The sequence below is a fragment of the Lissotriton helveticus genome, chromosome 11, assembly GCF_964261635.1.
Source record: "Lissotriton helveticus chromosome 11, aLisHel1.1, whole genome shotgun sequence".
Lineage (NCBI taxonomy): Eukaryota > Metazoa > Chordata > Amphibia > Caudata > Salamandridae > Lissotriton > Lissotriton helveticus.
The window spans coordinates 29,523,706-29,667,884 of NC_136072.1; the positions used below are offsets into that span (position 1 = coordinate 29,523,706).

General features: G+C 47.1%; 3 protein-coding genes across 4 annotated transcripts in view; 1 reads left to right on the forward strand and 2 right to left on the reverse strand.

Moving 5' to 3' along the window:
• LOC144792120 (choline-phosphate cytidylyltransferase A-like) overlaps positions 1 to 6,694 on the forward strand; it is a 184,935-nt gene extending 178,241 nt beyond the window's left edge. Inside the window, exons 10-11 of the mRNA XM_078666995.1 lie at positions 4,452 to 4,640; positions 5,438 to 6,694. Of these exons, the coding sequence (XP_078523121.1) occupies positions 4,452 to 4,640; positions 5,438 to 5,647 (399 nt within the window). The 3' untranslated portion in view covers positions 5,648 to 6,694. The remainder of the gene's footprint in view (positions 1 to 4,451; positions 4,641 to 5,437) is intronic.
• A 32,068-nt stretch (positions 6,695 to 38,762) lies between these two features.
• Positions 38,763 to 96,511, reverse strand: SLC51A (solute carrier family 51 member A). Of its 2 annotated transcripts, none has more exons than XM_078667895.1 (9): positions 96,361 to 96,511; positions 73,923 to 74,017; positions 56,968 to 57,122; positions 55,506 to 55,579; positions 52,368 to 52,526; positions 49,664 to 49,775; positions 46,781 to 46,927; positions 46,000 to 46,105; positions 38,763 to 39,161 (listed from the first exon to the last, which is right to left on the reverse strand). In XM_078667895.1, the coding sequence occupies exons 1-9, from the start codon at positions 96,393 to 96,395 to the stop codon at positions 39,016 to 39,018; spliced, it is 1,029 nt and encodes a 342-aa protein (XP_078524021.1). In that variant the 5' UTR covers positions 96,396 to 96,511; the 3' UTR covers positions 38,763 to 39,015. The 2 variants fall into 2 exon arrangements, with proteins under 2 accessions (XP_078524021.1, XP_078524022.1); XM_078667896.1 differs by lacking the exon at positions 96,361 to 96,511 and adding an exon at positions 88,960 to 88,981.
• Positions 75,290 to 77,405, reverse strand: CCDC15 (coiled-coil domain containing 15). Its single transcript, XM_078665704.1, has one exon. It carries the CDS (start codon positions 77,368 to 77,370, stop codon positions 75,850 to 75,852), a length of 1,521 nt encoding a protein of 506 aa, XP_078521830.1. The 5' UTR covers positions 77,371 to 77,405; the 3' UTR covers positions 75,290 to 75,849.
• Positions 96,512 to 144,179: the final 47,668 nt, after the last annotated feature.

The following is a 144,179-nucleotide window of genomic DNA, read 5'->3' on the forward strand; positions in this document are numbered from 1 at the left end:
TCATGGTGGGGTCAGGCCTTTCCTGTTTACCACCCTTCATTGCAGCCTGACCTCAAGCCCCCCAGGTATTTACGAAACTGATGACGGTGGTCATTGCCCATCTTCGCAGGTCGGGACGCATGTATTCCTGTACCTCGATGATTGATTGATTTTTCAAGGTGGACTCCCCATGTCATTTGTGGACTACCTGCAGACCACTGTCTCCCTGCTGTCCTCTTCGGAGTTCTTTGTCAATATGCTGAAATCCCACCTTCAGTCGGTGCAGAGGATTTTCGTTGTAGGGGCTGTCGTGGATACAGTGGCATACAAATACTTTCCACCCCTTTAGTGAGTCTGCGATATTCAGCACATCAAACAGATTTTTGTTGGGATCATTCCTGTTGCATGGATGTTTTCTGAGTCTTCTTTGTTTCCTGGTCTTGTGCAGCCTGCTGGTGCCCAATGGCACAAGCTTGCTCTGCAGTGGAACCTCTGCCTCTCGTTGGCCCAGGACTCTGTCCGTGTTCCCTAAGAAACAACCCAGGGCCTTAGATCGTGTCTGAAGGTTGTTCTCCTTGCCTCACCCAGAGGGCTCAGTGGTGATGGTTGCATCATCTCTGGGGTGGTGTGGTCACCTTGGAAGCCTGTTCAGGTCCTGACAGACAACATGACTAACATGTGGTACTAAAATAAGCAGTGTGACGTGGTGTCCCAGGCTCTATGGCAGGAAGAGCTGAGACCCTGGCGGGGGTGGACTTTCGAGTAATTTCCATGACTGTCAATCACCTGGTGGGGTCCCTCACTCAGTGCCAGGGCAGACAAGCTCAGCAAGGTGACGTTTGGCCAAACACAAGTGGTGTTTACATCCAGAAGTTATTCAAGGTGTCTTTGCCCGGCTGGACGTGCCTTGGTTAGATCTTTTTGCAACCACCAAGAATGCAGAGCCTCGTACCTTTTGCACTGTGGAGTTCATGTCTTGGGTTTTTCGTAGGCTGCGTGTTCTACCTTCAGTGGGATTCAGGTCTCCTTTAGGCTTTTTTCCCTCTGCTGCTTCTTCTCCGAGCCCTGAAGAAAGGCAGAGGAGACCGATCTTGGCACAATCTGACACTCTAAGCAGCTGAGCCTCTACCCTCAGGAGTACCTCCTGTGCCTGCAAAAAATCAGGATTCTTCTGCTGAATCTCCACAGTTTACATCTCCGTGCATGGAGATTGAGCGGAACTAGCTGAGTTTTATTGAATTCCCTGCAAAGGTGATGGATGTCATCTTGGTTGGCTGCTGCTGTCCATACACCAAGTTGTTTTATTCTGGCTGCTTGTAGCCTGGTGCAAGGACAATCTGGTCGATCCATTTTAGGCAATTATGTGTGGTTGTGTTTGCATGCGATAGGACATTAAATGCAAACATATTGTCTATTTATAACAGTAGGACCTATGTATTAAAACTCCTAAACCACATAGTCACCAGTCTACACACACTGCACGTCCGCACAAATTTCATCACTGCGTCTTATTTTCAAAAGACCTCGAGGGGCTTGCTGGGCATTGCAGCTCAGACCTAGCGAGGAGCTGCTCGATGATGGAGCATGACACCCATCGAGGGGCCCACTGGGCATTGCAGCTCAGGCCTAGCGAGGAGCTGCTCGATGGTGGAGCATGACACACATCGAGGGGCCCGCTGGGCATTGCAGCTCAGGCCTAGCGAGGAGCTGCTCAATGGTGGAGCATGACACACATCGAGGGGCCCGCTGGGCATTGCAGCTCAGGCCTAGCGAGGAGCTGCTCGATGGTGGAGCATGACACACATCGAGGGGCCCGCTGGGCATTGCAGCTCAGGCCTAGCGAGGAGCTGCTCGATGGTGGAGCATGACTCACATCGAGGGGCCCGCTGGGCATTGCAGCTCAGGCCTAGCGAGGAGCTGCTCGATGGTGGAGCATGACACACATCGAGGGGCCCGCTGGGCATTGCAGCTCAGGCCTAGCGAGGAGCTGCTCGATGGTGGAGCATGACACACATCGAGGGGCCCGCTGGGCATTGCAGCTCAGGCCTAGCGAGGAGCTGCTCGATGGTGGAGCATGACACACATCGAGGGGCCCGCTGGGCATTGCAGCTCAGGCCTAGCGAGGAGCTGCTCGATGGTGGAGCATGGCACACATCGAGGGGCCCGCTGGGCATTGCAGCTCAGGCCTAGCGAGGAGCTGCTCGATGGTGGAGCATGACACACATCGAGGGGCCCGCTGGGCATTGCAGCTCAGGCCTAGCGAGGAGCTGCTCGATGGTGGAGCATGACACACATCGAGGGGCCCGCTGGGCATTGCAGCTCAGGCCTAGCGAGGAGCTGCTCGATGGTGGAGCCTGACACACATCGAGGGGCCCGCTGGGCATTGCAGCTCAGGCCTAGCGAGGAGCTGCTCGATGGTGGAGCATGACACACATCGAGGGGCCCGCTGGGCATTGCAGCTCAGGCCTAGCGAGGAGCTGCTCGATGGTGGAGCATGACACACATCGAGGGGCCCGCTGGGCATTGCAGCTCAGGCCTAGCGAGGAGCTGCTCGATGGTGGAGCATGGCACACATCGAGGGGCCCGCTGGGCATTGCAGCTCAGGCCTAGCGAGGAGCTGCTCGATGGTGGAGCATGACACACATCGAGGGGCCCGCTGGGCATTGCAGCTCAGGCCTAGCGAGGAGCTGCTCGATGGTGGAGCATGACACACATCGAGGGGCCCGCTGGGCATTGCAGCTCAGGCCTAGCGAGGAGCTGCTCGATGATGGAGCATGACACCCATCGAGGGGCCCACTGGGCATTGCAGCTCAGGCCTAGCGAGGAGCTGCTCGATGGTGGAGCATGACACCCATCGAGGGGCCCGCTGGGCATTGCAGCTCAGGCCTAGCGAGGAGCTGCTCGATGGTGGAGTATGACACACATCGAGGGGCCCGCTGGGCATTGCAGCTCAGGCCTAGCGAGGAGCTGCTCGATGGTGGAGCATGACACACATCGAGGGGCCCGCTGGGCATTGCAGCTCAGGCCTAGCGAGGAGCTGCTCGATGGTGGAGCATGGCACACATCGAGGGGCCCGCTGGGCATTGCAGCTCAGGCCTAGCGAGGAGCTGCTCGATGGTGGAGCATGACACACATCGAGGGGCCTGCTGGGCATTGCAGCTCAGGCCTAGCGAGGAGCTGCTCGATGGTGGAGCATGACACACATCGAGGGGCCCGCTGGGCATTGCAGCTCAGGCCTAGCGAGGAGCTGCTCGATGATGGAGCATGACACCCATCGAGGGGCCCGCTGGGCATTGCAGCTCAGGCCTAGCGAGGAGCTGCTCGATGGTGGAGCATGACACACATCGAGGGGCCCGCTGGGCATTGCAGCTCAGGCCTAGCGAGGAGCTGCTCGATGGTGGAGCATGGCACACATCGAGGGGCCCGCTGGGCATTGCAGCTCAGGCCTAGCGAGGAGCTGCTCGATGATGGAGCATGACACCCATCTGAGTGTAAGAGGGCTCTTGCTTCTGAGTAATCAGATCCCCCCCCCCCAATCTGCTTGCCCAGCGTCTTCCGACTTACTGCTTCACTCTCCTATTGCTTTGTGACTTCAGAGGAACAGCATATTCCCTGCGAATACATGTATTTTTGAAGAGCATGCATCTGTAACAATACTGAGGCGTGCACTGACTGAGATTCATCTTTACTCCTGACCGCTGTTCTCTCAGCAGCATCTGCTTCTCTGAAGCAGAGGTTCTCCAGGCAGCAGCGCGGGCAGAGATGCTTAATAAATAAAGTATTACCATGTATTGAAATTACTGTGTCCAAGATTTGGTCAATAAATCAGACTTCGCTTACTGCTAGATGTGGATTGCCCCTGTGAGTAGTATTTCACTGTAGAATGTACAGTTTGTCGACTGACCAATAAGAAGGCTCACAGCGAAGGCTTTCACTGGTAACTAAGGCCTTCCTTACACAACTCTGAAGCTTGTGATGTCGGATTGCTAAGCCGACACAACAGAGTACGAACTCCTAGCTTTTTCTAAAGATTCTGTTGTGTAATCCTGTTCAGGGTACTCATGATGTCACTTCACAATGCTTGTCGCAGAAATGGCTTAACAAGTACACAAAGCAAAAGCACACAATTTGTCTTCATTTCTTTAAAGTAGGCCTTCTGCACTCTTCTGAATAGCTACTGTTCCCGGTGAGTATGTTCGAATAGAATTCATTTCCAGTGAGACAATTGTCTTCGCCTTTCTTGTGCATATTCACCTTTGCCCTGGGATGCAGAACTATGGTGGCGGACAATTACCTCATGTTAAAGCCCTTAAGAACATGCATTAATGCTTTGAAAGACCTCACAAGCAGTCAGATCATATGAGCTTCCACTAGTACTTGATTCACCTCCGAATATCCTGAATTGTTTGATGGTTTTAGGATTTGGTTATTTATTTGAGCCACTGTCTTCTATTGTCTTCTGTTTCCTAAAGGAGAAGAGATACAACTTACAGGAGAGGGTGGATAAGGTGAAGAAGAAGGTGAAGGACGTGGAGGAGAAGTCCAAGGAGTTCGTCCAGAAGGTGGAGGAGAAAAGCATCGACCTCATTCAGAAGTGGGAGGAGAAGTCGCGGGAATTCATCGGTAACTTCCTGGAGATGTTTGGACCCGAAGGGGCCCTGGTAAGTTTCTGAACTCTGGTCTCAGCCTTCTGCGCTTTCGGTTGCTTTCCCCTTCTTTTGCGCATTTCACGTACAAGGCCAGAAGGCTGACCCTAACTTCAGCCCCTCCATGTTTGTGTAAAAGGGAGCCCCATGGCGTTGGCAGTCCTTCTGGTAAATCTTTATGGTCTTTCTTAAGACTCAAAGAATCCAAACAAATCTCCAAAATTAGAAGCTAGCAATTTAAAAACTTCCATCGATTGCAGTGCACTCTGCTTCCTGTGGTGGCTCCTAGGGCGTATTCTTGAAATGGCTGGCGGTCCCTTTCGCCGTTAACATCTCATTGTGTTCCTTCCTTCACTCAGGTGCGAAGACCTGTCCCCCCTTTTGTGAGTCAGGTTTGGATACAGGGATTGGAAAACCTGCTCTCGGTGTCCAACATCCACCCTTGTCCAAAAGAGCCGGGTTTCTGCTAAACTATGAGACTGTCTGAATGGGATACATTTAAAAAAATTGTCCACAAATGGGACCATTTACATAGTTACTGATACATCTGAAAATTGAATCTAGCGCCTGTTCTCCTGGAGCGATGTTGTATCTCCTTATTATTAAGTACCCTTCTTCTGAAGCAATGCTGCTGCTTCAGAGGCTATGGAAATAGCACATATCTATATTTTTCTAGCCTCTAAATTTGCCCAGAATCCTAGCTGCACCCTGGGGTTGGTCCTTGTCAACTGTTTCTTACAATGTTTGCGTGACCCTTTCAAATCTCTTCATTTCTTTTGCCTCATGAGCTCTCTGCCTTTCTCAATTTTCAGAAACACATGCTTAAGGAGGGAAAAGGCCGTATGCTCCAAGCAATCAGCCCCAAACAGAGTCCAAGCAGCAGCCCTGTGCGGGAGCGCTCCCCCTCGCCCTCCTTCCGCTGGCCATTTGCCAACAAGATGTCCCCATCCTCCTCACCCATCAACCTTCCTCGGTCCAAAGGGGCGGCTGCCTACGACATCAGCGAGGACGAAGAGGACTAAGCTGCCGGGGTGCCCAGCCGTCACTCGGTCTTTGTAGCCTTGCACTAAGCCTAAAGGAGAAGCGAAACAGAGGCGTCGAAGAACTATCTTCGCGAACAGTGAAACCAGAAAAGAAAGGATTAGCTTTGGATGAACCACCCAGTGAGAACTGGGGTAGTTGCTGTCATCTCTTTAACATGGACTTGTGTCCCTAGAAAATAACCAGCGTTTGTTAAACCTTATTTAGCTGTGGATTCTCTCGTTTCCTTCTTTTCATCTTACAAAACTGTGGTTTTAATTGAAACATAGTTTTATAATGTGGGCACTTGCAAATACAGGGTTTTTGGCCTCACTTAGCCCTCAGGCATATATCCTGATTTTATGAGTTTTTTTTCTTCCTTTCCTGGACACCACTAAATGTATTGAATGGACACAAAGTTTAGTTGCTTCTATGAATGGCCTCATTCTATTTCCTTTCCACTTTCGAGATTTCAGGTTCTTGTGGAGCCATAAGGAGCAAGCTGGGGATTGGATGAGGGCGATGCCCTTAAAACCAAAAGAAAGTAACGAACGCATACAAACGTGGCCATACGAAAGCAAGGAGGAGAGGGGCCATGGGTTCTATTAGTGGTGTCTCTTAGTCCTCTTGGGAACTAAAAACTGGTTGACATGTATGTGGGACACTATGAGCCTCACAGCGGGCTGGGTCCGCACAACAGAACCACTGTACCCCTCCAAAAATGCAGGTGGGAGTTGTCACAGATGGGTTCCACTCGTGTCACAAAATGGAGCCAGGCTCGGAACACTCTGGAGGGTGGGTCGCTGTATCGTCTGCAGAATCCCGCCAGCCACGAAGAGCCGGAGCGCGTACTGTCTTTGCACTCAGGTGGCGCCCACTGAAGATTGCAAGCACTTGGGTTTTGGGTGCAGTGTGTCGTCGCTTCTGTCTCCTGTGTCTCCTGTTGAGAACGGAAGGAAAAGCACCAGTTGCCTCTTGACAGTGCAGTGTAATATTTGTCATTTTTCAATGTGTATATGTTAACCCAAGTAGGAAATAAAAATTCCTTCTGAAAACATATTAATGTAGTGTGCTTTCATGAATTCCAAGCTTCTATGCGAAGCAATGTACCAAGTGCCTTTAAGTGAGACCTCTTGTTAACACTTCTTCTCCAAAAGAAACTCAAAGATAAACAATGTATATCACCGAAAAAAGCCAATGGGTACCCTTTGAGGGCAGTGTGGCAGGGTGCACAGTCAGAGAGGGACCGATGTCGAATAAGTTCTTTTAGCACACATCAGGCCTGTACCGACAACATTGACAGCAATGTAGGGGGGAGTGCCAGACATGGCCTTCGTCACAATGCCGGCACAGTTGGTCTGCGTCCTTGGTTGTCGCTTGTTTGCTACTGTCTTTGTCTTGCAGCAGCTCGCAGGCGTGTGCATGTCCTGGGTACTAGCTTGGGTGTTTGACAGATAGTGGTCACGGCTACAGTGGAGTGTGACTGTGCTGAGGGTGCAGAGGCATAGGGGATCACACATCACCACACAGGTGGAGCATGTGTGTACATAGAGGACTACACTTCTTACGCCAAACTCTTTGCTGGTCACACCACAGTGGGGGAATGGGCTGTGCACAGGGTCAGGAAGAGTCACCGTGGGCAGGCTGTGTCACGGCTCTCACCTGTAAGTAGAGTTGACCATTAGCTCATGCACTCTTTAAGGAAGCCAAGGAGAGCTTCTCTACCGCAAATCATCATCTTGATGGCTACTGTGGATGCTGCAGAGAAATGTTTGTGGGGTTGGTGAAGGAGTTTGGAGAGCAGCTTAAGAGGACATGCAGGAAAAGGGAGCCAGAATACCTTCAGTCCACCATTAAGACTAGGATTCGCTATACAAACCGGGGGGTGCATATATGCAGTGGGACACCAAACCTAGCGCCACAACCCAGAATCTACTGAAGTACCACTCGCTCACCCCTTTAATGCTGGTATGTGACCAACTGCACAAATGGCATCAGCTGACCCATTAGGAAATCTCCCCGCTTTGCAGTGCAGGTAAGGAGGCTTGTGCCCCACGACTGTGCGTCAACCGACGCCAGCCATTAGTCCTGGCACCGGCTGGCCTAGTGGGTCAAAGTCATCCATGATGAAAGGACCCCTCCTTGCATCAGACTCTAGCACCCTGAAGGGCTCGGAGAGCGCCTGCGAGGAGGTTCGTGGCACAGATGTTTGACACAAGAAGGCAACGTGGTTCAACTACCGGCAGCCGGTTCTCAAATAGCAATGGTCAACAGAGAAGGAGTCCTCTCTTCTCAGGCAGGTTCTTGAAGGGACAGTGCAAATTCTTGAATCTCTGCATATTTTAAATGTTTATGTTCCAAAGACTGCTGCACACACCTACAACAAGTCACAAAAGAGCTTCAAGGTGGGCCAGGCACTGTTCTCTTGCAAGGTTTGGCGAAATGTGTTCAGCTGACAAAATATTCCTATGAAAATAGTGTTTAAAAATAACACACATTTTGGTGCCACTCTGCCTACAATTTTGCATGCCCCCTCACTAATCTGAAAATTGACCAAACCAAGTCATATGTTGTCAAAATATTTTTTTGCTGTAATGTATACAGATTTTGTGTGTTTGTGTGGGTGGGTGTGTGTGTGTGCGCGCGCTTTGTGTGTGCGCACGCTTTGTGTTGTGTGTGTACACGCACTGACAAACACCTGGGGATCTGCACTGCACACAAGAGGCTCCTTTGTGGAGTGGTTAGTCTATTTATTCTCTTTTCTAGCCCCAATCCTTAAATATTTTGTGAATGTGTCAACGTAAATGTTTTATCAGGACCTTGGTGGATGTGTTTTTAAGGCAAAGAGGGCTTTGGCCCAGAGCCCTCACTTTTGAAGGGTCCCCCGTTAGGCTTTTGTAATAGCCCCAGACTGTCTAGTTTTTTTACTTGCTGCCTTTTTTAACCAGTGCGGGCAGATTCTGGTTAGATTCAACAAGCACCTTAAGCTTTTAGAGTTAATAGTCTCAGTTCACCTTCACAGGTCCTTGCATTTATCCAGCATACTCTGCTTACTGTGCATTGGAAATTGTCATTTTGTGCTCCCTTTGTGACAGCATTGCCCTCGTAAAGCGGCTGCCAGACTGGTGCAATCACAGCCTATCGCTACCTGACTCTGAATCCTAGTCCCGCACAGCTCACGTGGTGCAGCAAACAAAAGCAGTGATTGCCACTGTATGCCTGAATGGTGTGATCACAGTCCAGTGCGACCTGATGCAGAGTCCTTGTTCCTCATGGAGCCGAAACGAGTCCACTCAACATAAGGAAACACCCTCTGTAGGCACAGGCCCAAAAGTGAGACCCTAGTCCACATGCAGCTATCTGAAAGAAACAGGTTAGTATTAGATTCCTTACCTTAGAATATCCCCAGGCGTCAGTCTGGATCCGGAAACTTTTGCGTAGCAGTACCCCTGCGCGTCGGTAGGCGTCGTCTGCAGGCGTCCCCTGCGGCTCCGCGTCGTCGGCGTCGTGCGCCGTGATGACGTCGCTGGAGTATATAGACGCCGCCTCCGCGCGCTGACGTCAGTTCTTCTTTTTTCCGCGCCAGTTAGCGCAGATCCGAAGAGCAGTACTCCGGTCTTTTGACCAAGTTTTTTGTTAACTTCTTTACGGTGCCGGTAGGATGCCCGGTTTCAAGAGTTGTGACGAGTGCGACCGCATGATGTCGGTCACCGACCACCATCGACTCTGCCTCCGGTGTCTGGGCGCGGACCACGACGTGGAGTCCTGCGTCGACTGTCGGGCCTTGACTGGAAAAGCTAGGCGGGAGCGGTCCCGCAAGCTTCTCGAACTCCGGTTGTCGGCCCCGCGTCGAGAGCGGTCCCGGTCCGGTCGGAGGTCGAGGGAGCGGTCGAGGGAGCGGTCGCGGAGCCGCCATGGGCGCTCCGGGAGTCGCCACCATTCCTCCGGCTCATCAGGTAAGCACAAGAAGTCGGGGCGTCGCCATCGCACCCCCGACTCCCCCCGACGCCCGCGTGCTGCGGCCGGGGGCTCGGGTGACCCCACCCCCGCGGTCCCGCATGGGTCGCCGACGCCGTCTGCCCCACACCTGTCGGTCCCTGGGGAAGGCGCGTCGCGTGAGGAGATCGAGGCCTTCCTCATTGCTATGAGGGCGAGGTCTTCTCCGGCGGGGCCTTCGGCGCCTGCGGGCCCGTCGGTCCCGTCTGGGGGCCCGAGCGGTTCGGGTGCTCCTGCCCCGGCGCCGCCGGTGGCTCCGGCCCCGGCGCCGCTGGTTCCCTCTGGTTCGTCGCCGGCTGGTCTCCCGGCCTCTCCGGCGTCGGTTCCTGTGGGCCAGCCCATGGTACCGCCCCCGCGTGGTGCAGCGACTCCGCCGTCGGCTCCGGCCGGCGTCGGGTCCCCGGCACCGACGCCGCGCGGCGCCACCCCCCTTTCCTCCCCGACTCCGGACTCGGAGCCGGACCGGCGTCGGCCGACGCCGGACCCGACGCCGATGGGGCCTGTTGACCCCGATGTCTATATCGTCGACCCAGAATATGGGTATGACGAGGAGGAGTATGGAGAGGGTTGGGAGGGGTCTGAGGACCCTCTATCCCGTGCCTGCCAGTACGATGTGGACTGGGTAGGTGATCTGGGTGATGCCAGTGGCCTGGACGAGTCGCCCAACCCTGGGTTTGTCTCTCCGTCCCCTGTGGCGTCCGAGGCGGGTGCTGCCTATTCGGTGGTCCTGATGAGGGCTGCCAAGGCCTTACACCTTGAGCTCCCCGTCGCGAAGGTCAAACCGAATATCCTGACGGAAGTTTTTAAACCGCAGTCATGCCCCCAGGAGCCTCTGCTGCCGTTTAATGAGGCCCTGACGGATGTCCTTCTGGGCACCTGGTCCAGGCCCGCCTCTGGTGCGCCGGTTGACCGGAACGTTGCCAGGCGTCACCGTCCCTGCGCGGACGACCCTGCCTTCCTGTCCACCCATCCCTCCCCGGAGAGTCTGGTGATCCAGGCCTCCACTTCGCAGTCCGCATTTCCGTCGGCTCCGCCCGACCGGGAATCAAAGAGGTACGACCAATTCGGAAAGAAAGTGTTTTCCTCTTTGAGTGCTGGGCTGCGGTCTTGTAACACCGCGTGCCTCTTGGGCCGCTACACCCACTCCCTGTGGGATACGGTCGAGGAGTGTTTGCCGCAATGCCCCCAGGAGGTGCGGGACAAGCTCACCCGGGCCTTTGTTGAAGGCCGGGATGCGGCGCGGTACTCGATCCGTTGTGGTCTGGACACCACGGACTCACTGGGACGGGCCATGTCCACTACGGTGGCGATTCGTCGCCATGCCTGGCTGAGATCTGCCAACTTCTCACCAGACGTCCAAAATACGCTTATGGACATGCCATTTGATGGCAGTCGCCTATTTGGTGACAAAGCGGACCACGCGCTGGAGCGCTTCAAGGACTCCAGGGTCACGGCCAAGTCCTTGGGTCTCTCGACCCAGACCCAGCGCCAGCAGACGGGTTCGTTTCGGCCCTTTCGTGGCCAAGGGAGAGGAGGTCCCACACGTGCTGCCAGCCACGCGGCGCAGAGCGCTCCCCAGCGCGGTGGCGCCCGTGGTTTCCGCCGTGGTGGCGGTAGAGGCCAGCGTCGTGGTCAGTCCACGCCTCCCTCCGCTGCGGCATCCAAGCCTTCCTAGTCCGAGCTTTCGGGCTCACGTGACGCCAGTGGGTGGCAGGGTTCGCCATCACCACTCCCGCTGGCGCGCGATAACATCGGACAGGTGGGTGCTGCAGCTTGTCCGAAGGGGCTATGCCCTCCCCTTCGAGTCCACTCCTCCAGCCATGCCACCGCAGAACCACCGTGTGTCGGGGGACCACTTGACACTTCTGCAGGAGGAAGTTACGGCCCTCTTGGCCAAGGGGGCCATCGAGCGCGTTCCTGGGCCAGAAGTAGGGTGTGGTTGCTACTCCCACTACTTTCTGGTACCCAAGAAGGACAAGGGAGGCCTGCGTCCTATCTTGGATCTACGGAACGTCAACGGCTTCCTCCGGAAGGAGAAGTTCAAGATGTTGACTTTGGCTCAGGTCTTGGCTGCTCTAGACCCACACGACTGGATGGTAGCGTTGGACTTGCAGGATGCGTACTTTCACATCCCCGTCCTGCCGGCCCACCGGCGTTACCTGCGGTTCACGGTAGGCCACGAGCATTTTCAGTTTATCGTGCTCCCATTCGGCCTTACCAGCGCCCCACGGGTGTTCACGAAAGTGATGGCGGTGGTCGCAGCTCATCTGCGCCGGTTAGGGGTTTCAGTCTTCCCCTACCTCGACGACTGGCTGTTGAAGGCGGGCTCGCCCCAGACAGTCGTCCACCACCTTCAGATGACGGCAGACCTCCTGCACGAGTTGGGGTTTTCCATCAATGTGCCGAAATCACACCTGTGTCCCTCTCAAAAGCTCCTTTTCATCGGAGCGGTTCTCGACTCGGCGCAGTTTCGGGTTTATCCCCCGGAACGGCGGGTCCGGGATATTCAGGCTCTGATTCCCATCTTTCAGCCGTTATCCCGGGTTTCGGTCAGGTTGACGCTGCGGCTTCTGGGGCTGATGGCCTCCTGCATCCTTCTGGTGCATCACGCCAGATGGCGGATGCGGGCTCTGCAGTGGGACCTGAAGTTTCAGTGGGCCCAGCATCAGGGCAACCTATCCGACCATGTCCTGATCTCGGAGGGCACTGCGAGACAGTTGCAGTGGTGGCTTACAGACCGCGATTGGGTCAGGGGCAGATCCCTCTCCCTTCCCCAGCCGGAGCACGTGGTTGTGACGGACGCGTCCCTCCAAGGCTGGGGTGGCCACTTGGGAGAGGCGGAGATCAGAGGCCTCTGGTCTCCGGCGGAGTCCCGGCTCCATATCAACATGTTGGAGCTGCGGGCGATTCGCCTGGCACTGAAGGCATTCCTCCCCTTTGTCAACGGGAGTGTAGTGCAGGTGTTCACGGACAACACCACCGCCATGTGGTACTGCAACAAACAGGGCGGTGTGGGGTCGTGGACCCTTTGCCAAGAGGCTCTGCGCCTCTGGCAATGGCTGGAACGTCAGGGCGTGACTCTGACGGTTCAACACCTGGCAGGTTCTCTGAACGCCAGGGCGGACGAACTCAGCCGTCGGTGCTCGGTGGATCACGAATGGCGTCTGAACTCGGATGTGGCGAGAGGCCTCTTTCAGCAATGGGGAGAGCCTTGGTTAGATCTATTCGCCACAGAAGAGAACGCGCAATGTCATCAGTTCTGCGCGTTGGAGTTTCCAAGACGGCACTCGCTCGGCGACGCCTTTCGGCGCGAGTGGAGTTGCGGTCTGTTGTACGCCTTTCCGCCTATACCACTTCTGCCCAGAGTGCTGAAGAAGATCAGGCGCGACCGGGCCCAAGTTATCCTTGTGGCTCCGGACTGGGCTCGAAGGTACTGGTATCCCGAGCTACTCAGCATGACAGTCGGTCCCTCGATCCGCCTGCCCCTTCAGGAGGACCTTCTGTCGCAGCAGCAGGGGACGGTCCTCCACCCGAACCTGTCCAGTCTCCACCTCCATGCGTGGAGATTGAGCGGCGACAGTTGAGGCCATTTGACTTGCCTCCTGAAGTCTGTGATGTCATTCTGGCAGCCAGGCGTCCCTCCACAAAGTCGGTATACGCCTGCCGGTGGAACAGATTTGTGGCATGGTGCACAGCAAAGGCTGTGGATCCCCTTTCTGCCCCTCTATCTGAGGTTCTCCTCTTCCTCCTTTCCCTTGCCCAGCAGGGCTCTGCTCTGGGCACTATCAAGGGCTATCTTTCTGCCCTTTCCGCCTTCTTGAGGCTACCTGATCAGCCATCTTTGTTCAAGTCCCCTATTGTGTTAAGATTCTTAAAGGGCATCACGCACATGTATCCTCCAGCTCCGTTCGTGATGCCTCAGTGGGACTTGAACCTGGTTTTGACTTTCCTGATGTGCGCTCCCTTTGAGCCCCTTCATTCCTGTCCTCTCCGTCTTCTCACCTTAAAGACGGCCTTCCTGGTAGCCATCACCTCTGCCAGGAGAGTGAGTGAGCTCCAGGCTCTTTCTGTTCAACCTCCTTTCTTGTCTGTTCATCCTGATAAGGTGGTTCTTCGGACCAGACCTTCTTTCCTGCCCAAGGTAGTCTCTGCTTTTCACATTGGGCAGTCCATCACCTTGCCCTCCTTCTTCCCGCCTCCGCATCCTTCAAAGGATGAAGAGCGGCTCCATCGTCTGGACCCAAAACGTGCGCTTTCATTCTATATGGATCGCACACGCCAGTTCCGGGTGGATGACCAACTGTTTGTTGGCTACGTGGGTGAGAAGAAGGGAAGGGCGGTACAGAAACGGACCATCTCTCGGTGGGTCGTCCTGTGCATCAAAGCATGCTACTCTTTGGCTCGGAAGGAGCCTCCTGTTGGGCTGAGGGCCCATTCCACTCGGGCCACGGCGGCTACTACTGCCCTGGGCCGGGGAGTCCCTTTGCAGGACATTTGCCAGGCGGCCACGTGGGCCTCGCTGCACACCTTTGCGAGGCACTACTGCCTGGACAGTCAAGTCCGGAGGGATGGCTTCTTTGGCCGTTCGGTCCTCCAGGACTTTCTGGTGTAGGTTGTATTGGTTCGCAGACCCACCACCGGGGTTGGTATTGCTGGGGTATCTATTCTAAGGTAAGGAATCTAATACTAACCTGTTTCTTTCAGATGAACAAGTTACTTACCTTCGGTAACGATATATCTGTAAGAAACAGTAGTTAGTATTAGATTCCTTACCGCCCCGCCCATCCTCCCCGTTCTGCGAACTGATACCTAGGGTTAGGGACATCCCTTTCAGGGCCCTAGTTTCAAATGGCACCAGTGTTGGTTCTCACATGGCTCTGCGTGTTCTGGCGCGGAAAAGCTGTGTGCAAAGAACTGACGTCAGCGCGCGGAGGCGGCGTCTATATACTCCAGCGACGTCATCACGGCGCACGACGCCGACGACGCGGAGCCGCAGGGGACGCCTGCAGACGACGCCTACCGACGCGCAGGGGTACTGCTACGCAAAAGTTTCCGGATCCAGACTGACGCCTGGGGATATTCTAAGGTAAGGAATCTAATACTAACTACTGTTTCTTACAGATATATCGTTACCGAAGGTAAGTAACTTGTTCATCTTGTCTACACATCGGGGGCCAAATTTCTAAGCCCATGTGCCACGCATGGCAAGGGCTTAAGTGAGATTTACAAAGCCACCGTGGGTGAATCTGTGAGGCTTAGTAAATCCCCAGCGAAATCACTGCCTTTCGTTACTCTGCGTTGAGAAGGCATTCCATGGGTGGAGCATGAGCGTTCCCACGCATCCACCCGTGGGCTCTGATGCAACTATGGGCTGTAAACTTGTGATGGCATCAGAATGGTACACCTTCCAAACAGGTGTAACCAGGAGAAATATCTGTATTCCTCGTGATTTCCATTTTCTGCATGTGTCGCATTCTGCAATCCACAACGAAAGAGGAAAATGCCTCGAAGGATTGTTTTTGTGCAGGAAGGTGCCCCTTCCTTCAGAAAAATAACCCTGCAAGTAACGCAGGCATCCGTGCACCATGCCGAACAGTGCCTGCGTTGGCAGTGGGCTGTACTCAGTGCACCAGCACAGGAATGCATCATCTTGTCTTAGTAGATGCGCTAAATTCCGTCTCTCTTTCCTGTCACGCAGCGCAGCAAGTTGTCTTTGTGGGTTGCGTTGCGTGACATTTTTATAAATATGCCCTGAGTCTTTTGGCTTCTCTGTTGCTGGCCAGACAAAGAGGCTGTTTGTTCTAGGGTTGGGCCCAGATGGCTCCTGGCCAAGGAAGAGGGTTGCAAATGATCAGAACAAATGTGCCAAGGGCATAAAGGAGCTAAAACTGGATATGAAATCCAGAATTGTCTGCATAGGGGGCCCTAAATTATATTTGGCCCGGAAATCTTTAAGCGGTCCCTGGTTAGAAAAAGATTCACTTGCCACAAATTCATCCATTTATCTGCATGTTCTACCAAATTTCTGTTAAAATAAAAGCTTGTATTTTTCATTCAAGCTATAAAATCAGGTATCACTTGGCTAAATGGGTGAGGTTTCCCCCAGGTATAAAACTCCTCAGTCTTGAAGGCTGTATTTTAGGGTACACAAATTTATAGTTCACCCTAAAGAATTTTTGGGCTCTGGGCAAGACCTATTTTGGGGCCCCCTGTTAAAAACGACTTAGAATTTTATTGGCCATGTTTTGTTCATTCAAGCCTGGGTGATACAAAACAATACTGAATGATACTTAAAACCTTCAGGCACGAGGGCACACACATGGCTAAAATATGCCTTTGTTGGGACATGAAGTCCTCAAGATTGGGGCTGGGCGGAGAGACAGAGAGACAGAGTCAGGGATAGAGGGAGGTAGAGAGAAGGAAAAGGGTTGAGACAGAGAAGAAAGCAGGGGGAGCTTGAAAAGTCGTGGCAGGGCACTGGCACTCTTTGCTTGCGCCTTAAAACGTAAAGCGCCTCTGCCCACGTAGCAGTGTTTGGGAATGCACTGACATCGCAGCCACCCTTCTCCACTCATTTGAGGCTTGTGCTGGGAAGAACAGGGGTGTTCATTACATCTGGACATAATGAGTGAAATGAATGAATGAAATGAAAAAGGATTTATAAAGCGCATGGCTGCCCGGGAGCGTCCCAGCGCTGGGGTGCAGAGGAAATCTGAGGGGGACTAGGGGGGGTGATAGGTGATATTATGGATCTTGTGGGAACAGGTGTGTCTTCAGGAGTTTACGAAACTTCAAGTAGGTCGGTTCGGATCGAAGACTGATCGGCAGGGAGTTCCACAGGGTTGCAGCGGTGACCGAAAAACTCCGCCCTCCAGTTCACGCCTTCCTAACTCTTTGAACCGTGGCCAGGTTACCCCGGGAGGAGCGCAGGGTCCTGGTGGATTTGTAGGGATAGAGCATTTTTCCAAGGATAGGGGGCCCTTTGCCCTGAAGGGATCTATGGGTGATACACAGAGCCTTAAACTTGATCCTTTCCCGGACAGGCAACCAATGAAGAGCTTTGAGTGCTGGTTTGGCCGATGTTCTCCGGGAGGTGCCTGTCAGCAGCCTGGCCGCTGAGTTTTGGATTCGCTGAAGGATATTGATGGTAGATTCTGGAGCGGCCATAAAGAGGGCATTGCTGTAATCCAATCTGGATAAGATAAGACCCTGAATGAGTAACTTTCTGGATTGTGTCGGAAGTAGGGGGAGAATCTTACGGGCTGAGCGGAGTAGGCCCACACAGGTGCCAGCAGTCTTTTGGCCTGTGTCTTAAGGGAGAGGTCTTGCTCCAGCCATACCCCTAGGCTTTTGAGTTCTTTCTTTGGTGGAGGGAAATCTCCTAGGCACATGGGCCAGATGGAGGTGGAAAGGGATGTCATTTGCTGGCCCAAAAGCATGAGTTCTGTTTTTGTGCCATTTAATTTAAGTCGAGAGTCGCACATCCATGTGTAGATTTCTGCGATGCAGTTATGCAGGTTTTTAGAATTGTCCTTTTCCAGGGAGAGGGAAACAACCAATTGGGTGTCGTCAGCGTATGTAACAACTTTAATCCCAAAAGGGGTGACAACATCCTCCAGGGGGGCCATATAAATGTTAAATAAAGTAGGGCTCAATGACGAGCCCTGCGGCACCCCACACTGGAGGGAGAAAGGCTTGGAGCGCGCGTTCCCTTCCCAACCTGGAAGGTTCTGTTCTCCAAAAAGGATGTAAGCCACCGTAAAGCGGTGCCTCTTACCCCTAAGTTGACAAGGCGCTGGACTAAGATCTTATGGTCCACGGTATCGAATGCTGCGCTTAGATCCAGGAGGATCAGCAAAGCTGATCCTCCCGAATCCAAGATGCACCTTGCTTCCTCGACCACTGTTACTTCAGTGATTGGCTGGTGGGTGTATAGTTGGAGGAACCTCAATGGTCATGCGCTCCTCCGTGCATTATAAAAGCCCTCGAATGCATGGCTGTCTTCCAGCTTGCGATAGTTTGCGGTTTGTGATCAGTTTATAGTTCACGACAGAGCAAGGTCGGGTGGGCCTGTTGGGTGGGTGGATGGCATGCGTGTTTCGCCAATTGTTTAGAGCAACTCAACCCCCCCCACCAAACTTCTCATAGTTTCACCCTTACAACAGATGACATCACGTGTGTCGTAATCAATAACACTCATTAAGTTATCTATTCTAGCACTGTTGGCCGCGCCCTTCTCCCAGGACACGACTGCGCTCTACAGCCTGCGGTGCAGCTTCGTGGACATTGGCACCTCAGGTGTCTTTCAGCCTCTCTTGCTCCTGCACCCCTCTGTGCTGGCTGAGCAGAGTCTGCTGTCAGCCTGATTTTGGCTATCGACACTTGCCTTGGGGAATTTCCTTGGCAAATGCAGATTTTGGGATACCCAACTAACTTAGCCCACCAGTTTGCATGCAAAATTAAAAATATAAGGCTTCTTGTGGTTTTTAAAAAGGTTTATTCGAATCCCGCATAAAGGGCTAAAGTTGCCAGCATTCTGCAAAGTATTTTTTCAGGGGCTACATTCAACATCCGTAGACTACTGGGGAGAGGGCGCGGTCGCTGAGGCAAAAGTAAGTCTTCTACACTGCCCTTCCTTTGTGATGGGGACCGGCCCACCCATGGCCCTCATAAAACTTTATACAATATTCCTATAGTTTTGTAGACTTCATAAATATCCCTCTTTACACAATTGGTCATATTCTGAATTCAGGTTCATAATGTAAAGCTTAGATATTGCTACCCTACTTGAACTCAGTTTATGGGCAATAACTCCGCAGGCACAGATCACATTTATAGCAAATAAGACAGACACACAAATTTGGTGTTATTTTGTTGATCATTGACTTCTGTAGCCTTGACTATAAATTCACTACTGACATTAAAATGGAGATATCAAGATTACCATCCATATAACTCCCTTGACCAATCTGTGCAGTTCTCCAAGATAGGCCATAAACCTTGAGCATTCCCTGTTTTATCAAATGTTTCTGCAGTGCCTTCCATCCATCACAATCAAGCTTGCAGCACCACCGCTCCAGAAGCAAAGACATGGAAAATTAAAATACTTGACCAACCCTAGCACTCACACAACAACATGAACGGCATCGCCGCACAACGAAAACATGTTAGTGTCACATTAGACAAAACCTAGAAGACAATTGACGCTCCTCACTTAGTTCTAAATGCTCTGGATTTTTTTGTACCACTTCTCAGGCTTAGGACACATCAGTATGTAAGCAACGGATATGGTACTGAAATCTGAGATTTACAGCCAGGCAAACCAACACAGGTACCAAGTCTCATTTTCCAGCATGAGCGCTGTTCTTAGTAAGCTTCTAAAGCGTGTGAATACCGAGGCGTCTTGGCGCTAGCTTCCTATAAGAGAGCCAAAATATTTACTTTGAACAGGAAGTGAAGAGACAAGTTTTCAGTATTTTTTCAAAAAGTACCCTGTTTGGTTGGAGTCTTAAAGAAAAAGGCATTGTGTTCCAGAGCTTACCTGCTAGGTAGGAAAAGCTTCTGCCTCCCCATCTGGCTTTCTTTATTTTTGAGGTGACATCTAATTTGGCCAGACCTGATCTCAGTTGCAGTTGGGAACATGCCAGGAAGAAATCTTGAAATGAGAGGGACCGCTTCTGTGCGGTGCCTTATGGGCAATGCAAAGAGCCTGGAACTCCCCCCCCCCCCCCCCCCCCCCCCCTCCCCTCACAAACGGGCAACCAATGAGGGTCACGGATCTTCTTTGAGATGGGACTAAATTTAGGTATTTTTAAAAGCAGACGGGCTGCCACATTTTGGGGAAATTGAAGCTTCAATTGCAGGGGTTTCTGGATTCCTAGATATAGCGCATTGCAGTAATCTATCTTCGATAGGACACGAGCTACAACAACCGTTTTCTGCATGTCTGGGGGGATATAAGGGAAAACGTTCTTTTAGTACTCGCTTGAAGGACGGTGTCTCTAAAACCCTGGCCTTGATACTGTGGTAGAATCTCATTGGCTGCAGCTACTCCTGGTTGAAAGGATCTATAGCTGGATTGGTGCCTGGCACCCCCAGGTGAACCCCTGTTGAGGGAGAGGACCTTGAAGGAGGACCCATAGTGGATTTGTACATCTTGTAAGAGCCAGCAGACCTGGCTGGGACCCAATCTTGCCTCCTAGTGAGGGCTCTGCTCAGAAGGCTGGTGGTTCCAGGGGACCCCCCACAGGTGTCGGCCCACTGAGCACAGGGGTTAATTACTGTTCCCCCAAACACAAGACGCGAAGATGATCTATCCCGTCTGGAAAAAAGAAGGAAATTGAGGGGAGAAAATAAAAAGATAGATCACAAAGATTTAAGATTTTGCTGCAGGGCCTATGTAGGAAAATGTCTAGTTGTGAGAGAAGATTCAATGCCCAGATTTCAGCAGAAGAAAGGATAATAAAGGGGATGTGGATGGGGTGTACTGCCTTTCATGTAGGCATCCTAAGCAGGTGTGCAAAGCTCTATCTATTAAAACCTGCTCTGGCTGTAGTTTCTGGTCCTGCCACTAGATGGCAGGAATACCCAGAGTTTATAATGGAAAGAAGTGCCACAGCAAACGAGGGCCGAGGTGGACACTACTGAATCTTTGAGTTCTGCAGAGGCAGCTTTCTCATCCGCCTCCCCAAGGATTTATGGCTTTTAAAGGCCACGTAGCAATCTAAAGGGTTACAAGGCAAGCCTCAATCGTCAAGTGGCATGAGTAAGGGTGCCATGGGTACCCATAAAAACCAGGATTAGGGCTCCCGGCCATACGTGGGGTCAACAGGGTCCATCACACCCTTGGGGCCTGGTGCTACTGCACCTGCTGCACTATTCATAGCCCTATTGATTCTTAAAAGATATCCACTATCATCTTGATGCATGCATCCCATCTTCAGCCTCACACTTATTATGAGCCTTCATTACTATGTAAATAGTAATAAATCCTATATAAAAAGTAATGAAAAAGGTGCATCAAGCGGGAAACAACGCTCTACTCCGAACACATTATTATTAATTTGAATAAGAAAACTTTTCAGGTACTTCCTCTTCCAGTTCGTACAGTCCGGCAGTGTCTGCTGCTTCTTCATTTCTTGAGTTGCTGAATTGTAAGTTCTTGTTCCTGAGAAAGTAACTTGCACACTTCAGTGCATACGAGAAGACAGTATGCCCGGCATGTGTATGGATAGGAAGATTTCTATCAGGAGGCAATACAGAAACGAATGCCTAAAGAGGCCAGGCAGAGAAACTGAAATCCTTTAAATGCTTCTCTGAATGAAGGTTCAGCGATTAGTAGATATGTATCTGGTACAGGGATTAAAACTGGTCACTTGAGAATTATTTTTAGTCAACCATTGTAGTTTACACGAATGCTCTAAGAGTTATAGTTTTTTTTTATAAATTAGGTAGTGAGTCAACTTCTGTATCACTGTCCCTGATTAAGGATTTTGCTGCTCACTCGATAGAGCACAATCCGTTTGAGGCAGCGGCTGCTATTGATATGTTTTTGTTTGCTTACAATACCACTTAGTGGTGTTTCTGTCTGCTAGAAACATGGATGCCTTCTCATATGAAGGGAAAAAGACTGGTGAGCTTCCTGTGAAGAGAGAAGGATGGGTGAGGTTTTTTTTGTGTTTTTTTTTAGGATGTTCAAAAGTACACCATTTAAAAAAAAAAGAAATTATATCTTTATTTTAATTTTTTTAACAGCTTTCATTTTTTCAAAGATTTACACTTTTTAAATCTGTTTCAAATGACCCACAGGAGTACAAATGATGGCACTTTTAACCAATATGGTGTGTTCATATTTACAAAAAAGAAATAATTTTTCAAGACATAATAGCGTATAATCTCAACATTTAGAAGCAATAAAAGAGTGGCATCTGTATTGGTCTTCTGTACAAACTATTAGAACAGGAATTTATTCACATTAAAAAATCAGCTTTAACTCAACCTACACATTTCTCAGACCCATTTTCATCAAGTTCCTGAGTTTTATATGACAAGAGAAGTATGGCTGAGTTCCATGTGTTGAGGGAAGTGTGGGCGAGTTTCATTTGAAGACGAAGGATGGGTGACTTTATCGCCTTCTATTCTTTTGAATTCACTTCTTGCTTCTGAAAATTAGGACATCTCATAACTTGTTGAACTTGCATATGCAATTTTTGTTTGAGGGATATCCCTTGGGGTTCCTTTTTGAATATATCCCAAAGAGCCATTACTGCCAAAGAGGGGTTCTGCTCATTCACAAGTCTGGATAAAAAGTTCAACTCCTAGTACTTCCGATGTGGAATTTAAACTTCCATGCTTAGAAATATATTATTTGTATTTCAAAGTACTTAATTGGATTTTATACAAATACCAAAGTTCCCATGATACAGCAATGCAGAACACATGTTCCAAAAGGCAGGTAATGTAAATTAATCTCTTGTACAAAAATTCTCAACTCCGTATAAGGAAAATAAGGCTAGAACAAAACATATAACAAAGCATAAGGCAAAACAAATCCTGAGGATCATATAAAACATAAGAAAAAAACCAAGTCAAGATATTATAATAGTAGGCATGACAATCCAGGGACTGAAAGTGTCAGTATACCTATTTTCAGAGAGATAGCAGTCTGGTGACGTGCAAGAGAGAGTTTCGTGGAATGCAATAATTATGAGACCACTACATGGGGGGGAAGCATTTGTGAAGGAGGGGGGAGCAGACTGGGACTCCCAGATTAACAGGAAGGTTATATGTCTGCCACCTTTTCTTGCAATAAGGCCATACTTGAAGCTTATAGGTGCATATTTTCACAACATAATACTGGCTGCATGGACTGCAGGAGCTGGAATGAAGGCTTAAAAAGCACATGATTCTCCAATGCAGATGTTACAGCAAAGAGCCCAGCTCAAGTTTCATACAAGCCCCGCCCAAGTCAACATTGTCTTCAGGTGCATTCGCTGTCTTCCATCCTGAAGCTCCAGTGATGTGATGTTTTATTAGATCTGGAATAGTGGATCAGATGTTTGGGGTGTCAGCTTCACGCGTTCATGCTGGCACACTTCACTGTGCCCACCATGGTCGGCACATCTCCACCAACACAGTTTGAGGTCTCCGCTGCAGGTCCCAGGAATCAGTGACCTCAAGAAATTAACCAGATAAAACAAGCATTGGAAATGCAATAGGTCTCGCATTAGGAAAGTTTGACTTTTTTTATTTGTGTTGGTTTTAAAAATAGCAAAATTAATACCTTTGTCATTTACAATGTCAATAGTTTTAACTTTTGCAAATGTGACACCTATAGCATTTGTAATGCAATGTGTGTTGTATTTACGTGACTTAGATGTATTGATATTACAAATAACAATGGCTTTTAATTTTGTAAATAATTATTACTTAAATAAATGTTATTGTAATTTATAATGGCAATAGCTTAAACGTTTGTAAATAACTTTTGTGAAGATTATGTTCAGTGTATTTTATTGTGACGAAAATCCAAGAACATTGCATTTGCACCTACACACACACATAGCCACACACACACATATAGATGTGGTGGTGGTGGATCTGGGGGATATGGTGGTGGTGGATGTGGTGGTGGTGGTGATGGTGGATGTGGGGGTGGATGTGGTGGTGGATGTGGTGGTGGAAGTGATGGTGGTGGGTGTGGTGGATGTGGTGGTGGTGGTGGATGTGGTGGTGGTGGATGCAGTGGTGGTGGATGTGTTGGATGTGGTGTTGGATGTGGTGGTGGATGCGGTGGATGTGGCGGTGGACGTGGCGGTGGATGTGGTGGTGGATGTGGTGGTGGATGCAGTGGTGGATGCAGTGGTGGTGGATGCGGTGGTGGTGGATGTGGTGGTGGATGTGGCGGTGGATGTCATGGTGGATGTGGCGGTGGATGTCATGGTGGATGTGGCGGTGGATGTCATGGTGGATGTCGGGGCGATGGTGGATGTGGTGGTGGATGTGGTGGATGTGGTGGTGGTGGAAGTGGTGGTGGATGTGGTGGATGTGGTGGTGGATGTGGTGGATGATGTGGTGGTGGATGTGGATGCGGTGGATGTGGTGGTGGATGTGGTGGTGGATGCGGTGGTGGATGCGGTGGTGCATGTGGTGGTGGTGGATGTGGCGGTGGATGTCATGGTGGATGTGGAGGTGATGGTGGATGTGCATGTGGAGGTGGATGTGGTGGTGATGGTGGATGTGGTGGTGGTGGATGCGGTGGATGTGGTGATGGTGGATGCGGTGGTGGTGGTGGATGGGGTAGTGGTGGATGTAGTGGTGGTGGGTGTGGTGGATGTGGTGGTGGTGGGTGTGGTGGATGTGGTGGATGTGGAGGTGATGGTGGATGTGGTGGTGGTGGTGGTGGATGTGGCGGTGGTGGATGCGGTGGTGGTGGTGGATGGGATGGTGGATGTGGTGGTGGTGGATGTGGTGGTGGATGTGGTGGTGATGGTGGATGTGGTGATGGTGGATGTGGTGGTGGTGGATGTGGTGGTGGTGGATGTGGTGATGGTGGATGCGGTGGTGGTGGATGGGGTGGTGGTGGTGGATGGGGTGGTGGTGGGTGTGGTGGATGTGGCGGTGGATGTGGCGGTGGATGTGGCGGTGGATGTGGCGGTGGATGTGGCGGTGGATGTGGTGGTGGATGGTGGTGGTGGTGGATGTGGAGGTGGTGGTGGATGTGGTGGTGGACGTGGTGGTGGATGCGGTGGTGGTGCATGTGGTGGATGCGGTGGTGGTGCATGTGGTGGTGGTGGATGTGGCGGCGGTGGATGTCATGGATGTGGAGGTGGTGGTGGATGTGGTGGTGGATGTGGTGGTGATGGTGGATGTGCTGGTGGATGCGGTGGTGGATGCGGTGGAAGTGGTGGATGTGGTGGTGGATGTGGTGGATGTGGGGTGATTGCGGCTTGCAAGCTTATTCCGCTCACGTTATGCAGTTTCAAACATGATTGCCACTATTACTCTCAAATTCACTTGGCAGCAAACTGGTGAACTAAATAAAAGAAAGTCGTATTCAGCGTTATGGCCTGTACTTTATTCCAGCAAAGTGGCAAGCCAGTACACACCAATGAGCTAGTAAAGCTAAAAATACACCACATGGCACAATTGCTGGCTGAGCGAGCAGAAGTAAGCCAAACAGCTTTCCCATAACTAAGGAGAGCTGAGCTCTTTTTGTAGCAGCACGCATAAGAAAAGTCCCGTATTTTCACCAAAACACTCTCTGATAATGATCAGCCGAATTCAGAAGGCTTCCTGCCCTCATATATTCCAAGAGAGCAGTAATCTTATAAGGAAATGCTGTCATCACACCTAAAGCTACGGATGAGGAGAGCTTGCTGGAAGACATTCAATTAATGAAAAAAAAAAAAAGAAAAGGAGACCCGGCCGGCCGTGAAAAAGCCTTTGATGCCGCAGGGGGTAATTAGGGGAGGAGAATGGCTGGGCTGAGGCACAGCGCCAAGCCTTTGATGCAGCAGGGGGCGGAGCGGGAAGAGCTGCTGGCGGCACTAAGCTGACGATTTGATGCTGTGCACGCGCATTTTATCTAATTGCGCTTGCGCATTGAGTTAAAAGTGCACATGCACTTCATCAAATCGCCAGTGAATCGCCAGTGTAGGTAAGCTTTGTTTAAGCCCCCATAGTCTCGCTCTGCTCAATGCGCATGCGCATTGACAGGCGAGACCTAAAAAGGGGAAAATGTACCCACCGCAGAATTACAAATATCTTTCCTGGCAGACTTGACTTGCTGGTACAGTACTTCTTGCTTCTTTGCATTCACAGCTGCCCAGAGACCTTCCATGCCCATGGTTGCCCCAAATGAGGATGTGTTTGAAGCATGTGTGTGCTCACAAGTGAAGAGCAGGCGCATGCGCAGTTAACCTCGCTGCCATCCTATTTTGGCAGTCATTCTGGTTCTGTCCACTAGAGAGTGCTGTTAGTGCATATTTTGAAATAGAGAGGTTTATGGCTGTGAGTACAGAGCTTACTCTGTAGGGAACTCACTTGTTACGAATATACATTTAAAATAAGCACGCTTGAAGCTAGAGTGACTGTGGGTACACTACTGGGCAGAAAATAATTAAGTAACATATACCAGTCCCAGAATGGAAGCACTATCTGTCTAACTGTGCCATCTGAAAGGGGACACTGTGCCCCAAATGCCCACTTACTGTGTCCTTTATAGTCCCACCGTGTTCTGATCCACTTTGCTTCATGATAGCGGCTGCAGAGTGCGTTGTACAAATGCGCCTTTGTCGAGAAATGGCGAAAAGATGTACATGGATGAGCTCAGCCACCCTTCAGGGTCACACCAAGGTACAGGAGTTGCACAGAAGCCTATCTTGTGCCCATCCCTTCTTCCCTGGCTCTCCAGGCTCAGCCTCCATCCTTTCATCTTGTTGATCTCAACAGTCAACCTCCTCCTGGGTTAAAGAAGCCGCGAAGTGATAGGGGTCCTAACTCCTGAAGATGGTGCCCCAAGGAGAATGTCAACAAAACAGATCAGCAGCACCATCTGTAAACAGGTCATCAAACTACAAATGGAGAAGAAACTGGAAGCCCTTGAGATCCCTCGACCAGTAGGCCACGCAGACCTCATCGATCCTTCTCAGCATGTCCTACCTTACCTAGTGAATCTAACAAACTCTAGAGAAAGAAGCTCTGTGCACGAGCCAGAAGTGGCCAGCTGCCACTCTTCTAAGGAAAAAATAGGCAACATCTCCATATACCACCTGCTGTGGTCAACAAACTATAGAGAGATAAACTCTGTGTACTGGCCAGAAGTGGCAAGCTCCCACTATTCTAAAGAAGAGGTAGCCAACATCTCCAGACACCCCCTCCAGTTGAAGATCTCACCCAGGTCCTGCTCCACCACCCACTATATGCTCCTCCCACCGCACAATGTTTTTTTCCCAGGATTTTCAAAGCCGCAAGTGAAGTATTGAGTCGACGTCATGCTAGTTTAAAGGGTAATAAGTTACTCAACGTCATATGGATTTTTGTTCTGCGCACACTCGAAACAACAATGCACGATGGCTTAATGCCCAATGTAACACATTGGTTTTTTTCTTCATAAAACCAATAAACATTTTCTATAAATAAATCAGGGGCTACACCTCAAAAGGCCTACTTAATCAAGAGAAACTGAATAACTTGGAGAAAGTACCTTTTTTCTACTCATCTATATCTCACAGGAGATAACAAAACAGAAATTAAGATTGCTTGTAAGAAGTTGGGATTAAGAACTTGAAAAATGATGTCCCTATAGCAACATAGACCATACTTGGCGAAGCAGAAGATCTGAGCCTCTGTTTGATATAAACAGATTTCTAAATGGTAACCAGCAGCCGACACTAACCGTGATCGCTGCAAGCAAAAATTAAGGGGAAGATGGCTGTTTTTTAATTGTGCATGCTTACTTCCTTTCTTTCGTTTTACATGTTCATAGTTGTACTATCGTGTGCGAAAGGCAGTTTCTTTTTTAGTTTGAGTTTATTAAGAACAAGAAAAAAGAACAGCACTGTAATAAATCATATTTGATAGAGAGATCATAAGAAAAATAAGGATATAACTAACATGCTGTGTGCAAAAAAGAATTAATATTGATAATTGGGAATGTGAAGGGGTAAGGGGGAGAGGGAACAATATTTCATTACTCTAGAAAATTGAAATTGAGATTAAAACACTGTAGGCATAATAATACAAAGAATTAAATAACATAGTATAAAATATATAAGCATTAAACAACTTCTAATGTGCTAAGAAAAGACAACGTGGCGAAGTTATGGTGCTTCCGTACATCATCTGATACAGTAATAACTTTAACAGCAGAGGAAGCGGACACAGATAAGTATGTGGTTAGTGGAAGCCATAAAAGTGCTCTTTTAATGGCTGAAGAAATTGGGGAAACATAATTGGTGTCAGGTCTATGATGAAAACATACGCATTCCACCAAGCTCTAAAAGTAACTTTATCAGTTTGATTTCAATTAGAGGTTATTAAGTGGAAAGCAACAGCTAGCAATAATTCTAACAACTTAAAGTTCGATGATGATTGAGGCCATTGGGGTGATAAGGATCCTAAGAAAATATTGAGTAAAGAAAAGGGTATATTAACTTTAAAAATCTTTTTAATTTGGGACCAAACCAACCGCCAAAACTGATGGATATTAGGGCAATCCAATAACATGTGTTTTAGATTGGCAATAGAACAGGAACAGGACCAACATGTAGAAAGATGTATTTGGTGAGAAAGATGCTAATGTCGCAGGAGAAAGTAATAAGTGTTGATAAACAAAATAAAGAGTCTGTGTGGTATTTGCAGCTTGTGAAGTCTTGTGAAGTTTAAGCCATAGTTTATCCCAGGTAGCAGTAGGCCAGCATTGTGATAACCCCTTGGGTGCTCATGACGAGCTCAGCTCGTCATGACCGTGGCGGCGCTCCCTCGTCATGAGCACAGCGCCACGTGCAGCGTGACGAGCCGAGCTCGTCGCAAGCACCCCGGCGCCGCGCGCGGCCACCCTCCCCGCACCGCGGGGGAATTAGCCCCGCGGCGAAGGGGTTACATTTTTTTCCCAGGCCTATTTAGTCCTCGACTGAAGTCTATCTGGGGGTAGTAGTAAGGACTTATATATGGTAGATGCCATGGGGTAAGTGTCTCATATAGGAAAAAGTGTAGTGCATGTTGTAGGAGGATTGGAGGTGTTCGGTAGCGCGAGAAGATATTGATTGAGGGATGGAAGTAGAAGATCATATTGTGAATTAAAGGAAGCAGCCAATGAAAATTTTGTTTGAAGATCAGTAAATGATAAGGGATGGTTATTAGTTAAGAGTTGAGGTATCCAAAGTAAGCCCTTAGATCCCCAAGATCTCCAAAATATGGTACGATACCTGATTCATAATGCTTTATTGTGCCAATGGGTTGCTGATGAAGAGAAATAACAAGAGATATGAAGATGGTAAAAGAGGAGCTAAAAGCTTACGGGTATGAGAAATAATAGGAGAACGCAATCAAGAAATATTATTAGTGAAAGCAAGGATTTCCCGAAAGTCAAAGGGGGAGATGAAAGATTTCTCTATATTAATCCACACTGGAAAGTGTAAAGGAAGCTCAGAGAAGGGTAGCTTGTTTTAGAGAAAAGGCAGAGTGCTAAGTTTTGAAATCCAGGAACTTAAGGCCTCCATGGGGTTTGTCTTTTTTTAGGGAGGACAAAGCTATTCGAAGAGGTTTATCCTTCCCAAAAAATTTTGTTAAAAGTGGGTTAATGTTCTTAAAATAATATCCAGGGATATGAACAGGGATCATGGAAATAATATATAATGTCAGAGGGGTGAGCATCATTTTAACCGAATGTATTTGCCCCACCGAGAGGAAAAGAGGGTGCAAATGTGCAATAGTATCTTTTAATGTTTTGCTAATGTGATCAAAGTTTAGTTTAAACGTCCCAAATATTCGGTGAGAGCCAGAAGCCCAAGTACTTTATTTTTTAGGGATGCCAGAAAAAACCAGTGTGAATAAAATATTGTTTGTGACATAAAACATTTAGAGGCAAGACTTCACACTTATCAGTATTATGCAGATAATCTGATAACTGAGAAAATGTATAAACTTGTTGAAGGAAAGGAGGGAGAGAGGTTGCCGGATTAGAACCTTATAAAAGGATATCGTCAGCATATACGGACATTTTAACCTGATAAGGACCGAATTGGAAACCAGAAATACAAAAATCCTGTCTGATATTAGTTAGGAAGGGTTCCAACGCTATGACAAGCAATAAAGGTGAGAAAGGAGCGAACTGCAGTTTCTAATGCTGAAAGCAGCTGTTAAATGAATTCAAATTTTCTACAGTCACAAGCAGAAGACTTCTGCGGTTGGAAGGAGACACTCTTCTGTGCACAGGGACATATCTCACGTACACTCCCAGTGAAATAAATAATGCATGTCATCACACACCCTCGGGCTTCTATTAAAAGTGAATTCTGGTGAAGGCTGTGAATATCTGCACGTCCGCATACATAAACACGTCTTTCCTGTTCCTGGCAGTACATTTAACTGCATACCTTGTAGACCGCTGCCAAAGTGGGGCGGGGCAGAGCTCTCTTTGTATAAAAAGTGTAATGGCTCAAAGATTGTCTTGGGAACGGCTGCAGGCACTACCAAGGGCTTGGGTTTGCCGTTTACCAAGACTGCCTCACCTTGATTCCACCACATACCGCTTTCTTCCACCACTCTATACTTCCCGTCTCTTTATCTCATGAATACAGAGGCTGCCTGGTCTTGGTTCCATCTCTTGCCTCTTTCTTCCACCACCCTACACCTCCTGTCTCTTTATCTCATGAATACCACAGCTGCCTGGAATTCATTCCATCTCACTCCTCTTTCTTCCACCCTACAGCTCTTGTCTCTTTATCTCTTGAATACTGAGGCTGCCTGGTCCTGATTCCACCTCACGCCTCTTTCTTCCACCACACTACACCTCCTTTCTCTTCACAGCAGGAATGCTCGGCTGCATAGACTTGATTCTGCTTCATGCCACTTTCTCGCTACACCTGACTCTTTTCCTGTCTCTTTATCTCACTCTTGCAGGTTCTTTTTCATCCATGCTTTCACCACGTGTCACCGTTTTAACTGTATCTTCCTCCTTCTTTCTTCCTTTGTCTTTTGTTGTGTTTCAAAGTCGTAGTCCCCAACAATGAGTGCCGTCGACCACGATGTGCAATCACAGACGCATATTAAGCACTGGGGCCCTCCAACTGGAGAGAGAATGTTAATTTTCTTAATTCCTTGTCATTTATGTCTACATAGTATAGTATTTTGCATTCCATTCCAATATTGGAGATTGAAGCCCTCCACTCCCTTAGGTGACTTAGGAAAGGAATGCTCGCAGGTACCCGGACGCAGTGAGTCTGGCTGTACAGAAAGCTTATCCAGCAGTTCTGTTTGGTGGGTGTGTCCATTCTCCATATATAAGATGTAGCCCATGAGGGAACACAGATGTGTTTACTTTAAATATATTTATATAAAAAAAAATAACTAGAAAAACGTGATCTTTTAATGCTCCATTTGGAAAGAGAGTTGCATTTGGTTGTAACATCTCACAGTCAACACTGTCAGGCCATCATGTGATCAAAAGGAGTTTAATTCCAGCAGCCATTGGGGTGACTGCTGACTGAATCTTGAAAGACCTGAATCCCTCCTCCATTCCAGTCCATCTATCCCAATTATATTGCATTGTATTGCAGCATTAATAGAACACTTACTACCCCTATGTGGGGCGCTGAGGTGCTTGCCTACATGGGTAGTACGATACACCTTGTAGAGTGTGTAGTTGTAAGGTTGTTATGTTGTCTTTGTTATGATCCTATGTGGGAAGTGTTTCCATGTTGTGGGTGCTGACCACCGAGGTGCTGTTCTCGTGTTATGGGTGGCAGCGTGTAGCAGTGTGGGTAGATGGTGAACTGTAACAGACAGACGTGCAGTTTTATGTTTTTCAGTATGCAGGTCGCTTTGAACAGCTCTGCAGGTCCCTTTACGGTATTTCATGATATAGTCTGCTTACAGGGTTGTCCAATCTGAGATGTGTATAGTTGTGGTTCTGAGCAGACATGCTTGGAGGGAGAGAGAAGGGGACAATTCTGCTAGGATGAGCATTTTATGATCATCCCATATCTGAGTATCTTTGTGAGATGTAAGAAGCAGCCAGATGTTATAAATATTTGGGCACTGCAGTTGTGGACTATATTAAAGTATTTCTAATCATCTAGCAATGTGTGACAGATCGCTTCAGTTGTTCCCTGCCTGCTCATTGGGTGATGTTTGTTTTTTGGCTGTACAGGGCTGGTGATGGACAACCCTCACGGCAGATATGTACGATGTGAATTTAAGAGGTTTATGTTACTACTTGCTGCTGACCCCTGCATATTATGGTCTTAGCATTATTGTGGGCCATGAATGTTATGTATGCTAGTAAATAACGACACAATTCCAGGGTGAACCATAGGTCCGCCCATTTTTTGCCTACCTGTATAATAAAAGCAGTTTGTTGGTTGAGTTATTTGCAATTCGTGGGTTGTAAGCTGTGGATTACGCTTGAGAGTGTGACTATTTTCTTGGCTCTGTTGTCGGGATGTGCGTGGTGCACTTATCTAGGAAAAAGCCATGTTTTCAACTGTCTTCGTAAGTGTATATGCTCTCGGGTACTTCTAATGTTGGCTGGTAGTGAATTCCAGAGCTTGGCGGCTTGCACTGAGAAAGCATGTATTATGTTAAGTGGTGCATCACTGGAGCGCACTGTTGTGTTTAGTTTATACTGCTTGAATTTTAGTTGTAGGTATAGCAGTCCTTTTTCTTGGGAGGGTCTGTGAACAATGCAGAATGCCTTGAACTTGGCCTTCTCACAGGACCGGAGTTGTGTGTTCTCTTGGGTGAAGGCAGAGAAGAAACCTTGTGGCAGCATTTTGGATGAGTTGTATTTTGTGTATAATGAATGCGGCTGTGCCATGTTGTAGGCTGTTGGCTATTGGCATAATCAAGCTTTGAGAGTACAAGTGTGAGGACGGCTTGCAGTTTATGTTGGTGTGCAAGGTATGGGAAGATGTGACATGCTGATTTCAATGTGTAGAAGGCCTTCTTTGTGACTTTGTTAGCATGCAGTATCAATGATAGGTCTGAATCCATGGTTACTCTTAGGGTTCTAACTTCTTTTGATGTTGTTGGAGGGGCTTCAAGATCCTTAATCCCTTAGCTGCAGCGGCTATTTCGCCGCAGCGCTAAGGGGGAGGCGGGGCCGCGCGGCACTCTCGTCCTCATGACGGAACCGCTCCGTCACGGCCCTCGGGTGAGCTGTGCTTGTGACGGAATGGTTCCGTCACGGCCCCGCCTGCTCTTTAGAACGTCAGCGCAGGTGAGCGGGCCGTGACGGAACCGTTCCGTCACCAGCACAGCCCACCCGAGGCTCGTGACGGAACGGTTCCGTCACGAGCACACAATGGGTTAAGCCATATGGCGGTAGACTGGTTATTTTGCCATTGTCCACAATTCATAATCTCTGTCTTTGCCATATTCAGCGATATATGGTTAGTCTTCATTCTTGTATTTATGGCACGAATACAGCCGGCGAGTTGTGCATTGTAGAGGTCTATCCATTTTCAAAATTATTTGGGTGGAACGGGAGTTATGGTAGATGTTGAATAATAGAGGGGATATGGTAGACCCCTGAGGATGCCACAGTGTTGTGTGTGAGGGGATGATGTGTGGGTTGGTAGGAAGACTACACTTTGTCTGTGAAATAAGAAGCATCCATTTTAGAGCATTTTCATGGATTCCGCGGTCGTGGTGTCTTTGTAGTAGTGTGTGGTGGTGGACAGGATCAAATGCAGCTAATGAGTCCAATAGCAACACGACTGCTACTCCGTTCTTGTCCATTGCGAGTTTAGCTCATCCCAGATTGATATGATGGCGGACTCTGTGCCTCCGGTATGAAGCTGGACTTTTCGCCTGATATTAAGCCATAATGTTCTATAAAGATAGAGAGCTGGGTAAACTCTGCTCTTGCAAACAAAAACAAATTCCTAAGAATGAATTATTTGATATGGGCGTATAGTTTGCTGGTCCTGCTGGGTTTAGGTTGTTTCATTTTGAGGAGAGGTCTAATGTAGGAGGTTTTGAGCTCTGGTGGGAATGACCCTAGTTCTAAGGACTTGTTGAGAAGAGATTCTGGAATTGCGACCTCTAAAATCTCAGAGAGCTCCTGAGAGAACTGTTCTCCAAAATGTTTGCATCCCTGGGCATTTCCAGATCTTGTTGGAGAAGGAACCTGCTCATGCTCTGTACCTCCGGCACTCCAGGGGTGGAGATCTGCCCATTCGGAATAGACTATCTCTACTATAGAAGACTTGATGCAAGATTTTAAGTTGTAGGAGCTGCAGAGTGGCTTTGATCACCACCTTATGATTGTGCATTAGGACCGCCTCCCAGTCTATTTCATCCATACTGCCCGCATTTGCCTCCCATGGAGCTCTAAGTGTAAGTTGTCTGTTCTATTGTTTAGGTGTGTGCGATATGTGTAGGAGACCACTTTACTGGCCATCTCTCCTACCCATATTCTATATTCGATGGGGTTAATATCCTCCACGGCCTTCTACTCTGTGTTCTGCTTTCACTGCATGCAAGATTTTGAAAACATGGGATGGGTGAAGATCATTTTCTCCCTGCAACTCCCCAAACGACTGTATCCCATCCGCCTCTGCTAGAACTTCCAGGGTGGATATCCCTACCCAGTTCCATTGTTTCAGATTTGACAATTTCTGCGTTTCCCTCAACATGTAGCCCTTCGACAAGGGGGGGTCACACAGGAGAGCATACCTCGCTTCCGGCACAGTATGTGGCCTTATGCGAGGCGTCTAATGAGACCAGAGTGGGTCCCAGCAGTGCAGATCGAAAGGGCCTGCCGTAGAAGTAATGCATGTATGTGTTCGGCTCCATAATGGATCTCTCTAACCTCATTGGTGGATCATTTCTAGGGGCAAATCCCCACACATTTACAGTTTGCAGATGGGAGGCCCAGTAGTATACCCTGATGTCAGATAGAGAGATACCCCCATAATAGACAGAGCGTTGCAGTCCTATCCAGGGGACCTCACCATCCCAGAGAAGGGAATTCACCGTACCATATATTTAGTTAAAGAAGGACTCTGGGACAGGCCAGGGAATATTCTGCAGGGGGTACAAGAATTTGGGCAAAGTGATCATCTTGAGCAATACTTTTCTACCCAGATGGCAAACGAAGTCTGTCGGAAAGTCGTGGTGGACCGTCTCCAGGTTTCTCTCCAGGAATCGGGACCGACCAGGTTTCACCTCAATGCCCAAGAAGCGTAAACCCTCTGTCAACATCCTTATCCTGGGTGGAATTCCTTCACTCCACCGCCCCAATTTGTAAAATAATGATTTATCCCTGTTGATCAAGTAGCCGGCACATTTTTCAACATTGCGAAGTACCATCATACCACTGACAGCGAGGAGATCGGATTAGAGTGATAGAGTAAGATATCACCTGCATAGAGCTTGACCTTCTCCGGGTCAAGTCAGAAAAGCCTGTGATGTCCCCACATCCACCCCCCCTCCACTTCTGGATCTTGTGAAACCAGCTCCATCCAATGTCCTTTAGCTTCTGAATTCTTTATATATTATTCCAACTGCACCATACACTTGTCTTTACAGAGGACCTGTGCAGAATTGTAGGACCTTGCTTCCCTACACTTCGTAAAATGTGTTGGAATATTTTCCAAAGTTGCAAATGTATTTTATTTGTAATTTTTGAAACCTTAAAATTGTTTTTTTGTCATTGTTAAAGTTTTCTAAAGAAATACTTTCTTGAGCAAATAATGCATCGGTTGATTTACTAGGAAATAAAACAGCATTTCCCATTTTATGTTGGCTAAACAGACATTCTCCTTTTTTTTCCCTCAGTAGGACATTTTCGCAAAGCATCGTATTGTAATTTATTTTTTGAAAAACATTGGCAGGTTTGCTTCGAGCTCAAAAGGATCATGGGGCATATTAGCAAGAAACTCATTAAAATTGTCCTGCACATCTAACCTGGGCTTCTATTGGAATTCTATAACTCATATTAGCAAGCCCATTTCGCCGTTTTTTAAAACGGCGATAATTTTAACAAGGTTCTTGCCATTATGCCCCCAAGAGACATGGGCAGGCATTAGACTGTATTGTAAAAGCATTACACAATTTCCTCTTCCGGTAGCGCCTCGTTGCTGGCCAATGCAAACTGTGAAACCCTCTCTGCAAAATATACCTTCACCTCAGACACCCTCTTTTATAGTTATGTTTGTTCTAAAGTCACCACTCGAATTAATCTTTTAGTCATCTGAAACATCTGAGGATATGTTCGGTTCCTCTAATCTTGCGGTTGAGTCTTTTGATGTTTGTTGTATATGTGCTCCAGGGTGACTGACACTGAATCTGCTGTTGTTGACTTTTCATCGGACATCACACTGCCATACACTCAGGAGGTCTGTTCCCGCTTCCTCGCCTTGCCTCTGTGACAACTGCATTTGCCAAGAGGCATCATTTCATCTCTCCTACTATTGTCAACCCACGTTCATACCCAGGGTTTTTCCCCTTCTCCAAATATTTTGTCTCTTTTCTCAACACATAAACACAAAGGGCCTCATTTATGAAACGTGACGCATAGCTGCGTGAAAACAGCGATGCGTACATTTTCATTGTGCCCTCCTTGCGACATGCTGGATGCGTAATTTACAGTATGACGCATCATGTCCAAGGAGTTACAGATACGTCAGTATTTCTGACGTGTCAGTAGGAGCAAAAGTGACGCATTGCTGGAGTGTGTCACAAAAGTGACGCAACTCCAGCAATGGGTCATTTCACATGGGGCAAGTCCCATTTCAAATGTGCCTGTCTAACGCCTGCTGTGAGGCAGGCGTAAGATATTGACGCATTTGCGTCCTAGAAGTGACGCAGTGAAATCTCATAGATTTGACTGCGTCACTTCTACGAGGCATACTTGCGTCAGAACGCCCACCCTGCATACTTTATACCTGGTGCAGGTATAATGTGGCGCAGGGGTTTACAAAGTGACGCATCTACCTATATGCGTCACTTTGTAAATATGACACAACATGGCGCATTTTTTACCCTGCTGGTGCGTCACAAAAGGTGACGCACCGGTGGCGCAAAAGTGACGCAAGAGCTCATAAATTAGCCCCAAAATATTGCATGGGCCCACAAATTTGCACGATGTTGTGACTGCTGGACACCACTTAAAGTTTGCTATTTGCAAACACCTTACACCTCTCTAACACATTGAGTATCCCTCGTTACCCTGTCTTTTGGACCGTGCACCTCTACATTGTTTTTGTTGTTCATCTTTTTATCAAGAATTTTTAACACATGGCACACAGAAAGAGGAAAAAGCATCTTGTGATTGTTTTTAATAATCATCTCTGCAACGCAGAAACCCTTGGAGCACGGCAGCCTGTTGTGCGCTGGCGCAGGGGAAAAGGACAGAAATGCGGCGTATCTGATGGATACGGCGCATTCCTGCCCTTTTCTTTTGCCGTAGGGCAGCACAGCAGGAAGGCCGGTGGCGCTGACCTACGGCAAAAACTCATAAATGTGGCCCTGAATTCATCTGCGAAGCCGCACAATACTCACCATATATCTTCGTCTTCTGAGTTTGGAAGGTGCCAGACAATCATGTGATCCTGGGTAAATTATTTACTCTAACTGTGACTAAAAATGTAAATAATAACCCGGTATTTGTAAACCGCAAACTAATCGCCCCTAAGGGTTTTAAGGCGCTGGGGGCCATCGCGGAGATTAAGCGAGCTATTGCCCAGAGTCACATGGTGCTGGGCTGACCTGCCGCCGGCGATCGAACCATGATCCCCGTGCTCCAGAGTCAGCTGCCCTGGCCGCTGCGCCACACCACTCCCTGAATACAAATGTAAATATGTTTAATATAATAAAAGATGTAAATCCCAAGTGATGTAGGTGTGCACTATATAACTACTAATACATACATATATCGCATGAGCTAGATTAGTGAGTCCAGGTAGATATTCTAAAGGAAAAACCTAGGGCCGCTTTTTGACTCGTACCACATTTTATATTTGTCGTGGATGCTCTGCTACTTGTGGTATTTTAAATAGTAATGGGGTAGGTTAAATCTGAATGTTATAGTGTATTCTATATATTTTTATTTCTTAAACTATGGGGCATATTATCAACTACTATTGATATTTATCGCTAAATGAGCTTAGCGATATTTTTTTTATCGCAGCGCATCGCCGGATTTTATCGCAGAGATAACGTGCTATTAGCAACGTTTATCACAAATGCGATAAAATATCCGGCGATAGCGGCTCAATGCGCGAATATCGCTGGAAAACCAGCGCTATTCAGGCATTAATGCGAATAGGGTCTTAACCTGAATATCCACCTCCCATTGGATATACAGGCTAAGAAGTGGTCTGAGCAGGGGTTAGTTTTTGGCGATATTCGTGGTTAGCGCAAATTTTTTTATCGCTGTGCCTGCGTTAATAATAGGCAATAGCGATGTTAGTGACTGCTTTCAGTCGCTAACCGGTTGGGTATACCCACTTTGCATGTCACTTGCGATAAATATCGCTGACATGCAAAGCGGGCCCCAAACCGCTCGCTATCGCCTACAAGCTGTCGCTAACTGATGTTAGCGACAGCTTGCTAATCGGGCGATGAAATTATCGCCGCTTTTCGGCCGAAAACGGCTGCAAAAGCGGCGATAATTTCATATCCCCCGCCTTGCTAATATGCCCCTATGATTTTACATGAAAACAGCCTTCAAAAGGTCTGTGCTATTCCAATGGACGAAACACGTGTCGGGTGGACCAAGTAAATTTTAAGTTTCATCTCTGTGAAGTCATTTATAATGAATATAACTGAGTGAAAATCAAGCAACTTGAGGACTTGGGCTGACAACTGGAATTTAGAAACCGTGGGCAATCTTATGAATTGAAATGGTTTTTGTCACCATCGAGAGGTGGGATACAATTTAAGTTCTGGCCGCAGAAACTATATCGTTTTTGCCAATATTGTTTGTTAAATTGGATGAATTTTTCAAAATCTAAGGACTTGGAGGGAGTGCTTGTGCTTATAAAACAATTACTGCTACAATATGTGTTAAACTTTGAGTGTCTTGATGGTCTTGACGTGGTTTGTGTCAAATTGGCATGGGACAGGGTGTGGGCCATCATCGCTTTAGGGATGGACTTCAAGGAGACTGGAGTTGGGATAGGGTTTGACACTGCCAGGATAATGTTAGCGGTGGGACACGGGGAGCCTGGTCATGGGACAGGCACTTATCAAAAAGGTATGTGGTCAGCAGACAGATATGTCAGCTCTAGGGCTTAGAGGTGGGCGTGGTCACCTGACACTTTTGTGGATATGGCCTCATGCAAACTCTATCCACATTACTCTAATTCCACTCCTCTGGAATATGCTCACATTCTCAAATTTAATGACTCTTTATATGAATCCATCAGCAAAATAATCACATTCTGGGGATTTAAAGAAATGACTTTTAATATTTATCAAGCATAACCTAATAAGGAAATGTGAATCTCAAAAACATTGCTAAAGAATTTAAGGCGGGTAATTGCAGAAAAAAGTATGAGACTACGCTCTCGATTATTCCTTCCAAACGAAGTGCAGAGAAACGGTTTGTCAGCCAAAGTAGGGGATATTTTTTTAATGTCTGAGCTCCTTAAGTTATGATTCCCTTTATCCAGGTTTATTTACAATCCAAGTGTGATCCTGGTCAGACGGTCTCTTCTTGGCGAGCGTGATCCGACCCGGGCTTGGGTACGGCTGCGTAGGGTGTGTTGTCGCTGTGTCTTCTGTAGAACACCCTCACCACGACAGACACGAGGAACATCTCCACGATGAGCAGATGGTTGTTCATAACTGAGAGAACGATAGAAACACAAAGTTAAAAATCTCCATCAATGTTCTAGCATAAAAAAAAAAATAATTATAATTCATAGGAATTGTGATTCCATTCATAACCCAGGTCCACCAAAGATAACATATCTAAAAAGAACACATTTAGAAACCTAACACACAGCAGTGGGCACAGTTTAAAAAATATAAATATTTTAAAAGTTTTATATAGCACTAGCTTGACCCGTAAGTATCAGAGCGCTTTACATACACACTGTAAATAACAAAAAATTGCCTTACATAGTAGGCAGGCAAGTAGGGAAGCAAATCAGAGATTAAAAAAATGCAGCATGAAAAATTAGGTGGGTATCATAGTCCGGTCACCAACTATCCTTGAATGTCAAGAAAGAGGAGTAAACTCGGAAATTGAAACTGTCTAACATTTCCATAACCAGACACAACTCATCGTACAGCACTTAGGGCCTCATTTATGAGAAATGACGCATCGGTGCGTGAAAGCAGCGATGCGTCACTTCTCAGTGCGCACTCCTTGCAACATACCAATGATGCGTCATATTTAATGTATGACGCATCGTGTCGCAAGGAGTTACAGATACGTCAGTATTTCTGACGTATCTGTAAGTGCAAAAGTGACGCATAGCTGGAGTGTGTCACAAAAGTGACGCAACTCCAGCAATGCGTCCTTTCACGTGGGGCAAGCTCCATGTGAAAGGGCCTGCGTCAGTCTTACGCCTGCTGTGAGGCAGGCGTAAGATTTTGACGCATCGGCGTCCTAAAAGTGACGCAGTGAAATCTCATAGATTTCACTGCGTCACTTCTATGACCCTTTCTTGTGTCAATACGCCCCCTTGCTTACATTGTACCTGGCGCAGGTATAATGTGGCGCAGGGGTTTACAAAGTGACGCATCTACCTAGATGTGTCACTTTGCAAATATGGCGCAACAAGGCGCATTTTTTTACGCCACTGGTGCGTCACAAAAAGTGACGCACCGGCGGCGTAAAAGTGACATACAGCCTCATAAATGAGGCCCTTAGGGTTTGATTTTGAGATTGGGAGTAATTAAAAAGCCTTTGAAGAGAACAGAACAATTTCCCTTTCAAACTATCATGCAGCTGATGGCAGGAACTGCACCTGGAGATCAGGAGACCCCGCACACCTCTGGTTAGTACCAGCTACACTCCGTGTCCATCGTCATTTTCTTCTGGATGTCCCACACTCTGGGCAGTCTCTCCTCTTGCAGGGCCAGGCACTCTCCTTCCTTCTGAAGACACAGGCAGCCAGACTTACAGAGACTTAGGAAGAACCTCAGCTTGACTAGCCATTGGCAGAGTAGAGTTGATGCCACTTCTCTTGTAGGAGACTAGCTGTCATGCGGATAACAGACTGATCACACAACAGTCCTTCCGGTTCTCTGAGGAACACTCCCTTCCTTGGTGAAGAAAACAGTGGAGCTGGAACAAAGTAGGCTAACTTGAATCCCACGCCTGAGACTTAGCTGCTTTCTTATTTCAGCTTTTCTAGGTGTACCCATTTTCCAGACAGGGGAGGTGGATCCACTGTCTAAGGCTTCAGAACCAGTTTGGGTTGGTTCTTCTCTATATGTCATTTCTGGATGTTCCAGACAAACAAAAGGGATGGGAGGAATGCTCGCAATTTGTCTAACCACGGTCAATCATTTGGGGTAGCACTGCAACTAATTATACTTTTGCCCACAATGCCAGCTCATTTTGGACCCAGCCATATGCAAATCAGTCTTGAACTGTCCAGTCCGAAGTACGCCTGGCTAGGACCTCTCTGAATCAGAACACAAACAACCCAAGACCAGTTCAGCCCTAATTGGCCCTCAGACACAGCCTTTGTGCAAGGTAATGGCTCTCACAGGAGGTAACAATGCCACTAGCTTCAAGCAGGTATATCCAACACAATTGCACTATGGAGTGTGAGATCTCTTATACGGATTTATGACATTACAACGCATGCTTTTACCACGCATGCCTTTACAACGCGGTATTTACAACGAATACCTTTACAACGCATAGTGCTTTGGGGCGCTGGATAGTGAATAGTTTAATTTACTATTCCAACTCCAGTCCCTGTGGATAGTAGGGAAGGTGTTGGATAGTAAATTAAATCTATTCCCTATCCTAGAGCGCCCCCCAGCGCAATGCGTTGTAATGGTTTGCGTTGTAAAAGTTGCGTCATAAAGCCACTGCGTGTTAAAAGTTGCGTTGTAAAGGATGTTTCCCCTCTTGCACTAGCGGTCATCAGCCTTCCTGAAGCAGAAATCATGGAAAGGGAAGGTCCTGTCTAGAAACTTCCATCACCTTGAACAACAGAAACTGCAGTCTCCCACCTTGCCCCTACAAGCTACAGAATGACAAGGAAGGCAAGAACTTTCAGCCGCTCCCTGCTAACAAGGCTCTCAATGAATCTCTTACGGCAGCACTGTCTCGACTCTTCACTTAAGCGTCTAGATCTTCACCCTCCCGCTACAGGAATGCAAGCACAGTCTCACTGCCGGGAGGAGGCTGTCCGTATCCTCCATCGTGAGCCATGATAAACAGATGCCATTCAAAATGAGTGCCATTGGCCCAATACTCAGACTCTCGCCAGACGCGCCAAGCACCTATTACACACACATGCACTCGACATGTACACGGAATGTCAGTCAAAGGTTTGGGTTCATATTCAAAGCTTAACTTTAGATGAGAAGGCTCAGTAGAACGCGCTCTTTTCTGACACAGAAGGAGGTCCAGGCTTCTTTGAAAGCACCAGATTAGCATGACGCCGCGGTCAAACAAAAGGGCAGGATAGCAGTTTCACGTGCTGTTGACCACTCAGGATAGGGGTACATACTCGTTCATCATGCAAGGGACATCCCCATCCCAAAAGTAATTTTTCCAACCATTGGCTTTAATGTGAGGACATATGCAGACAACATAGGGCATTCCTGTGTTTGAATGTGTCCATTCCATAAAGCCATATATATTTGGTTTTGCCACTGCTTGTTTGTTTTAAGGCTATACTGGAAACATTTGGGAGGCTGTGGAGAAATGTGAGGTTTTCATTAGAAGTTAAAGGCTGAATCCTGATCCAAACAAAAATTTGCAGAGGGACCAGAATTACAAGCTGTGTGATATTTATCAGTTTACCCCAGAGAGTTTCCGAAAGATGCTGAAATTTACTGGGGAAAGCGGCCCACCAAATAGCCGAAATATGAACATTTGATGACTTAAATACCGACTCTGTATGCTATGCCCCATTTTCAAGTCAGAAATCCACAATATGAAGTAGTTACCGTATGCTGTCAATACCTCACCCAGGGGTAATGGTAATTACCGTATGTGGGATGTACCCAATCCTATTTCACCCAACTTGTAATGAAAGCTATAATGTGCAAGACATAGACTGCAGCTAAGGGGGGCTCAATCTATTGCCAACAATGTGGGACACGAGGCGCACTTCTGTGCAGAATTTAAGAGTTTAAGCCCATAGAATGGATACGCGACACTATGTCGGAGTAGTGTGGGCTCTCTTGCACCCTATAGTATGTAATATAGCCTTATAGCCCGCCGTTGCGGGCTATACCGGCTATTAAAAGCCCGCGGCAGCGTTCCGCTCGGGACTTTAACAAGGCAGCGGGACTTTAATCGCCAGTATAGACCAGCTACGACGGGCTATATGGCTATTAGAACATTCTGCCACTAGAGGGCAGAATGCTCTAACAAATTAAACAAAGCCTTCAGGGAGCGCGAGGGGATCGAAATCCCCTCAGGCTCCCTGAAGCCTTTGTTCACAGCCAGAGCTGTGAACAAAGAAACATTGGAATGTTTGTGCTCCAGGCTTATACCAGCCATTATAAGCCCGGAGCACTCCATTGTTTTCAATGGAGCTCCCAACATTCCAATGTTCTTCTAATACGTGACATAAGTGGCTGTTCCGATGCCACCGGTGTGACCACTGAAAATACCAGAGTAGTCTGGAGTGAAGAATGACTTCACCTGGTCAGGCTGATATGATCACTTGGTAACACATTGTAGCTTATAAAAACAAGCATTGGCAAAACCAGTTTATCTTGCCTACACTAGGTCTTGGCTGCAACAATGTTTTTAGCCTTGTTGTACAGAGGTGCTGCTTCTGTGCAGCATGGCTGAAATGTAAAAATAAAAGTACAATGACGCAGCCAGCGATGGACGCGTAATAGTGTATTTTTTATTGCTGGGAGACACGGTAAGGAACATTGAGGGAGGGCAATGCTCGAGATTAGACTGTACCCGACATGGCATGACCTGAGAGGGTTTGCGTCCCTGGCCATGAGTCCATGACATGACCTCTTCAGGTCTTACAGGAGCAACATTCCTCCCACAGGCGACACTTAAAGCAAGCACCATCAAAGAACCAACAACCGGGGCACGCTACAAGAAAAAAATAAGTACCTTCAAAAGCACAACCAGTGGAAGGACACACACTGGAGAAGGAAGCAGTACTTCAGCCATGCTCCAGGAGCGGGACAAACACATGAAGAGGAAGTGAAGCTGGGACGAAATAAAAGAGAGGGGAGAGAAAGAGATGAGAGTGAGAGTGGGTGGAAAGGGAGAGAGGGAGAGTGACATCAGAATGGGAGGAGAGAGAGGATGGATGCATGGGTAAATGGGTGGGTGGATGGATGGATGGACGGATTCGAAGGCCTGATGCTGGAATAGTAACTGGGGAATGCTCACCTTATGCTCCCTCACTCAGCACTATGCGGGCTGGATTGAACATTTTTGTGAGGGCTGTCTTACTTTCCCAGTCTGGCAAAGCTGCTATGTGTGGGGGTGGATGGGCTGTGAGTGTGATCTTGTATACCTCCACTCTGGTGGAGCCCTCATGCACCTCCCATGCTCTGGGGGACCTGCAGTGCACGTGGCAGAGGGTAGGTGGAGACTGCCCCTAGATAAGCATTCCTATCTCACCTCTACCGAAAGACAGACCGCCGTACCTGGCTGTGGGTGGAGGAGAGACTCTATTATCAAGAAGGCGTTAAAAATTATCGCCAGTTTAGCAGCAGAAAACTGCTGCTAAAGCGGCGATAATGGGCTTGATAATATACCCTGGAGAATTCCAATAGAAGTCCATGTTCTGTGTGAACTGGCACAGCGCAGTGCAGCAAGCTCCTTGCTTTGCTGCGTCACAAAGAAAGGGCAGGAATGTAAATAATGAATTCCATTACGGCACATTCCTGTCCTTCCCCGAGCGCTGGCGCACAATGGGCTGCCTAGTTCAAACGCAGGCTACCTTGCACCAAGGGTGCCTCTGCTGCATGCACCGGATCAATCAATGGGCTGCGATGCAGACCCTGAGTAAATGCCAGTGGCTGAGATTGACTCTAGCTCTCCAACCGTCACGTTTTTGTATACTTCATTTTGATGCCCTAAGTGGAATATATATGACCAGATGTTGGCACTGTGCCACTGGAACCAAGCTATACCTGACCGATGAGCCCTAAAAGGGCAAAACAGGTCTTGGGTTGCATGTGTTTTTTGTTCAGGGAGGACCTGGCCTTTAGGCTTGGTCTGGACTGTTCCCACTGGAGCAGGGTCAAGACTAATTTGAATATGGCTGGGTCCAAACTGAGGTGGCATCATGTGCAAATTAGCAATGGACTGAGATGCGGCCAGATTAACGAACCAGAGACTGATAATTCAAGCATTTTCTCCATCACTTTTTGTGTTCCCCATTTCTTGGAAAAGCCAGTCTTCTGGAGTAGTAGGTGCAACTAGACCTATATCAATGCCTATCCAAGATGGCCGCGGCTCCAGTGTTTGTTCCTTGAAGTTTCCAATCCAAGATGGCATCAACCCATTTTACTGTGATGTCATTTCCTGCTTTTTGCATACAGAAGTCTTTTGGGAGAGAAGGATGCATCACAACACATTCTTCCCCCTCTTTTTCACAACATTTGTTGCACATTCAGATACATTTTTGTCCCTTATTTCTCGCTCTTTTTTCCTTCGGCAGGATTCCCTTGGATTCTTCCTTCTGCAAGACCTAATGCTCGGCTTTTCCTCAAACTTGATTCAGGGAAATTTAGGTGTTTTGCTTTTCACCCTCTGCAGTAACCATCAAGGACAATCAAGAATTACCAATCTCTACAATGCGGTTTTTTCTGCAGTTTGTTGCTTTTTCTTCTTAACTGAGACCCTCTTCAGGAGGCACTTAACTCCTTTCACATTTATGACACTGTGCGGCTGACACCATGGCATACAGGAGGACGAGCCCTTTCCTCGGGCAGCCAGTGGAGGAACTGGAGAGACCTTCCCTGCATCCCACCTTGACAAATGCATCCACACCTTGGCAAAGATGGACCTCTGTTTATCTCAAATGTTTGCAGAAAAAGTCATTTCCTTGATCCATATTTTTACCTTTTATGAAATGAAATGAATCGTACTTGTATAGCGCACTTATACCCTGAGGCGTCTTGGCGCTGTACGCATACTGCTGTGGAACCCTTCCTGGCTTATCCCTGTGAAATGTCCACTCCTGGGCACCCCCAAGGTGAAGCCAGGCCTCCCAGCGCCGCTGGGGCCGTTGTGGAGATTAAGCAAGCTATTGCCTAGAGTTGCAGAGTGGGACCCATGATTAGACTAGGCACCGAGGCGAGAATTATCAGGTCCGGGGAAATTGAATCCAAGAGCCGCCGAGGCGGGAATTGAACCCTGGTCCCAGGCCAGACCTCTGCATCAGGGTCTGCCGCTCTAACCATTGAGCCACACTTCTCCACCTCAGTGATCCATCTAAGACTGCTGTAGACAAATATGCCTGGATCATGCTAGGACTGGTCCCTTTCGGATACTCACGCTGTGACCTGGCTTTGGAGGAGTACGGAGGGGCGCAGGCCACTGTGCCGGTGCTGGCCAAGATGGAAAAGATGGAGGTCTGCAAAGCACTGAGGATGAGTTGAATCTATAGGGTCAAAAAATGTTAAAAAGAGTGTAAACATAGGCTCGCTTCATGCATCAGTTTAGATCTCTTCAGCATTCCCACCTTAAGTGATCACTCATTTGAGAACCCATCTACCCTAGCATTCCTCTGCAAATCTGGCAAAAAACCCTTCTTTAAGGCCAGTATCTTCAAATACCAGCTCATACTCTTTTCGGGGCCGCCTCCTACAAAATCTACCACTTTACGCACCCACTTTCTATAGCCCCCTCAAGCGTCCTTCAGCACCCACCCATTTCAAACCCAGCAAATTCAGCACTGGTTCACTTCAGCTCCAGCCCTCTGCAGACCAATCAACTTTAATAGCCACCTAGCACACCATTCTTTATGCCGACCCACTGGAGTATTCACCCTCTTGTGCATCCGCCTACTCCAGCAGCAACTCATATCAACTGAAGCATCCCTCGCTTGCTCATCCACCCATTTTCGCACCAAACATTTTTGGGTATTTTAGTGTTTAATTCCTTTCCCACCCAATGTGTTTCTGGGCAACTCATCAATGGATAAACTCAAGAACCCCTTTGGTCTTCCCCAGGATTTTTAAGGCATCGACATTCTCTACAATATGGACCTAGTACTATAGTTTGCGTTTCTTAGGTTATTCGCCAAGATTTGACAGGAAACCGTAATCTTTTGTACCTGAAAACAAGCAAACTTTGCCCCTATGTTTTGCTCAGCCAGATGTAATTTTGCTTCTCGGAACAGGATACCGAGGGGCCAGAGGGCGAACATGGTGCTCACGCCCAAGGAGGTGTTAATCCACAGTGCGGTACTTGTTGACGAGACCTGGAACACAAGAAGGCGGATGTAATATGTCATGCTTTGTTATAAGCAGTTGGTATACGTCAATCTAACCGATCGCTCCACATAGGGATCACAAATAGGGATTGGGAGAGTCACACAACACATTTACTGCACAAAAACAAAGTCTGTTCTCATTACTATCCAGCAGATCAAGTTTGAAATCCATGAGTCTAGAAGACCACACGTTATTTTCAAAGTATTCTTTATTTCATATCACAAAATTATAGAAAACACAGCCAACGCGTTTCTGTCCTAGAGAACAAGTGGGACTTTTTCAGGGCTAAAGTAAGCTCTTCAACAACAGTTAACTTTCATGATTTCAGAAAAAAAAAAAACATTTCACAAATCCAGCAGTCCCCTTTTTGAATTTCGAACAGCACATCAGATTGTCACCTCAAAATGTGGCAAATAGACGTCATTTTGTTATGTTCACACTGGTATGAGTCTCTGCATGGAAAAACGAAGCCACGCGCAATTTAATCAACATGGCGTTCTAGTTGTGCTTTCCATAATTTTGTCATATGAAATAAACAATACTTTTAGTACCACACTCGGTCTTCCAGACTCATTGATTTCAAACTTAATCTGCTGGATATTAATGAGAACGGACTCCGTCTTGGTGCAGTAACTATGTGTTTTTGAGTGCCGACACATATGCCACAACCATTCAACAAAACACACAAGAGGATGGACGGAATGTTGCACAATGGCAAAACATTCACCCCCAATCACAGATCTGGGTTTAATCCATTGTTATTTTGCTCACCACGCCACCCCAGTTCAGACATGGCCATATGCAAATCAGTCTTGACCCTGTGCCTCATGGGAACAGTCCAGCCCGAACTGCCAAGCCATGTCTTCCCTGGACCGGAATCAAGCATCCTAGGACTGGTTTCTGGCTATCAGCCTTCATCAGCCAGGATAGCTTGACTCCAGTGGCGCAGTGAGCACGGGACTGTTGTTTTTGCATTTGACAACCATTCAAATCAATAGCTCTAAAAAGGTATTTGCTCCACAATGGATTGTCAGTCTTTGGGTTGGAAAACTTTCTTCCTAAAATTGAAGAATGTTTGTAACCATGCATGTTTTGTTAAAAAAACCGACTGAAAGAGACCGTCCCAACTTATCAGGAATCCTATTGGTTCAGCCCCCCAACAATTAGAGACAAGGACTTGTGTGCACACTTTGACCCCTTCTGAAGATCGGATCTGAAACTTCCACCTGCTTGACCAGATCCACTATAACATCAGGTGTTGTTTCAACCATGTTAGTAATCTTCAAGAACTGTTGCGTCATCATCAGTGATGCAAGGTTGCAAGCCATCACAGGTTGTCCTTTTACAAAATAAGTAAATACAAGATTGATCATGGTTGGCATGAACAACAATACATCTGCCTAGGTTACTTCTCAGACACTTCAGTGTCTTCAGGATATTCTGGGGTGCCCATGCCTGGCAGGTCCTGGTACCCACTCTTTCGTGTAACTGTCCTGCCAGATGGATTTCATTCGGACACAAGACAAATTAAACAGAGGAACAAAAAGATCTCCTTTATAAAGCAATGAAAAGAGGACATTCCGGAAAGCAAATATATTCATACCAACTCCGCGTGGAGGGGATTTGTAAAGAACAAACACACTGATTTTAAAGACAAATGTGTATACTAAAGACTACAATTATATTTTAAACTGTGCCAAAAGATGTATTCATATCCCAATGAAGGCGAACTATTTTGAAAAGCTGAAAATCTGAGATTAAAATCAATAAATAATGTAGTGACGACCTATGACAAGTTTGCAGATACGAATAAATTGATCAAGATCTCTTTGAAAGGTATGATTAATACAGTAAGAGGTTTAACTTGTCGCCCACCGGGGATATACCTAGAGTATAAATGACTGTAAGAGATGAGCTGTATTAAAGTGTGGCAAAGTATGTGACTATGATCTAGGAATATGGTGTATGTCAAATTATGTTTTTAAATTAAATATGAAGAACAAAATAAATAGAAAATATATAGATAGATAGATAGATAGATAGATAGATAGATAGATAGATAGATAGATAGATAGATAGATATGTGAGATTTTAGCACAATACAGTTATGGTAAAAGGCCGGAGGATGAGAGTGTTGAAATATTGAAATATCATCAATTACAGAAGAAGCAGCAATATTTCATTCAAGTCCTTAGGCATGCAGGCATATTCTTCCCTAAGAGGATTTCTTGATATATAGATTTTTGGAAGGTATTGGCTTGTACTTCTGCAGCATTCCTTATTGCATAATGTAATTATTTCCCTAACATTTAGTTATTACACAAAGTACTTAATCTGTAGGTTAAACTGTCTGATGTTTCAATTTCTGCAATCTTTAAAACAACTTTCAGCTAGAAGGGTGCTGCATTTTTGTCTTTATACACTTGGTAGGCACGGACGGATAAGTTGCATTCAAAGGGTATCTATATTCCACCTATTTAAATAATAACATTACACTTTATGGGCAAATTAATTCAGTATCTGGAAACGGGCATGTTCCTCTAAAGATTTGTGAGAACAAAAGTAATATTACTCAGCCAAGTGGTGCACATTTTTCTTGGTCACTGCCCAAAATGGAATGAAGAGAAGTGGTCAAGATTATTAGCTATGCTTCCTACAACTTTATCGTTTAATATCCCGTCATCCTGCCATTGTTAAATACTTTATTTTAAGACCGCACTTACATCTTCTACATCGTAGATTCCGTCTGTCCACAGTATTAGACCGATAAAGGCACAGAGGGGCTTCAGAAAGGAGAACTGGAAAACGCCGACAATGAAGAGCCTGAGCTTCCCCCTGTGGAGATAAATATGCGACTATTAGGCTTCTGGAAGGCAAACAGTTTCACAAGGATCCTGCAATCCCAGTAACCACATGTTCTGTAGGGTCTGGTGCTTCCCTATGTGGCCAAACAACCAAAACATGCTGCCATATCCATCATGGCCTCTTTGATAATCCACATATGGGGAAAAATAATTGATGTGGTTAAAACACCATTTGCAGTAGTTTAATGAATAGTTCAGAAGGGTAACACAACAGTTGATTTTTTGTGGGAATGATTCTGTGAGTGAGAAACCCTAAGCCAATGCCTTCATGCAGCTTGCTTGAACTGCATGGAATCATTAGCAGGGCAAGGCATGGAAACTATGCAGGCGCCCTGACTGGAAAGTGAAGCCAGAGGAGACTAGAAAACCTGTTTCTATGGTCCACCTCAATCTTCCAGTACGGTCTCTTCTGGGAACCACATACCCCGTCATTCAGTCCCAAGAGCAAGTCCTGAGAACCTGCATGTCTGGGTGTTAGCATCATAGTCATAACTGGGATCACACACTTGTCAAAGAGTCATTTTCGCTTGCAACACCTATAGTTCCCCGACTTTGCTGTATATTGTAAATGCACTTACAATGCTATTTAACAGAGATTTCTCAGATTAGGGTGTCTAAATGGAATGCACAAGACATGTATGTGAGCCTTATGTCTCCTGATTATGGATGGAATGTATGCAGTAGTTAGTCAGGGAGTTGTTAGAACTTGTAGAAAAACGTTGACCCTTTTGGGCTGAGATATCGCTCAAAACATGTTGGCAAAAGAAGTGGATTAATGAACTACAGCACTTTCCCCTGGATCTCTGCTACAGTCCACGCAAACAATTATTGAGGAACTTTCTGCACAAGTTTGAGTCTGCTGTAGTGGCATTCACCTACTTCGGTACAGAGAGGACACAGATGAAAAAGCATGCCACAGTACGTGGGTAAGGCGTTCTTTCCAATATCTTTTGGATCTCTTCAGGTTTTATTGATTAAGGAAAATTAAGACACAAAAACGTTGCTATGGGACCATTCTCCCCACTCGAGCACCATTTGTGATATTAATTGGAGTTTTTTTGGAGGCCCGCATCCACCAAACACTGAATGAGACCCCTTTTTCCCTAAAACATTCTTTAAGTTTCTTTTAATACAATAAAACACATTTAATAAACTCAAAATATTTTACACACTTTAAATATATTTTCAAGTCGAATTGTTATAAATTCACAATTTTCTTTACATAAATGCTTAAATGTTTTAATATACACATTTCACATTTTTAATGCACCAAAAATGTGGATTTTACTGCGAAAAATAACTTCTTTCCATATTTTGTAAACAAGTGAAATGTTCTTACAGTTCCTCTTAAGTTATATCATACCAGATGAGAACAACAAATGCATTCCTGTAGTTTTCGGTACATTACAATACTTAGAGTGTTGCACTTTCCATTATAAATCTGGGAACACAGATTACTTTGGCGGAGAGAGTACTCCATTGCCATTGTGATACAGTACCCTCTCCGCCAAGCTCTAAATTGATAATGCAATAGATGCTACAAGACACTGAAAGAGCAGACAACTTTACAACCAGTAGTGCCGCTCGAGGAATCAATGATTTGATTGATTTGGGTCCGTTGCTTCAACAAAAAGTCACTAATAACTTCTGGCCTGATTATGATCTTGGCAGACAGGGTTACTCCGTCACAAGTGTGATGGGTATTCCGTACGCCAAATTACAATTCCATTATATCCTAGGGTACTTGTAATACACCCGTTTGTGACGGAGTATCCCCTCCACCATGATCGTAATCAGGGCCGTGGTCACAATTGGAGAACAAACCCAGACCATGTCCACTGTGACAGATGTTTACACTCACACTCACTACTCTGTTTTACTGCTGCTAAGATCAATATCTTCCCAAACAACCAATGAACTATGAGTGCCAGTAAAGAAGAAAATGAACATCTTTTATCTTTGAAGATAATTGCCTAAACTCAGGGTTAAATGATGGATTTAACATTTGATTGAAGAAAGGTAAGGCTGAAGAAATTAAGGATTAAACAAGAGATTATAAGAACAACCCAAAGTGTCCTCTAAGGTAACCGTAAAACCAACAAATTACATCCATTATTAAAGGGGAACAATTCCAGACGCGATAATAGAGTAAATGTAGCAACAACTTCAAGACAAAGAAGGGGGGGCTTTTTTCCCCTGCAGCATCACTGCCTGTGGAGGAAAAGCTACTTCCCTTGCTGCAAATATTGTCATTAGGAAAGACTTCTGGGGCCATATAACAAAGAATGACTGTAAATATCAAAACACAAAGAAAAGCAGCAAATATCTAAACACCAAGAAATTCTACAGTGTTGTAATCAGAAATAAAAGCTACCACTATCTGAATAAAACCAACAATAAAACTACCAGAAAGCAAACAGACCACAAATACTATAATAAGATAAAAGAGTACCATTACTACAAATATTGGAAAAGACAGGAGTGAATGAACCACTTGAGTCTGAAATAGGACAGTAGGAGCTCTCAAGAGGTTCTGTTGGACTTAGACAAGGTGCTCACTTACATGGTCATCCTGGTGGGCGGCAGGCAGGGGCAGCAGCAGCAGCACGGGCCAGTGTTGATTGGCAACCATTTGTCCTTCAGCCGTTCCACGAGGGCCACCTTCCCGCCAAAGCCCTGGATCATCATGAGGAGCAACAGGTAGAAACAGACGGAAAAGTACCTGTGGAAGAAGAGCAGAGCTGAGCAAGGCATGCGCGGTGGACCCGGCAGCCTCCCGCAAGAGAGCGGAGGCCGGCCTCCGATGGCCACCGGTCAATGGAGCAATCAGAGATCAGGCAACTTCTCACAAGGCATGTGACCTCTACAGAGTGGGTACTTCAGGGGCAGGGTCAGTCACATGTCAAGCAGGATAACCCTCCCCCAGCCTAACCAAACTATCAATTTGCTGGTCAAGAAGTTACATGATTTCCTGAGACTCCCAGAGTGTGGATTGACAAGTAGTTAGACTTCTAATTTGCACGTGTGCAAATGTAAATTTAGCAAATTCACTAACTGTGATACATTTCAAAAAGCTTCAAAGCAATTGTGCTACCACAATGCATTAATAAAAGCTAATATTCAGAATTCATAAATATAATTTCATCAGTAAACAGATGACCCAAGATACAGAGCGCTATCGTGATAGCTAGGGATCCCTGTCATGATATGAATACATCTCATGACAGACAAGGATCTGTGTCATTTCATCTACGTGGTTTTCGCCAATATGTCTACTTATGGTTCATGCTTCATCGCAAACTGTTTCACTTCAATGATGGGTTATGCTATATTTAAGTCTAACTGGGGGAAGTTTGAAAATTAATGTAGATTCACAAATAAATGTAGATTCACAAATAAGTATTTCACTCTACCACAGCAATGAGGCTGATCCTAGCCCTAATGTTCGACCTTACCTAACCAATAAATCAAACATGTGCCTGTACCCCATTAAATCCTTAATAGTGGCTGTGAACTAGAGCCGATACCTCGACCTCAAGCTGCACTCTAACGTTGACCATAGATTCTCACTTTATCGATGGCCCTGACCGGGCTCCCGCTTGGACCCAAACCATAACCTTAGATCTGATTCAATTTTAGCCTTATTGATGACCCTGAGCCTAACTCTAGCCTTAACGCTAAACTAAGTCCTGACCCTTTTACTAAACCTGCCCCTAACTCGGACCCTAACCTTAAACACTTTAGTCCTTAGGTCCAATCTTTATCCCAGATCTGATCCTAACTAACTCCAAACTATCACCATCCAACTAACTCTAAACTATAACCATCCAACCAACTCCAAACCATAACCATCCAACTAACTCCAAACCATAACCATCCAACCAAGCTTCAGCATAAACTCTGATCACCACCCACAGAAAAGAAGGGATGGGTAAAGTGATACATGTGCAGGCCATCAGGCAGTAGTAATCGTTTACTACATTTTCTCCCAAGCACTCAATTGAGGGCAACAATTCAGTTCTAAGCCCATTGGCCTTGGAAAAATGCATCTCCAGTCCCTCCCTACCAATCCTTCTTATTTGCTCTACACTGTTGCATTTTTTTTAAAATACAGTACAACTTACTGCTGTTTTCCCTTATCTGAGCTTTCAAAATAACATGCGTTTTCTCAGTTTAGTTCCAGATTAAGCTGTATTCCTGGGCGGGATACCACATTATCCAATTATAACTGGCGTGAACACCAGACCTGGTTTTACTGCTTAAGAATAAGGGGCGAACAACTAACCCTGAGCCCTGGGTAGGACAAGTAATAAATGCACAAGGGTGTCTCTTGAATTCAACAGCAATAGTTGCACAAACCTGGTTTTACTGGGCAGAGAGCCAAGCCTGGAAAATCACAATTGGTTGAGATTGCAAACGTAGCCTGGCCTTGACCCCTAGCTAGTTCCCACCTGACCCTCTTCTATGGGATGGGGGAGATGACAATGCTCCTATCTGCCAACAGTGATGGCCCTGGTCTTTGAATAACATAGCAATACATAACGTTGTTCATTGACAGTGCAAATATCAGTGTTAAATTGTTTGGTACCTGTGAAATTTACACAATTTACCCTCACCTCCCTTCTTCTCCTCATCGTTCAGGAAGCAAAAATAGTTTTTTTTCCGGCTACACCTTTTAGGGGCTTCAACCCATTTTTTCCCAACTTTAAACCCACTTGTTTCTGGGGTTTTTTATTTACTTTTTGGTCTTTTTTATATTTTTGGCTAAAACTCCAACAATTTGCGATGCTTTTGGAAAAAGAGGCTATGCAAACAAAAAATTGTGTCAAAGGAATGAATACAACAAACTAGACTTGAGTCGAGTACATTTAATTACTCTCTCTAGGATGACTATTGTTCATCATGAATATTTCTAATCTATTCAAAACGGCAAAAGTGTCCATCAACAGTGGAAAGCAACCACTCAATACAATTATTCATACATACATGAAATCAATACAAAACTAAAACATATAACATAACCCACAAAAAAAAAAGCAACATACCGATATAGGAAGGTGTTGTTTGGCACAAGTAAGTGATTTATTGACGATTCAAGAGTGGCCTTACAGCGTGTGGTCAGGTTCCGGCTTTATTTCTGTATCTACGATTTATGTGTATAACCCTGTCCTGAAGAGGCCAAAGAGAAAAAGGCTGAAACGTGGTCACGTCAACAGTCAGTTGGAGGGATCTGCATAAATTATTAATTCATTGGAATTCTTATGTGCCATAGTAGAGTCAGATCTACTTACTACACAGCCATTCTAAGGCACATGGGTGAGATTTCCTCTGAGTGGTTCTCCTTTATTGTATAAGAGGACACTCACATGTACATATGTATATATATATATTTTTTTGTGGGTTATGTTATGTTTTATTTTTGTATTGATTTCATGTATGTATGAATAATTGTATTGAGTGGTTCCTTTCCACTGTTGATGGACACTATTGCCGTTTTGAATAGATTAGATATATTCATGATGAACAATAGTCATCCTAGAGAGACTAATTAAATGTACTCGACTCAAGTCTAGTTTGTTGTATTCATTCCTTTGACACCATTTTTTGTTTGCATAGCAATTTGTCCTTTACCCAGGTATCAAAGGGTTAGTTGGGTATATCCCTGTGGATTGGAAAAAGAGGCAGCAACATTGTTACTTACACACTGATTCCTAATTCAACAAACATCATGGAACGTGGTATCCAGAGGCCAAAACATGAGCAGGCCGCGATCACCTGTGGAGGAAATGACATGGGAGCGTAAACCAGTGACGTAGACACGTGATACAAATTACAACTTAATTGACTTTTCCAATCCTTCGGAGTTAAAATTGTGGCTATGCCAAAAATATAGGATTTCGACTCAAAGAGAAGAATGCAACATACTTAAGGCAATACATCGCATTCTTGTCCTATCCCATGCGCTGGCGCACAATGGGCTGCCTAGTGCCAACGCAGGCACCCTTGCACCTTGGAGGTCTCCACCACCAATGGTAAAGTATAGGGAAAAGAATAAAGGTTCTTATATATATATTTTTTTTTTCATTAAAAATATTTTCTGATAAATCTTCATGTAAATTTATTTTATACACCTATTTCAAAAGTAGAACACAATGGAAAACAATGGCGCAGCACTAATAACTTCATTATTGAATAAATATTTAATGATTTTAAATGTATTAAATTAAAATAATTTTTTTAAGATTTATCGGAAAACTAACAATAGAAAAGCTCCCTAAACCCCTCCTTACACCTCCTTTAGCAGCTTGATGCGCCTAAATCTCTCTAACCCCCTCCCATTTAGTAGTAAGTATTCCCATTTTCCAGCCTCTCCTATGTCCATATCACATTTATAACCAAAATGTTGGCATGTGTGTGCAGGGATCACCACAGTCGGGTGAAGAAATCAAAGTTAGGAGAGGCAGAGGTGGAGTCCACCGCACATACGTTTGTGAATAGCATTTTGTAGTATGTCAGTGTACTGTTGTAGTTCTACCAAACATACTACAAAAATAATGTGAAAAATAACAGACGGGAACACTGAGGATATGACTGGTTGTTCCCATAGACACAGAAGAAGTACTATGTGACCACTAAAGACATTAAATCACATCATAGAAAACGTAGAAAGACTGCCAGTAGCAAAGGCTATTGATTTATTGCTGGAACACAGTTGGCCAGTAGTACTCTGGAGGTAGATGAATTCTGACATTTTCCCCTAAATCACATCCTCCTTATCACAAGAGCTTCCCTGGTGACCAGTAAGAGGTTAAATGTTCCCAAAAACCCATATTACTCAAATTGAATGAGCATGGAGTTACTTCTTAGGTGATTCCGCAAAGGCAGGGCGCGTGAGTGGGGGGCACTGAAATGAGGCAGGATGTTGTCAGGGTACCATTTGTTGAAAAATGCTCCATTTCCTGCCATGGAGTTCTTGGAAGGGCTTCCTTCCAACTGCACTTAATCAGAAATACAGCCTTGGGTGTTTGTGCTCCACAGCCATGACTGCACAGTGTGGGCCAGTGCACCAGTAATACAGGAGGAATATGAATTCCACAAAAGGCTGGTTTATAAACTGGAGATATTCTACAAAATGACTAATTTTATGAATAAAAGGAACTTACCGTGGGTGCCGCGCTGCTCCAGATGAGGGTGTTACTTTTCAGGGGGCCGCAGACCTTCTTCGACAAGTAAAGAGCTTCTTCGATGAAGATGATGAGAGACAACAGTGTGAGGCCGGTCAAGAGACCCAAGATGGTCAGCTCAAGTGTGTCCAGCTCTGCGGATGGAAATAGCAATGACAGGTTTAATACCAGCAGGGGGCGCTGCTGCCTTCAATGGTCATTTCCTAGGACCTACTAATCACACTTTGGTGTGTAATGCAAGCTGAGTGACAACACAATATAACACTAAGGGTAGGGCAGCTGAAAAATCACCATGCCGCCATCCGTGACTTTGTGCAATTAGACATATTTATTTAAATATGGATTTACCACGCTTTTGGTACATTTGCAGATCTTAACAAAAAGAAAAATGTATGTCTAGCTCAAAATCGCAACATTACAAAATGGAATGATGGACGGAGTGTTGAAACTTTTCAAACACTCACCACCAATCACAGATCTGGGTATAATCGATTGTTATTTTGCTTGGCACGTCAGTGACGTCACCCCAGTTTGCAAATCAATCTTGACCCTGTACCTCATGGGATCAGTCCCGCCCGAACTACCAAGGCAGGTCCTCCCTGGACCAGAAAGAAGCATCCTGGGACCGGCTTCGGGGTATCACCCCTCATCATCCAGGCTAGCTTGAATCCAGTGGCACAACAGGCAAGGGAACCATGTCTGGGCATACCCTTAGCCACTTAGGACGCACATAGCAACCGCACAAAATAAAATGATGGACGGAGTGTTAAAACTTTTCACACACTCACCCCCAGTCACAGATCTGGGTTTGATCCATCGTTATTTTGCTTGCCACGTCACCTCAGTTTGGCTCAAAAACACACCACATAGAGGGTTAAGCAGCACAAGACACTGCAAACGTGAAAAGTGAACCTTTCAACTGTTAATTGTTGTTTTCAGTCCAATAAAGAGATGACAATTTTGCTCAACTGGTGTCAACGTCTAAAACAGATGTCCCAGCAGAAGTTTTTTGTTGTCAGCAAGACACAAAAAGTTTACTTAATTGTAATTCAAACAAGGTGGAAAGGATGATTTCTTCTTTGTCAATGTATTGTTTTGTTTCATTCATTATCCAAATTCACTTTTTCATCACAGACATGGTTCTCAAAACAGCAGGAATTTCAAAAGGGGGCTGAGGTTGCATCCCAAACAGGTGCATCCCTTTCCAAAGTTCCATTATCATGGTTCTAGGGAGGTGTGGAAAGAATGTACTGAATTGTTGATGGGAAAATGTGCATGGTGTGGATGTTTTTCCTAGAGTAACATAAAATAGACAAGGAGAAAGAAGCTTGCGCTGTCTGTGATGTCACTCAGAATCCAAAGGGGGAAAGCATCCCGTTTACTCACAGTCATCTTAGTGGGGCCGATTCACAGAACTAACTTAAGACAAAATCCTAAACTTACTACTTTTGGTATTCACAGAAGTTAGGATTTCGTCTTAAGTCTGTCTTAAGTCTGTCTTAAGACAAACTTAAGACAAAATCCTAACTTCTGTGAATACCAAAAGTAGTAAGTTTAGGATTTTGTCTTAAGTTAGTTCTGTGAATCGGGCCCTATGTATTCTATGGCTGCTCCTTCCATTTCATCTCCACCTGCTGATATCAGTTGTGCACGGGCAGAGGATCATAGGAAGTCCTACATAACATGGCCTCATCTGTGTCCGCCTTTGCCCTTTACTAAATGTGTTATCCGGCGACTCAACCCACCACCCATAGCCCATTCCTACCCTCCACTACTCACATTTTATGAATGCCTTATGCCACCCTCCCTCATCACCCTCTGCATCTTCACTAGCAACCGTCCATCCACACACATCACCGCCAGTCCAATTTCTCTCCCTTCTTCGGCCAAATATAAAAATAAATATTAACTAGCCTCCTGCTGTCTACCCTGACCATGCTCTGCTTTTACCCTCCACTTCCTGCACTATTTGAAAAATAACATATGCTGCCCCCCCACCAACCTGCACAACCCTCTCTTCAATTCTTCTCCATTCCAAGCCAAAGAAAGGTAATATCTAGGCACCTATGGCTAGATTTACCAAGCATTGGCACAGTGGTGCAAAACAGCAAGACAACTTGCTCCGCTGCGTCAAATGGAGAGGGCAGGAATGCGCCATATTCTCTCTGTGCGGCTGCACCGGTGGCTGTCAAGCGAGAACACAGGTACCCTGGAACCAATATTGTTTTGTGCAGGAAGGGGCACCAAGAAAACATGCACACTTTAAACCTCTCAACCCAGCTGTCTTAAGGCTGCTGGGTTGAGAATAAGTGAAGGCCTCCAGTGTGCTGGGGAGCGCCAAGAGAGGCCGCTCGCACCTGGCTGGCATCTACGGGGGTGAAAATAATATATATTAAAAAAACCTACCTGAAGACGAACATGCAGTCCTCCGGTGCAGACGTCTTCTTCCTTTCACAGCAGCCCAGCCAGAAAAAGCTCCCTTGCCCAATCCTGTCGCTGCTCACATGCGCCCTGATTGGTGGGAGCAACCTCTCTTGGCGCTCCCCAGTGGATGTATGTCATGACAACGCGGGCTTTACCCCGCGCTGCCATTACGACGCATCCTTTACAACGCAAGTCGTTACAACGACTTGCGCTGTAGGCGCTGGATTGTGGAATAGTTTAATTTTCTATTCCATCTCCAGCCCACGTTATAGTAGGGAAGGTATTGGAATAGAAAATTAAACTATTCCTTTACCAACAGTGTCCTCCAGCGCAAGTCGTTCTAACGTCTTGCGTTGTAATAGCAGAGTCGTAATGGCAGCGCGGGGTAAAGCCCGCGTTGTTATGGCTGCTTACCTCCCCAGTGAACTGGAGGCCTGCACTTACTCTCAACCTAGCAGCCTTAAGACGGCTGAGTTGAGAGGTTTAAGGTGTGCATGTTTTCTTGGCCGTCGCAAGAAGGCCGGCCAAAAAGACATGCGCACTATAAACAATTGCAAAAGGTAGCCCACCCTCCTCCCTGCTGCTGTCACTCAGCAGCGGCCCCGTCCCCGGTCCGCCCCAGTCCTGACGCTCTGTTTGGGACGGGGAATGATAAAAAATGATAATGAATTTCCATTTTATTTGTCATCTCTGGGGCTTTGGGGGTAATGTGAGTGGTGCCACACTCCAAAGGGGGAGCTACCTCTGAAAATACCTCGATTGGATTGGATACACTCTCCTGGTTTTCCTTTTGTACAAAGGATTACACTTTTCCACAGCAACCCTACTCACAATCTAGTTCTACGGGCTATATCAGTGTTAATAATATGGCATTAGGTCTTTCCATACATGGCATTTGGCCCTATTCACAAAGGCAAATCGTGGGGGCGGAGATCGTCAAACACATAAATAATGTAAATGTCGGAATTTGTAAAGCGCACAGCTACCTCCGCCGGAGGTGTCCCGGCGCTGTCCGTATACCGCTTAGGAACCCTTCCTGGTTTCCTGGGAAATGTCCACTCCTGGGCACCCCCCAGGTGCAGCCAGGCATCCCAGCGCTTTTGGGCCCGTTGTGGAGACTAAGCAAGCTATTGCCCAGAGTTGCAGCGCGGGACCCATGATCAGAACAGGCAGTGAGGCGAGAATATCCAGTCAGGGGAATTAATGAGCCGGAGACCCGCCGAGGCGGGAATCGTACCCTGGTCCCTGGCCAGAGCTCTGCATCAAGGTCTGCCTGCTCTAACCATTGAGCCACACGTCTCCACTCCTATGAGTGTAAATCCCCACCGAGGTGCAATTTAGTAACTCCAGTTGCATCTTTATGCCTTGTAGCTGGCATACTGCTCATAAATGCCTTTGGGAATTGCCCCAACATTATTGTCAGTGAATAGTGTTTTAACGGGATCTATTCATTTCATATCTATATCGTTTTCTTACTCAAGAAACATATATTTTTAGCCCTGATATCTATTCGAGCCAGTGTGGTAAACTATCTTAAATGGTGAGCAAAAGCCAGGCATACGTTTGTGGCTGCCCTGGGGACAGATCATTAACCCCTTGCATGCTCAAGATGGCCCCGGAAGTCACGAGTCACGGTGGGCGTGTGCTCACGAAGGCCGGGTGCTGTCCGAATCCCGCCCACTATGTTAAATTGCCCACACATCGCAAAAATTCGCCGCGCATGCAAGGGGTTAACTGTGATAGCGTGCATTGAGCGGATGCGCATGGCGCACTCAGGTAAAGGTGGGCCTTGCACAGGACAGGGAACTCTTTACATAATATGGCCCCAGCCTGTGAACAGAGTATTAGATGTCATTCACGTTAGGTTCTACGTACCATGAGTGTGTGAGTGTGAGGAAATGGGGTGTATTGTATAGTGTGGTTGTTCGACCTCACCGTGTAATACATTTACCAACCACTTCAGGGCCAATAGCTATTGTTTGTCAAACGCTTTGCTCCAACCTGGGTAGCTGTGGCTCTTAGCCCCAAGGTTTAAACAAAGGAACAAGTGTGAATAATTTAAACAGCACCACAACAATTGAAGAACAAAAAACACTCAACAAATCCTACACCAATTTATAAAGATAGATCTTTTTGTGTATTTTTAGACACAGAAATAATAAAAGATCCATCAGAGGGTTCCAGAGATACAGAATTTAAAAGGTATAGTGATTATGTACTTTTTACTGAACTGTTAACAAGCATTGGCAAATTCCACAAATTTGAGTCAAACTTTTTAAAGAAAAAAGTGGCAAGTATCAATGCGGTTGCTTTGAGTCACTTTAGGTAACCAACTTCAGCAGGGAGCCAGTCAGGTGGACCAGCAAGTTCCACAAAAACAGTTAATTCAAAAGGTACGAATAGTCTTCAGTGAGTTCCAGGCACTTTTAACCCTTTGCTGTAGGTTCCAATTGAGGTGGTCCTGATGCAAGAGATACCGAATACTGAAGATGCCCAAGGATGCTGTGAATGCGATGCGGTTGACGAGGGTCCCTCGGGAGCTACTCCTCTGTCCGTGAACTTGAGGAGGCCATCCTGGCCACAGGGCTGACGTCCTTCGGTGTCCTCTCAGTCCTGCATGAAGTCCAGTCGCCTGGTATCACGGTCACAGGGGAACCCTTCCTCATACAACAATTCACCTTCTGGGTGACCAAGATGCATTTCATTGACTCTCCTGGGTCCAGTAGACTCGGGTGCAACTTTGAGCATTAAATCTAGGTCTCTGGTGCTGCATGGCGACAAGAAAACAGTGGCTTTAAGATTTGGGCTACCAAGTCATCCTAGCAGGCTTCTGCATCTGTTGTGACCCTGTGCGGCAAAAAAGGTCAGCCAAGCTACCCTTGCAGTCTTTGCTTTCAGCTGGGCTCTGGAGACAACTTCTCCATGAGCAGGACAGAGTAGGCAGAGTCCCTCTCCTTGGCTAGCCACCAGGTTCAGCAGATGCAGTCCGTGCCAGTGCAGCCTCTCTTTGCCAGTTCCTCAGTGTAGCAGGGTAGTCCTTCTGGGCCCTTCTCCCAGTCCAGTCGAGATCCGACTTTGGGTGTCAAGGTTGCCCTTTTATGCTCAGAAAATGGCCTCAGGGTAGGATGCAGTAGGTAACCAATGATCTAACAGGTTATCGCCCTGCTGATGACCACTTCCTGCAAAGTATGCCACCTGGCGATCCCAAGATGCACCATTCTGCCCACTTCCGATATGGCAGAACCCCTCTCTTGGCATCCAGAGCTCTCCAGCCCAACTCAGAGGTGTGACTATCACGGAGGGGGGGTCAGACACCCCTGGAAAACCAATTTGGCAACTGGTTTCCCCTTCCCTGTCCCTAGTTCCAACCTGTCTACCTAGACAACAAAGAAACCCATTTCCCAAGAGTTTCTAATTTGCCCTTCAAAGGCAACTTCTAATTTGAAGCTTGTCTTTTGGGCTACTCCTGTGTGGCTTCCTGCAGCTTGGAGGTAACACCTCTTTCCTGTGCAGGCTTCTATTGTAACCTTCCCAGGGAGTCATTTGCACGACTCCCCAGGATGGCAGAAAGCTTTTACAGAGACATATCCCCATGTACAACTGTTAAGGGCCCAGGAGACTAAACAACAAAGTGACATCTTTGTTAAAGTTGCACACACAATTTGCATTAATTTCAGCTAGAGAATCAAGACGGGCTTAACGTAAAAGTCATTTGATACCTTCGAGTATCAACTTTGGTTGCACTGTTCAGGAGTTAGCACATCTGAGGGGTCAGCGTGTAACCCTGTGCTGCAGTGCTCATGAAATATACTGCACCCTGCCTTTGGGCCGGTAGGTCTGCCATAGGGGTGGCTTTTTCATATTGCCGGGGAAGGCATGTCTTTGCCCTTGCTTTAAATGGCAAAGTTGGGCTAGCAGTTTAAAACTGCTCTTCCTGTTCAATGAGGGACTTGGCGACTAGTTTTACCTGGTCAGACCCAGAGTAGTACAACCAGTGCTACAATCTCTGGGGTGACCCTGTAAGTTCCATGCACTGGGTACCCTCGGTACCATATAGTTGGTACATATAGGTAAGTTAGGTATGCCAATTGGGTATACACCAATTCAACACACGTGTTTTAGGGCGAGGCCATTGGCACAGAGGTCTGGTTAGCAGGCCTCGGTGCCTTCGCAGAGTCGAAAACCAGCCGCATCAGTCAAAAACTTGGGGATGACACTGCAAAAAGATGCATTTCCTTACAGTGAGTCCCAACCACTTCAGCCCCACACAGACACCATTTTGTTAGAGAGTTGAGCTACTTCATTAAGTCATGTGCCAGACACAGCCTGACATGAATGGCTCTGCCCCAGCCTGTTAGACGAAGCAGCCTGCTGAGACGTTTCAAAAAGATTAGTGCACTGTGGAGTGAGGGGCTGATATGATATGGAAATCATGTGGCCACTGAGTGGAGACAGAGCACACATGGGCACTGAAAACAATGAGCAACACATGGTTACAAAGATCTTTTAGGAGCTTAAGTTAACTGAACCCTCTAGCCTGGCCCTTTGTGTGAGAACTCCATTGTATACAGGGTCAGACTGGCTTTATGGGCAATCCGCCAATGCTTGAACGTAACTGGGCTTTCGTTGCGTATTTAGGGGGCTCCATGATAATAGACCTTCAGAGTTCTTTGGATACAAAAGGAGGAGTGTAAGAAGACTGCAGACCTGAACACCGAGGAGCAAGACTGACTTCTCACCAACCCCACCGGGCCTGTCTGCTGCACCTGGACTTTGGTGAGAAACTGATTTGTCCTGCCTGTGCAGACCTCAAGAAACCGGAATGGCTGCCAGTGCTTCGCAAATTGCCCAAGGAACTCATGGAGTAGAGAAGCTACTCCCCTGCAGCCGCAGGCCCAAAGAAGCAAGTTCTGGTATACTGACCTGCCGCCTATGGGGCTACCAACGGAGCAGCCACTCAGAAAGAGGTAGCAGTACTCATACAGGCCACATCTATCCTCCCTCCATGTGTGGGGAAGCCAGGAACGACCGGAGCCGTACAGTACAAACCCCTTGGGTACAGGGCCCCTGGCAGGAGCCAAGGCTTGTTGTGCCCAGCCCGGACACCAACACCGAGGAAGATGATATGCACATCAAGGGACTTCAGAGACTGTGAGACCCACATCAGGAGTGGCCCAGTTGTCCTGTTTGCTTCTCTTCTGCAAAACAAAGACTGAGACGTGAGTCTGTGACCACCGCTACCTGATGCCTAAAAGCACCTGCGCTCCAGAACCTGAGTCCAAGGGAAGTGAAGGTGCCAACTAGGTCCCCAGACCCACAAGAGCTAAGCCTATGCCTGGATTTACCCAGACTGGACTGCCAGCCGCCTGCAGCCTCTTTCTACTGGCCTCCTCCAACCATGAGAGACTCCTGCCCCGGAATCCGACACCAATGCACACTAGTCCCACAGCCCGACAAATAGTGAACCAAGGGTGTACCCTTTGTGTCTGACGATCTCACGGGTCGAGCCCCTCTGTAGATTCCCACGGACTGGTGTCCCCATCCCTGCTTGCAAACTCTTTGTACCTGGACCGTTCTCCCATTGAAGTGAATGAGACACCTGACGCTGTGACACACCTCTGCACTCGGACGCCCTAGAGCCACCCGAGGTGACCTGTTGGTGTGGCCTTGGACCTTGCCCCATGCTCCCCTCAAGTCCAGAAGAACAGTCCCGTAAGTTGCTGGCAAGTGACCGAATGCAATACATGCTTTTCTCCATCGGATAACCTTGTTGGTACAGACAATGCAGTGTTTATTTCTGAAAACTGTAAAAATTCATAACTGGAAAAGTACTTACCCGAGTCCGATGATCTTGGTATATAAATTTACATAAAAGTAAGTGTTATTTTTATAAATTGGTGTCAGATTTTTTTTATTGAGTGTGTCTTCCACACCCACCCCATCTCCCTTGTTTTGCTAGTCCCTCGCTGTCCATTGTGTGCTCCTCCACTCTTGCACCTCCTTTGTGTTGCTTGTCCCCCGCCCTCCTCCCACTGTCTATTGTATGCTACTCCCTACCTTCTCTCCTGCACCTCCTTCGTATTGCTTGTCCCCCGCCCTCCTCCCACTGTCTATTGTATGCTACTCCCTACCTTCTCTCCTGCACCTCCTTCGTATTGCTTGACCCCCTGCCCTCCTCCTACTGTCCCTTGCTGGTGCTCCTCCCTCTCCTCATGCTGCATCTCCCTCGTGTTGCTTCCCTCACCCTCCCCCCTCTGTCTGTTATTGCTGCTCCTCCCTCCTCCTCATGTTGCCTCCCCCCTGTACGTTGTTTGTGTGCGCCCTTCCTTCCCATCCATTATTTCCCCCTGCCCTCCTCCCGCTGCCCAGTGTTGCTGCTCCTCCCTCGTGTTGCTTCCCTCGCCTTCTTACCGTCTGTTGTTGCTGCTCCTCCATCCCCCTCACCTCCCTTGTGTTGCCTCCACCCCTATGTCCGTTGTTGATGTGCTTCCCTCCTCCCCCTGCCATGTGTTATTATCCCCCTACCCTCTTCCCGCTGCCCGATGTTGCCGCTCCTCCCTTCTCTGCTCACCTCCCTTGTGTTGCTTCCCCCGCCCTCTTATCGTCTGTTGTTGCTGCTCCCCCATCCCCCTCACCTCCCTTGTGTTGCCTCCACCCCTATGTCCGTTGTTGATGCGCTTCCCTCCTCCCCCTGCCCCTCCCATGTGTTTTTCCCCTCTGTCCTCCTCCCGCTTTTGCCGCTCCTCCCTCCTCCGCTCGTGTGGCTTGGCCCGTACGCATTTTTTTTTTTTCACATGTCGCACAGCACTGCTCTGGAATACGGCTTAAAGAAAAAAGAACTACGGCGCAATCAACGTTGTTGGCCAGTGCTTTCCAAACTTTTTAGAACCACAAACTACCTTTTAGTATGACAATTTGCTTTAATAGACAAGAGTCAAGTGTTTTTTTGATGTAACGAAAGCATCGTAAGGCAGCGCACTGTCATATACAGACAGCACATTTTCTATTGATTAGGCCACTAGATTTGCAGCGACATCCAGCTTTACTGATAAAACAGATACAAATTATAATGCATGGAAACTGGGTGTCAGTCAATATTTGTCATTTGTGCATCAGCGAGTAAAGTGTCTTGATTTGTTTTGATCCTAATAACTCATTGCTTCCATCACCTCAGAATTACAAAAACTGTTCATTTGTGCTTTCCTAACCTCTTAATGTGCACAGTCCATTTAAGAATATTTACATTTTGTTGTGTGTTACAAAAATGGCCTTGTACACTCTCTCCTTTCACACTCCCTGTACCCCACCAAGATTGTCACATAATTCACTTTAATTTCCTTTCTCTGGCTGCAAAGTGAGCAGAGTTTGTAAACACCAATCTCCGGGTTAAAACAGTAAGCAGCTTGTCAGAAGACATAGCCTGGCATTTGGCCTGTCTTCAACCCGTTGGCTGCTTCCGCTTTTTCGCAGCAGTGCGCCCGTTTTAAAAAACGGGCGCGGTCGCGTCGGCCATTGGCCGACGGCAGCACCAGCGAGGTAGTGCTGCCGTCGGCAAATGGCCGACGGCAGCATGGAAGGGGTTAAAGCACAGAAAATGTGACAAGATAAATGCAGAATTCAAATACATCTTTATTTCTTGCTTGGCGTTTCACGACCCACCAAAAATCAGTTCTTGACCCAGAACCCACAGTTTGGGAAACATTGCTTTAAGCCATGTTGCACCGCAGCCTGCGATGTTGTTGAACGTGGCTTAAAGTAAAGAAAGCACTATGACGTGGTCAACGCTGACCGCATCATAGCGTTTCTTTATTTTAATGCCACGTCGCGCAGCATCCAGCAATGCTATGCAACGTCTTAAAAATATATATATATATATATATTGACAAAGCCAATAGGTTAACATAGGCGACACCTACTGACTTTGCCAATGCTTGTTTACTGCTGATTTCCCTACTACCACAAAGGTTGCCAGTAACAAGCACAATGCATGCAGTCTTCCATACCAAAAGGCATATAGAGTGTGTCTTTATTAATTTAAAACTGCAATTTGCCACCATAGGCCACATTTTAAGCTGCATGGTTCGTTAATGGGGGCCACTTTTATTTTGGTGCCTGGGCCCATTTTCTGTCCAAGCCCGCCTCTGATTGTTCACAGCCCATGAGATTGGATGAGTGTGTACATTTTTTTGCCCTCCAAGATTATGATTTTGGTCTTTCGCCAAAGCTGCAGTTTCCTCCTCCGCCTTGGCCCCTGCGGTTTTCCCTGCACACGGTGGAAATATACCCCAGCCGACCGGGCCAAGCCAAATACAGCCTGCGTGTGCGATTCACGTGTGTGGCATAATTTGATGCTGCAAAACGGATGCAGACATGCCCTTTGTAAGTGCACCTGTTTCAGAGCTTTTCTAAGCACAGCTGCACTGCCAAGGGATAGAACACTAGATACTTTATGTCAAGACTATTTTCGCAAAACCTTTTTAGTACAAAAAAGGGACCTATCCTGCATAAATTGTCACAAAAGTCAGGATTTCAAGCCAATGTCTAAAAATAGAATACACTTCTCAAAATTCGTCAAGTTGCAGTTTCCATAGACCTTGCAAATGTTGCAATAACTATTTTTAGCTTCCTTAGATCCACAGCCCTGTTAGAACATCTGGCATTCCACATTACACATGTCTCTGGCATGTTGTGTGTTTTGGTCACCCAGGGCCAGTTTAAGCCCACGCAGGCCAGACCCACAAGTAACAACCAATGACAGGGAAGGAAAGCCTCAGATGAAGCTACTTCAACAGGGACACCGAGAGGGGCACCCTGAGCAGCTGGGGCCCCTGGAGAAAGGAAGGAAAGGGCTGCTGTGTGAGTTGTGAAACACAGCCAGGCACACGGGGGACTAAAGGCCTGTCCAGCAGGATGGCTCCTTGGCAGGGGGCGGGTCTTGGAGGGGAAACATCCAACCTGTTAAACGCTTTTAGGAACAGGAGTGAGGTGCTGTAAGGGCTCTGACAGGAGGCGTCAGGGACAGAAAGGGCATCCATACCTCGACTTCCAAGAGTCTGGGCGCCTGTGGTCACTGAGGAGAGATGAGATAAGGGAGAGTCCAGGCGCATGTAGTCACTGGGGAGAAAGAGGAGGGTCCTGGAACCTGTGGTCACTGGTGAGATATGAGATAAGGGAGAGTCCGGGAACCTGTGGTCACTGGTAAGAGATGAGATAAGTGAGAATCCGGGCGCTTGTGGTCAATGGAGAGTTGGAGAGTCCGGGCGCTTGTGGTCCCTGGGGAGCGATGAGATAAGGGAGAGTCCGGGCACTTGTGGTCACTGGGGAGAAGGGGGGAAAGTACCGGCACATGTGGTCACTGGCGAGACATGAGATAAGGGAGAATCCTGACACACGTGGTCACTGGGGAGAAGGGGGGAAAGTACAGTCAGATGTGGTCACTGGCGAGAGATGATATAAGGGAGAATTCTGGACACACGTGGTCACTGGGGAGGAGGAGAGTCCAGGAACCTGTGGTCTCTGGAGAGAAATTAGATAAGGGAGATTCTGGGCGCATGTGGTTACTGAGGAGTGTATGGACTATGTGGTCCCTGGGGAGAATCCAGCGCTTGTGGTCACTAAGAAGAGATGAGATAAAGGAGAGTCCGGGTGCCTGTGGTCACTGGGAAACAGAGTCAGGGTGTATGTGGTCACTGGGGACAGTCCAGGCGCATGTGGTCACTGGCGAGAGATGAGATAAGGGAGAGTCCGGGCACTTGTGGTCACCTGTGAGAAGGGGGAAGAGTCTGGATGCATGTGGTCCCTGGGGAGAGAAGAGACAAGGGAGAGCCCAGGACCTTGTGGTCACTGGAGAGGAGGAGATTCCAGGCGCTCGTGGTCACTGTGGGAGAGATGGTATAAGGGAGAGTACAGGCGCATGTGGTCACTGGAGAGATATGGGAGTGTCTGGGCGCATGTGGTCACTGGGGAGAGAAGAGACAAGGGAGAGCCCAGGACCTTGTGGTCACTGGAGAGGAGGAGATTCCAGGCGCTCGTGGTCACTGTGGGAGAGATGGTATAAGGGAGAGTCTGCGCGCATGTGGTAACTGGAGAGATATGGGAGTGTCTGGGCGCATGTGGTCCCTGGGGAGAGAAGAGACAAGGGAGAGCTCAGGACCTTGTGGTCACTGGAGAGGAGGAGATTCCAGGCGCTTGTGGTCACTGTGGGAGAGATGATATAAGGGAGAGTCCGGGCACTTGGGCGAGAAGGGGAGAGTACCGGGCGCATGTGGTCACTGGGGTGAGGTAAGGGAGAATCTGGGCACATGTGGTCACTGGGGAGAAATGAGATAAGGGAGAGTACGGGCGCATGTGGTCACTGGAGAGAGATGAAATATGGGAGAGTCTAGGCGCATGTGGTGACTGGGGACATTGGGGTACCCAAACACATGTGGTCACTGGCGAGAGGTGACATTAGGGAGAGTCCGGGCGCTTGTAGTCACTGGGGTGAGGTAAGGGAGAATCTGGGCGCATGTGGTCACTGGGGAGAAATGAGATAAGGGAGAGTACGGGCGCATGTGGTCACTGGAGAGAGATGAAATATGGGAGAGTCTAGGCGCATGTGGTGACTGGGGACATTGGGGTACCCAAACACATGTGGTCACTGGCGAGAGGTGACATTAGGGAGAGTCCGGGCGCTTGTAGTCACTGGGGTGAGGTAAGGGAGAATCTGGGCGCATGTGGTCACTGGGGAGAAATGAGATAAGGGAGAGTACAGGCGCATGTGGTCACTGGAGAGATATGGGAGTGTCTGGGCGCATGGGGTCACTGGGGAGAGAAGAGACAAGGGAGAGCCCAGGACCTTGTGGTCACTGGAGAGGAGGAGATTCCAGGCGCTTGTGGTCACTGTGGGAGAGATGAGATAAGGGGGAGTCCAGGCGCATGTGGTCACTGGGGAGAGATGAGATAAGGAAGAGTCCGGGCACTTGGGCTCACGGGCGAGATGGTGAGAGTACCGGGCGCATGTGGTCACTGGGGTGAGGTAAGGGAGAATCTGGGTGCATGTGGTCACTGGAGAGAAATGAGATAAGGGAGAGTCTAGGCGCATGTGGTGACTGGGGACATTGGGGTACCCAAACGCATGTGGTCACTGGCGAGAGGTGACATTAGGGAGAGTCTGGGCGCTTGTGGTCACCTGGGATAAGAGGGAGAGTCTGGGTGCATGTGGTCCCTGGAGAGAGATGAGATAAGAGAGAGTTTGGGCACATGTGGTCACTGGGGAGAGATAGGGGAGAGTCCAGGCACTTGTGATCCCTGAGGAGATAAAAAATCAGGGAGACCCCAGGCACCTTTGGAGGTAACAGTCTAGGCGCATGTGGTCACTGGGGACATGGGCAGTCCAGGTGCATGTGGTCACCTGGGGAGAGATGAGAAAAGGGAGAGTTGGGGCGCATGAGGTCACTGAGGAGAAATGAGATATGGGAGAGTCCTGGCACTGTGGTAACTGGGGAGAGATGATATAAGGGAGAGTCTGGGAACTTGCAGTCACTGGGTAGAGATGCGATAAGGGAGAGTCAGGATACATGTGGTCACTGGGGAGAGATGCGATAAGGGAGAGTCTGGCCATGTGGTCACTGGGGAGAGGTGCGATAAGGGAGAGACCAGGCACTTGTGGTCACTGGGAAGAAGGGGGAGAGTTTGGGTGCATGTGGTAACTGGGGAGAAATGAGATAAGGGAGTACGGGCGCATGGGGTCACTGGAGAGATATGGGAGTGTCTGGGCGCATGTGGTCACTGGGGAGAGATGAGATAAGGGCGAGTCCAGGAGCACGTGGTCACTGGGGGAGAAGATATAAGGGAGAATCTGGGTGCATGTGGTACCTGGGACGAAATGAGATAAGGGACAGACCGAGCGCATGTGATCACTGGTGAGGAGAGTCCGAGAACCTGTTGTCAGTGGGGAGCGACGAGATAAGGGAGAGTCCAGGCGCTTGTGGTCACTGAGGAGAGTACAGGCATATCTGGTCACTAGGGAGGGATAAGAGAAGTGAGAGCCCGGGCACATGAGGTCACTGGTAAGAGATGAGATAAGGGAGAATCCAGGCGCTTCTGGTCACTGGGGGGAAATGAGATAAGGGAGAGTCCGGGCGCTTGGAGTCACTGGGGAGAGATGAGATACAGGAGAGTCCGGGCACTTGTGGTCACTGGCGAGATGGAGGGGAAGAGTCCTCGCGCATGTGGTGATTAGGGAGAGAAGAGATAAAGGAGAGTCTAGGTGCACACGGTCACTGAGGTATCGGGAGGTTCTGGGTGTATGTGGTCATTCAGGAGATGAGGCAGTTCAGGCGCTTGTGGTCCCTGGGGAGAGTTGCGATAAGGGAGAGTTTGGGAGCTTGTGGTCACTGGGGAGAAGAGGGAGAGATGGGTGCATGTGGTCACTTGGGAGATGAGATAAGGGAGAGTTTAGGAGCTTGTGGTCACTCAGGATGAGATAAGGGAGAATCTGCGCACTTGTGGTCACAGGGAAGAAGGGGGAGAGTCCAGGCGCATGTGGTCACAGGGGAGAGATAAGGGAGGATCTGGCCGCATGTGGTCACTGGGGAGAAATGAAATATGGAGAGTCTGGGCGCATGTTGTCACGAGGGAGGGATACGATAAGGGAGAGTCGGGGCACATGTGGTCACCGGGGAGGAGAAGAGTCCTGAAGCTTGTGGTCACTGGGGAGAGATGATATAAGGGAGAGTCCACGAGCATGTGGTCACTGGGGGAGAAGTTATTAGGGAGAATGAGTGCACTTGGGATCTGGGGCAAAAAGAGAACGACCGGGCGCATGTGGTCACTGGGGAGAAGGAGGAGAGTCCGGGAACCTGTGGTCAGTGGGGAGAGATGAGATACGGGAGAGTCCAGGTGCTTGTGGTCACGGGGGAGAGTATGGGCATATCTTGTCACTGGGGAGAGTACGGGCGCTTCTGGTCACTGTGGGGATATGATATGGGAGAGTCCGGGCACTTGTGGTCACTGGGGAGAGAGGAGGTACGGGAGAGTCCGGGCAATTGTGGTCACTCAGGAGATGCAGGCAGTCCAGGAGCAAGTGGTTACTTGTGAGAGATGAGATAAGGGAGAGTCCGGGAACTTGTGCTCACTGGGGATGAGAGTCGAGTCGATTGTGATTAGGGAGAAATGAGATAAAGGAGAGTCTAGGTGCGTATGGAAACTAGGGAATTGGGGGAGGGTCTGGGTGCATGTGGTCCTTCGGGAGATGGAGCAGTTCAGGTGTTGTGGTCACTAGGGAGCTGGGGGAGAGGCCAGGCGAATAGGGTGAGAAGATCACAGAAAGTTCAGTGCGCGTGTGGTCCCTGCAGATAGATGGGGAGAGTCTGGTTGCATGCGGTCACTGGGGAGATGGGGGAAGAGTCCGGGCGCATGTGGTCAATGGGGAGAGTACAGGAGCATGTGGTCACTGGGGAGAGTACAGGAGCATGTGGTCACTGGGGAGAGATTAGATAACAGAGTCTGACCGCATGTAGTCACTGGGGAGAGATGGCAGAGGGTCCAGGTGGTCACTGGGAAGAAACCCGATCAGGGAGAGCCAGAGCGCACGTGGTCACTAAGGAGAGTCTGGGAACATGTGGTTTCTAGGGACATATGCGATCGGGGAGAAACATGGCATACATGGCACTGGGGGCAATATGGGAAAACTTGAGGACTGGTTAAAGGCATAGCCGAGATGGCCGTGGATAGAAATGGGGCATACCGGAGAGATGTGCAAGATATGGGCTGAGGGGTTCAATGAAACACACATGGCAGCATGGTGAGGTGGGCACACATGGGCACTGGTGAAAAGCATAGCAGGGATGGCACAGCAGAGCTGTGACATAAGGGCATCAGGGAGAGATGGGTGACACAGACTAAGGGGTGCAATGAAAAATGCATGGGCACCTAAGTGAGATGGAAAATACATGGCCACCAGAGTGCGATGGGAAACACATGCACTAAGGGGTACAATGACGCACACATGGGCACAGGAGCGAGATGAAAAACACATGGGCTAATGGGTGAAATGAAGAACGCTTGGGCACCGGAGTGAGATGGGAAACACATGGGCTAAGGGGTGCAATAACACACACATGGGCACCAGAGCGAGATGGGAAACACATGGGCTAAAGGGCGCAATGAAGCATGTATGGGCACCGGAGTGAGATGGGAAACACATGGTAACTGGGTGGAGATGGTGCACACATGAGCTCTAAGAAACAAAGAGCAACCCATGGGTACAAATGGGCACCAAAGAGATACGTGGCACACTGCAATAAACAAAAAACCCAAAGTTAACCTGAGCACATGTAAAAAGGAACCAGTGGCGAAGTTCTTTCAGTCAGAGCGTAAATTAACAGAACCTCCCAGCATTGCCCCCTGTGAGTCCCGTTTACAACACCCCATAATGTACAAAATCAGATAAAAGGGAGATGTCCGCCTCAAGCTGGGACCCAAGTGTACAATGGCTGTAGCATCCATTGAATATTTCAAAAACGTACTTTGGAGAAGGTCCGCCGACCTGGGGGGCTGTGAGAAGCAGGCGATGGGCACGCTGAGGTTGTTGATCAAATGTTCAATGAGGCGTGGAGGGAACCTGTGAGGGAGAGAGACATGTTAGGAATTTAAGAGTTAGCTGATAGAACCCAAAAGAGAGCTAGAGCTGCTGCCAAGGAAAAGATATTTAAGTATTAGATGCTAGAATTCAGAATAGAGCAGTCACTCCTGCCAAGGAAAAGAGACATTTTAGGTATTTATTAAGAGCCGACGCAACCCAGCAGAAACAAAGAACTCTGCTGCACCCACACATAATTATCTTTAAAATATGTGGAGTTTTCTAACTTTTGTTGGGTGGAGATGAGGCAGTGGTCCATGATATGAATATCAAACATTGCAGACAGTGAGCTGCCATACAGGGGCAGTACCTAGGTCCTTGTCTGCATCAATGCCATAGCTGTAGGGAAGCTGCACTTTCAGGCTATGGGTAATAGAAAGTACAGTTGTGCTGTGGGCTCTGAAGATGCTCCCTTGAGGCCTAAACAGGACAAACTATGTTAAACAGTGAAATCTTGGATCTCCTTTGGTAGCCTGGCTCAATATCATGGGCAAACCCCAGAGCAATGTAGGAGGTGATATTAGGTCAAAGGTTCAAAATAAATAGCCAGAAAGTTGTAATTGTATTTATATAGCCCTGATGAAGCATCACAGCGCTTTTCCGCAACTTACATGCTACTCTGGAACCAAAAAGATTCATGGCACATTAGTATAGGGAAATAGGTGGTCATTAGAGCGGTAGAAATGTGAGTAATGCGAGTCTGTTAGTTGTATTGAGTAGGATAAAAGGAGGAATTGAAGAGGGAAGAGTCTAGAAAATGTTATTTGGGAGATCATAGTAGTAAAATGAGGTTTTGTATGAGTAAAAAGGAGAGATGGAGTAGGGAAGAGTCTCTAGAAAGGGATGGGGGACATCATAGTAGTAAAATGAGGTTTAGGATGAGTCAAAGAAGGGATACATGATGGAATATTTGTTTTTTTTAAGTTAGTAGAGAGATCATAGTAGAAAGAGGAGGTTTTGGGTAAGCCGAAGTGGGAAGAGTCTAGAAAGGCTTATTTTGGAGATCATAGAAGTAGAATGAGGTTTGAGATGAGTCAGAGAGTGGGGGTAGAGGATATATTGAGAGAGGTATAGTGTGAGACAGAGTAGGGCACTGGAGAGTGAGAAAGTTTTTTTTAATGTATTCTTTCTTCTACAGTAGGAGTAAAGTAATAAATGTATAGATACACGACTACATGGAAAGGGTATCTATGTATAAAGAAGATAATATATTGAGATTTAAAGCAGTATTGTATAAACACAGACCTTCAAGTATTGCTGTAAATGAAGCTAATTTATTTGTGTATTTTTATGTCACTTTATTTCAAATAAAAGTTTGAAAAAACAATGATATGAAATATAAAACTTTTTTTAAAGACTGGAGAAAGTCCCAAAATCAGACGCATCTAGTTCAATTCCTTACTCAATGACTTATGGTGAATTTGAAAAGTTATGAGGAGGGCAGGCTTTTCTCAAGTCCAAGGTCATGTCTGGTGGAATTATATTCTTTCGAACCACTCAAGTTTCAAAACTCTGAATATGTTTTCCATTAAACTGGGCCCCATTACATCAGTATAGCACGAGACTGTGCATTTAATCAACAAAAAGTACAAAATAACTTTATGAAAACACATGCTCAACCACTACAATGCCATAATCGAAGATTGGTCATCACGTTTTAAAACGCCAGAGTAATGAAACATCCTCTTTACAGGCTTCCATCACATTTTTCAGTCCTTTAATAATCCAGATTTCCGTCTTCATTACTGTCAAAACTGCTACTATAAATTAGATCCACAATTCTGCAAACAGAGAGCAATTTATGAATACGTCGATTATGGATTCTCGATTGAATGGGCCAGTCGTGCCGAAGAAATGGTCCGAGTGGAGAATTTGGCTACTGCATTTCCCTCAGATAAGTCGTAAGAGGCAATCACAGACTGAAGAGCTTGGGTATATGCCTTATGGTTTCTGTAGAAACTACAGTTATTGGCACAGGTATCAGGGTGAGAATCCCAGAAATCTGTCCCACAGCAGCACAGCGGTGGCAATTCAATATTGTGCTGCTGGATCTTCTCTCTCGTCTGAGCTCTTAAGGCATCAATATATCGACTGTTTTCTTTGTTTTTCCGTTTTTTGTCTTGGGTTACTTTCCACTGTCGCTCTTCCTCTTTAAGCTGTGCTACTACTTTGCTTTCACTCTCCCCAGAATGGGTGTCTTGCAGTTTGGCAAGGGTCCTGATCCCCTGCTCCTCTGCATGCCGATGAAGCTCCTTTTCTATCTTAATCTTAGCTATTCTCTTTTCATGTCGTTTTTGCCTGCGAATCTCCTTTACCTGCTCCCGCTCAATGTCCATAAACAGTCGTCTGTACATCAAGTACTGATATTCACGTTGTTTTTTGTTATCTTCTAGATCCGTGCTTGGTCGCAGTACAAGTGCTGCTCTATAATCAGTGCTGAATGCTGGTGCTGGGCCTGTGGGGTAGGGTTTTTTCAACAATCGATTACAAATCTGTACAGGCTCTGCTCTACTTTGACCACCATCCTCCTTCCCCACCTGGCTTTTAATCAAAATCTGGTTGTGCAATTCAGCTGGCAGGTCATGATGTCCTTCCAAACCCTCCTCCTTCTCCTCCTGACAAATGAGATCTGGTGAAGTGCGAGACAAGGGTTTATCTCTGGTTGGAGAAACCTTCCAGATCCCACCAGGGAGCTCTGATGGGCTCTCTCCTTCGTGGACAGTCTTACAGGCCACCAGGCTGCGCCGCACATGCTTCATGGTTTTGCTGAGAGCTCTGGCTTGCTGCTGGAACACTTCCCTGCCATCTTGGCCGCCCTCCTCCTCTGCAGCTCCCCCCCTGTGGCCCCCAAGCTGCTGTGCATGCACCCACTGGGCCCCAGGGCTGCAGATGGCCAGATCTGCATTGTTTCGGTACAGACAGGTATTCCTTTTGGGGGTCAGGTGCCCAGCAGCCTCTGTGGACTGCTGCACCACTGCCCCTTCCTTCTGGGCCGCTGCATAGGACCTCAGCAGCTGCTGCTCCTTCCTCAGCCGGGCCTGCTGGTTCACCCTGAGCTTCACCTCGCTCTGGAACCGCCTCAGCCGCTCCTGCTTGTCTTTCTCCTGCTTGTTGAGCTCCTCCTCCACGTGAAGCGCCGAGAGCACGGCCCGGCTCGCCCCTTCCTCCTCCCACCGGTCCCAGCCGCTCTCCACCCAGGCCCCGACCGGCCTCACGGCCTGGGTGCGCCCCGCCAGGACCTGCTGGTTCACCACCAGCGGCAGGGCGCGGGGCTTCACCGCCGGGGCCCCCTGGAAGCCATGACAGCCGGCGTGTCTGTCCGGTCCAGGCGCCATCTTCCAGACCGGATGGAACGCTCAAAACAGGAAACGGACCGTTCAAACCACGCCGTGCGTGTCACCATGGCAGCACGCACAGCGCGTCGCACGCACGGCGTCCTGCACTCGTTGGTGGGAGAACTACCGCGAAAGAGTGACCAATCAGGTCGTACGGTGTGAGGCTGATTACCATGGCAGCACGCACAGCGCGCGCACGCACGGCGTCCTGCACTCGTCGGTGGGAGAACTACCGCGAAACAGTGACCAATCAGGTCGTACGGTGTGAATGCTGATCACCATAGCAGCGCGCACAGCGTCCTGCATTCATAGGTGGGAAAACTATCGCGAAATGGTGACCAATCCGCTCACATAGTCTTGAGACTGATTATTTCTAGTGCTGGGTATCGATTTTGGTAATTTTCCCATTAAGTTGCTTACAATGCCTCAGTGTATGTGCTTTTTAAACCAATCTGAAGTAATCATCCTGTTCTTGACTGTTCAGAAATAGCATTCATACTTATATACAAAAAATATCAATTATAAAACAAATATATTTGCTTAAATTATAGCTACACTTGAAAGTCTGAATGTATTAAATACTTAATTCTACACATATTACCTTCCTTATACATACCTTTCATGTACTCGTGTATCTTTATATTTATTAATCTACTTCTAATTCAGCATGTCTAATGCACTACCCTTTTTTTTTGCATATTTATATAGCGCAAACTTGAACCAAAGGTATTGGAGCACTTTACATGAGCACCGTATTTACATTACACATTCAGGCACGGGGAGATTAAGTGATTTGCCTAGAATCACAGAATGTAGATGCGACCCCAAGGCTTGAACACTGGTTTCCAGCACCAAAGTCGGCAGTCTAGCCAACGGACCACATCCTCTCCCCCTATTAGCTCACCCTATACCTCTCTCAATATATCCTCTACCTCCACTCTCTGACTCATCCTAAACTCCATTCCACAACTATGATCCCCAAAATAACCCTTTCTAGACACTTCCCTCCTCTACCCCTCCTTGCGCCATCTCAAACCTCTTTTAATATTCAGATCTCTCAAACAGGTCTTTCTAAACCCTTCCCTCTGACTCTTCCCAAACCTCTTTTACTGCTATGATCTCCAGAAACGCTTTCTAGACCCTTCCTCTTCTATCCCTCCACTATCCTTTTCAAACCAACTAACAGACTCACAAGTCCACTGCTCAAATTAATTTAATATTTCCCAATACTAATTCACCACTAAGGCTTTTTGGGTTCCGGAGTAGCGTGCTACTCACCGAAAAACACTTTGCCGCCTCATCAGGGGTAGTAAGCTCTATGTAAATGCAATTACAATTACAGTGTCTGATGTTTTAACACGCTGGAAAAAAACGAGCACCACGTCAACTTCAAAAACCTACCAGTAATTTACTTCCAAACTTTTAAGCACAGAGTAGACATACATAGTAGTATGAAGGACAACGACAATGAGGGACTTTCTGTGCTGACTCCACCCTACGGATGGGAAATCAGCCACACTTCCATGATCAAATAGTTTATTAGGTGTTACATGAAATGTGATTGGTAGCATAGCTTGAGGTGGGCTGTAGGCAGCCATACCCATCCCATCAGCAAAAGACTAGCACATTATGGCTGGCACATTATGGCTGGCCTTCAGGAAAAACATAAAATCCCCACCATTATGTTTACCCCCTGGTACCAGAGCATCTGAAAATCAACAATAGAGATTTAGAGCTTCAGGACACTTTTGGTGTTTGACAGGACAGCATCCCGTGTCAGAGCTCTTGAGCTCTTACGTGGCATGTGTGAGCAGGTCATTCAGTTCTCGTTTTTACTTTGCATTCTGGTACTTGCAAACAACCTGAGTTCACCCATTACAGCCAGATCTTTCTGTTTTGCTAATGCTAGTGTGTAACTGTGTCACAGCCCTACACAGAGGTACTCATGTGGGGGCTACAAACACTGTCAGGAACCTTTATTCGTGCATTCTGGGGAATCAGAGAGGAGATCAAACAATAATACTGAGGCTCGTTATATCGCAACAACAACAAGAGTACTTACATTGCTCGCTAAAATGGCTGAACCTCAATGGAATTACTCGTCCCATGAGTGAGAGCGGTTTCAGGAGCACAAGTAACTTAATTGAGAAGGCAGGGTAGAGCCCATCTATAAAGGTATTACGGTACCACACGCTACCGATTATTTGTTTTGAAACAGCAGTCAGAGTTTCGCAATAGCGCGGTGCAGTGGGGTAAGAGTTCTTAAGCATTAACCATAGTTCTGCATGTGGGCTGTATGAAGGTGGTCTGTTCTGCCAGGAGTGTGACACTGTCACCATACTTTTTGTGCAACTGCATGTGCTGCGGATCAAGAATGCAGTTCCTTTCTGCTTTAAGAGATCATTTCTTTCTTTCCGTTGGTGAGTCCTGTGTTTCCCTGCAGCCTTATGAGGAGGAAGTGAAGAGCTCTTAGCTTTGAGCACATGATTCTTTTCAACCCATTTTGATTGTTATCTGAAGAGGATCAGTACGCTGTGATTTCATCGGTATGTCTTTGGATATATTACGTTTCAGAAGATGTTTGTTTAAAGGGAAAGTCTAGTGCCACATACACAGATCCTTCAGATTGGAAGGCAACAGATATGGGTTTTAGTATTTCTTGACTAACCTAACTTTGTGGCTTTGCCAATTTCAACAATTCCTTTCATTTGCTCTATGATAAGAATATGTGATGCCTTGATAGTCGAAGGAGCAGTGGTGTAGCTAGCCCTTTGGCCTCTTGTTGCGGTCTTTGGGTTTGCCGCCCCCCAACGAGATTCTGCAGATTGCCGCCTCTGATGGCCGCAGTGTAGACGGGTCGGGTGGGGCGATTGCTGCCCCCAGATGGCAGGTAAGAGAGGGAGGAGGTCCGGCTGCCCCCAAAACTCGTGCTGCCTGGGGGGGTCTGGTGGACTGCTCCCACTCCCCTTGCTACATCACTGGGAAGGAGTGGTAACATTCTGCTTGCTTTGTTTTGCCACCTTAACAAGGGTTTCCATGAGAGTTCCTGGGTAATCTCTTCCCCTGTGACGCGAGGTGGGTGGTATGTTATGGTAGATGCTTGAACTGTATTATATAACAATATCATTATTGTCTGAGGGTTAAAAAGGAAGGTAACAATAACCCTTTATCTCATGTTCTTCCAGAGAAGCATCATAATTGACATTGTGAAAGCCCACGTATGTTCGCAGTGATCTTCACAAAAAAGTTTATTGGTATAAACATAACAATAATAATAATAATAATAATAATAATAATAATAATAATAATTTAGGGGCCGCGCTCTTAGTGGCTTCCTGGATCATTTATCTGGTACTGTGGACTTTTTTGTTTGTTCGTTGGCGCCTTGATGCCCCTTGGGGCTAAGTTTTGCGTGGTATAAAAATGCTATTCATTCATTTATTCATTCAATAGATTTGTTCTGCTAGAAATACAAATCACTGATCCTGTATTTTGTTTTTCTCCTTAGATCGCCCTCCCAGCTGTTCCCTCCCTTCCCTCCCTTGGTCACCTCAATACTGTACACTATCATAGCATACAGACTTGAGGCTATCGAGAGGGGGACCATTCTGAGCCTCGTTCTGATCCTGAGCATTTGATAAGCTACTACACTGAATCTTAAGTGCTCCAATAAGTGTCATGCGAGTCTTCATTAAAACTTTACAAAAGAATTCTGCAGTAAAAATAGAAAACAGCCAGCATAGACAATACCAATAAGTCTTGGTACCGAAACCTATTGGCGGTATCAATGTTTTTTTTGCTTTAGATATCCATCACAAATGTGAGTATGTTCACAGCTGCCATCTCTGTTTTGAAACATTACTAAATGCACTAAAAGATGACTTCTGCGGATGCGCATGCACACGCTTCGGCCATTTTTGAATGCATTCTAAATGTTGCAAGAAATGCTGTTCAGAGATGGCCATAGTGGACATGTATGCTTTCAAGCGGCCATCTTTGAATGTATCTCGGTTTATTTGAATAAATCCCATTCAAAGATGTCCGCCATGGAAGTGCGTGCTGTTACTAGACGGCAAAACGTTTTTTTTAAAAAGGAGTTCAGAAGCAGGAGGATGCTTGGTGAAGGATGAAAGGATGTGGAAGAGAGGAGGACTTGGGGTGGGTGAGCAAAGGGAGAGAAGGAGAGAAAATAGCCCCTCATGTGCACTGCAAAGCAAGGTCTGATGTCAGCAGCGGAAGGCTACCTCATTCAATTAAACACTGTGGGGCAGATTTATGTTGCCTGACGCATCTCTGCAAATCGGCAGAGATGCGCCAGGAAAGATACGGCACTCAAGTTCATCCCTGCGCCACCCATGATGCGCCGCATTTACAATGCGGCGCACCATGGCGCAGGAATGAACAGATGCGTGTCGCATCTAGGGCGTGAAGTTGGCGCAGTGCTGAAGTTGTGCTGCGTGCTGCACGCAACTCCAGCACTGTTCCAACTTGCCCTATCTCTAACGTGGTGCGTCAAGCCTTATGCCTGCTTCAAGCAGGCGCAGGGTTTTGACACATCAGCGTTGGGAAAGTGACTCAGTGAAATCTTGTAGATTTCACTGAGTCACTTTTCAGGGGCGTTCCTGCGACGGAACGCCCCCCTCTGCGTGGAAACGCCCACATGAAACCTGACGCAGGTTTCATGTGGCGCAGGGCCTTGCACCGTGACGCATCTCCATAGATGCGTCACGATGTAAGTATGTCGCAATGTGGCGCAGGGTTTACGCCGCCGCTGCGTCACAGAAGTGACGCAACGGCGGCGCAAAAGTGCCGCAAGTCCGACATAAATCTGCCCCTGTGAGACCCTGGGCAGGTCAAATACAAGCAAGTGGAGTAAAGCCATTGAACTAAGAGCAGGGACGTGAGACAGGCAAAACAATCTATCCCGGGAAGTCAAAGCTTACTCTACATGTATTCTAAAAAAATGGTAACAAGAGATGTTGCAGAGAGCTGTAATGCCAGACAGGCCAGTCCCCCAAAAAAGCCAGGATAAACTTCTCACACCCGACGCAGGAATACCTGAAACAGCATTGATATAATAATACTGAAATTAAATTGATATTTTATTAAAATGTTTTTCTAAACTAATCTTGATTCTTTTTAGAACTATGGATGACTTTTCTAGAATTTCTGGCTTTATAATTAAAAGGTAGGAAAGGTGTGGCTACTATCCCACATATACAAGCACATAAGCAATTATGTTTATTGTGAAATTCTTAGGATCACTTACAGAACAAAAACTGTTAGGTCTGAAAATAGGATTGTTTGTACACCTTGGAAACTCACCAGCCCCAATGTAAAGTGATCTTTAAATATTATCAGTTTAAGATGCTTAAACAGTGCTTACGGATGTGCCATTTATCACTGCATCTGCTATCAAATCCTTCAACTCACTGGAAGTCACCAACTTCTACTTAAAGTAATCTTTCATCCTGTGGAGCGAGGATATTGACCTGATGTGTACATAAATGCACAGCTGCCAGTACATTCCCCAAATGTTCTTGGTGCAAGAGCCCTGTCCTCCTTCTGCAGGGTAGTCTTTAAGTTCTACAAAATCTTGACAACTATTTCTAACCTAACTGTGGTTTCCTGTGTGTCCACAGTCCCTGTATGCCTGAGCTTGTGTCTGGAATGCTGAGAGTGAATGTTGCGGTGTAGTTTGGAGTGGAATTTAGGTTAGCGGAACCATTGGGGTGGATGGAGCAGTGACAGGACCTGCCTGCTGATGCTGTAGCCAAAAGGCAGAGTTGTACCCTGCGGTGAGGGACACAAGTGTAGCTCTGTGTGTGTGTGTGTCTGTGTGTGTGTGTGTGTGTGTGTGTGTGTGAGGACTCGGTAAGGTGCAGTCCCTGCCGCTAGTAGTTTATGTGGGGAGTACCCCATGGTATGTGAAGTTGGGGAATAGTAGTGCCCGGTTGTGAGTAATTGTCTGGTGGAGTACCTCTTGGGTGAGATGTGGGGAAAGAGTACTACTTCTGCATTCTGTCCATCAGCTGTTGTTTTTACATTTGTCACCCCGAGTGGGACGGGTATGCTCAGACGTGAGTCCAGTGCTCTCCATGCCACTGGAATCAAGCTATCCTGGCTGTTGAGGGGTGAAAGCCAGAAACAGGTCCTCGGATGCTTGTTTCCAGTGCAGGGAGGACCTGGCTTGGCAGTTTGGGCTGGACTGTTACCATGGGGCACAGGGTCAAGACTAATTTGCATATGGCTAGGTTCAAACTGGAGTGGCATGAGGAGCAAAAAACTATGGATTTAGGCCCAGATCTCTGTTCTGGGGTGAATGTATGACATTGTTCTGCATTCTGTCCATAAACTGTTGTTTTTGCAAAGAGTACTACTATGTCACAAAAGGTTGCAAGTGGAAGTACCTTGTGGAGTGAAAATGTGGAGAAATGTAATACCCTATGTTGTTGTATGTGATAGTCACACATTTGACTTGAGTGTTGCGGGTGATGCCACGAGTTTCGCTTGAGTTGTCATTCTGTACAAATGGGAAGATTTGACAGGTGTGTTTTACTGGATGTGGAGAACATTTGTGATGTTGTTGTTTTATCCAGTTCCCATGTAATGGACTTGGTCACTATTATGTTTGAATGTTAATATTTGATGTAGCTCTAGTGTTTTTAGCTGAGTTCTTCTTTACCTGCTGAGATGGTCAGGAGTAAATGGTTGGTTGTGTTGTTGGAGTGCTCTAGTGTTTGATAGTTGTATTATGTCAATAATTGTTCTGCCGGAAGCTGTCATCATTGTGTTTGGAAGATGCCACCACTTTTTGTCATGCATTTTCCTGAGGCTTGGGTGACTCATTAAGTGCATTCTTCAGCCTGGCTCCTCGTCATTTGGGTCTGGCCAGTTAACATAACTGGTTTTTGGGCGTGTGGGAGTGATGGGCTGCACTTTTGCGCATGAGTGTGTAGAGTGCGGAGGAGTGTGTTGTCCTTCTGCTGTTGTATATGTTGCTCATAGAACTTGGAGAAAGTGGGGGAGTTTGTAGTGTCTGTGTCAGCTGTGTAGTTTGGCAGTGTGATATATGGACTCTGCATATGAGTGTTGTTGAAAGGACAGGTTTTTAGATAGAGTCTGGTCAATGGAGTTTAGAGATAGTGTAATGTATAGTTAACATTTCCATTTTGTTTAGTTTATACCTTGCATGTGTAGACTTACGGATGACAGAGAAACTCCTCGAAGTGGGCTCCATGCCCTGGCTGTCAAGTAACTCAGCATCCGTGAATACATGTCCTACCTTTAACCTGTAGGTAGATACCCACAAACCTACATGTATCTGGGATGTTTATGAATTTTTTCTGGTTAACCCACACAGGAACAGTTATTAAAGACCTGCTAACCCAGGACTTGTGAATTTATAAAATGCAGCCATACAGAAGCCAGTTTTATCTTTGAAAACCTAATTTCGGATGGTGAAAGGCCATAATTTCTAAATCTAGGAACTAGGATTGAAATGTACTCTTACAAATGTTCTTTAGAGCACAAACATCAGCCTCCATCGACATGGTCTGCCATCGCACTCTAAAGACACGCCTCCTAGAAGTCGGAATCCAAGAGAAGGCTCTTGACTGGACCACGTCCTTCCTCTCTGGCAGAACCCAGAGCGTTCGCCTCCCACCCTTCCGATCCGAAGCCACCGACATCATCTGCGGCGTCCCCCAGGGCTCATCCCTCAGCCCAATGCTGTTCAACGTCTACATGGCCCCCTTCGCACAAGTGGGCCGCCATCATGACCTCAACATCATCCCCTACGCTGACGACACCCAGCTCATCCTCTCCCTCACCAAGGACCCACACACCGCCAAAACCAACCTCCACGAGGGAATGAAGCCCATCACCATTTGGATGAGGAGGAGCCGTCTGAAGCTGAACTCAGGCACGACGGAGGTCCTCATCCTCGGACCCAACCCCTCAGCCTGGGACGACTCCTGGTGGCCGACCACACTGGGAACAGTACCAACACCCACCGACCATGCACGCAATCTAGGATTCATCCTCAACTCCTCCCTCTCCATGTCCAAGCAGGTCAACGCCGTCTTCTCCTCCTGCTACAACAGCCTCCGCATGCTCCGCAGGATCTACAAGTGGATCCCGTCCGAAACAAGAAGAACAGTGACACAGGCCCTCGTCAGCAGCAGACTGGACTACGGCAACGCACTCTACGCAGGATTCCCAGCCAAACATCTACGACGACTACAACGCATCCAAAACGCCTCCGCCCGACTGATCGTCAACGTCCCCCGCCGCAGCCACATCACCCCCCACCTGAGAGACCTACACTGGCTCCCCGTCGACAAGAGGATCACCTTCAAGCTCCTCACCCACGCACACAACACTCCACCACGCCGGACCAGCCTACCTGACCAGCAGACTCAGCTTCCACACCCCCACCCGCCAGCTCCGCTCCACCAGCCTCGCTCTCGCCGCTGTCCCCCGCATCCAACGAACAACCTCAGGCAGCAGATCCTTCTCCTACCTCGCCGCCAAGACCTGGAACACCCTCCCTACCCACATACGGCTGACCCAAGACCTACTCGCCTTCAGAAGACTCCTCTAGACCTGGCTCTTCGAGCAGTAGCAGCACCCCCCCCCCCCCTTCAGCGCCTTGGGACCCTCACGGGTAAGTAGCGCGCTTTACAAGTACTCTGATTGAAACATGCTTGAGACCGTTGGCTTTACTAATTTTTGAAAGAAGCCTACACCCTTTGCTGTTCAACACTGTAGAGTTGAAGGATAATTCACACACAATTAGCACTTTGGTTACTTGATTTTAAGGAAGTTCTTGGGGTTGGGTGGAGTAGCTCGATGAGTCCATGTCTCTGGGACAAAATTTTTCCAGGCCTGATCCTTTGTTTCACACATCATTGTTTTGAATTGGTCTGCCCCAAGACTACAACTCTCAGAATGCACTCATGTGTTGTAGAAAAGGACATAATTAAAGGTACACAAGTGGAATGGAATCATCAGGTAGTTCTAGGCTTGTGGTCTGTGGAAAGAGTGCAAGTTTTGGTACTCCACATATCTATGAACATTTTACAAGAATGGCTAATTTACAGATGGAACTGATGTCAATGTTTGGGACTTACCAGCTCGTGCACATTTTTAATCTTGTTTTATAGCTCGGGCTTGATATTTTTTACGATGCCAGGGAAGGTTATCCAAGGAGGTTTGATTGCAGTCATAAGAGCTCTTGCTCAACAGGTCTGCCTGGCTTGTAACTTCTCTGAGCTGGAAATGGTACCTAATCTGGGCAAGTCTCGTCTTTTCTGGAAAGGCGCGGCTGGGATACCTCAGCCCCGTCTTTCCTCATTCGTAAAAAGACGATGTGGTGGAGCTTGGATGTTAGAAGCAGTATTGCCTAGATCAGTAATCTTCAAACTTTTTAATGACCCCCGTGGAAAAAAATAATAATCGCCCCCCTCAGAAATTTTCACAATTAGTCTGTTAAATTGGCTATGTTTAAATATGTCTAAACTTATTTTATTATTGCAGTTAAGTTCTGTTTTAAAAATGCAATCAAATATATGATTGCCAAACATACTATTCTGGTCGGGTAGTCCTTACTAACGTGTAGAAGTATCCGCAGTGTGATTATTATAAATAGGGGTGGGAGTTTGAAGGAATATTTGAAGTGCCTTCCCTACTTCCAGCTAGGATATACATGACAAAATATGTTATTGATGGCTCATTACAGAGCGGCTTACTGCCGCTCATATTTTTCCTCTTAAAACAAAGTACTGTGATCAGCATAATGCTTCTTTTGGCCAGAGCCTGGTGCCCCCCTGAGATCACTTGAGGACCGCCTAGTGGGGCCTGGCCCCCAGTGTGAAGACCCCTGGCCTAGATGGTGCTGAGGGACACTTCACCACTAGGTTAAAACTGGGTCTAAAGATCTCAGACCTCTTGGCACAATCTGTGAAGTATCCCAAGAGTCTGTGAAACTGATCCAAAAGTCTTTTCCTTAGTCTACAAGAGATGTTTTTGTCAAATTTTTATCAGTCTAATCAGGGAAACCCCAATGATTGCAGGTCATGGCGTCGTGCCACATCACATGGGACGATGGCTGGAGTTTTGCGTGTTCCATTGCACTTCTTTCTGACAGTGTATTTTTATTGCAGCATGAAAGGGGTATTAGTAGGGAGTGTAGGTGGGGCTGACGAATGAGATATAGACTCACTTTATTGTTGAGTACAGCTACTTCTGAAGCTGAGTAGAGGGAGAACTGTACAGTGTGGTCGCATCACAGACCATCCGCTCAGAGGTTGTTTCTCCCAGATGAAACAACCATCCCTCACTAGTCGTTTACGTGCCATTGTTCAGGTGAGAAAATAGACATAGCAACACTCCACGGTATCAAACCCAAGGATGTGGATTATTTCTATATCGTCTCTTACATTCACATTGCAATATTTACATTTTGGCGAAACTTATATAAGGATCGCCATCAAAATCAGTGACACCTACAGTAAGCAACAAAGTGCAAAACTGATCCATTTCACACCAGTCGGTCTGATATCCAACTTAGCATCATCCAACTTTAAAAATATTGTCAAGTAGCAAAAACCTGAAGTTTCCAATGTCGAGGTAGCTAACTCAAGTGGCTGTTGGATACCTCACATCACCTATGCCCTAAATATATGCACAAATATTGTTTCACTGGGTATAGATTTTGTATTGCAATCTTGAATAATCCAATATTTGTAAAAAAGAAACTTAGGAAGTCATATTTAAGTCAGACAATATTTTGGTCACAATATTCTGGTACCAGTCCAAGAGGCCCACCAGTGCGTAATTTGTTTATTTGGCCGGTACCACCACTCATTTTGGGCGGACCAACCTTATTTTACATCATCAGACTTTGACCCAGAGCAAGACAGAAAGGCAGAAAAGAGAGAAAGAAGGAGAAAGAGGAAGAAAGGAGAACAGTGACAAATGGAGGATATTGAGATAAAAAGAGTCTGCAACAGTGAGAAAAATAGACTAGAAGTGTTGGATGGTGGAAGAAAGAGTCATGAGGTACAGCCAAATCTAGGCAGTTTTGGTGTGTTCATCAGTGTGTTTGGAAGCACTGGTGGTAAACTTCTAAGAAAAACTTTGGGCCAATGCACTTATTAGAAATGAAGCAATGTGTCTCCAGACAGCTAAAGCTGTGTGGCCAGACCTAAATAGTCAGTAGACGAGAGCAGTCTTCTAGGCAAGCACAAGAGCTCATAAACAATGGAAGGTATTTGGACAGAAGGGAATGGTTGGCAACTTGGGAGTTTTATTCACACCATTCTTATAATTATGGGCTATAAATAAAGCAAAGCATCTAAGCTTACCCACGGATTTAAGCAGCATTTCTGCTTTGTCAAGTTTCAAAATATCCATAATCGACTTTTAAATAAGTGTAAACCAAAACATTCTCCTTATGACCTGTAGTTGCTGGTCCCCAGAAGAGACAGTAAAATACTGCTTATAAACACTTAGGGCCCCCATTGTTAAGGATATTTCGAAACTAAATACAGAAAAAATATTGCTGGAAGCCTTGAAAAAGCTTACATGATTCACTTGCAGCCCTGTGAGCGAAACACGTGTCAGCTGTCCAATCCCGGAGAAGAAGGGATGAGTTCTATCCAAGTGCTTGGTTATCGAGAATGTTTAATTCTAGGACTTACAACACTTGCTGGAGAAAGAAGACGCAGTAGGTTTACTCACGAGACTACTGTGGATTCATAATTACATATTTGTGAAAACATGCAGCTACACCCTGAGTTGTAAACAAGCACCAATCAAAATAAAGGGTATTGCATAAACTCAAGGACTTTCATATATTGACTAATATTATCTGCTTAGGCAGTTACCAGCCTTACAGGTTACTCATTTTGTTCACCTCCTACTTTACTGATGAGTCTTGTTTTGAAATCAACAAGGAGACAGACAATGACACGAAGAAAGGAAATTATTTGAGGTCATTTTCCACTGTGGTGCTCAAAGTTCATCTTGCAAAGTTTTTCCCTTCACTTTGATCTTGAAATGCAATTAAACTCATCCTTTTACTAAGGTTCCTTAGAGAGTTATTTTAGATATATCTTTTAATTAACATTTGAATGTTTTCCAAGGTTAAGAAGATAGAATTAACTTTTAGATCTGGCCTAAAAAAAGCTTTAGCTGTTCTCCAGCCTCGACTAATACAAAAAAGATGAATAAAAATGCATCTATTAAATCAACCATAGAGGGGTTTGGGGTCATTATCCTCTGGCCTGTTCACCTTTCATTCACAATTTGCTTCTGCCTGCCAGAGCAAACAGCACGGATCAATGGGTCATCCCTTTGCAGGCGTTAGCTCCCTCGCAACCCATATTATGGAAGCTCCCATCTTAGATTGGTAAATTAGAAAAAGAAACAAAATGACGGCTGTGTCATGTTGTATCTACGCTCATCCATGATGACTTGTGCGGCAATACATATTCACGCTGGAATGCCACTGCATCATGGTGCATACATGCACACGCGTGCGTACCTGTCATTGTACTTTTTTTTGTTTGCCAATGCTGCACAGTTTTGGCAAAAAAAATGTTTTGCTGATGCTGCACAGCTTTGCCAATGCTTGCTCTGTTTTTTAATTATAGTGTGTGTTTTACCTAAGTCTTTAACTTACAATAATTCAAAGCAAATAGTATATTTTCTTTGCAGCAATAATAATTATAATTTCAAGTGTTGTGCATTTTAAAATTAAAAAAAAGGTTTCTATATTCTTCCCAGGACATCTTCATACTGGTCTACTACAATTATATGAGATCGCTTTCCTTCTTTAAAATATTTATTGTAAGATTATTGCCATCGCGTTGAGGTATTGGCATGTTTACTTTTTCCTTCTCTTCCGATTTGGAACCTATGCTGCCAACAATATGCTTTAAAATATATATTTTGCAGCAGCTTGCCAAGGCAAGGGCTATTAGCTTTGCCAATGCTTATTCATCATTGTGATGGGGTGCTGCTGCCAATGTTTTCTCGCAGAATTTGCAAGACGGCATTTCCTGTTTCTGATTTATATGACCGAAGTGATATATTTACTGACCTTTGGGGTTAAACTGCATTCACTGTTCAACAATGTTTAATATCTATATGAGCTCCCTGGCAGGAATCGTATGTTCAGATGGGGTACAGATGGTCACATACGCCGATGACACCCAGCTAGTTGTCTCCCTTAATCAGCAGGACAACTCCGGGCCTAGCCTGGCTTCGTGTCTCAAGAAGGTATCCAGATGGATGGGTAATTCCTTTTTAAAACTTAATGGAGCGAAGACTCAGCTCATGCTCCTAGGCCACTCTGCTCCACCAAATATAGACCTCTTTTGGCCCAGTTGTCTGGGCACACCGCCTGTCCCAAAAAAACAGTTCAAGAGCCTGGGTGTCTGGCTTGACGGTAATCTCAATTTTAAGCAACAAGCGCAAAAAAGTGGCACCTAGTTGCTATGGCCTTCTATTAATGATCAGAGGGATCCTTCCCCTGCTCCCCTTTGTGGCTAGATGGCTATTAGTCCAAGCTTTAATTTTATCGCAGCTTGACTATCCCAATGCCCTCTATTTAGGAGCCCCTCAGGTCTCAACAAAAAGACTGCAAACTGGGCAGAATTGTGCAGCTCGCCTCCTATTGAAGATCCCTAGACGCCTCTCAGCGAAACCTGCTCTTGCCACTCTGCCCTGGCTACCAATCCAAGAAAGAATTCAATTTAAGTCGCTGTGCATTGCATATAAAGCATTCACTGGCAAGGGCTCAGTATTGATTCATTCTATGATTCAGCCCTACCAACCAAGTAGGTCACTTAGGACCCGATTCACAGAACTAACTTAAGACAAAATCCTAAACTTACTACTTTTGGTATTCACAGAAGTTAGGGCCCTAATCACAGAACTAACTTAAGACAAAATCCTAAACTTACTACTTTTGGTATTCACAGAAGTTAGGATTTTGTCTTAAATTTGTTTTAAGACAGACTTAAGTTAGGATTTTGTCTTAAGTCAGTCTTAAGTCTGTCTTAAGACAAACTTAAGACAAAATCCTAACTTCTGTGAATACCAAAAGTAGTAAGTTTAGGATTTTGTCTCAAGTTAGTTCTGTGAATCGGGCCCTTAGATCTGACAAAAAAGGCCTAATCTTAGTCCCGAAAATTAGGAGATCACGAACTGGAGGCAGTCTGTTTTCATATAACCCGGCCAAGTTGTGGAATCACTTTTTCCTTGATTCCATTGATAGCGCAGGGATGCCCCCGGGTAACCACGCGCTTTACAAATGCCTTTTCATTTAATTTTATTTCATTTCACTGTTCATTTCTTAAAGAACCAGAATGAGTGGATATTTAGGCACCTTATTAGCACAGGCCAATGACCTTTGACCCCCTACGCGTTTCAGTCCAGCATTGACAGTGAAGTGCAAGGCTGGCCCAGCACACGGCTGGGTGGGTCAATATCTCACATGCTCTGTACAGAAGCTGCACTCTGGTCACTCAAGGACGAGCCAATGAACTCTGGGAGTGTCCCTGAAAACTGGGACAAGCAGTGGTCTTAATGCATGTAGTTTCTGCGACAGCAGATTTCAGGAGCACTGCTCGTGCGCTCAGAAGCTGGATCCGAATCTGTAAACTGGGTTGGACCGTGCTGGGTCTGCCGCGGCTGCCAGGAAGCGCGGTTCCCTTGCGGTGTTGCAGCGGTCAGAGGCTGCAATATGCTTTGCGTGACTGCCGTGTTTCTTTCCTCTCCTACGGCAGTTTCATGGAGGTTCCTCCTCCATGTACACCATGGCGAAGAAGAAACAAAGGGAGCCCTGCAGAGCCCCCCGTGCCTCCTCCGCATGTGGATTCCCATAGAGGGGCATAACATGTTACCCCCCTGTGTGCATGCACAAAAGTTGGCTTTCGAGTCCATGCCGAACGCAGAAATCTTGTTGTGCGATGGTGCCTTTGAAAAGGCACCGTCGCGGGACCGCCACTCTGCCTATCCACCAGACCACTTTAAAGTCGTAATCTGGGAGGCGGAGACTCTCGGCAGTGCGGAGGCGCAGAGGTGTTCTACCGCCTGGTCCTGCACCACCGAAACTGGTAATCGGGCCCTAAATGTGACATAATTTAAAACTGGGAGCTAAAAAATGCACCGCCGATGTGTCACTGTTTTTGTACGCACCGACGACGAAGAGTGCAGACTCATATCTACAAGGCCACGCAAAGCCACTTTGCGTGGCTTTTCATGGCCTCGTAGATATGGCGTAAGACAAAGCAGCACAAGTCGCTGCATTGCCTTACACTGCGTGAAAGAGGCGTTCCATGGGCATTGCAGTGGGTGTTCCTGTGCAACACCTATGGATTTTGATGCATTTCTAGATTTACATGGACTTGTAAACCTGGGAATACGTAAAAATCGTACCCCTCCCTGGGGAAGTCATAACGAGGAGAATTTTTTTTATTTCTCCTAGTTTTTTCTTCTTTCTATATGGAGGAAAATGCCTCAGTTCATTGTTTTTGTGGAGGAAGGTCTCCCATCCTGCACAAAAACAACAATTCCTACAACGCAGACACCCTTGCACCATGGACTCAGTTGAAGCACTGGCATGCACCAAGAGGGGAGCTTGAATTTTCAGCAAAAACACAAAGTGGTATGCGAGAGTCCAGCATATAGTTTCTTTTTTAAATAAAAGCAAATTTTGTAAAGCTGAAACATTCCCATTAAATTAAAATTCCGATTTTTGTATTTTTCGGTTTGTGAATCGAAGAAAATATCTAAAAATGTGTGTATTGTTTATAGTGTCAGATTGTAGACATTGTTTAGGCTGGGGTCTTCAGCACCCAGTGGTGACTCAGTGGGTGTCCACAGAGTCAAAAGGTTAAGAACTGCTGAAAATAGTGCACACCATCACACAAAGAGTTTCTTGGGCTTAGATGCTCATGTTGCCCACCTCAAAAGGTACTCCTTACCATCGACCTTATGAAAATGAAAGGCTGTTAGGCCCGCCAGGGCATACCACCTATGATTTGCAGGTTACAAAGCGTTCACTGCAGCAGGAGCTCAACACACTGAGGGCACTTGATTGATACATATTTTCAGGATAACCACTGGTCACCAGGAACAGAACCAGAAATATAGTAAAGCAGTGCTTAATTTGCAAACAATACGTTCAAGGGCTCTTGTCCAGAGGTCCCTGCAGCTTGCAGAGTGCCCTTAGCAGCTGACCACCATGTTTGTGATTGCTTTTTAATAAACTTTGTTGTTACTGCAGCCCGTCTTCCTACAGGTTGCATTAAAAAAGAGAAAAGTTAAAAAGTCCCTTTGGTCACTGCCAACTACAAAAAACCTTTTTGTTAACATCTCAAAGGGGAAATGATCCCTTTGGGACCCCTGTCTGTTTGCAAATATCTTACCACCAATTTGGAGGTAATGTATTCATATTTTGCATCCAGATTTCAGGATCAAAATATCAATACATTGCTTAAAGAATCAGTATTTGGAAGGGAAGCCTTTGCCACACCCTTTCCATTCAGCAATTCCTTAATGTTTACTTCACCCATTGAACGAGTCAGGAAACCTTTTTGGAATCCTTAATTCGGCTTAGTAAATTACAAGAAGTGTTTTAGCGGTCACAAACTCCCCAATCTACTGAATCGAAAACGTTTTGTAAGTCAGGCCTTTATTTACAAGTCTTTACTAGTCTTAGCACTACATCTATGTACTCTATAATTACTATTCCAAACTCCGCATCTAATTACCGTGACAATGTAGTTGTAAAGGGTGTAGTGAAAGCAATATTTTTGTCTTATAATATATCGCTTATGGTATTTTGTATAGTGACCCCTCCAACCCATACCTACATTGGCTGCTCCCCACCCTGACTTTAGACAGCACCGCCCTCCCTCACTCCTTCTAAATACAATTTTCGCCCCTCGCCCATGATGGTGCGCTGTTACTCGACTGAGTATCTCAGAACAGATGCATCGCTGTGGCCACAATGGCTCCTACCCTTCATGGGCAGGAGGGCCATAGCGTCCGGGGCACCGGTGGCGATAGGCTGGCACTAAGAGTGCCTCGTCAGAAATCCAGCCCTGGCTAACGGACGTGCCCCTGGCCAACTGTGTACACTTTTACTACCACAGGGTGGGGCTAAAACCCATAATGAACTTGCACCTATGGAGTGGTTTCAGTACTGCCGAAGGGGCCACGTCCTCATGAAAGTTATGCGTTATGCACCACTCGCCACCACGGCACCCACACGTGTGGCACAACCTCAATGGTTAGAGCAGGCAGACCTCAATGCAGAGCTCTGGCCAGGGACCAGGGTTCGATTCCCGCCTCGGCGGGTCTCGGGCTCATTAATTCCCCTGACCGGATATTCTCGCCTCAGTGCCTATTCTGACCATGGGTCCCACGCTGCAACTCTGGGCAATAGCTTGCTTAGTCTCCACAACGGCCACCACAACGTGAGGGATGCCTGGTCTGCACCATGGGGGTGCCCAGGAGTGGACACTTCACAGGGAAAGCCAGGAAGGGTTCCCTTGTGGTATTCGTACAAGCGCCGGGAAACCCACTGCGGGTAGCTGTGCGCTATACAAGTACAAAAACATTTACATTTACATTTATCTGCCTCCTGGAGTAAGGCCAATGACCAACATCGTCAACTATGGGATCCATGCTTTGACATGGGGTATGCGCCACTTGCCACCCCTTTGCCCACACATGCATCACAGGGTAGCCTCCTATGGCACGTGGCCCATTAGCGACGCGTACCTGAGGTCTGGATTCTGTTCTGCCTTGGGACCCCATTTCCTGACTTGGAAAGATGCACCATTTGCCACCACACCACCTCCACCGGCAACAGCCTCTTAGCCACCTCTGGGAGGGTGGTCCACGAGGAAGACGGGCATGGAGTCTGGTTTTAACTCTGCCGTGTGTTAACCTGAGGTATGCTCCACGTGCCAACTCTGTTCACCCGCGTGCCACCACCGTGCGGCCTTCTTCATGCGCCAGCCTCATCGGATCAGGAACGCTTTCCTGTGTCTCCATGGGGTTCATCTCCGGAAATTAGGAATTCTCCCTTTGCCACCCCTCTCCCCGCAACTACCGCCACTTCCTAGCCTCCTCTGCCGGAGGCCCATGATAAAAACTCGCCCAGGGTCTGGTTCCTTCTCTGCCATGTCTTCACCTGTGGAAAGCTCACTTGACAAAGAAGGACCTGGGGGTCTGGTTCCATCTCCGCCATGTCTACACCTGAAGTAGGCACCTTATTCTACCCCATGTCCACAACTACTGCCATCTCCTAACCTACTCTCCGTGAGGCCCATGATGAAGGCTCACCTAGTGTCTGGTTTCATCTTTGCCATGTCTACACCTGTGGAATGCCCCATTTGAGGAACCAAGACCTAGGGTCTGGTTAATGTTTTCACCTGAATTAGGCACACTTTGCCCACAAGTGCCACCACTTCCTCGCCTCCTCTCCGCGAGGCCCATGATGAAGGCTCACCTACGGTCTGTTTCCTTCTCTACCATATCTTCACCTGTGGAAAGACCCACTTGATAAACAAGGACATGGAGATCTGGTTACGGCTCTGCCCCGTCTTCACCCGAAGTAGACACCCTTTGCCACCCCTGTGGCCACAACTACTACCCCTTCCTCGCCTCCTCTGCGTGAGGCCCACGATGAAAGCTCACCTAGGGTCTGGTTTATGTCCTCACCTGAAGTAGGCATCCTTTGTCCCCCTATGCCCACAAATGCCCCCCCTTCCTCGCCTCCTCTGCGCGAGGCCCGTGGGTCTGGTTTCCTCTCTGCCATGTCTTCACCTGTGTTATGCCCCACTGAGGTACAAGGATAGGGGGGTCGAGTTCCAGCTCTGCCATGTCTTCACCTTTGCCCCCCTGTGCCCACAGGTGCCACCCCTCCCTCGCCCCCTCCGCCTCCGGCCCTCGCTGGAGTCTCACCTGGGGTCTGGGTTCAGCTCCGGTGTGGCCTCCATGCCTTCTCCTGGGTGCCCTCTGCTCTGGCGTGGATGGAGTGTCTCCTCGGCCCCTCTCTCTCACAGAGTGAGCCCTCCGGGGCCCGGTGGGTGGTCCCAGCACGCGCAGAGCCCGCTGTTTGCTCGGCCGGGGCCACGGCTGGGAGGTCATCGCCCCCGGGAGTGGAGCCATGACCCCGGCCCGCCGGGCCTTCCATGAATCCTGCGGTGTGCAGCGGCCAGAGAGCAAAGTGCAGGAACTCTGTGGCCGCCTCTCACTCACCAGCAAACAGGTCACCCATCTCTCCCCTCCCCCCTCCACTGTCAATGCCACAGCTGGAGGGGCTCAAGTTCAGAACACACACACACACATACACACAACACAAACACACATACATATACATAGTACTCACGTAAACACCACAGAAACAATCACTCAACACACAAACACCACACATACTTTTGACACAAGCACTTATACAACAAGTAGCACACATACATTCATGACACACACAAGCACTCACACCACAAACACAAGTACCAGACATGCACTCATGACACACACACAAGCACTCACACCACAAACACAAGCACCAGACATACACTCATGACACACACAAGCACTCACACAACAAACACAAGCAACAGACATGCACTCATGACACACACACAAGCACTCACACAACAAACACAAGTACCAGACATGCACTCATGACACACACAAGCACTCACACCACAAACACAAGCACCAGACATACACTCATGACACACGCACAAGCACTCACACCACAAACACAAGTACCAGACATACACTCATGACACACACAAGCACTCACACCACAAACACAGGCACCAGACATGCACTCATGACACACACAAGCACTCACACAACAAACACAAGCCCCAGGCATGCACTCATGACACACACAAGCACTCACACAACAAACACAAGCACCAGGCATGCACTCATGAGACACACAAGCACTCACACAACAAACACAAGCACCAGACATGCACTCATGACACACACAAGCACTCACACAACAAACACAAGCACCAGACATGCACTCATGACACACACAAGCACTCACACAACAAACACAAGCACCAGGCATGCACTCATGAGACACACAAGCACTCACACAACAAACACAAGCACCAGACATGCACTCATGACACACACAAGCACTCACACAACAAACACAAGCACCAGACATGCACTCATGACACACACAAGCACTCACACAACAAACACAAGCACCAGGCATGCACTCATGAGACACACAAGCACTCACACAACAAACACAAGCACCAGACATGCACTCATGACACACACAAGCACTCACACAACAAACACAAGCACCAGGCATGCACTCATGAGACACACAAGCACTCACACAACAAACACAAGCACCAGGCATGCACTCATGAGACACACAAGCACTCACACAACAAACACAAGCACCAGACATGCACTCATGACACACACAAGCACTCACACAACAAACACAAGCACCAGACATGCACTCATGACACACACAAGCACTCACACAACAAACACAAGCACCAGACATGCACTCATGAGACACACAAGCACTCACACAACAAACACAAGCACCAGACATGCACTCATGACACACACAAGCACTCACACAACAAACACAAGCCCCAGACATGCACTCATGACACACGCACAAGCACTCACACAACAAACACAAGCCCCAGACATGCACTCATGACACACACAAGCACTCACACAACAAACACAAGCACCAGACATGCACTCATGACACACACAAGCACTCACACAACAAACACAAGCCCCAGACATGCACTCATGACACACGCACAAGCACTCACACAACAAACACAAGCCCCAGGCATGCACTCATGACACACACAAGCACTCACACAACAAACACAAGCACCAGGCATGCACTCATGAGACACACAAGCACTCACACAACAAACACAAGCACCAGACATGCACTCATGACACACACAAGCACTCACACAACAAACACAAGCACCAGACATGCACTCATGAGACACACAAGCACTCACACAACAAACACAAGCACCAGACATGCACTCATGACACACACACAAGCACTCACACAACAAACACAAGCACCAGACATGCACTCATGACACACACAAGCACTCACACAACAAACACAAGCACCAGACATGCACTCATGAGACACACAAGCACTCACACAACAAACACAAGCCCCAGACATGCACTCATGACACACACAAGCACTCACACAACAAACACAAGCACCAGACATGCACTCATGACACACACAAGCACTCACACAACAAACACAAGCCCCAGACATGCACTCATGACACACACAAGTACTCACACAACATACACAAGTACCAGACATGCACTCATGACACACACAAGCACTCACACAACAAACACAAGCACCAGACATGCACTCATGACACACACAAGCACTCACACAACAAACACAAGCCCCAGACATGCACTCATGACACACGCACAAGCACTCACACAACAAACACAAGCCCCAGACATGCACTCATGACACACACAAGCACTCACACAAACACCACACATACTTTTAACAGACACACAAGCACTCACACAACAAACACAAGCCCCAGGCATGCACTCATGGCACACGCACAAGCACTCACACCACAAACACAAGCACCAGACATGCACTCATGACACACACAAGCACTCACACAACAAACACAAGCCCCAGGCATGCACTCATGAGACACACAAGCACTCACACAACAAACACAAGCACCAGACATGCACTCATGACACACACAAGCACTCACACAACAAACACAAGCACCAGACATGCACTCATGACACACACAAGCACTCACACAACAAACACAAGCACCAGACATGCACTCATGACACACACAAGCACTCACACAACAAACACAAGCCCCAGGCATGCACTCATGACACACACAAGCACTCACACAACAAACACAAGCACCAGGCATGCACTCATGAGACACACAAGCACTCACACAACAAACACAAGCACCAGACATGCACTCATGACACACACAAGCACTCACACAACAAACACAAGCCCCAGACATGCACTCATGACACACACAAGCACTCACACAACAAACCCAAGCCCCAGACATGCACTCATGACACACACAAGTACTCACACAACATACACAAGTACCAGACATGCACTCATGACACACACAAGCACTCACACAACAAACACAAGCACCAGACATGCACTCATGACACACACAAGCACTCACACAACAAACACAAGCCCCAGACATGCACTCATGACACACACAAGCACTCACACAACAAACACAAGCCCCAGACATGCACTCATGACACACACAAGTACTCACACAACATACACAAGTACCAGACATGCACTCATGACACACACAAGCACTCACACAACAAACACAAGCACCAGACATGCACTCATGACACACACAAGCACTCACACAACAAACACAAGCCCCAGACATGCACTCATGACACACGCACAAGCACTCACACAACAAACACAAGCCCCAGACATGCACTCATGACACACACAAGCACTCACACAACAAACACAAGCCCCAGACATGCACTCATGACACACGCACAAGCACTCACACCACAAACACAAGTACCAGACATGCACTCATGACACACACAAGCACTCACACAACAAACACAAGCCCCAGGCATGCACTCATGACACACACAACAAACACAAGCACCACACATACACTCATGACACACACAAGCACTCACACAAACACCACACATACTTTTAACAGACACACAAGCACTCACACAACAAACACAAGCACCAGACATACACTCATGACACACGCACAAGCACTCACACCACAAACACAAGCACCAGACATGCACTCATGACACACACAAGCACTCACACAACAAACACAAGCCCCAGGCATGCACTCATGAGACACACAAGCACTCACACAACAAACACAAGCCCCAGACATGCACTCATGACACACACAAGCACTCACACAACAAACACAAGCCCCAGGCATGCACTCATGAGACACACAAGCACTCACACAACAAACACAAGCACCAGACATGCACTCATGACACACACAAGCACTCACACAACAAACACAAGCACCAGACATGCACTAATGACACACACAAGCACTCACACAACAAACACAAGCACCAGACATGCACTCATGACACACACAAGCACTCACACAACAAACACAAGCCCCAGGCATGCACTCATGACACACACAAGCACTCACACAACAAACACAAGCACCAGGCATGCACTCATGAGACACACAAGCACTCACACAACAAACACAAGCCCCAGACATGCACTCATGACACACACAGGCACTCACACAACAAACACAAGCCCCAGACATGCACTCATGACACACACAAGTACTCACACAACATACACAAGTACCAGACATGCACTCATGACACACACAAGCACTCACACAACAAACACAAGCACCAGACATGCACTCATGACACACACAAGCACTCACACAACAAACACAAGCCCCAGACATGCACTCATGACACACACAAGCACTCACACAACAAACACAAGCACCAGACATACACTCATGGCACACACAAGCACTCACACCACAAACACAAGTACCAGACATACACTCATGACACACACAAGCACTCACACCACAAACACAAGTACCAGACATGCACTCATGACACACACAAGCACTCACACCACAAACACAAGCCCCACACATACACTCATGACACACACAAGCACTCACACAACAAACACAAGCCCCAGACATGCACTCATGACACACACAAGTACTCACACAACATACACAAGTACCAGACATGCACTCATGACACACACAAGCACTCACACAACAAACACAAGCACCAGACATGCACTCATGACACACACAAGCACTCACACAACAAACACAAGCCCCAGACATGCACTCATGACACACGCACAAGCACTCACACAACAAACACAAGCCCCAGACATGCACTCATGACACACACAAGCACTCACACAACAAACACAAGCCCCAGACATGCACTCATGACACACGCACAAGCACTCACACCACAAACACAAGTACCAGACATGCACTCATGACACACACAAGCACTCACACAACAAACACAAGCCCCAGGCATGCACTCATGACACACACAACAAACACAAGCACCACACATACACTCATGACACACACAAGCACTCACACAAACACCACACATACTTTTAACAGACACACAAGCACTCACACAACAAACACAAGCACCAGACATACACTCATGACACACGCACAAGCACTCACACAACAAACACAAGCACCAGACATGCACTCATGACACACACAAGCACTCACACAACAAACACAAGCACCAGACATGCACTCATGACACACGCACAAGCACTCACACCACAAACACAAGTACCAGACATGCACTCATGACACACACAAGCACTCACACAACAAACACAAGCCCCAGGCATGCACTCATGACACACACAACAAACACAAGCACCACACATACACTCATGACACACACAAGCACTCACACCACAAACACAAGTACCAGACATACACTCATGACACACACAAGCACTCACACCACAAACACAAGTACCAGACATACACTCATGACACACACAAGCACTCACACCACAAACACAAGTACCAGACATACACTCATGACACACACAAGCACTCACACCACAAACACAAGTACCAGACATACACTCATGACACACACAAGCACTCACACCACAAACACAGGCACCAGACATGCACTCATGACACACACAAGCACTCACACCACAAACACAAGTACCAGACATACACTCATGACACACACAAGCACTCACACAACAAACACAAGCCCCAGACATGCACTCATGACACACACAAGCACTCACACCACAAACACAAGTACCAGACATGCACTCATGACACACACAAGCACTCACATAACAAACACAAGCCCCAGACATACACTCATGACACACATAGGCACTCACACAACAAACACAAGCACCAGACATACACTCATGACACACACAAGCACTCACACCACAAACACAAGTACCAGACATACACTCATGACACACACAAGCACTCACACCACAAACACAAGCCCCAGACATGCACTCATGACACACACAAGCACTCACACCACAAACACAAGTACCAGACATGCACTCATGACACACACAAGCACTCACATAACAAACACAAGCCCCAGACATGCACTCATGACACACACAAGCACTCACACCACAAACACAAGTACCAGACATGCACTCATGACACACACAAGCACTCACACCACAAACACAAGTACCAGACATACACTCATGACACACACAAGCACTCACACAACAAACACAAGCCCCAGACATGCACTCATGACACACACAAGCACTCACACCACAAACACAAGTACCAGACATGCACTCATGACACACACAAGCACTCACATAACAAACACAAGCCCCAGACATGCACTCATGACACACACAAGCACTCACACCACAAACACAAGCCCCAGACATACACTCATGACACACACAAGCACTCACATAACAAACACAAGCCCCAGACATACACTCATGACACACATAGGCACTCACACAACAAACACAAGCACCAGACATACACTCATGACACACACAAGCACTCACACAACAAACACAAGCACCAGACATACACTCATGACACACGCACAAGCACTCACACAACAAACACAAGCACCAGACATGCACTCATGACACACACAACAAACACAAGCACCACACATACACTCATGACACACATAGGCACTCACACAACAAACACAAGCCCCAGACATGCACTCATGACACACACAAGCACTCACACAACAAACACAAGCAGCACACATGCACTCACGACACACACAAGCACTCACACAACAAACACAAGCCCCAGGCATACACTCATGACACACACAAGCACTCACACAACAAACACAAGCCCCAGGCATACACTCATGACACACACAAGCACTCACACAACAAACACAAGCCCCAGACATGCACTCATGACACACACAAGTACTCACACAACATACACAAGCCCCAGGCATACACTCATGACACACACAAGCACTCACACAACAAACACAAGCCCCAGACATGCACTCATGACACACACAAGTACTCACACAACATACACAAGCCCCAGGCATGGACTCATGACACACACAAGCACTCACACAACAAACACAAGCAGCACACATGCACTCACGACACACACAAGCACTCACACAACATACACAAGCCCCAGGCATGCACTCATGACACACACAAGCACTCACACAACAAACACAAGCAGCACACATGCACTCACGACACACACAAGCACTCACACAACAAACACAAGTACCAGACATACACTCATGACACACACAAGCACTCACACCACAAACACAAGTACCAGACATACACTCATGACACACACAAGCACTCACACCACAAACACAGGCACCAGACATGCACTCATGACACACACAAGCACTCACACCACAAACACAAGTACCAGACATACACTCATGACACACACACAAGCACTCACACAACAAACACAAGCACCAGACATACACTCATGACACACATAGGCACTCACACAACAAACACAAGCACCAGACATACACTCATGACACACACAAGCACTCACACAACAAACACAAGTACCAGACATACACTCATGACACACACAAGCACTCACACCACAAACACAAGTACCAGACATACACTCATGACACACACAAGCACTCACACCACAAACACAGGCACCAGACATGCACTCATGACACACGCACAAGCACTCACACAACAAACACAAGCACCAGACATGCACTCATGACACACACAACAAACACAAGCACCACACATACACTCATGACACACATAGGCACTCACACCACAAACACAAGTACCAGACATGCACTCATGACACACACAAGCACTCACACAACAAACACAAGCACCAGACATACACTCATGACACACATAGGCACTCACACAACAAACACAAGCACCAGACATACACTCATGACACACACAAGCACTCACACAACAAACACAAGCACCAGACATGCACTCATGACACACACAACAAACACAAGCCCCACACATACACTCATGACACACATAGGCACTCACACAACAAACACAAGCCCCAGACATGCACTCATGACACACACAAGCACTCACACAACAAACACAAGCAGCACACATGCACTCACGACACACACAAGCACTCACACAACAAACACAAGTACCAGACATACACTCATGACACACACAAGCACTCACACCACAAACACAAGTACCAGACATACACTCATGACACACACAAGCACTCACACCACAAACACAGGCACCAGACATGCACTCATGACACACACAAGCACTCACACCACAAACACAAGTACCAGACATACACTCATGACACACACACAAGCACTCACACAACAAACACAAGCACCAGACATACACTCATGACACACATAGGCACTCACACAACAAACACAAGCACCAGACATACACTCATGACACACACAAGCACTCACACAACAAACACAAGTACCAGACATACACTCATGACACACACAAGCACTCACACCACAAACACAAGTACCAGACATACACTCATGACACACACAAGCACTCACACCACAAACACAGGCACCAGACATGCACTCATGACACACACAAGCACTCACACCACAAACACAAGCACCAGACATACACTCATGACACACATAGGCACTCACACAACAAACACAAGCACCAGACATACACTCATGACACACACAAGCACTCACACAACAAACACAAGTACCAGACATACACTCATGACACACACAAGCACTCACACCACAAACACAAGTACCAGACATACACTCATGACACACACAAGCACTCACACCACAAACACAGGCACCAGACATGCACTCATGACACACACAAGCACTCACACAACAAACACAAGCACCAGACATGCACTCATGACACACACAACAAACACAAGCACCACACATACACTCATGACACACATAGGCACTCACACCACAAACACAAGTACCAGACATGCACTCATGACACACACAAGCACTCACACAACAAACACAAGCACCAGACATACACTCATGACACACATAGGCACTCACACAACAAACACAAGCACCAGACATACACTCATGACACACACAAGCACTCACACAACAAACACAAGCACCAGACATGCACTCATGACACACACAACAAACACAAGCCCCACACATACACTCATGACACACATAGGCACTCACACAACAAACACAAGCCCCAGACATGCACTCATGACACACACAAGCACTCACACAACAAACACAAGCAGCACACATGCACTCACGACACACACAAGCACTCACACAACAAACACAAGCCCCAGGCATACACTCATGACACACACAAGCACTCACACAACAAACACAAGCCCCAGGCATGCACTCATGACACACACAAGCACTCACACAACAAACACAAGCCCCAGACATGCACTCATGACACACACAAGTACTCACACAACAAACACAAGCAGCACACATGCACTCACGACACACACAAGCACTCACACAACAAACACAAGCCCCAGGCATACACTCATGACACACACAAGCACTCACACAACAAACACAAGCAGCACACATGCACTCACGACACACACAAGCACTCACACAACAAACACAAGCACCAGACATACACTCATGACACACATAGGCACTCACACAACAAACACAAGCCCCAGGCATACACTCATGACACACACAAGCACTCACACAACAAACACAAGCAGCACACATGCACTCATGACACACACAAGCACTCACACAACAAACACAAGCACCAGACATACACTCATGACACACATAGGCACTCACACAACAAACACAAGCACCAGACATACACTCATGACACACACAAGCACTCACACAACAAACACAAGCAGCACACATGCACTCACGACACACACAAGCACTCACACAACAAACACAAGCCCCAGGCATACACTCATGACACACACAAGCACTCACACAACAAACACAAGCAGCACACATGCACTCACGACACACACAAGCACTCACACAACAAACACAAGCACCAGACATACACTCATGACACACATAGGCACTCACACAACAAACACAAGCACCAGACATGCACTCATGACACACACAAGCACTCACACAACAAACACAAGCACCACACATACACTCATGACACACATAGGCACTCACACAACAAACACAAGCACCAGACATACACTCATGACACACACAAGCACTCACCCAACAAACACAAGTACCAGAAATGCACTCATGACACACACAAGCACTCACACAACAAACACAAACAGCACACATGCACTCATGACACACACAAGCACTCACATAACAAACACAAGTACCAGAAATGCACTCATGACACACACAAGCACTCACCCAACAAACACAAGTACCAGAAATGCACTCATGACACACACAAGCACTCACACAACAAACACAAGCACCAGACATACACTCATGACATACACAAGCACTCACACAAACACCACACATACTTTTAACAGACACACAAGCACTCATACAACAAACACAAGCACCAGACATGCACTCATGACACACACAAGCACTCATACAACAAACACAAGCACCAGACATACACTCATGACACACACAAGCACTCACACAACAAACACAAGCAGCACACATGCACTCACGACACACACAAGCACTCACACAACAAACACAAGCCCCAGGCATACACTCATGACACACACAAGCACTCACACAACAAACACAAGCAGCACACATGCACTCACGACACACACAAGCACTCACACAACAAACACAAGCACCAGACATACACTCATGACACACATAGGCACTCACACAACAAACACAAGCACCAGACATGCACTCATGACACACACAAGCACTCACACAACAAACACAAGCACCACACATACACTCATGACACACATAGGCACTCACACAACAAACACAAGCACCAGACATACACTCATGACACACACAAGCACTCACCCAACAAACACAAGTACCAGAAATGCACTCATGACACACACAAGCACTCACACAACAAACACAAACAGCACACATGCACTCATGACACACACAAGCACTCACATAACAAACACAAGTACCAGAAATGCACTCATGACACACACAAGCACTCACCCAACAAACACAAGTACCAGAAATGCACTCATGACACACACAAGCACTCACACAACAAACACAAGCACCAGACATACACTCATGACATACACAAGCACTCACACAACAAACACAAGCACCAGACATACACTCATGACATACACAAGCACTCACACAAACACCACACATACTTTTAACAGACACACAAGCACTCATACAACAAACACAAGCACCAGACATGCACTCATGACACACACAAGCACTCACACAACACACACGCAAACACCACACATACATGCCCGCAGGCACACACCGCAGACTTCACAAATGAATACCCTTCCAAATACACACCGACACACACAATGGGGCAGATTTATGTTAACTGGCGCATCCCCAGGGATGCGCCAGTTAACATGCGCCACAGTGCGCCACAGCTCCGCCACCCATGGTGCGCCGCATTTACAATGCGGCGCACCATGGGGCAAAAACGGCACAGATGCGTGACGCATCTGTGCCGTAAAGGTGACGCATTGCTGGAGTTGCGTCGCAAGCGCGACGCAGCTCCAGCAAGGCTCGGGGGTGCCCCATCTTTGCAATGCTGCGTCAAGACCTACGCCTGCTTCAAGCAGGCGCAGGCTTTTGACGCAGCATTGGCCTGAAAGTGACTGAGTGAAATCTTATAGATTTCACTCAGCCACTTTTGCGAGGCGCACCTGCCCCGGAACGCCCACCCTGCGCTGGAACGCCCACAAGCGGCGCAGGGCTTTACAACGTGACGCATCTGCCTAGATGCGTCACGTTGTAAATCGTTCGTAGGGATGCGCCACGTTTACGGCGCCTTGCGTGACGCAACAGCGGCGTAAACGTGGCGCAAGTGCCTCATAAATCTGCCCCAATGTGCTCACACATCACACAGACAAACCCCATACATCCTCTCCACACACACACAGACACCACACATACGCTCCACACCGATACACACAACACACATACACAACTCATAGATTTCACACATTTGTACAGACACCGCAGACGCCACAAACAACTCACCTGGCCTGATTCCAAATAGTGTGGTTCAGGGGCTGAAGCACTGTGGCCAGAATCACTGGTTCTTGGCAGTACTTCTCACTTTTACCACCCCTCTCTGCCAAAATAATGAATAGTTTTCCTGGCCACACAGGCGTCCAATATGTGGGACGCCTATTTACTGGAGTTAACAATTATAGTGGATACCGCTTTGTGTCAAAAACCATGGGTGGCTGTGTGAAAACACCTAAGGAATGCCCCTTTGACGCAAAAGAGCACAAAACACTATTTATGTTACTTTAAAAAAACATTGTGGATAGAAATGAATATGTTAGAAGGACTTTCTGACACTTTACATCACTTTTTGTAATTCTGCACTAGAGCAAAGTGTTGATACATCATAGTTTGTGCGCAGCTGTGTGTGTGTGGGTAAAGACTGGGCAAAGGCGTGTGTGTAGCCGACGGATGAAATTGATGACTGCTTCAGGGAGAAACCACAAGCTGCAGTCCCGTCTTCCTCCCTGGGCCACTAATGAGTGACCATAGGCAAACCACATTCTGCCTCTCTATACCTCAGCCCTTTTCAGCTACAGCAAAAAACACTGATCATGCTCAGAAAAGGAGTAGACCGCAGAAGTGTGTATATGAACATTCTCGGGCGTAGCACCCAAGATCTGGAACTCTCTCCCACCGGAAATTCGCAGAATCCCCTACAGGGTGGCGTTAAAAAAGGAAGTAGAAACAATCCTAATGAACAAGTTCCTGCCTTAATTTGTCCATGGCTCGTCTGTTATCGAAGTGTCCATTTTTTATTTGTTGTTTTTTTGATCAATTATTAATGTCACACAAAAGGTGATGGGAGTAATGCTTGCAATTCGACCACTCTGCGGTACTCCATGACAACCACATAGGTGTTCTGATGCTAACAGAGCTCTCAGATTGCTAACATAGAGGTGATCTATGAAAATAAGGGGGGCTTGATTGCACTCTTGTGCAGGCTTGGGGTCTGTAAGTAGGCTTTCTCACAGGGCTGCTCTTTTTTTTGTTGACTCTCACAACCTAGGGGAGCAAGGGCCGGCGATAATTATCGCTAAGCGCACTTAGCACTAGGATAATTATCGCCAGCCAACTCTGAATTTTATCGCGGAGATAGCGTGCTATCAGCAACGCTTATCTCCAAAGCAATAAAAGTCAGAGCGCAAGCTGCCAACTGTGCGATTACAACTTTTGTCGATAGCTTGCTGATAGGGCTACACATACTTACCCATGATATCCACCTTCCATAGGATATCATGGCTAAGTCAGTTTCAAAGCAGGCGTAAGGAAAGTAGCGATAACAGAGGTTATCGCTACTCTTCTTGTCGTTATGCTTCTTTGCGTGAGGCTTGACATTAAGAGAAATGTTGCTTAGCGACATTTCTCCTGTTATCCTGGGGAGGAACGCCCACTTTGCATCTCATTAGAGATGCAAAGCTGGGCGTTAAGAAGCATGGATTGACACGTTAGCGTGTCCTTGCTAATAGGGCGTTAAAGTTATCGCCGCTTTTTTGTACGTAAGCGGACGCTAAAGCGGCGATAATTTTAACTCCGGCCCTTGCTGATATGCGGCCAAGAGTAAAGAATTTCAGAGAATGCAAGGCCACCTGGCCACCAGCACTGCAGAGATGGCCAGGCCAGCACTCGGTTGCACAACTGTGTATTTTTCTTTGAACTATATCTCTGAGGTCACCTCTGCTATCTACAGGGCTACTCGCGTAGCATCGCTCCTCCTAGCCATGTGGAGTTTATGTCTAAAGGTTTTACATGGTTAGTCTAATCGATAACATCACTGACGGAGGCAACAGACTTCATCGTTGAAATTATTTGACACAACTTTATTAGATACACAGTTTGGATAAAATTGCAGTGACCCGGGTGTCAGTGTTGACTTAACAGAAAACAGTTGCACCCATCTTGAAAAAGCCAGAGCATTATTACATCTAGGTTCATTATAATTAAGGCTCCCAGTTTTCCATTTTTACTGATTAATACAGATAAATACAAACAGCAAACAATGGGTGTCCTATCTGTATTTATTTTTAAAAGCAGAAAAATACGGAAAATTGTGTTTCATGTGACTCGCCATGCTGCTTTTTGTGAATTCCCGGCCAACAGCTGAGCCGATAGACATCATGGGAAATGAAAAAACAGGATGAGATTTCCTTAAATACAAGCATACCTTAACGTATACATAAAGTAGTAGACTTTGACCCCTTCGGTGCTCATGAAGGCTCCACGCCGTCATGAGTCACGTTAGGCATGTGCTCATGACGGCGTGGAGCTGTCATGCCGCTGCCCCTCCTCCCACGGTACTAATTCCCCGCCTGTGCAGGAGAATTAATGAGTGGGCAGGGTTGTGACGGCACCACGCCGTCATGAGCAAATGCCACCCGTGAGGCATGGCGGCGTGGAGCCGTCATGAGCACCGAAGTGCCACGCCCGCCCCCTAGCCCCCCCGCACCGTGCCGGAATTTGCGGCGCAGGGAAGGGGTTAATGGTAATATTTCTTTGTGGGTGTAATGTTTTGCTATATTTGGCTGCCTCATTTGCTAAAACACAACTGGCATCAAAGTATAAGAGAATGATCATCAGTTAAATAAATGCAGAAATATACCATTTTCTGACTCAAAACACAAAATAAATATGGATAAATACCAATAAGATGGCCAAAAGATAAATAAGGATAAATACAGATGGAAATGTTTAACCCCCTGGCTGCGGCCGGAATTCCGTGCCTGTGCGGGACATTCCGATCGTGGGCGTGGTCATGACGGGTCCCGGCCGTCATCAGCACACGCCCACCGTAACTCATGACGGCCGGGAGCCGTCATCAGCACCGAACGGGTTAAAAAAGAAATACCATAACAGTGGGAGCCCTAATTATAATGTAAAAGATTTTAAACCATTGTGAATATCTCTCCAGTGTGACGCAGAGGGTCCGTATACCAGCCCGCCCCTTGCTTGCTATCCCAACTGTCCCTCATAGGGTTAAAGAGCACCGCCTCAAAGCCCTGCCTCGTGGCTCCCTGTGACTTCAGGAACATACTACCTGCCTTCCATATCAAACTGTGTGGAGGCGGGAAACATCCTTTACAACGCAACCATTACATCGCACTACACTTACAACGCAGTCATTACATTGCAACATCCTTTACAATGCATGTCACTACAACGCAGGCATTACAACGCATGACACTACATCACATGACACTACATCGTATGTCGCTACAACGCAGGCATTACAACGCATACCATTACAACGCATACCATTAAAACACATAGTACCCCTACACTATCCAACACTTACCCTACTGTTGCACCCCCTGGAGTTAGAATAGTAATTTTTACCCCTATACTATCCAATACTTACCTTAATGCAATGTAATGGTATGTGTTGTAATGGTATGCGTTATAAGGTATAATGCGAAGTAATGGAATGCGTTGTAAAGGTAGTTTCTAAAAATGCGATGTAGTGTCATGCAAAGTAATGGAGTGCGTTGTAAAGAATGTTGCGATGTAAAAACTGTGTTGTAAAGGCATGCGTTGTAAATGTATGCGTTGTAAGGTCATATATTTGTGGAGGCAGTGTGTGTTCCATGAAGGTTTAGGGTCACCATTTAATTCCAATCAACAGCTCTGAGAAAGTTGCTAGACCCAACAAGGGAACTTTAAACATCAGCTTTTAATGCTGGCCTTGGGTGGGACCTTTAAATAGGCCATGCCGGTCTCACCAAGCTTCCTTGTAGGGGTGCACTAGGAGGCTGGATGGAGGCCCTGGTCTGATTCTGGCTGGTTCCCTCCATGCTTTGGGAGTACACCTCCTTCTCTTCCTTCTTAGGGCAGCAGCAGGTCCTGTCCTCAGTCCTGGGTTTGTTTTTTTTGCAGAGTTTTATATAGCGCGAACTAGAACCGAACCGAATCAGTTATCAGAGCGCTTTACATAGCACCAGTTACGTTACATGTGGACACACTTTCATTTTTTTTTTTTTTTTTAGGCACGGGGAGATTAAGTGATTTGCCCAGAATCACAGGGGTTTTTTGGCGTCGTTACCGAGACTCGAACCAAGTTCCCCAGGTCCGAGGTCGAGCGCCTTAGCCGTTAGGCCAACCCCTCTCCCCTAGGTAGGGTTCACTCCCTACCTCTTCATGGGACACAGACTAAGATTCTGCCTTTGGCTCCACCCTCCCTCTACATGGGTGGAGTGTCAGAGGAGCGCAGGAATGATGGGAGCTCCGCTGTATACAACAGAGTGACAAAGGAACACAGGAATGTTGAGAGCTCCACTGTATACAACTGAGTGACAGAGGAACACAGGAATGTTGAGAGCTCCACTGTATACAACTGAGTGACAGAGGAACACAGGAATGTTGAGAGCTCCACTGTATAAAACAGTGTCAGAGGAACACAGGAATGATTGGAGCTCCACTGTATACAACAGAGTGACAAAGGAACACAGGAATGTTGAGAGCTCCACTGTATAGATCTGAGTGACAGAGGAACACAGGAATGTTGAGAGCTCCACTGTATACAACAGAGTGTTGGAGGAACATAGGAATGTTGAGAGCTCCACTGTATACAACGGAGTGACAGAGGAATACAGGAATGTTGAGAGCTCCACTGTATAAAACAGTGTCAGAGGAACACAGGAATGATTGGAGCTCCACTGTATACAACAGAGTGACAAAGGAACACAGGAATGTTGAGAGCTCCCCTGTATAGATCTGAGTGACAGAGGAACACAGGAATGTTGAGAGCTCCACTGTATACAACAGAGTGTTGGAGGAACATAGGAATGTTGAGAGCTCCACTGTATACAACGGAGTGACAGAGGAATACAGGAATGTTGAGAGCTCCACTGCATACAACAGAGTGTCAGAGGAACACAGGAATGACTGGAGCTCCACTGTATATAACAGAGTGACAAAGGAACACAGGAATGTTGAGAGCTCCACTGTATACAACAGAGTGTTGGAGGAACACAGGAATGTTGAGAGCTCCACTGTATACAACAGAGTGACAAAGGAACACAGGAATGTTGAGAGCTCCACTGTATACAACGGTGTGACAGAGGAATACAGGAATGTTGAGAGCCCCATTGTATACAACAGAGTGACAGAAGAATGCAAGAATGATGAGAACTCCACTGCTTACAACAGAGAGGCAGAGGAACACAGGAATGTTGAGAGCTCCACTGTATACAACAGAGTGTCAGAGGAACACAGGAATGATTGGATCTCCACTGTATACAACAGAGTGACAGAGGAACACAGGAATGTTGAGAGCGCCACTCTATACAATCGATTGACAGAGGAACACAGGATTGTTGAGAGCTCCACTGTATACAACGGAGTGACAGAGGAACTCAGGAATGCTGGGAGATCCACTGTATACAATCAAGTGACAGAGAAACACAGGAATGTTGAGAGCACCACTGCATACAACGGAGTGACAGATAAACGCAGGAGTGTTGAGAGCTCCACTGTATACAACGGAGTGACAGAGGAATACAGGAATGTTGAGAGCCCCACTGTATACAACGGAGTGACAGAAGAATGCAGGAATGTTGAGAGCTCCACTGCTTACAACAGAGAGGCAGAGGAACACAGGATTGTTGAGAGCTCCATTGTATACTTCAGAGAGACAAAGGAATGCAGGAATGTTGAGTGCTCCACTGTATACAACAGAGTGACAGCGGAGCTCAGGAATGTTGAGAGCTCCACTGTATACAACGGAGTGACAGAAGAACACAGGAATGCTGGGAGCTCCACTGTATACAATCGAGTGACAGATAAACACAGAAATGTTGAGAGCACCACAGTACACAACGGAGTGACAGAACAACGCAGAAATGTTGAGTGCACCACTACATACAACGGAGTGACAGAGGAACGCAGGAATGTTGAGAGCTCCACTGTAGACAACAGAGGTACAGAGGAACACAGGAATGTTGAGAGCTCCACTGTATACAACTGAGTGACAGAGGAACACAGGAATGTTGAGAGCTCCATTGTATACAACAGAGTGACAAAGGAACACAGGAATGTTGAGAGCTCCACTGTATAGATCTGAGTGACAGAGGAACACAGGAATGTTGAGAGCTCCACTGTATACAACAGAGTGTTGGAGGAACATAGGAATGTTGAGAGCTCCACTGTATACAACGGAGTGACAGAGGAATACAGGAATGTTGAGAGCTCCACTGTATAAAACAGTGTCAGAGGAACACAGGAATGATTGGAGCTCCACTGTATACAACAGAGTGACAAAGGAACAAAGGAATGTTGAGAGCTCCACTGTATAGATCTGAGTGACAGAGGAACACAGGAATGTTGAGAGCTCCACTGTATACAACAGAGTGTTGGAGGAACATAGGAATGTTGAGAGCTCCACTGTATACAACGGAGTGACAGAGGAATACAGGAATGTTGAGAGCTCCACTGCATACAACAGAGTGTCAGAGGAACACAGGAATGACTGGAGCTCCACTGTATATAACAGAGTGACAAAGGAACACAGGAATGTTGAGAGCTCCACTGTATACAACAGAGTGTTGGAGGAACACAGGAATGTTGAGAGCTCCACTGTATACAACAGAGTGACAAAGGAACACAGGAATGTTGAGAGCTCCACTGTATACAACGGTGTGACAGAGGAATACAGGAATGTTGAGAGCCCCATTGTATACAACAGAGTGACAGAAGAATGTAAGAATGATGAGAACTCCACTGCTTACAACAGAGAGGCAGAGGAACACAGGAATGTTGAGAGCTCCACTGTATACAACAGAGTGTCAGAGGAACACAGGAATGATTGGATCTCCACTGTATACAACAGAGTGACAGAGGAACACAGGAATGTTGAGAGCGCCACTGTATACAATCGATTGACAGAGGAACACAGGATTGTTGAGAGCTCCACTGTATACAACGGAGTGACAGAGGAACTCAGGAATGCTGGGAGATCCACTGTATACAATCGAGTGACAGAGAAACACAGGAATGTTGAGAGCACCACTGCATACAACGGAGTGACAGATAAACGCAGGAGTGTTGAGAGCTCCACTGTATACAACGGAGTGACAGAGGAATACAGGAATGTTGAGAGCCCCACTGTATACAACGGAGTGACAGAAGAATGCAGGAATGTTGAGAGCTCCACTGCTTACAACAGAGAGGCAGAGGAACACAGGATTGTTGAGAGCTCCATTGTATACTTCAGAGAGACAAAGGAATGCAGGAATGTTGAGTGCTCCACTGTATACAACAGAGTGACAGCGGAGCTCAGGAATGTTGAGAGCTCCACTGTATACAACGGAGTGACAGAAGAACACAGGAATGCTGGGAGCTCCACTGTATACAATCGAGTGACAGATAAACACAGAAATGTTGAGAGCACCACAGTACACAACGGAGTGACAGAACAACGCAGAAATGTTGAGTGCACCACTACATACAACGGAGTGACAGAGGAACGCAGGAATGTTGAGAGCTCCACTGTAGACAACAGAGGTACAGAGGAACACAGGAATGTTGAGAGCTCCACTGTATATAACGGAGTGATAGAAGAACGCAGGATTGTTGAGCGCACCACTGCATACAACGGAGTGACAGCAGAACGCAGGAATGATGGGATCTCCACCACTGTATACAGCGAAGTGACAGAGGAACACAGGAATGTTGAGAGCTCCACTATATACAACCGAGTGTCAGAGGAGCTCAGGAAGGCTGGGAGCTCCACTGTATACAACGGAGTGACAGAACAACGCAGGAATGCTGGGAGCTCCACTGTATACAATCAATTGACAGAGAAACACAGGAATGTTGAGAGCACCACTCTATACAACGGAGTGACAGAACAACACAGGAATGTTGAGAGCACCACTGCATACAACAGAGTGACAGAGGAACACAGGAATGTTGAGAGCTCCACTGTATACAACAGAGGGACAGAGGAACACAGGAATGTTGAGAGCTCCAATGTATACAACGGAGTGACAGAAGAACGCAGGAATGTTGAGAACACCACTGCATACAACAGAGTGACAAAGGAACGCAGGAATGATGGGATCTCCACCACTGTATACAACGAAGTGACAGAGGAACACAGGAATGTTGAGAGCTCCACTGTATACAACGAAGTGACAGAGGAACACAGGAATGTTGAGAGCTCTGCTGTATACAGCAGACTGACAGAGGAAGCAGGAATGTTTAGAGCTTCACTGTATACATCAGAGTGACAGAGGAGCTCAGGAATGCTGGGAGCTCCACTGTATACCATCGAGTGACAGAGAAACACAGGAATGTTGAGAGCACCACTGCATACAACGGATTGACAGAGGAACACAGGAATGTTGAGAGCTCCACTTTATACAACTGAGTGACAGAGGAACACAGGAATGTTAAGAGCACCACTGCATACAACAGAGTGACAGAGGAAAACAAGAATGGTGGGAGCACCACTGCATACAATGTAGTGACAGAGGAACGCAGGAATGTTGAGAGCTCCACTGTATACAACGGAGAGACAGAGGAACACAGGAATGTTGAGAGATCCACTGTATACAACTGAGAGACAGAGGAATGCTGTAATGATGGGAGCTCCACTGTATACAATGGAGTGACAGAGAAACAGAGGAATGTTGAGAGCTCCACTGTATACAACAGAGAGACAGAGGAACCCCGGAATGTTGAGAGATCCACTGCATACAACGGAGTGACAGAGGAATGCAGAAATGTTGAGAGCGCCACTGTATACAACAGAGGGACAGAGGAACACAGGAATGTTGAGAGCTCCACTGTATACTACAGAGTGTCAGAGGAACACAGGAATGTTGAGAGCTCCACTGTATACAACAGACTGACAGAGGAAGCAGGAATGGTTAGAGCTTCACTGTATACAACAGAGTGACAGAGGAGCTCAGGAATGCTGGTTGCTCCACTGTATACAATCGAGTGACAGAGAAACACAGGAATGTTGAGAGCACCAGTGTATACAACGGAGTGGCAGAAGAACGCAGGAATGTTGAGCGCACCACTGCATACAACGGAGTGACAGCGGAACGCAGGAATGATGGGATCTCCACCACTGTATACAACGAAGTGACAGAGGAACACAGGAATGTTGAGAGCTCCACTGTATACAACCGAGTGTCGGAGGAGCTCAGGAATGCTGGGAGCTCCACTGTATACAATCGAGTGACAGAGAAACCCAGGAATGTTGAGAGCACCACTGTATACTACGGAGTGACAGAACAACGCAGGAATGTTGAGAGCACCACAGCATAAAAAGGAGTGACAGAGGAACGCCGGAATGTTGAGAGCCCCACTGTATACAATGGAGTGACAGAAGAATGCAGGAATGTTGAGAGATCCACTGCTTACAACAGAGAGACAGAGGAACACAGTATTGTTGAGAGCTCCACTGTATACTTCGGAGAGACAGAGGAATGCAGGAATGTAGAGAGCTCCACTGTATACAACAGAGTGACAGAGGAGCTCAAGAATGTTGAGAGCTCCACTGTATACAACAGAGTGACAGAAGAACACAGGAATGCTGGGAGCTCCACTGTATACAATCAAGTGACAGAGAAACACAGGAATGTTGAGAGCACCACTCTATACAACAGAGTGACAGAACAACACATGAATGTTGAGAGCACCACTGCATACAACAGAGTGACAAAGGAACACAGGAATGTTGAGAGCTCGACTGTATACAACAGAGGGACAGAGGAACACAGGAATGTTGAGAGCTCCAATGTATACAACGGAGTGACAGAAGAACGCAGGAATGTTGAGAACACCACTGCATACAACAGAGTGACAAAGGAACGCAGGAATGATGGGATCTCCACCACTGTATACAACGAAGTGACAGAGGAACGCAGGAATGTTGAGAGCTCCACTGTATACAACAGAGTGTCAGAGGAACACAGGAATGTTGAGAGCTCCACTGTATACAGCAGAGTGACAGAGGAAGCAGGAATGTTTAGAGCTTCACTGTATACATCAGAGTGACAGAGGAGCTCAGGAATGCTGGGAGCTCCACTGTATACAATCGAGTGACAGAGAAACACAGGAATGTTGAGAGCACCACTGTATACAACGGAGTGACAGAACAACGCAGGAATGTTGAGAGCACCAGTGCATACAACGGAGTGACAGAGGAACACAGGAATGTTGAGAGCTCCACTTTATACAACAGAGTGACAGAGGAACACAGGAATGTTAAGAGCACCACTGTATACAACGGAGTGACAGAAGAACGCAGGAATACTGAGAGCACCACAGCATACAACGGAGTGACAGAGGAAAACAAGAATGGTGGGAGCACCACTGCATACAATGGAGTGACAGAGGAACGCAGGAATGTTGAGAGCTCCACTGTATACAACGGAGAGACAGAGGAACACAGGAATGTTGAGAGATCCACTGTATACAACTGAGAGACAGAGGAATGCTGTAATGATGGGAGCTCCACTGTATACAATGGAGTGACAGAAAAACAGAGGAATGTTGAGAGCTTTAGTACATACAACGGAGAGACAGAGGAACGCAGGAATGTGGAAAGCTCCACTGTATACAACAGAGAGACACAGGAAACCAGGAATGTTGAGAGATCCACTGCATACAACGGAGTGACAGAGGAACACAGAAATGTTGAGAGCGCCACTGTATACAACAGAGGGACAGAGGAACACAGGAATGTTGAGAGCTCCACTGTATACAACAGAGTGTCAGAGGAACACAGGAATGTTGAGAGCTCCACTGTATACAACAGACTGACAGAGGAAGCAGGAATGTTTAGAGCTTCACTGTACACAACAGAGTGACAGAGGAGCTCAGGAATGCTGGTAGCTCCACTGTATACAATCGAGTGACAGAGAAACACAGGAATGTTGAGAGCACCACTGTATACAACGGAGTGACAGAACAAAGCATGAATGTTGAGAGCACCATTGCATACAACAGAGTGACAGAGGAACGCAGGACTGTTGAGAGCTCCACTTTATACAACATAGTGACAGAAGAACACAGGAATGTTCAGTGCACCACTGTATACAGCAGAGTGACAGAGGAACACAGGAATGTTGAGAGCTCCATTTTATACAACGGAGTGACAGAGGAACACAGGAATGTTGAGAGCACCTCTGTACACAACGGAGTGACAGAGGAACGCAGGAATGTTGAGAACTCCACTGTACACAACGGAGAGACAGAGGAGCGCAGAAATGCGGGGAGCTCCACTATATACAACAGTGACAGAGAAACACAGGAATGTTGAGAGCTCCACTGCTTACAGCAGAGAGACAGAGGCTCACAGGATTGTTGAGAGCTCCACTGTATACAACAGAGAGACAGAAGAACGCTGGAATGATGGGAGCTTCACTGTATACAACGGAGTGACAGAGGAACACAGGAATGTTGAGACCTCCACTGTATACAACGGAGTGACAGAGGAACAGAGGAATGTTGAGAGCTTCAGTACATACAACGGAGAGACAGAGGAACACAAGAATGTTGAGAGCTCCACTGTATACAACAGAGAGACAGAGGAACATAGGAATATTGAGAGATCCACTGCATACAACCGAGTGACAGAAGAACGCAGGAATGTTGAGAGCCCCACTACATACAACGGAGTGACAGAGGAATGCAGGAATGATGGGATCTCCACCACTGTATACAACAAAGTGACAGAGGAACACAAGAATGTTGAGAGCTCCACTGTATACAACAGTGAGACAGACGAACACAGGAATCATGAGAGCTCCACTGCATACAACAGAGTGACAGAGGAATGCAGGATTGTTGAGAGCTCCACTGTATACTTCATAGAGAAAAAGGAATGCAGGAATGTTGAGAGCTCCACTGTATACAACGGAGTGACAGAGGAGCTCAGGAATGTTGAGAGCTCCACTGTATACAACGGACTGACAGAGGATGCAGGAATGTTTAGAGCTTCACTGTATACACCCGAGTGATAGAGGAGCGCAGGAATGCTGGTAGCTCCACTGTATACAACAGAGTGTCAGAGGAACACAGGAATGTTGAGAGCTCCACTGTATACAACGGACTGACAGAGCAAGCAGGAATGTTTAGAGCTTCACTGTATACAACAGAGTGACAGAGGAGTTCAGGAATGCTGGTAGCTCCATTGTATACAACAGAGTGTCAGAGGAACACAGGAATGTTGAGAGCTCCACTGTATACAACGGACTGACAGAGGAAGCAGGAATGTTTAGAGCTTCACTGTATACAATCGAGTGACAGAGAAACACAGGAATGTTGAGAGCACCACTGTATACAACGGAGTGACAGAACAACGCAAGAATGTTGAGAGCACCATTGCATACAACAGATTGACAGAGGAACGCAGGAATGTTGAGAGCTCCACTTTATACAATGGAGTGACAGAGGAACACAGGAATGTTGAGTTCACCACTGTATACAACGTAGTGACAGAAGAACGCAGGAATGTTGAGAGCACCACTGCATACAACGGAGTGACAGAGAAACACAAGAACGGTGGGAGCACCACTGCATACAGAAGAGTGACAGAGGAATGCAAGAATGTTGAGAGCTCCACTTTATACAACAGAGTGACAGAGCAACACCGGAATGTTGAGAGCACTTCTGTACACAACGGAGTGACAGAGGAACGCAGGAATGTTGAGAACTCCACTGTACACAACGGAGAGACAGAGGAGCGCAGAAATGCAGGGAGCTCCACTATATACAACAGAGTGACAGAGAAACACAGGAATGTTGAGAGTTCCACTGCTTACAACAGAGAGACAGAGGAACACAGTATTGTTGAGAGCTCCACTGTATACAACGGAGAGATAGAGGAGCACAGGAATGTTGAGAGATCCACTGTATACAACAGAGAGACCGAGGAACGCTGGAATGATGGGAGCTCCACTGTAAACAACGGAGTGACAGAGGAACAGAGGAATGTTGAGAGCTTCAGTACATACAACGGAGAGACAGAGGAACGCAGGAATGTTGAGAGCTCCACTGTATACAACAGAGAGACAGAGGAATGCAGGAATGTTGAGAGATCCACTGCATACAACAGAGTGACAGAGGAACACAGGAATGTTGAGAGCTTCCCTGTATACAACAGTGAGACAGACGAACACAGGAATCATGAGAGCTCCACTGTATACAACAGAGTGACAGAGGAATGCTGGAATATTGAGAGCTCCACTGTATACAACAGTGAGACAGACGAACACAGGAATCATGAGAGCTCCACTGTATACAACAGAGTGACAGAGGAATGCTGGAATATTGAGAGCTCCACTGTATACAACAGAGTGACAGAGGAATGCAGGATTGTTGAGCGCTCCACTGTATACTTCAGAGAGAGAAAGGAATGCAGGAATGTTGAGAGCTCCACTGTATACAACATAGAGGCAAAGGAACACAGGAATGTTGAGAGCTTCACTGTATACAACGGAGTGACAAAGGAAAGCTGGAATGTTGAGAGCTCCAGTGCATACAACGGAGAGACAGAGGAACACAGGAATGTTGAGATCTCCTCTGCTTACAACAGGGAGACAGAGGAACGGAGGAGCGTTGAGACCTCCTCTGCTTACCACAAAGAGACAGAGTAACACAGGAATTTTGAGAGCTCCTCTGCTTACAACAGAGAGACAGAGGAACACATGAATGTGGAGAGCTCCTCTGCTTATAACAGAGAGACAGAGGAACGCAGGAATGTTGAGAGCTCCATTGTATAAAACAGAGTGACAGAGGAACACAGGAATGTTGAGAGCTCCACTTTAGACAATGGAGTGACAGAGGAGTGTAGGAATGTTGAGAGCTCCCCTGGATACAACAGAGTGACAGAGGAACACAGGAATGATGAGAGGTCCTCTGCTTACAACAGAGAGACAGAGGAACACAGGAATGTTTAGAGCTCCACTGCATACAAGGGAGAGACAGTGGAACGCAGGAATGTTGAGAGCTCCACTGTATACAACTGAGTGACAGAGGAACGTAGGAATGTTGAGAGCTCCAGTGCATACAACTGAGATACCGAGGAATGCAGGAATGTTGAAAGCTCCACTGCATACATCGGAGAGACAGAGGAAGCAGGAATGTTGAGATCTCCACTGTATACAATGGAGCCACAGAGGAACGCTAGAATGCTGAGAGCTCCACTGTATACAACGGAGATACAGAGGAGGGCAGGAATGCTGAGAGCTCCACTGTATACAACAGGGAGAAAGAGGAACACAGGAATGTTGAGAGCTCCACTGCTTACAACGGAGTGACATAGGAATGTAGGAATGTTGAGAGCTCCACTGCTTACAACAGAGTGACAGAGGAACACATGAATGTGGAGAGCTCCACTGTATACAATGGAGAGACAGAGGAACACAGGAATGTTGAGAGCACCACTGCTTACAACGGAGTGACAGAGGAGCGTAGGAATGTTGTGAGCTCCACTGTATACAACTGCGAGACAGAGGATCACAGGAATGTTGAGACCTCCACTGCTTACAATGGAGTGACATAGGAATGTAGGAATGTTGAGAGCTCCACTGCTTACAACAGAGTGACAGAGGAACACATGAATGTTGAGAGCTCCACTGTATACAATGGAGAGACAGAGGAACACAGGAATGTTGAGAGCAACACTGCTTACAACGGAGTGACAGAGGAACGTAGGAATGTTGAGAGCTCCACTGTATACAACAGAGAGACAGAGGATCAGAGGAATGTTGAGACCTCCACTGCTTACAACGGAGTGACAGAGGAATGTAGGGATGTTGAGAGCTCCACTGTATACAACGGAGAGACAGAGGAACACAGGAATGTTGAGAGCTCCACTGCTTACAACGGAATGACAGAGGAACGTAGGAATGTTGAGAGCTCCACTGCTTACAACAGAGTGACAGAGGAATGCAGGAATGTTGAGTGCCCCTCTGCTTACAACGGAGTGACAGAGGAACGCAGGAATGTTGAGAGCTCCTCTGCTCACAACGGAGTGGCTGAGGATCGCAGGAATGTTAAGAGCCCCACTGTATATAACGGAGTGACACAAGAATGCAGGAATGTTGAGAGCTCCACTGCTTACAACAGAGAGACAGAGAAACACAGAATTGTTGAGAGCTCCACTGTATATTACAGAGTGACAGAGAAACACAGGAATGTTGAGAGCTCCACTGCATCGCCCTTGGAATGCTTACCCAGGACAGAGTAAGGCAACACAGCGATTTTTGTTGCTTTGCATTACTCCATATTTTTTAAGTCACACAAAGTGGCTTTGCGTGGCTTCATAAGTCTGACTTAAGGTTTGCGTTGCTTTTGCACCGCGTTGCATGGTGGAAGACCGGCACAAACCGGGTCATAAATATGACCTGTACCTTACAGTTACAACCATATCTTTAAAACCATACATATATGTACATGTAAGAATATTCCAGGTGATATAAGGATATTCACAAGAAAACAGAAAGGCCTAGCACCTTCTGCGGCTGAGATATGATCCCAGAGTCTAAAGTCACTTTTCCTTATTATTTGCTACAAAATCGAACATCCTGGGTCTCTGTGGTCAATGATTGACTGTGTTTAGGCGAGTCGTAGCACCCGGCAGGACACATGGGTATATCTGGCCCGAAGCTACTGCCTATTTTTAAAATAAAGCTCTGTTTACTGTAGCAGAGCTGCCAAATTAGATCCAATAATCTAGTTTATGATTTGCGTACCCTCTGCCTTGTGTTTTTACAGCCCTGGGTGCAAGACTGCACAACAGAATAGGATTTAGCTTGCATGGCCTCATCTCCAGGGAAACAATCCTAAAATCTAAATAAAACACAACAGTCCGTGATCCAAATTGGAACAATGGTCCACCCAATTCCAAAGTCAAAATGCATTCAGAGGCCAAGGCCAGTTCACAGCAGTAACAACACATCTCAAGTTTGAAATAAAGGGCCCTGGACTCTGAGGGGCATATTTACAATAACTGGCGCATCCCTGCATATCAGCAGGGATGCGCCAGTTATTGTGCGCCACAGCTCCGCCACCATGGATGCGCCGCATTTACAATGTGGCGCACCATGGGGCAAAAACGGCACAGATGCGTGACGCATCTGTGCCGTAAAGGCGGCCCATTGCTGGAGTTGCATCGCAAGCGCGGCGCAGCTCCAGCAATGCTCTGGGGGGCCCTATCTTTACAATGCTGCTTCAATCCTTACGCCTGCTTCAAGCAGGCGCAGGGTTTTGACGCACCATGGGCTCAAAAGTGACTGAGTGAAATCTTGTAGACAGGAACGCCCCCCCCCCGCACCGGAACGCCTACTTCTGGCGCAGGGCTTTACAACGTGACGCATCTCCCAGATACGTCACGTTGTAAATACCCCGCACCATGGCGCCTCTTTTGCGCCGCCGCTGCGTCACAGAAGTGACGCAACAGCGGCGTAAAACGAGGTGCAAGGGGCTTGTAAATCTGCTCCTGAGTTTCTCTGGGCAAGGTGAGCAGGGAACAGCTGCAGTGCTACAGGGGTTTTGGAATGACATACTTTAATGCTGGACTAATGAAGAAAAAAGGTAAATACCAAGGTTTGGGTCCTGTTACTGAACTGGCTTGGACCACTGAACTGTGCAAAGCGAGAAAAGGAGCCAGACAGATTTATTTAGCTACTAATAGTTCCAAACAGCACATTAATTCTGGATGGTTCTCTATTTTATTTTAGCTTTTCATATTTTTTAGAAAACATTTGAATACTTAAAGTATGCCATCAAGTAAACAGTCGTCAGACAGTGAAAATATACATGCAAAAAATGAAAATTGTGCAGATATATACAAGTGCTATACATAATCAACAATTAGATACTATACAGTGACACATGTAACACCAAACAATATTGATACTTAAAACATTAGGAGCCAGTCCTTTCTATTGGGTACAAAAAGACAAGCGGACCTCTGATCAAAGAGAACTGCCTGCCTGTCTGGCTGAGCCAAGGATGTGAAAAAAACAAATTAACAGGGTTACAACGCAAGGAATAGAGCTATGTAAATCTCAATCGTCCTTGCGGCACCCAAATTCTTTCTCCAAGGCTCAGTGTCAACGCGTTTCGAACCTCAACGCTAGTAAGGGTTCTCCTCAGGACGAGCCGCCCTGCGGCATGGCGCCGCCTCCGCTTTAATGTATTTTTTCGGCAAAGTCGGTGATTTTGTGATAAGAGCTGCCAAGTTGGTCAGTTTTCTGCACACTGGCGGCGTTCTGCATTCGGCGTGTCACATGCAGAAAACTGACCAACTTGGCAGCTCTTATCACAAAATCACCGACTTTGCCGAAAAAATACATTAAAGCAGAGGCGGCGCCATGCCGCAGGGCGGCTCGTAAAATAAGCAGCGCCAGTGGTGACTCGCCCCCTCCTAAAACTACCAGTGCTGTTAGGTTCAACTGCAGTCCTGACAAGCAGTGCTCTTCTTATTCTGTCAAACAGAACCATGACAGTTGAAGGGTGTTCCAACTAGTCTTCAGCATCTTTCTGACCGCTATCCCGGCCCGCCCACACCAGTTTGAATCACAAGTGACATGTAACGGTCACTTACAGTTCCGGCTTCACCCAGTCCGTGTCCTGAGGAGAACCCTTACTAGCGTTGAGGTTCGAAACGCGTTGACACTGAGCCTCGGAGAAAGAATTTGGGTGCCGCAAGGACGATTGAGATTTATATAGCGCTATTCCTTGCGTTGTAACCCTGTTAATTTGGTTTTTTCACATCCTTGGCTCAGCCAGACAGGCAGGCAGTTCTCTTTGATCAGAGGTCCGCTTGTCTTTTTGTACCCAATAGAAAGGACTGGCTCCTAATGTTTTAAGTATCAATATTGTTTGGTGTTACATGTGTCACTGTATAGTATCTAATTGTTGATTATGTATAGCACTTGTATATATCCCTGCACAATTTTCATTTTTTGCATGTATATTTTCACTGTCTGACGACTGTTTACTTGATGACATACTTTAAGTATTCAAATGCTTTCTAAAAAATATGAAAAGCTAAAATAAAATAGAGAACCATCCAGAATTAATGTGCTGTTTGGAACTATTAGTAGCTAAATAAATCTGTCTGGCTCCTTTTCTCGCTTTTCACGGACTAATGAAGCAGCAGGAAGTGTAGGGCGGGGAGAGAAAGAGGCGTGAGGTGGAATCAGGACCCGGCAGCCTCTGTATTCATGAGATAAAGAGACAGGAAGTGTAGGGGTGGTGGAAGAAAGAGGCATGAAGTGGAACCAGGACCAGACAGACTCTGTATTCATGAGATAAAGAGACAGGAAGTGTGAGGGTGGTGGAAGAAAGAGGCATGAGGTGGAATCAGGACCAGGCAGACTGTATTGATGAGATAAAGAGACAGGAAGTGTAGGGGTGGTGGAAGAAAGAGGCATGAAGTGGAACCAGGACCAGGAAGCCTGGGTATTCAAGAGATAAAGAGATGGGAAGTGTAGGGTGGAGATAGAAAAAGGCGTGTGGTGAAATTAAGACTACAAATTTGCAAACAAGCACTGAGCATCCAGCTCGAATGCCGCCCTACACAGCAGCTGCACACTTTCATTTATTCATCTTCCTTTAAAAACACTTTTGTTCGATTATATTCAAAACCTAATTTACCCCATAAACAAGTCATTCTTTTCAGCAGTTTGTTTATAATCGCTGTCTTGTGACAGGTAACCTTATTTATTTTACATTTCGTCTGCTGTAACCAAATATTTTACTCCAAATTGTATGCTTAACATTTATTTTCTTCAGCACATTTCAGATCGCAGCCGGGCCATCTCCAGAAGGTAGAACATTGGCTGCACGAATAACTCCTCATGTTACCTGAGTCACCAGTTCTCTGAACTCGGCCCACCAGTACACAGATGTGTGTCACCCCTGGAATTCTGCATGGCCAGCGAAGAAAATGTCTGGGGATCAGAACTTGCGTTTTACAATGTAAAGAATTGGGGGGCATATTAGCAAGAACCTTGTTAAATTTCCTCGTTAGATTTCCTGCACATCTAACCTGGGCTTCTATTGGAATTCTATAACGCATATTAGCAAGCCCATTATTGCCGTTTTAGCGGCAGTTTCCTGCTGCTAAAACGGCGATAATTTTATCGAGGTCCTTGCTAATATGCCCCTAGGCTCTGTAAATATGGCGTAAAGCACCGATGCGGCATTAGAGGACCTGGGGGAGCTGGGACCCCCCTTCATCCCTTCCAACCCCCCTTACACGTCATCAATAGGTGCTCCTTACAGAGGGAGTGAGACAATGGGGCCCTTATGGTACAGTCCTCCCCCCTGCATTATGTGGCGGTGGGATCAGCCATAATGGGCTGAAAGGAGCTATTAATTCCCCACAATTACCCAGGGTTTAGGCAGCTCTGGCTGTTATGGAAGGCTCAGGGCTGTAAGCACACCTCAGCTCACAGGGGCCATGGGGAGTCTGCGGGAAACAGGGCAACAATCCGCAAATAATCCCACATAAACACCTGAAGCTGGTATGCTGAAGGAAGAAGGTAAACAAAACTTTTATTATGGGAAAAAGTGCCGTACCGGCGGCGCAAGGGGTTTGTAAATCAGCCCCATTGTGTTCTCAATTAAAAATATTTCAAAAATATTTTATTCAGAGGTTTTTGAAAACATTTTATGATTGGATTTTAAAAAGTATTTAGTTATAACATGGCACACGGACACCTCCATTTCCGAATCCAACTCTGTTTTTTGTTCACAAAACATACATTTATCTCCTAAATGTATTTCTTCAGACGTAATGTTCCATATCAGTGATAGAACCTTAGGGGCCTCATTTATGAAAAGTGTCGCATTGACGTGGTAAAACAGCGATGCAACACTTTTCAGTGCGCCCTTCTTGCGACACCATGGATGCGCCATATTTACTGTAGCGCCCTCCTTGTCGCAAGGATCTACAGATACATCTGGAGGCGCAGTAATGACGCACTGCTGGAGTGCGTTGATCACTTTGTAAATAGGGCGCAGTATGGCGCATTGATTACGCCGCTGCAGCATCACTGAAAAGTGACACAGCGGCGGTGTAAGGCCTTCATAAATAAGGCCGTTGGTGTGAGAAAATCTGCTCCAAGAGGCTTGTTATGGCCGTCGCTGTGCGTGATGGGTGCCTAAGTAAGGGACCCCCACAAGCCTGCAAGTTTGTGGGTCTTCAAAATCTTTTATAAGACACATTCCCGCCACGCCCAGGATACAGCATATTCTGACCATGGATAAGGTTGGATATTTACTCCTATCAAGTGCAGGAGTAAATATCTATGTAGGGTGAAATTGGAAGGGAATGACTCCACATTTGTTGGGGTGCTGAGAAAGAGGCGTTCCTGGAAAAACAGAAAAGAGGGCGGGCAAAATGTATCTAAAGGAGCAATATGGTCATGGAGCGATAAGGAATAGCGATGCCTAATTTAGGGGGGGGGTTAGTCAATGTATTGTATTGTATTTGGCATTTGTAGAGCGCATGGCTACCCGGGGGCGTCCCAGCGCTAAGGGGATACGAAGGGAAGAACGGGGGAGAGTGTCTATGTAAACAGACAGGTCTTCAGTTGTTTGCGGAATTTCATATGGTCAGGTTCTCTCCGCAGGTGTAATGGGAGGGAATTCCAGAGTTTGGAAGCGTTGAGTGAGAAGAGCCTGCCTCCGCTTCTGGCCTTTTTTATCCTGGGTATAGTAGCAAGGTGAAGATCGTTGGAGCGAAGTGGCCGGTGGTTCTGTAGGGGGTGATCATGTTCCTATTGATTAGAGGGCCGTGGTTGTTCAAGGATTTATGTGCTATGCAGAGGGATTTAGGGGCATATTACCAACAACTAGCGATAATTTTTGTCTCTAACTTGTTTAGAGACAAAAATTATCGCCGCACATCGGCGATTTTTATCGCAGATAAACCTAGGTTTATCGCAAATGCGATAAAAAACGGCCGCAATGCATGAATATCGCTGAAAAGTCAGCGATATCCATGCATTATCGAGCAAATGCTCTTAGCCATGTTATCCACCTCCCATTGGATAACATGGCTAAGAACTGCTCAGGGCAGGTGTTAGCTTTTGGAGATATTCGCGCTTAGCGCGAATATCTCCAAAAGTTGGTAATAGGAGATAGCGATGTTAGCGACTGTTTCCAGTCGCTAACATCTTGGCACGCCCACTTTGCATGTCATTAGTGATAAATATCACTGACATGCAAAGCGGGGCCCAAGATGGTCGCTATCTCCTATTAGCTGTCGCTAACTGGTGTTAGCGACAGCTTGGTAATAGGGAGATAATTTTATCTCCGCTTTCTTGGCTTTTAAAGCCAAAAAAGCGGAGATAAACCCCCTTGATAATATGCCCCTCAAAGTTTATTCTCTGAAGGACAGGGAGCCAGTGCAGGGAGTGCAGGGCTGGTTTTGCTGAACACCGGGCGGGGGTGTCAGTGAGCAGCCTTGCGGCCCAGTTCTGAATGACCTGTAGCTTGGAGATGACTTCTTTGGGCGCGCCTAGATAGAGGGCATTGCCGTAGTCCAGTCTGGGTAGGATGAGGGCCTGGGTGACTAATCTTTTGGCAAGCGGGGGGAGAAGGGGAAGGATCTTACGAATGATTCCAAGCATACCATGACATGTGGATGCTGTCTTTCGTGCCTGGGTTTTAAAGGTGAGGTTCTGATCCAGCCAAATCCCTAAGCTTTTTATTTCTGTTTTGGGGGTGGGCAGAGGTCCCATTGAGAGTGGCCAGAGTGTGTTTAGGTCGGGGCTCGAGTGGTCGCCCAGTATCATGATTTCCGTCTTCTCCCCGTTGAGTTTCAGCTGGGAGAGACTCATCCATTTTACTACTTCCTCCAGACATGATGGTAGGTTTTTAGTTTGGTGACAGGGGTGGCTGAGGGCTATGACCAATTGCGTGTCGTCAGCATATGTCACCAGGTGAATTCCGAATGGGGACACTATTTCTGCCAAGGGGGCCAAATAGACATTAAAAAGGGTGGAGCCTAGCGAGGAGCCCTGTGAGACTCCGCAGCCTAATGTTAATATATGTGAGGTATGGTTATTTTGGAAGACCTGGAAGGATCTACCCTCCAAGAAGGACTGTAGCCATTTGAGTGCCGTTCCTGACACTCCTGCTCTATTGAGACGGTGGACCAGGAGAGGGTGGTTGACCGTGTCGAATGCCGCGCTGAGATCGAGGAGGATGATTGCGGCTATGCCCCCTGCGTCCAAGATTTTCCTTGCTTCCTCCACCACTGACAGTATGGCGGTTTCTGTCCCATGGCCCGTCCAGAAGCCAGTTTGAGAGAGTTGGAGGGCGCCGTTATTTTCGAGAAATGCTGAAAGGGTGCGGTTGATATGTTTTTCGGTTATTTTGCTGATGCCGGCAGGAGCGAGATGGGTCGGAGGTTGCCCAGATCTGTGGGGTCTAGATTGGGCTTTTTAGTAGTGCACGGACCATTGCTTTTTTTCCACTCGGTGGGGGCTATGCCCGTCTTGAGGGAGGTGTTGATAAGCGTAGTGGCAAAAGGAGCTATGGTGGGTCCAGCCAGTGTCAGGATGTTGGGGGGAGGGAGGTCTAGGGGGGAGCCGCTTTTTAATGCTTTTCAATGGGTGCAGTGGTTAGTTGCGGCACTTGAACTTGGGGGGTGGTGACGTGAAAGGCAGTCATGAACAGTGACAGCTGATGACATGTAAGGGGGTTCGTGGGGGGAGGCTCTTCAATGTGAAACATTTGTAAAAATGGGGACGAATAGTGCATGTTACAGCATAATCATCCAGATTCATGAAACCCATTTTCTGCAAATTCTAAATTGCGAGAAATACCGAATCGCAATTTAGAAATCGCAGAATGGGATTCATGAAAATCTGCGATTAAAAAATGCGAATCGCAATGGGCCGCAAATGCCGATTGCAATTTTCCCTAAATCGCAGAAAAATCACAAAATCGGTCATTTCCATGTAGAAATTGCGATCTCGCTATTACCGAAATCGCAAATTGCGATCTCGCTAATAGCGAGATTGCAAAAACGGGAAGTCGCATTTCGAGCACAGTGATGACATCACAACCAGGAAGCAGGCAGTTCCCTCCCTCATACTGCATACAGAGCCTGATTTGGAAGCAGCACTGCCCAGAGCGCCACTCCAGACCACCTCCAGCTTGAAATCAGGAGACACCCCACTGCAGAAATGTCACAGGAAGCAGCAGGGAGCAGTTCCACAGGGAGAAAGCGCAAAATTAAATTTTCGGAACAAGAGCTGGAACACCTCATTGAGGGAGTCAGTAAAGACCACGACCGACTCTTTGGGAAGGACTCAAGGAGGGTGCCAGAGGCGGACAAACGTCGCATTTGGTTGCGCATACGCGCCAAAGTCAATTCTGTGGGAGTGACCCAACGCTCCATTGACGACTTAAAGAAGAGGTGGTACAACCTCAGAGGGCGTGCCAAGGAGAGGATCGCTGAGAGGCTGGGTGAGCATGTCGCAACAGGAGGAGGAGAGCCCACAGTCCCACCCAACACCCCATTGGAGGACCGTGTTGAGGACACCTTGCAACCGGAGGCATGCGTGGGGGTAACCCGGCTGGACTCATCCTGACCCACCAAAGACACCCAAGGTAAGTGCCATGCGACTGCGACCCTGTCCCCTAACAATGGCCATGACCCCAGAGCTACCCATTAGGAACCCCAGTCATGCAGGCCATGCCCACCAGAAAAGCCCTATTGCATTGTGGGACATGTAGTCTGATCACAATTTACATTCAGCCCCATACCGCCAGATATGTCCTGTTTGAGTCGATCCAACAGCCAGTCAGGGAATGCTAGCCTGCATGCATGTAGCAACCTTCCATGTGCAAGATACATGTCATTAATCTACGTCCACTTTACATCACAGGTGGCGCAGAAGATCCCAGCTCTAACAGTGAGGGGCTGCAAATTGATGAGAATCCTGAGGATTCTGAGGGAGACGTGCATCCATCCCCTCAAGCACGACCATCAGGGCAAGCACCAGCGCCAGCAGCCTTACCACCACCTGCAACCTCAGAGACAACAGGCGCAGCACAACCGTCCACTATGACACCCATGCCAGTGGCATTGGCACCACCAGCTGTAGCCAGGACAACAACACGATGCACAGACACTGTGACAACACAGTCCAGCGGACTGGTCAGGGAGCGGCGCCAAACTACACCACGCGCCGGCAGGAGGTGGGTGAATGTGCGTGTACCTGGTCTCTCAATAGAGCGCTGCATGCTGCGCATTCACCAAAAGCAGGCACGACATCTTGCAGCCATTCACCTGCAGCTACACAAGACAGCGAGGAATGTGGGCCAACTGTCTGACAGGATGGAGAGAATGACCACTGCAGTGGAGGCAAACACAGAGGCCATGCTGACACAGCGGGACGTCAACCGGCACCGCCACCGCCAGCTGCTGACACGCCTCTCGGCGTACAGGCGCTCTAACCATATCATCGGCAACGCCACATCACAACTGTCCCGAAGATCTTTGGCCTTGCAGATCCAAATGGTCCAATGCTGCCAGGATGTCGCAAGGGCACTGGAGCAGGTCACCACTGCAGTGCAGGGTCTGCAGGTAACTGGCCACGGCCAGGCAGGTGGGGGGGGGGTGACGCTAGTGAGGGAAACTATAGCCACAGCAGCCTTTCGTTGCCACTGGCGACAGTTCCCCGCCGCAGCACCAGGCCCACTGCTGCCTCATGTGCAAATGCGGGGGATGAGGTTGTGAGGCAACTCGGAGCATCGGGCCGGAGGCGCCATTGACAATTTGTGCTCATCATGCAGGGCCATGCTGATGAGACAAGCATGCCCTAAAAAAAATAAAAAGGAGATGTATGACTCAATACACCTCTAATCATTCTGTTGTAAATAATGCAATATTATTGTGAATACAACAATAATATTTATTCAGTACCAGTTCATCATACTCATGTCATTATTTCAATTGTCATGCATGAGTGAAGTGTTGGGTGAGGGGAGTGGGTGGACTAGAAACAGTTATTTGTGATTTGATTGCGGCGCCCCTGCCCTTCAGCTGGATTTTCCCCGCGTGCATGACGCGCATGTGCAGGTGGGCGGTTGTCCCCTTCCGACTCACTGCCAGATATCTCAACAGGTATTCTGCGCTTGGTAGCAATGTTGTGGAGTATTGCACATACGGCCACGATGCCGCAGCAGACCTCAGGCTCGTATTTGAGGGCCCCACCAGTCTTGTGCAGTATGCGGAAGCGACTCTTCAAAAGCCCAAATGTCCTCTCAATCCAATTCCTAGTGCGGATGTGTGCAGCATTGTAACGCCGTTGCTGTGGTGTTGCAGGGTTGAGGTAAGGGGTGAGGAGGTACTCACGGAGACCGTAGGCGCTGTCACCTGAATGAAAGGAGCACAGGGTGAGTGCCTGTTCTGCGCAGCTACATGATCACAGTGTACTATTTGGGGGCATGTGTACTTACTTAGTAGGTGTCCTTCGCCAAAGTCTCCCCTGGCCAGTCGTGTGTGGAGGCCGCTGTGCCGGAATATGAAGGAGTCATGTGTGCTCCCCGGGTATTGTGCCACTATGTCCGTGATGTAAGTCTTAGCGTTGCACACCATCTGGATATTGAGGGAGTGGTAGGACTTGCGGTTGCGGTACATGTATTCCGTTTCTGCGGGTGGGCAGATGTGGATGTGGGTACAGTCAATGCATCCTATCACATGTGGGAATTGCGCAACGTTGTAGAAATTTAGCTTGGTGTCATTCAAGTCCTGTTGGGTGGTCGGGAATGAGATGTAGTGGTGTAGCCGGGTCAGCATAGCCTCCAGGAAACTCCTTAGGCAGCGGGACATGGTGGGCTGGGATATCCCCCCTGCAACAGCAACTATCCCCTGGAAGCTTCCGGAGGCCAGGAGGTGCAGGCTGCACAATACCTGGACATGTGTGGGCACGGCATTGGTCCTCCTTGTTGGGTGCTGCATCAGGGGGTCTAGGTCCCGGATCAGCTTGATGATCATTGCCCCATTCAGGCGGTACTTAGAGTAAATTTGCTCTGCAGTTTGGCCCACAAGGGTGACCCGCTGGCGGAATATTCGCTCCTGGATCCTGCGTCTGTTCCGTGCTGCAGCCTGGAGCCTTTGCCGCCTGACCACCATGTAGAGTCCTGGCATTGTGAGAATCCTCATGCTACTACTGTGTTTCCTTAAGTGTGTTTGTTCAGGCCTGCACCTGTGGCTCGTTAGAATATATATTTTTTTTTTTTATTTTCCTCAATGGTTACCACCTGCTTTTTGTTCTCCTTAAATTGCGCGTCGCAAATAGCGATTTTCTGTTTTTTCGCTAATTGCGAGTTGTCATGAATTGCGTTAGCAATTATTTAGCAAGATCGCAAAACAAATCGCAGAATCCATGGATTCTTGCTATTTCCGAATCGCTGTAGGGGTTCCTCCTAGATTCTGTGATTTATTTTGCGATTTCGCTATTTTATTTTTGTGAATTCGCAATTTCTGTGTTTTTCACATCATGAATTGCTTTTCTGTTAATTGCGATCGCAATAGCTAATTCGCAGCTATTGCGATCGCAATTTTGCTTCATGAATCTGGCTGTAAGTGTCCAAAAAGCTGTGGATTATAGAGAAGCATTAAAGTCTGTTTTTTAAGCATTAGTTAGACCATTTATGTTTGTAATTCTTTCTTGCCAAGAAAACTGTGAAAAACTGTGTCAAAACTGCATTTTTCAGTGCAATTGTCATTAAACATTGTTTGAAAAGGCATAGGTTTTCGAGGCAGTTCAAAAGAACTGAGAATACAATTTCACATGGCCTATTACTTTAAAACATAGTTGGCACCTTTTTCACACCCAGACTCCACTTCCTTTCATATCATCATCCTGCCCTTTCCGCATAGGTTGTTGATCGTGAAACTTTTTATCTGACAATCTACTTGGAAGGGACATATTAGAAGTTACACAGAACTCAGAGGCTCAGAGATAGTCAGTCTAGGTACCCTTCCCGAATACTCATACGGCCGACACACCACTACAAAGCAGTCATAATGCCACAAAAAGCTAAGACAATTTAGACGATGACATACCTCCACCAGTCATGAAATGTAAGCCACAGCAGCAAGTCCCTCTGGCACCAAGGAAACACCAGCCATAGGTATCTTGCGGCTTACTTACAAGCCTCTTGCGCCACTTTTGCGTCATTTTTAACATGGGAAAAGTGACGTACGGGTGGTGGAAGGAGCTCGAAAATATGCCCCCTTGGGTTCAGTATGATTTGCGCACTTATCAAATACAAGTTTCCAATTTTGGATAAATAAGCTCAAATGTGCCATAAAATCATGATATTCCCATAAAAAGCACTGTTTCTTCTAGGAATACCGGGGCATATTACCAACAACTAGCGATAATTATCGCTATGTTGGCTTAGCGGCAATATTTTTATCGCCAAGCTGCAGCGATTTTTATCGCTTAGGAGCCTTGATATTATCAAGCTTTATCTCCTAAGCGATAAAAACCGGCCGAAATGCATGAATATCGCTGAAAAGTCAGCGATATTCATGCATTACCGAGCTAATGCTCTTAGCCATGTTATCCACCTCCCATTGGATAACATGGCTAAGAACTGCTCAGGGCAGGTGTTAGCTTTTGGAGATATTCACGCTTAGCGCGAATATCTCCAAAAGTTGGTAATAGGAGATAGCGATGTTAGCGACTGTTTCCAGTCGCTAACATCTTGGCACGCCCACTTTGCATGTCATTAGTGATAAATTTCACTGACATGCAAAGTGGGGCCCAAGATGGTCGCTATCTCCTACTAGCTGTCGCTAACTGGTGTTAGCGACAGCTACGTAATAGGGAGATAATTTTATCTCCGCTTTTTTGGCTTTTAAAGCCAAAAAAGCGGAGATAAACCCCCTTGATAATATGCCCCACCATCTTTACTTTTTAGCAAATACCAACCCATCACGCGTGAACACCTTTAGCGAAACATGATAAGTATCACTTTTGACATGGCAGAAATGTCTACGGCATGCCGTGTATTTCAAGACACCACTAGGTTGGGTAGACCCGCCATCATGCCACTGACCTACATTTGTATGCCAAACATTCCCACCACAACGCCAGGCGTAGCAGTGTGCAACCTGTGGACGCCATTGTGCCACATCAAGGATACCCACAATATGCCAAGGGTTGCCACCATTGTGCAGGGCCCCAGGGGTGCTTCTCATGACACTCTAGAGGCAGAAGAACAATAGCATTGACCTGAGTTACTGGAATAAACCCAGGCCAGCTCCACACTGCTGCTGCAGGTCGAGCTCACACATTGAACTGTTTCTACCAACTTTCAAATCATTTTTGCCACACTTTTGCCTCCTTCTAACTTGCTTTCGACTAACTTTTGCCTCCTTCTAACTTGCTTTAAACTAACTTTTGCCTCCTTCTAGCTCGTTTTTGGCAACTTTTGCCTCCTATTAACTCGCTTTTCCCCCGACTTTTACCTCCTTCTAACTCGTTTTTTTCTCCCCCTCCTTGCAGGAATTCAGAAAGGGTGTAAAAACATGGCTGTTGGACTGGCCACACCCAGCAGCGGAAACCCCGACGCCCGGATGCCCTCAAGGGCTAAACGCAGCGCTATACAAACCCCTCCCAGACACGCGAACGACCGCCAGTCCCCTCGCGGCCATCCATATGCACCCCTTTCCCCCTTTAAGTGAATGCAGAAGGGAGCCACTATTGGTGCATAACAGCTGCAGTTTATTTTAAGAACATAAACACATGGATCATGAAACATCGCAACTGTTACGGCCACATGCATCATTGTAGGATTTTGCGATTCCTAAATTGAGAAAATTAAGGAATCGCAATTTAGGAATTGCAAAATCCTATGAATCAAGAAATCTAAAAAGTTTTTGAGATTTCTTAATTTTCTGTATTTGCGATTCCTTAATTGCGAATCGCAATTAAGGATTGGCATTACATTGATTTCTAGAGGCCCATAGGAATCAATGGGAAGGCATAAACTTTTTGCGATTTTCATTTTGCGAATCGCAATTTGTTAATGCATTTCAAGGGTGCTGAGGGGGGTCCAAAGGACCCTCCCTGCACCCTTGAAATGTTTTTTTAAGTGCAAGTTTCACACACACATGTCCAAAGGACACTTTAAGAAATGCTTTTTGGAGCATTTTTGAAAGATTTCGCAAATTAACACGAGGGTCAACTTCGTGTTAATTTGCTCCTCCTATTTGTGAATTCGCATTTTTTTAAACATTCATACATTGCATTTAAGGGATCGCACAAATGCGATTCCTTAAATGCAATCGCATTTTTAGGAATTGCAAAAAATTGCGATTTTTTAAACATTGTTTAATGCATCCCAAAAAGTGATTTTGGAATCGCAAACGGACGATTTTTCCGATTCGCACCGTTTGCGACTCCAAAATCACTTGATGCATGTGGCTGTTAGAGTTTATCCATTTGTATCTCTTCATTGAGTGACTTTACAACTTGTACATTTGCAAATTTTTTCTATTTCTATCTCTTCCTTGTGTGACTCTACAGCTTGTACATTTGCAATTTTTTTCTGTTTCTATCTCTTCCTTGTGTGACTTTACAACTTGTACATTTGCAATTTTTTTCTGTTTCTATCTCTTCCTTGAGTGACTTTACAACTTGTACATTTGCAATTATTTTTTCAGTTTCTATCTCTTCCTTGTGTGACTTTACAACTTGTACATTTGCAATTATTTTTTCTGTTTCTATCTCTTCCTTGTGTGACTTTACAACTTGTACATTTGCAATTCTTTCCGTTTGTATCTTTTATGTAACTCATGTAATCTTAAGTCCTTATGTATCGCAACTGGTTCTTAGGTAAAGAGTTCTGATGCCTTCGGGTAATGTTCGCGCTATAGAAAATCACATTAAATAAATAAATTAAAAAAATTTAAAAGTGGGGAAAAAACTGGGGGTGCTTTAAAAGGGGTGGGGCAAACCCTTTAATGGAGTGTGGCCTATAGAAGAAGGGGCGTGGTCTAAATAAAGATGTATGGATAACGCCATACACCCGCCCCAGAGGCGTAAGTAGAGCCAAATTTAGAGACGGGGGGGCTAAAAAAACATTTCAGGGGGGGGTAATTCTTCAAGCAATAGGCAGAGCGGAGCTGTAGAAGCTCTACAAAGAGGTGAAAAACAACAAAGCCTCATTAACAAGCAAATGGTCTTTTAAAGACCTGTGAAGTACTCGGGTGCGGCTGTGTGTGTGCCCGGGAAGCTGTCTCAGCCCGGGCTGCCACTCTCGAGGGGGGGGCTGAAGCTCTCTTGAGCCCAGTGGGCATTGCACTCCTGATCAAGAGGCTCTCCTCCTGCTGTTCCACACACTCCTGTCAGCACACCCCAGCTTTGTCTCACAAGATCCAAGGCAAGATTTGGCCAAATACCAGAACTTCTATAAAATACAAAATAAAAAGAAGTTTTCAAATCCATGTTCAGCCCCTTCGTGGTTGCAAGACTTCCCGCCTCCACCTCTCTTCTGGTGTCCCAGTACTACAATGAACACGGGTCTGTTCTAGCGCCTCAACGCTGCCCGACAGTACCACCCGTGTCACATGGGCGACGCACCTCAATGCTGACCTACCTAACCAGCATGTAACAGGGAAGTGATCCCCCAAACCGCTCTGCCAATGAACCGCAGGCCTGACATGGGGCACTTGGTGCAATTAAGGTAACGGCACCACGTTTAGCTTCACCAATTAATCTCAGGCAGAAAGCACTGCCCGCCTTGTGGTAATCATAAGCATATTGTGAGGGATCTGGGAACAGCTCCATCACCCACCTACCACGCACTCAACCTAGGGGTCATCCTCGACTCCACCCTCTCCATGACTAAACAGGTCAACGCCGTGTCCACCTCCTGCTTGAACACCCCCCGCATGCTCTGCAGGATCTACAAATGGATCCCCACCGAAACGAGAAGAACGGTCACCCAGGCCCTCGTCACCAGCAGGTTGGACTACGGAAACACCCTCTACGCAGGAACCACGGCCAAACTCCTAAAACGGCTGCAACGCATCCAGAACGCCTCCGCACGCCTGATCCTTGACATCCCTCGAACCAACCACATCACGCCCCACCTGAGAGACCTGCACTGCCTCCCCGTCAACAAGAGGATCACCTTCAAGCTCCCCAACCACGCACGCAAGGCACTCCAGAACACCGGACCAACGTACCTCAACAGACGACTCACCTTCTACACCCCCACCCGCCAGCTCCGCTCCACCGGCCTCTCCCTCGCCACTGTCCCCTGCATCCGAAGAGTGACCGCCGGCAGGAGATCATTCTCCCACCTTGCCGCCAAGACCTGGAACGCCCTCCCCATCCACCTACGACAGACAAGACATGCTGACCTTCAGAAGACTCCTCTAGACCTGGCTCTTCGAACAATAGCAGCACCCCCCCCCCCAGCGCCTTGAGACTCTCACGGGTAAGTAGTGCGCTTTACAAATAAAATATGATTGATTGATTGATATAGCAAGACACCCATTGTGAAAGGCCCGTAACACGAACTTCTCAATGGGGAGAGACCCACGGGAGGGTGAGCGAGCGTACCCTGCCCCCGGTGCCAAACAGACACGGAGAAGCATGTGCGGGAAACTCCAGGGCCGTCCACGCGTGACGGCCACGGTACACTCCCGCACAGAGGGTCTCTGGCCACAGATACCAACCCACTTGAGAGCGGCCACCGCTGCCAGGTCAGCCGACTCTTTATAGCAAACGCTGGTGCTCCGCGTAGTAAAACACTCTTCGCTTCCTCCGCCACGGCTAGTTTCCTTCAAATTATGTAAGTGTTTGCCCAACTGTTCCCCATGAAAGGATCTAAAGCGTGCCCAAAGGCCAGCGGCCTCCGGATCCAGCCTGGCAATTCCAGCTAGAGCAACATAAGTTTTGTGCAAGAAAAAGAACTACCTCTGCGAGCCCTGAAAATAGAGCCCGATAGAGACCCATTTCGAGGCCCCCTGAAAATAACTGCCGGTGCTCAGACCCGGACAGACCCGGCCCACTTAAAGCCCTGGTCCTGTGCCCTGCCTTTTGACCTCTCGACTGCCGCACCCCCTTCTCCTGGATTGGGTGATTTGAAGAACGCAGCCGATCGCCTACATGCATTTACGCGGGCTTCACCGTCTCGTTCCCTGGTGGCCCCGCCCTCCGGAGGCGTTCCTCATGGACCCCTATCTGGTCCGGCTTCGCCTCCCCGTCCCGCGCTATTTCTCTTCCATATTTGTTGTTGTCTTCCGCTTTTCTGTAGTTTCCCCCTTCCTTACTTTCCTCTCCACCCACCCCACACACAAACACACCTTCCGTCTTATACCATCTCTGACTTCTCAAATAGAAGGGGCAGTGATGTGGAGGGGGAACAAAAGAGCAAAATAAAAGGAGGGATGATGTTGAAAGGGAACTAGGCGGGTGGAGTAATGAAAAGGGGAACACCAGAGCAAAAAAGATGGAAGGATGGAAAAAGTTACGTCGAGGGGGTAAAATAGGGTGAAATAAATAGAAGGGCAGTGCTTTTCATGGAAATAAAGAAGTGCAGGTACTCTCCCACTGAAAATATTGCAGCAGTGCTGAGAAGTGCTGGTACTCTCTCATTGAATGTATTGCAGCAGCGCTGAGAAGTGCAGGTACTCTCTCATTGAATGTATTGCAGCAGCGCTGAGAAGTGCAGGTACTCTCCCATTAAATGTATTGCAGCAGTGCTGAGAAGTGCCGGTACTCTCCCATTAAATGTATTGCAGCAGTTCTGAGAAGTGCAGCTACTCTCTCATTAAATGTACAGCAACATTGCTGAGAAGTGCAGCTATTCCCCCAATGAATGCAATGCTGAGAAGTGCAGGTACTCTTCCATTGAATGTATTGCAGCAGTGCCGAGAAGTGCTGGTACTCTCCCATTAAATGTATTGCAGCAGTGCTGAGAAGTGCCAGTACTCTCCCATTAAATGTATTGCAGCACTGCTTAGAAGTGCAGGTACTCTTCCATTGAATGTATTGCAGCAGTGCAGAGAAGTGCAGGCACTCTCTCATTAAATGTATTGCAGCAGTGCTGAGAAGTGCCAGTACTCTCCCATTAAATGTATTGCAGCAGTGCTGAGAAGTGCCAGTACTCTCCCATTGAATGTATTGCAGCTGTGTGGAGAAGTGCCGGTACTCTCCCATTAAATGTATTGCAGCAGTGCTGAGAAGTGCCAGTACTCTCCCATTGAATGTATTGGAGCTGTGTGGAGAAGTGCCGGTACTCTCCCATTAAATGTATTGGAGCAGTGCTGAGAAGTGCAGCTACTCTCCCATTAAATGTATTGCAGCAGTGCTGAGAAGTGCAGGTACTCTCTCATTGAATGTATTGCAGCAGTGCTGAGAAGTGCTGGTACTCTCCTATTAAATGAATTGCAGCAGTGCTGAGAAGTGCCGGTACTCTCCCATTAAATGTATTGCAGCAGTGCTGAGAAGTGCTGGTACGCCCTCATTGAATGTATTGCAGCAGTGCTGAGAAGTGCTGGTACTCTCCCATTAAATGTATTGCAGCAGTGCTGAGAAGTGCCGGTACTCTCCCATTCAATGTATTGCAGCAGTGCTGAGAAGTGCAGGTACTCTCTCATTGAATGTATTGCAGCAGTGCTGAGAAGTGCTGGTACTCTCCTATTAAATGTATTGCAGCAGTGCTGAGAAGTGCAGGTACTCTTCCATTAAATGTATTGCAGCAGTGCTGAGAAGTGCTGGTACGCCCTCATTGAATGTATTGCAGCAGTGCTGAGAAGTGCCGGTACTCTCCCATTAAATGTATTGCAGCAGTGCTGAGAAGTGCCGGTACTCTCCCATTAAATGTATTGCAACAGTGCTGAGAAGTGCCAGTACTCTCCCACTGAATGTATTGCAGCTGTGTGGAGAAGTGCCGGTACTCTCCCATTAAATGTATTGGAGCAGTGCTGAGAAGTGCAGCTACTCTCCCATTAAATGTATTGCAGCAGTGCTGAGAAGTGCCGGTACTCTCCCATTAAATGTATTGCAACAGTGCTGAGAAGTGCCAGTACTCTCCCACTGAATGTATTGCAGCTGTGTGGAGAAGTGCCGGTACTCTCCCATTAAATGTATTGGAGCAGTGCTGAGAAGTGCTGATACTCTCTCATTGAATCTATTGCAGCAGTGCTGAGAAGTGCCAGTACTCTCCCATTGAATGTATTGTAGCTGTGTAGAGAAGTGCCGGTACTCTCCCATTAAATGTATTGCAGCAGTGCTGAGAAGTGCCAGTACTCTCCCATTGAATGTATTGCAGCTGTGTGGAGAAGTGCCGGTACTCTCCCATGAAATGTATTGGAGAAGTGCTGAGAAGTGCCGGTACTCTCCCATTAAATGTATTGCAGCAGTGCTGAGAAGTGCTGGTACTCTCCCATTAAATGTATTGCAGCAGTGCTGAGTCGAGCCAGTACTCTCCCATTAAATGTATTGCAGCAGTGCTGAGAAGTGCTGGTACTCTCCCATTAAATGTATTGCAGCAGTGCTGAGAAGTGCCGGTACTCTCCCATTAAATGTATTTCAGCAGTGCTGAGAAGTGCCGGTACTCTCCCATTAAATGTATTGCAACAGTGCTGAGAAGTGCCAGTACTCTCCAATTAAATGTATTGCAGCAGTGCTGAGAAGTGCCAGTACTCTCCCATTGAATGTATTGGAGCAGTGCTGAGAAGTGGAGCTACTCTCCCATTAAATGTACTGCAGCAGTGCTGAGAAGTGCTGGTACTCTCCCATTAAATGTATTGCAGCAGTGCTGAGAAGTGCAGGTACTCTCCCATTAAATGTATTGCAGCAGTGCTGAGAAGTGCCGGTACTCTCCCATTCAATGTATTGCAGCAGTGCTGAGAAGTGCCGGTACTCTCCCATTCAATGTATTGCAGCAGTGCTGAGAAGTGCTGGTACTCTCCCATTCAATGTATTGCAGCAGTGCTGAGAAGTGCTGGTACTCTCCCATTCAATGTATTGCAGCAGTGCTGAGAAGTGCTGGTACTCTCGGTACTCTCCCATTCAATGTATTGCAGCAGTGCTGAGAAGTGCCAGTACTCTCCCATTGAATGTAATGCAGCAGTGGTGAGACGTGCACGCACTCTGGCTTGCAAATTGAAGAAGTGCAGGTGCTCAGTATCAGACAGTACCTGCCCATTTACAGCACTGGGAGGGGGCTGGGGGTCTCGTGAAGTGGGGGAGGCACAAGAGTTAAATAGAGAGAGCAGCCAGGGGATGTGGCTTCCTAGGATTCACTGTTTTCGCAGAGAATAAAATAATAGTGAAAGAGGAAGATGATGACGAGGGTGAAACGAAAGAAAGAGGCGGGGCGGGTCGCAGATGGGGGAATGAAATGTGTCAGGGGTCAGTGATAGGACACCAGCCACCCAGACCTTGTGTGCAGCGCCCTGCAGTCTCAGAGTGGCTGTCATGCCTGGGCTG

What these genes read in the sequence shown, in the direction of transcription:
- CCDC15 (XM_078665704.1), bottom strand. Translation starts at nt 77,370, where the DNA reads ATGGCGCCTGGACCGGACAGACACGCCGGCTGTCATGGCTTCCAGGGG.
- SLC51A (XM_078667895.1), bottom strand. Translation starts at nt 96,395, where the DNA reads ATGGAGGCCACACCGGAGCTGAACCCAGACCCCAG. An exon ending in GTCGGCGGACCTTCTCCAAA is followed by an intron (nt 57,123 to 73,922) that starts GTACGTTTTTGA and finishes TTCCATCCGCAG; the next exon opens with AGCTGGACACACTTGAGCTG. An exon ending in GGAGCAGCGCGGCACCCACG is followed by an intron (nt 55,580 to 56,967) that starts GTAAGTTCCTTT and finishes TTTCCTCCACAG; the next exon opens with GTGATCGCGGCCTGCTCATG.